Below are 142,879 nucleotides of genomic sequence, written 5' to 3'. Positions count from 1 at the left end.
GGTGACTTCCTTGATCAAGAACGCCTTTCCAGCTGCCCTGTACGGCAGGTCGCCGTGTAGCTCCCACGCCGGCGAGCAGACGTAAGAGTAGAAGTCGACGCACGGGTTCACTGTGGCGTTGAGCTTTTCGTCCACGAGCCGTATCTGCCATCGGCACGCCTCGGTGTCGCAGTCGTACGCCCCGGGCGACGTGAGCGGGTCGCCGGTCACCTTGGTCTCGTAGTCCTCGTAGTCCCTGAGGGGCAACGCCTTCCTGCGGGTCGTCGTCGACGATGCCGGCGACGAAGTCGCCACAGCGGCAGCCGCGCGTTCCTGCGCCACAACTCTGCCGCTCTTCCCGTACACGGCGATCGCCTCTGTCGGCTGCTGGCTTTCGGAACCCCCGCCGCGGTGGTGGTGGTCGCGGGTCGCTGGCAGCACCTCGACGACCATGATCCCCACGAAGCTGATGATCAGCGCTGAGACGACGGCCAGCACTACAGTCTGCGCGCTTATCTCTTTCACACTGGGGTCCTTCCACTTTGTAAAAATGAGGGGGACCCAGCTCCCGCCGCTAAACCGCAGGGCGTCCTGGGAAGTGGCCGCGGTCCTCTCGGTACTCCTCTCCGCACCGTCGTCGTCGTCTTCGCCGTCGTCCGAATCACCTTCGGTTGACGAGGAGGAGCTGGGCGATCCGCTCAACGACCTCAGAGTCGATGTGCTGCCGACTGGCGACGCTCCGCTCGCGCTGAACTTCTCCGCAAGGGCGGCGACACGGCCCTTCTTCAAGTCACTGAGCGGCCGCGCAACTTCTGAAGGCGCAGTCCGGATGGGGGAGGTCTTGGTGGCCGGGACATTCGCAACTCGAATTCCAGCCGTCTGCGGCGCGGCGGCCACGCCATTGTCGACGCACGAGTGAGGAGGACTCGCGATGCTCTGCGCACTGGGCACGGTGGCTCTCGCCTCGCCTGGCGCGATCTCGGCACCGACCGCGCACCCTGGCTCTGGCAAGCGCTGGCCGTTGGGCAACACGGCGCGTTCGAAGTTCCGGATCGGCATCGGCGTGTTCGGCCGCAGGTACGAGAAAGGCCTGTTGATTGTCCTGTTGTCCATTGCTGAGGTCACCCAGCCTTTGCGACCAGCTTCTGGACGAGAGGAATGTAACGTACTGCTCCTTTTCAGATGTCAGAACAGCGAGCGTCCAGAAGAACCCGGCAGATTGGACGGCGACAGGGGTCGGCGGTAGAGCACTCTTTCTATCCCGCTCTACCAGGAATGTGAATCCTCGCGGGAATTTCAGAACAACTCGGAGTGCGAGAGATCGCGGGCCTAGCTTTTCAGAGGCGCCGCGGCAGTAAGATCCTTGAAGGACAGCGAGGAATGGAACGAGCTGAGGCCGTTAGCTCTCGTGCTGCGAGGGGAACGATGATGATGATTGTCGGCTGCGGCACGTTTGTTGATGGCACGTACCCACGAAGAAGATTCGCCAACCATCGAGAAATAAAATTGCTAGCATTGAACGCCAAAATTTAACAAAAAAGTACAACAAAAGAAAGAAAGATGATAACTGATCTGACAAGACTGCTCCTCTTCTGCCTCCTCGCATGTACCGCTGCCCGATAAGTTCAAGAAATCAAAGCCCTATAATACCTGGTGTTAAAGATACAACGGTCATTCAGTCACCTACAGTTACCGGCGCCAACTGACTCTGATTGGTTCCCTAGTAAGTTAATGCCAGTGGATGGTTCAGTTAGTTCTTGGCCATCGATGCTACTGACGCTATAAATTATATGCAGTAAAAAAGACTCTGACTATCCCATCAATCTTAGGTCGTTGTCCGTCTTAGGTGGTACTCATTCCGCTGGTCTTAGGAAAAGCTGAAACGTCGCGGAATTCCAAAAGCATGACATCCGGAAGAATGCTGTGTTCTCTAATTCTACGAAAAACGGTTTCCCGTGCCGATATTCGTTGCAATGCTATGAAGTTGTACAGCGCGTTGTAAAAATCGAGCAAGGTGGCACGGCTGACATGCAGCCACAAGATATTCTGGTCTTCACTGGGCATATCCTTGCTTTGCGCACGGACCTGCCTGCGGATGGATTATCATCGGATAATCCGGTACCTCGTTCGCGGTCGCGCTCGCTCCCAGCGACTTTTGGCCGGGACTATCGCTGAAGGAATTCCGCCAATTTGCATGGGCTTCAGTTTCGGTTTCCGGCGCTTTGAACTGTACAGCCACATCGACAATGACATCTGAGGTGCCGGGCTACACCGCTACGCCCCCAGAGTTTTCAGCACCACTGGGCAAGGCGGCAACGCTATAGCATGGGTCCACGAAATAATCTGTTCTTTCCAAGGGGGGGGGGGGGGTAAAACACTTACTACCCAAAGCATACGCTACAAGTTTCTGATGCCTAGTGTTGTCGCTTTGCTCCAGGACGTTTGCGAAAGTATAGCAAAATGTTTTGATGTCACTTGTGTGCTGGTGCTGCTACTTAGCGCTGACATCGGAACGAATCTTGGTCCCGACGGAGTCTGTTATGCAAGAGTTGCTGAAAGATCAAAAGGATGACGACTACATCGCAGACACGGATGGTCGAATTCATTCGAAGGTGAGCTGAAGCATTTTGGTGGTAATGTTGCACAGAGTGAGCATTGGTAGAAAGCCGTGGACAAGATATCGACTGGTATGATCGAATTTCTCGATAAGCTAGACAAACTTGTAAATCAGCCGGCGGAATATTACGGTTATCCGAACTGCGCTAATGTAGCACTGAAACGTCTGAGTGACTGCGCAAGGTTGTTATTGAACACGTGTTCAGCACTAAAATGAGCACGTTGCTGTCGCAAGTCTTTAAAGGCATCATCGCCTTGAAAAGAAGACCACTGCGCGCGAACAAACCTCTCATTTTATGGCTGTATGGGTTAAAAAAGACGCAGTTATTTAATATGTATACGCAAGCCAAATAATTCCAGATTATCACTTAACGACGGCAATATTAAAAGGTACGAGATAAAAGGAAGAACTCATAGAAGTATGCAACAAAAAAAGAGCAGGGTTGACATGCACGTTCTCAAACTCGATGATAATCTAATCGTTGAATGCTTGGCATTTGCGAGGTGCTCCGATGCGCAGCACGTTGTAAGTGTAAGGCGTTCGGGACATCTTCAAAAGACGAAACTTCACCGTGTTCGTGATGTTGCTCTGCTTGTCGCAAGCTGTCATATATCGGGAAGAACAAGGTTGATGAGGTGTGCGCCCTAGTCATATCAATGGGCGATGACATAGTTATCCGATCTGATTCTTAGCTTAGGGCAACAACCAGCGAAAGGTTCATACTCCAAGTATTCCCGAGTTCTTTTGAAGTATATCGCAAAGACCAATCATTGCACTGAAGCGGTCTTTGTTTTCTTGAAGATTATCTCAAGAGACATGTAATTGCTCTCGATAAAAAATCAACTGAATTATTTTGGTGCCGTGTAACTCGGTTAAAGTGTAGTGTTTTTTTTTTATCGTTCTGATGGCATCGGAACCGAGTATTATGCGCAGGCTAAAAAAAAAGGTTGCTTGTGGTTCCTCGGAAGAGTGCGCCATTCTTGATGATGATGTGAATTTGCCCGCCATTACGGGCATTAACGACACGTGCGTTCTGAATTCAAATTCAGCATACGTATACTGTCAACTCAGAACGTTGCCCGATGTCCGTGGTTTCTTTGTACAGCGTATATTTGCCGACCTATCTGAGGCGGTAACAGTCTTGATTTGTTATTACGCAATATTACACTTCACTAAGTAAACTGGGATGAAACGTCAACGTGACTGAAGATAAAATCAGTTCTTGCCGTTATTCGTGCAATTCGACGCCTGCGAATTTACTAATTTCATTACACGTCATAATTCACTAGGGTTCTCCACTGCGGTTCCCTTCTCGTGCAACACACTTTGTAACTGTAAGAGCACCTATTACCTTGCCTACTCTTGCTTTACTTCTAATCGCCGCCGCTGCCTTCTTGTCTCTTAATGTTATACGCCCATCATTTGCTATTATATCACTTCGTAGGCAACTCCTTTACTTCACAAGCTTTTTTCTTTACGTCCATCCTTCTCCTTCATATGCTTTCGAAATACGCAACTGTAAAGTATGCTACGAAATACATCGGCCTTCTCGTTAACAGTTCCCCAAAGTCTAGCTCTAGCAGTTCGGGACGATCTCACCTGGAATGCGGAGGTGTCTTCTTTCTTTAATTGTTATTATTTAGCAGATTTCGGGGGCGGGTATCTCGACAGTGGTGCTAGCTTTAGGATGTTTTGTTAAGCAGACGTGACTTCAGTACACTTCGGCTTCAATTTCACATTTACAACATGACCTTTACAGTTAATAAGCAAATGTAATTATCATATTTAAGGTAGTCAGAGAAATTACGGTTACGTATTCTCCTGCTCTTAATGTCCGCCTAGCTACGTAGCCTTCAGCAGAAACGGCTGTAGCCTAGACAACTTTTTTTTTTAAGTGCACCACATAAGAACAAACACCTGCGCGGCATGCAGGGTGTACCGCGTAACTTATGTCATGATGTTTAACATGTGCAAGTGGCACGTATCTGGACAAAGCTACGCTAACACAAAGCGACGGCAAACAACGTCACCTTGGTTCTGTGCAGCTACGTCTCACTTGCATATGTTTAAAATTTGTCGCAAGTTACGTGGGACGACCTGCATATGCGCCATAGAGGGACAGTACAAGCACAGCGTGCATTGGTGAGTCGTTTCGGCAGGCTGCCGGTGCAAGATGGGTTGCACAGCACACGTGTTTGAGCTCTTGAACTGTATTTAGCTCCATTCATTGACAAAGAGCGCCACCGCTGTTTCCTGTTCACCATGGCCAAGAAATCACATTGCGTTTAAAATGGCCTTAACAGATGAAGAGCAAAATGTGAACAAGGTGAATGCAGGAGCCGACGTTTCGACAAGTGGACTTGTCTTCTTCAAGGCAAGAAGACAAGGACTTGAAGAAGACAAGTCCACTTGTCGAAACGTTGGCTCCTGCATTCACCTTGTTCACGTTTTGCTCATCGTCTTGAATTTCCATCTCCCGCATTCTCCGTCTTTTCTCTTAACAGACGAAGAAACTTGCCTTCGGCAGCAATAACATTCAAACCGGTGGCATTTGAGCGCCTTACGTAGGTCTGCAGCTCGAAAATGTAGTCCCTGAAAATAAATAAGATGTTCATGACGCCCAGCTGGCAGAAGAGTACTGGCGCCAAGACCACGACCTCCGAGATTCCAGGTTAAAATTTCAAATTTGCTTATTTCCAACGACATTGTTGTGGGTAACCCGGGCGAAAAGGCTGCAATGTGGGTGTCATACGGCGCACCGTCCATAGCGATAGAGTCTAATCGGTATTGAATCTCTCGGTCGCGATCGGCTCGTCTGAGCAACATCTCCCTCTCCTTCTCTGTGCGTGCTTTATCTTTCGGTCTCCCGTTATCACTTCCCCTGTGCAGGGTAGCACAGTCGATAATCTGTCTTCCGGTAAACCTCCCTGACTTTCGCATCTAATTGGTCTCTCCCTCTCTCTCTCTCTCTCTGTGTGTGTGTGTGAAAGGGAGGCAATCGCGATCGAGAATCTCGATCCGCATCAGACTCGATCGCACTCGAAAGTGGCCGTGTCACTGGTATTAAAAACAACTTGGGCCGTCTGCAGCGGAGCGCAGACTCCTTTGCCAGGAATGCACATAAACAGCTGTGCAAATATACTACAATAAGATACAGCCTGAGACACAAAGCAGCCTACGAGACAATTAAACAGATACTGCATATTCAACTCTACTACACAATTACGCGTGCAGATCACGGGCGCGTGGTCTCTGAGCTCATTTTACGCCTACATAGTTTCTTCCAATATGATCTTCAAGGGAACCTGCCGCCGCCGCCGCCTATGCGGGTTTCCTAAGGGACGCTGTGACGCCAATGAAAAATGCCAAAAAAAAACGGGTGTGCGAGGCAAGCCTCGACAGTGGCTTAGTTTAAAACATGTTTGTTCTGCACAAATAGGTAGTGTCCCAAACATGGCGGTCATAACCTGTTCGCGGATCCTGCAATGGCTTGCGGCGCGTGCCGCTAAGAAAAAGCATAGCCTTCGAGATTGACGTTTGTTACTCAGAGGGAGCAGTCGGTTAGGCGTGGATTTGGACACTACCCGCTATGCCTTCATTTGTTTGCCCGTAATGCATTACTTCGTTCAGTTTTGCTCCAATTCGACGGGAGTAGGCTCACGAAACAAGAACGGACGATTGAGACTGATAAACAGCGCAGAACGTGGGCATTGTAGTTATTGTGGTGACCATGCGCGCTGCGCGTCTCTGGCGGCCTTCTAAACGGTGACAGCATGACGGCGCCGACGCCGACGGCGCGAACGAGCCTCGAGCGTCCCTATCATTACCGTCGCAACAAAATCTAATCATGTGGTTTAACGTATCACAGCAACTCATGGGTCTTTAAGAAGCGCCGTAATGGGTGCTCCAGATTCATTTAGACCGCGTGTTTTTTTAATGTCTACCTAAATGTGGTGACGCGAGCGTTCTTGCATTCCGCCTGCATTCGGCCATGACTCGAGCCCGCGACCTCGTGCTCAGCAGCCGAACGCCATAGCAACCAAGCCACTGCAGAATTATTACTACGCCCATGTATACCACGTGAAAGTGTGTGTGTGTGCTCATTTCAAAGATCGTTAAATGGAACTTTATTGTTATTGTATTGACTGGAAAATGTTTTTACAAATATAATTGCAGGAGAGAAAGAATCAAACGTCCGCTCTTCTATTTGTTGGATTGAGCACATATTCGATAATGGTATGTAAAATATTTACGGTATTTATGTACGTATTTGAATTATGCAGCGTTCTTGCCTTTCATTTTGTTTTCGCGTTGTAGTTGTCGTTGGCGTGGTGGCACGGATTAAGAGTACAACTTTCTGCTTTTATGTAGTTGGCTTTTTTTTTTTTTGCTTCTATGTAGTTTTATGTAGTTTCGTGAGTTTCATTTTTTTATTGTTCTTCTTTTCACCTGTGCGAATGCTCTCACAATGAAACAAGCCATCGTGCTTGGTTGTTTGAGAGATAAATCTGAATCCTGTCATCTGTATGAAGCAGAAGCTTCGCTTCGGCCTCAATTGTTTTAACAGAAATGCTCAAATTATTCGCAACGTAAGAAAAATAAAACACGCACAAAGTTTACAAAACTACAGCTCAGTATCAAGAACAGTTACTGCAGCTTCGTATACAGCATCATTTAGAAAACTTAAACGGAAACAAATGTGATATCAGTCTACAGCTTGCCTGAAATAGTTACCATGTTTACGAGGGTCTTGCAAAAGTCCTATTCACAAGCGTGATATATTAGAATGAGGCACGTATAATGTAATAACGTTGTCCACTTCAAAAGATGCCTCAAAAGATAAAGCTTTCAGAATTATGATATCGTTCTTATTGCTGAGTTTCAGAGTTGTAAAGATTATACGTAAGTAATCCGATTCGTTCTGTGATTTTTAAAAAAAATTTATTTAAGCCCCACACCCGGCCCCATTGCAAATTTTGCTAGCACACTGAAAGTTGCAATACACCGTCTGAGGATCGTTCCACCGAGATATATTCTTTTTTTACAGCGGACCTGTTGTACGCTAGTATCCAGCGGATCGCTGCGTGTGTAGACCGAGCGCGTAGACCAAAAACAACGTAGCGTTGATACAAAGCAAAAGCGTATCGCCCGGTGTGCCCTCTCCACTCACCACCTGTGCGTCGTCCGTAGGTGGCATGTATAATGAAGTCTACCTACAAAAGAAATAATAATAAATAAAACTACAACGGCAAACTTAAAAGGGCCAATGAGTGTGTGTTTGGATGGTGACGTCACGCGCTGCATAGGCACGTTATCTGAGTTGCATTTCAGCCGTGCAACGCCGCGTATTGTGCTGACCGAACAAGAACGCCACGCCTACGAAGAACGACGGCGCGAGCAGAAGCGGGAACAGGTGGTAAGGCGGCGGGAGGTTGCTAACGCCGAGTCTACCATAGCGACCACGAAGCTACAGTCACCTTAGTGACGAAATAATAGAGAGGGTAGAAACTGACAATCTATGTGGCATGCGCCTTTATTTAAATCAATGTATAGTTTATCACCATATATACAGCTCCGCTCGACATCCACCTTCACGGAGTGGAATGGCACTGATGTTTTTTTTTTTTCCTTTTTCTTTTTTAAATCGGTTCATCATTGGAGGAGGTAGAACCAGTTGACGCTCCTGTTACCCTGCCGTCGGCAGCCTAGCGTCACTGCCAACGGATAGGGCTCTTCGATGCCAATCATCAGCGGAGACACTCTTACCACGACTATATAGCGCCCGCAAACGCCGTTCCTTCCCTGCCCTTTTCAATGCCGGAGCCGAGGTACTGCGTTAAGTTCGCGCGTCGAACCCCACCTCTTTATTTTTTTTTAAGCGAAGCTTTCTTTGTCTCTTCGACTTTTGCGTCACCACTGCTGCTGTTTTCTTGCGTGCCGTATCAGGGTGCGCTCAGAGCACAACGGAACGCGCGCGCACACACACACACACACGCACACGCACACGCACACGCACGCACGCACGCACACACACACACACACACACACACACACACACACACACACACACACACACACACACACACACACACACACACACACACACACACACACACACACACACACGCACGCACGCACGCACGCACGCACGCACGCACACACACACGCACGCACACACAACGGAACTAGCGCTGTTTACAGGAGGAGCGCTGTGTCCTGTTGTGTTTACTTTCGATACCAGTCGTCGTCGTCTTCGCGCTGTTTTCATGTTTTACTCAACTGCAGAGGGCATGTAGATAGAAGCGGGAGACAGGACACGTGACTTCAGCGATGTTTCAATAGAGCGGGACCACAATGAGAGAAAGAGAGGAGGCAGGGAAAAGGTGCAACCGTACCCTGTACCGTCGCAGTCAGGAAACGGGTGATTAACCTTACCCCTCCGCGCACCTAACATGACACGGGAGAAAGAAAATGCGTCCTCAAAATTCATTGCTCATTTTGGCTATCTTGAGTAAAGGAGTGAGCGAATGAATGACGCGTTTCTCTGCGTTCTGCGTACTATCTGGACAAGAAACAAGCGGTGTACACAAGGCAACATTTCACATCACATTACGACTGTCGTTGCCGTCAACTTCACCGTCAAATACCGTCAATCAACGCAAACAGCACAGATAGCTTCGCTTACATCGATTCCCACAGTGCGTAGGATCTGCATATCTTTTTCTTCTCTTCCTCATTTGCTGCACGGTGCAATTATAGCAGCGGCATCGTGCCTTTGCATTGCATGATTCATCGAAGTCATGTGTCATGGTGAGTGACGTAGCTAGCAGAGCGTCCTACATCACGGCATTTGTGCGTGTGCCCTTGATTCTTTGGCTGGGACAAAGCTTCCTCGAGAGGGAGGACAAGGTACGACCGATCTGAAACGCCAGCTGTTTTTTTGGCGCGGCGAGCATAACACTTTGCAGGCACGATTGTCGGTGCCTGATATATACGGTCGCGCTTGTTTGGTTAAAACGGGCAAACCTGGCGAGGAGACTCTTTATATAGAATCCCAGGTAGTGCAAATTATTTGGTATCCTTTCTACGGCATGCTTCTTTACTATATCGTGGTTTTGGCACGTAAAACCCAGATTTCTTTTTATTGAGACGGCGATTACATGGACTCTCTCCAGGCAAATTTCTGCCGTCGGCGTCGTCGTGATGTTCCGTGTAAAGTCCAAGGGCGATAACATCGCCGCCGCGCGTCATACGGTAGCGGACGATCGCCGCTCAATCTCGCCGACGCGAAAAGAAGGGAAGCGGGGAGGAAGCGCGCCGTCTTCCGTCGCGCGCGAGGCACCCAATGTTGCGATGCACCGGGAGGAGGCAGGTGGGCGGCGTTCTACTCTGGCTGTCACGGCGTATGTGGGGGACGCGTTGGGCTGCACGGCCATAGCTGGTGAGCGATATATGTGTTGTGGCAGAGTCTAGGTGCGTCGACTTTCTGTGTGCTACGTGTTCTCGGCGTTCAGTTTGCGTTGAAGCGATAGACATTAACAAGGTCACTTCGCTCGCTGCTGCTGCCGCGCTTCCTCGCGCCAGCGTTTTGACAGCGAGCGTCCGTGGTCATCGAGTGTGACGTGATATATATATATATATATATATATATATATATATATATATATATAAAGCCCCAAACCGGTAGTTTGTGCCCGGGCACTGCAAGGTGCCCTTTCTTATTATATGAATTATATATATTCTTTCTTATTATACGTATAATGAATACCCCTAATGCATTTACGAAATGTGTACAATTCTTAGCCCAGCCCTCTTAGTGAGTCTGCTTTTGAGCTTATGTCTCTGAGGTCATCATTACTGTCGTCATGATCATGGCTGCAACCATGGGCGCCAGGCCTGCAAACTCTGCTCTGTTCGACATGCCGATCGAACATTTTTACGTTTTGCGAACATTTTTAAAAGCCGCCTGTCGCAGATAGCATGCAGGCGTCGGATTGAAGAATGTTTCGCATTGTATCGACATCCGCACAGCGCCAGACCTGCGCGGCTTTTCTTTTTCTTGTGGGTGACAGAAAAAAACAACCCAAGCGGATAATGCATACAGACGTGTATTTGGTCTTTCGATGTTAAGGGCGGTTGAACCGAAGGACGACGTAATGGTGGCGCGATGAAATTGCGGCCATATATATATATACAAGCCTTCTTCGAGGTGTGAATGGCTTAGAAAGTGCAGCTGTCGTCCAGAAGGTGGTAATGCTTGTCGCTGCCGCAGAGCATGTTGAATATGAACTGGCACGCAGGGTCGATCTGCCTAGCTCTGCTCGCCGGCACGAAGAGCGTGCAAGCGTCCTCTGCGATTACAAGAAGAACGAAGAAAAATACGAATTAGGGGCCAGAAAGTGTAAGAGGCGAATATTGATTGATTGATTGATTGATTGATTGATTGATTGATTGATTTATTTATTTATTGATTGATTGATTGATTGATTGAATGAATGAATGAATGAATGAATGAATGAATGAGTTATTTACCATGATTCTAGCTGCTATCTCAGCTTCGGACCCGTTAATTGTGACAAAATAACAATTATTTTCCAAAAAAGTAAAAAATAGTTGTTTTTTATTCATGAAGTGCCTGCCGGGATTTATCGCTCACGGCCAACGCCGCCGACACCGACACCGACGCCGACGACACCGGCTTTTCTGCGACACGAGCTCCTTAACGCTGTCGCGTTAATAAATCCTAAGGCACGTATGCCTTTAATGAGTAGCTCCGAGACCTACCGGTAAGATTCTTTGCGAAAGAGAGTGTGATCGCCGAGACAAGCAAATGAAGCGGCCACTGCCTGCTGCCCGCTCGCTTATAGCTGGGTGCCGGCACACGGTAAAACTTGTTACGGCAAATATAAGACGTACGAATCGCACACATTGATGCCGTGAGTTAGTAGTATACGGCTGCACTCACCGCCGGCGTAAGGGTTCCTATACACCTTGCACTTCTCGCAGTCGGAGTACACGCTGAAGAGTTGGAGGTGAGATCCCTTTCCAGGTCCTGAGCATAAAGTGCCAGTAAACAGAGCGAGCACACACAGAATCATCACTTTGCGCAGCGACAAAAGCGCACGCGCTCACCTCACCCCCCTTTCCCCGCGATTCCCTCTCGCCCAACACCCTCACAGTCACACACGCACACATGCACGTACGCAAACGAACACACGCAAACACACGCAACTAACACATAAAGAACTTGATATCGTTACGGGCCAGCGGAGCGCCGTTGTGTAATATACAGAATGTCCCAGCTGACTTTAGCCAGAGTTTTAAAATATGCGAATGCCAAGTAGCTGGACGGAACCGAGGTAATGTTTGCCATCGCTCGGAGATACTCAGATGAGTTTTTTTTTCTGTCATTCTTACTAATTACACAATTAGTTCTCATTAATTAAGCAACTTCTCAAATATTATAATTAGATGAAAAGTGTCAATTCGAAAAATGTAGAGCAACATGAAAAAAAAAACTCCCGATGTAGCTTTCTGTTGCTCAATACGTGCAACATAAATGTGTTTTTCCGAGCATGAAAAACGCCCGCGAAGAGGCCAGTCGCGCAGCAATTTTGCGTGCATTTGCGGGCCTCTTTCACGCTCTGAAAAACGCTTTTATGTAGCACGTATTGAGCAACCGAAAGCTGTATCGGGAGTTTTTCATGTCGCTCTACAATTTTCTCATTGACACTTTCCATCTAACTATTAAGTTGGGGAAGTTGATTAATTAAGACTAATTATCGAATTAAATTAAATTAAATTGTGGGGTTTTACGTGCCAGAACCACGATCTGGTTGTGAGGCACGCCGTAGTGGGGGACTCCGGAAATTTGGACAACCTGCAGAGGGTTCTTTAACGTGCACCTAAATCTAAGTACACGGGTGTTTTCGCGTGTCCTCCCCATCGTAATGCGGCCGCCGTGGCCCGGATTCGATCCCGCGACCTCGTGCTTAGCAGCCCAACACCATAGCCACTAAGCAAGCACTAATCATCTAATTTGGCGGAATGATAAAATAATTTGAGTATCTCCAAGTGGCGGCAGACAACATTACTCTGGTTCTGTCGAGCTACGTGGCATTCGCATATTTTTAAACTACGGCTAAAGTTAGCTCGGACACTCTGTATATTGTATTATTACTACTTCTAGGTTGTCACCTTATATAGTGCCAATTTTACCCCTTTGCTCCAGGAACAAGTTAAACTTGTTCCTGGATGTAGAATAATCCATCGTCTCGAAAGCTGCCGTTCCTAGAGCATCAGAACGATATCGGCAACGTTGGGGAACTTTCGGGAATCTGATAGGCGCACGTCAGTGGTGTGGTCTGGCACTCACGGAGCGAGGTCGCAGTGATTCGCTGTCAGAACATCTCAAGAAATTTCGTTTATCCCTGTGACAACGAAAAACACCTTACAAGCAGGTAGAAGTTTCATTGTAAATATGGTAGTGCAAAGCAATATGAGGAAGAGGAAGTATAAACAGGAAAGGCGTGAGAAATTTGCTGTGCACCCTACACAGGGAGCGAGGATAAAGGGGCAATAGAAAGAGGAAAAGAGGGAGAGAGTTACCGCGGCATTGAGTATAGTCATGGCCCTGGCTACTCAACTGCCACAAACATGTTTATCATGATCCTGCAACTTGAAGACACATCCAGCCTAATATTTCACCGGCCTTAATCCGAGGCAAATAACTCCTGTCAAGCGTAGGTCGTCGGAACATTCTTATTAAATCTGAGAGAGTGTGGGACAGTCCTGTCGAAATCCTGGATGGTTCGCAACCATGTATACTTGAAGATTGATTGATTGATTGATTGATTGATTGATTGATTGATTGATTGATTGATTGATTGATTGATTGATTGATTGATTGATTGATTGATTGATTGATTCGGTTTAGCGTCCCTAGTAACTCGGGCTTTGAAGCCCGTCGTAGTAGAGAACTACGGGGTAATTTCGACCACCAGAGGCCCCTTGGGATGCGCTTAAATGAACGTACACGAGTGTTTTCCGCATTTTGCCTCCCTCGGAGCAGTCGCTCTAAGCCATTCGGTGCAGTGCAGGACCTGGCCCTTTGTCACCCAGGACTGGTGCTTACCTTCCAGGAAAGTGACGTTTAGCAGATTCTTATGGATGTACCCTTCTGTGCTCATCAGTGTAATCTTGTTTCTCCTGCGAAGACAACAAGAGCAGCATCGGAAAAACGCTCTGACAGAGCCAACTTCGATGCGTAAAACAGCACAGTATATACAACACGGATATGTATTATATCGCATTCAAACTACGAAACAGGCAAAATCTCTGTGCTCTAATCACGCGCGTATATTGCACTGAGATCAGAGCAAATGTATTACATAACGAGGCCCGATTGTGTATAATAAATGCGCGCACACAGCGTGCAATTTGCACTACAGCCTTCAACATTGCCGAAGCGGTCAAAAAAATTACCGACGATTACGTTACTTCCTAATGCGAAATTTGAGCGCAGCAAATAAGCTGTTTCACCTTTTGGATAGATTGAGGCAAAGAAATCGAGCAACACATGTATGCGCTATCACATAATTGTTTTTTTATTTTTCACACGTATTCCTTTAACAAAGACTCCACTAACAGTTCTTGACAGTCATGAAGGAAGCTTTGTGGTCGGAGAAATAGACTGATATATGTTCGACTTGGTACACCAATGCTTGATTCTCAAAGACGAGATCTATACAAGTGCCTCGCGAGGTTGTCACAGCCGTGGGGGAAGCAGAGGCTAAGCGCCGCCGCCGAGAAGACCCTGCCGTTCGCGCCGCCGAAGCGGAGGCTCATCGCCGCCGTCGAGAGCAACCAGCAGTAAGCGAGGCTGAAGCAGAAGCTCATCGCCGCCGCCGAGAAGACCCTGCAGTTCGCGCCGCCGAAGCGGAGGCTCATCGCCGCCGTCGAGAGCAACCAGCAGTAAGCGGAAGCGGAGGGGGGCGGCGTGTACACCCAGCGGCAAACGATGGGGGCAGAAGCGCGCGCAGCAAGCGGACAACACGATAAAGGGAGGAGGGAAGAGATAGCAGCGACTGACTGATGCCGCTGACGGCGATAGTGAGTCAACCCCAGCCATCCGCCACACAAGAACAGGGGGGCGGGGGCGACCCTTTCCTCCTCTTTCTGCATGGCGGCGACGGTGTTCTATGCAGTCACGTTATCTTGACTCTCTAGCGGCATCAGCGGCATCCAGCGGTATCAGTCGGTCGCTGCTAGCGCTGGGGGGATGAAAGGGGGGCGGAGCTGGTTACGAGGCCGACGACGACGCCGACGACGACGACGACGCGAAACCCAGGAACGGACGCCAAAGAGCTGCGCTCTAAAACGAATCGGGAGTAGATGGTCGCTCACGATTTTTCGGTGTGTCCGTACTCGACGACGTTCTCGGTGACGTCGCCCTGGAGAGGAGCCGTCTGCGTGACCCGGATGCACCTGGCGGTGCCGCCGATGTACGGGTCGTTCTCGAAGTTTCTCAACACAGCGAACCACGGCGTCTCGTACGGGAAGCACTGCAAGCAGCAACACGCGAAGCGCGTCGAAGCCAAATGCGCGCAACAGTTCACGTGTTGTGCATTGTACATACACGTACATAACTATCTAGAACATCCGCTATGGCTCAGTGGCTATCCTGTTGCCACGCTGCAATTTTTTGTCTCGCAAGATAAGTCCTCGCGTGTATCTTATAGAAACCCAAGTGGCCAAAATTATTTGGAGCCCCTTCACTACGGCATTGCTTATACTACGTCTGTGTGTGTGTATGTGCGTGCGTCTCTGTGTGTTTATGTGCGTCTTTATAGGTGAATACCAGGACCCACTACTATATTACTCGACGAATTTAATTTTGCCGTAACAGGACGTTGTGCGTCAACCTGCATTCGAGCTCTGACTTTACAACCCACATTGTGCGCGCAAATACGCGGCCCCATTGTTCGCAGCAAAACGTGCCCCAAACTTATACATGCAGATTCTTATAGGACGGGAAAAAGGCGAGAGCTAGCTTTACCTTGCGTTCATCTTGAAATTCCCCAAGATCCGGCTTGCGCTCGAGGTGTACAGCGTTGGCAGCAACCGCGAGAAAGCCGAACGCAAGGGCGAAGCCTACCGACATGGTTCGTCTGCTATTTTGGCTCAGCGCAGAATACGCAGCGCGGGGTCTTTTTATAGCACCCGGTCCATCCGGTCAGGACAAACGCCATTTCGTTTTGTTGCCCCTCTGCATTACTTGTCGAGACCTTTACATACGATAAAATTTAGCCCTGCGTTTGAAGCAAAGATGTACGCTGATATAGCTAAAAAAATAAAAAAAGAGTCAACCGTCAAAAGTAAAAAAAAAAAAACAGTGTGGTCGATGTATGGTGGTTACTGGCGCGCGTCTGCAAAAGCATGCCGCGCCAGACGACGGTAAGAGGATTGTTGCCCTTAAAGATGTCGGGCTCTTAGTACCAAGCTGCGTTTATCCAGTGCATGTTCATGTATTTTCTTTCTTATACGATACTACGTTCGACGAGGCTCGTCGTCTGCAGTATCTTTCAAGTCCGCGTGCGCTGTAGCTCCGCCTCATCAGCTGCGTGCACTACAGCGAAGGCTCGATAGGGCTCGTGTCAGCCAACCACTAATGAGAGCCGGCTGGGAGTTTCAGAGAAATGAGAACCATCGCTCCGTGTGCGCCACTCATCTTTCCACGAAGCTTCCATTCAGTCGCCGTTGTCGACGGAGCGCGATCAGGGGAGGACATTGGGGGAGCCCTACCTTCAGCGTTTAGCTGACGCTACACGTAGCTTTCTCTGCACTGCACCCCGTTCATGAGGTGAAGCATAAGCCTGCGCTCTTTGTCGGACGCAGTGCCTCTGTAATGAATGTAGATGGAACCGCAACTATCGGCGTGCGGAAGCGGCGCACCCGTGTGTCGCACGAAGATTCCGCCCGCCTCATCATTCACGCTGTCATGTATGCAAATGAACGCCGCAGAAAGTATCGCCGGGACCGGTTTTAGCGCTTTCTTTCGAGTTGTGAGCCTGTTGACGAACGTTTTTTTTTTTTTCTCGTCTCGTGACAAGGTTCACTAAAAGTGAAGAGGGGGATAGTATGCCTGCTGCTGGGACCAGTTAACCTAATACAGCAGAAAAAAAAGAAAAGAATTTAAAGCAACACAAGAGCGAGATAACGACAAAAGACACGTGCGTTGAGTATAACAACTGGTAAACTGAATGTATAAACTTCGAAAAACAGAAGTATTAACCAAGTCTGGGAAGAAATTAAGTAAAATAAGCATCACACGGGGTTAATTCCTTATCTAGATTTGTTCCTTACCACGAAGCCATGAGCATGAAATCTTTCACCTCATCATCAATTCACGTTGTCGCTCATCGGGCGTATGAACGGGTCCGTAATGCTTACAACTTTAATTATCACTGTTCCTGATAATAGCCTAAGCCGATTTGCTATTCATTGGCGCGGGTAATGAACTTTCGTGCGAGCGGTGTGTGCGGGGTCATCGAGCATTGATCTATTCTGCCCTTTGTTTTTACTTCGGCAACCAAACAGCGCCTTCTTCTCGATGGTCTTATATTATCCGATGGTTTGGTCTTATAGATGTTTTCATTATCTAAGATCTTCGCACCGTAACTGCACCGTTAGTAATTGGCGCAGGAAGTCCTGTATGAAGTCCGCAGGAAGCACCGTTGCAGTTCATCAACTCGACTGGCATTAGTGGCCAGCTGATATCCGTACCCGCGCATGCGCGCGTACTTAGCCAAATATTCCTATTTCTTTTCCAGTGGTCAAACTCGCTCAGGCCTACAAAACTAAAGCAAATATAGTGTCGAACACGCGACGCCCAAAGCTATAGGACTGGCACAAGCAAGAAATCATATTCGCAGTTGATCCACACACCCCGATATGCGAAGGCACGTCACTGTTATATGACGCCAAGCCTGAACGCGTTTCATACTCATACAAAAAATGCTCCGAACCGGAGAAGTTGGATCCCGTTACCTAATATAACGCCTCCACTCGCATATTATGATGGACTGTCATAATATGTGTTAGTTTCACTCTTTTTTCTTTAGTTACGAGGTCCTTCAGATTTTGTTTAATTAAAGTCAAAAGGTGGTAGAATAATCATCCGTGCACATTCTAATGGGTCTTCATAATTACACGGTGGCAGTGCGCGTTAAATAGCCCCAGGTGGTCAAAATTTCGGGAGTCCCCCGCTACGGCGTGCCTCATAATCAGATCGCGGTATCGGCACGGAAAACCCGATAATTTAATTTTTTGATTTCTTCATAATTACAATCTAAATAATCCTAGTTTGCAGTCACCCCTGTCACATGTCACATTTTTTTTTTAATGCTAAGAATTGAATCACTGGCTCAAAAGTCACGTAGAACAAGAAAAATACCACCGACCGACCGTGTTCTTTGCCGAGTCCCACCAACCACGAAAACGAGCCCAAGATGCCAAGAAGGCTATTCACTCTAAAATTATTCCTTCACCCTACATCGCTGATTTATGGTAGTACCTTTGCCTAACGTGGTTGTGCGTAGCAACACTCCGCACAGTGAAGTGGAATTGAGTCCATTTGGGCAAGCAGAGGATTAGATTTACCCACAGCTTATAGTCCGTGTTTCCTATTTTGTTCGTTTTTTTTTTGTCTTCCCACTACTGGACGTTTCCGGCAGAAGCAAATCCCGTACTCAAATGCGTACGTGCACTGCGATTGACACAGTCCTTCGGACAAACGTGTTCGGCTCATTTCCTGGTTCAACACTTCCGCTTCATCTCGCTCTTCCACGTGAGCAACGTTTCCAGTCCGGCGTTTTCGGAGAAGCATGAATCTTCCACCAGTGCCACACCTCGTTATGCCTCGCACCCACCATGCCGATTCTCTTATTCGGCTGTTTCCCACCGCCCTGCACATTCTGGGTCTCCCTGTGGGCTCCTTCGACACACCTGTGATGTTACAAGCCTCGCCAGTTCAAAAGTTGTCGAACGTCGGCAAGAGTTCCTTTATCGACGCTTTCGTCGAGGAACAGCTTCACTTAGCTCACAAATCACACGGAAGGAAAAGAAGGTGAAATGACAGAGCGATTCTTTATAGACGTGACGCTGGTTTGCACTCCCACGTGCCGTGGTAGCTCAATGGAGTGTCGCTGCTGAGCTCGAGGTCGTGGCTTCGATCCCGGCAGTGGTGGTCCCATTTCGATGGGAGCGAACTGCCAAAACGTTCGTGCACGTAGATTTAAGTCCCCGTTGAAAAGCCCCCAAATGACCGAACTTTATCCGGAGTCCCCCCACCACGGCAGGCCTCGTATTCATATCCTGGTTCTTGCATGTAAAACCCCAGAATTCATTTAATTTGAACTTTCAGTTTCTGCATACAAAGGGCTTCGAAGAATAACAGGAAACACTGTCTCTGTCATTCACGGTGTCCACATGTGGGAACGTGACCTGTTTTTTTTTTTTCAGTTCTGCCCAGTGGTGGTATGGAAAAAAAAAGAAAGAGATCGTGTGCCATTCCACGCTGGATGACCAGCGAAACTGTTTAGCACACGACACAGAGGTGACACAGAATATTGAACAAAGGTATGAACACATTTGTTGTCCCGATCGGTGGTCATCGTGACGATACGTACGCAAACACATTCTCGTATCCCCTCTGTTATTAAATGCGTAAGCATTTCTATGCCTACCCAACGAGAAATTTGTCCGTCACGTAAGGCAATGAATGGCGCATACCCCCTTAAGCAATGGTTCATACCCCCGTAAACAAGCAAGAAAAATATTATCTGCCTCAGAATTTGGTCCTGAAAGTATACTGATCTTGAAGACGATGCCTATTGATAACTAATCTACTGAAAATGCATATCTAAGTGATGAGACGTATCAGCTTTTGTACAGAATGAAGCGATTTTCCATCAAATTCGGGAGCTTAGATTTTGCACACGCCGATTTGTTGACGGACTCGAAAAAAATCCACGGAACCCTAGCCATAAACAGCTTCGCTGTAAAAAGGACGAACATTTATCCGCGCGTTCATCTGACCCGCTGATCGTACAGAGAGCTTTTACAGCGAAGCTGTCACTGGAAGTTCCACACACGGTTCTCGTGCGGCGGCAGTGAACGCCAACGGTGGCGTGCGATGGCGTGTTTGGTGTCAATTGTCAATCGACTAACAAGCCGCGACGAAGCCTGCCTCAAATCCGCGAAGCGCCCGTACGACCAGGACGGCGGTGAGAACGCCCAGCCGGACGCCGGGGTCGGTGATGAACTATCACTAAGGTGGCATTCACACCAGGAGTGACAGAGGTCTGGCTACTGGTGACCAAGTCACATCGGTCACTCACAGTGACCAATGTTCGCACTGGCGAGCGCGACCTTCCCACCGTCACACCGAAACGCCTCGCGATCGCTGCCATTCGCGTCTGTTTGCACAACCGTGGCCACGTGAAATAACCACCAGCGTATTCCGACGTCCCGCTCCTGCGTCACTGATTGCTTCAGTCATGGAGGAAGAAAAAGTTGGGACAGAGGATTACGTCGCGCAGACAGCCTTGGCAGCGAACGCTCCATGAAGCCCATACTCAGTGGTGGCCCAACACGTGACCACTTGCATCGAGACCACGGAGCAAGAATATAGATTTGCTGAGACGTTTGGTTCCCAGTAGCTGTGCCAGTAGTTTTTAATCGGTGCGTGCTTCTTCAGCTGCCCTGCCGTGGCTCCGCCTTCAGAGTGTTACGTTTCGCCTACGACGCGCGGTATAGCCGGCGCGGATGCAACGGACGCTGGGGCTTCGGTCAAAGCGGCAGACATTTTGGCCCGTTCGGCGCCGCCGCTACGCCTCCCCGCCAAGCGCGTCCAGGCATGTTCCAATGCCACGGGTCTTCGGTGTGCGTGTGTGTGTGTGTGCATATTGGTGCCCACGCTTGTCAAAGCGCGGCAGCCGGGGAGAGGAGCTCCCCCAACTGTGAGGCGAGGAGGTCTGAGCGGCGCCGGCCCGGCGGATGCGTCACCTACTCGTCCCAACGTTCCCGAGCGGCGCCGGCCCGGCGGATGCGTCACCTACTCGTCCCAACGTGCCCGAGCGGCGCCGGCCCGGCGGATGCGCCACCTTCTCATCCCAACGTGCCCGAGCGGCACAGTCACGTGCGCGTCTATAGAGGCGTTCCTTCTTGCCCTCAACTGCGAGAGTATAAAAGCAGCTGCCCCCGGACGCCAAGAGAGAGGCTCCGATTTCTTCTGTTGAGTAACGTGCTCTCCCGTCTCTCTACTTCGGTCGACCTGACCGCCCACTCTTTGCGATGTTAGAATAAACAAGTTGTTCTGTTACCAGTCGACTCATGCTTTGCCGGGACCTTCGGATGCTTCCAGTTGTGCCCCAGGCCACCAGGCCAACGCTACCCTTGGGGCTTGCGACCCAGGTGCAACAACGGGCGTCAGCGCCGAGGTTCCAACAACTGTCTGCCAGCGGTGAGATCGCGACAACGGAGGCCAGCAGCGAAGATATGCAGTTGACTGTATGCTGAGCAGCACAACGACCATCCGGGAGCAGTGCAATGAGCCCTGTGTGATGACTGGTTGCCTGCAGCGGAACGACTGCGCTGAATTCTTGGCTGCGAGGTTTGGTGAGTGCGGGACTTTCTTCTTCTGAGTTTTGCCAGGCTTTTGTTAGTGTCAGAAACAGAGCTGGTAATTGTGGTTGTCGTTGCTGCCGGGTTAGATTGCGGCAAGACAATAACAGGCAGTAGAAAAAGCAGCATTCAGAGCAGCCATGGATTTGAAGTCGTTGCGCAAACCGAAATTGCTGAAGCTTGCAAGAGAGTTGGGTCTGGATGTCTCGGACAAACTCAGAAAACCAGAACTGCTAAGGGCTATTCTTGAGTTAGAAGCTGAGGATGACGAGCTGTCGGAATGCCTTGAGACCATTGAGGAGAGGGAGACTGCAAAAAGACAGGAGCGCGAACTTAAAGAGCAAAAAGAGAAACAGGAGCGCGAACGAAAAGAACAAAAAGAGAAAGAAAAAGAAGAGCGCGACTACGCTTTGGAAATGAAGCGTCTCGAGGTAGAGATGGAACGCGCTCGTAATGGAAGTCAGGCACACGGTGCAGGAGAACGTGTATCGTTCAAAATGACTGACCTGATGCGGCCGTTTAAGCTTGGAGAGGACATTGGTTTGTTCCTGGTTAACTTTGAGCGAACGTGCGAGAAGCAGAGGTTCTCTCGGGAAACGTGGCCACAGCGCTTGCTCACTTTGTTACCCGGCGAGGCGGCCGACGTAGTCGCTCGCTTGAATAGAGAGGAGGCAGAGGATTTCGACAAAGTGAAATCGAGTCTGCTAAAAAAGTACAGGCTGTCAGCGGAGGCGTTCCGTCGGAAGTTTCGGGAAAATGAGAAAGGCAGAAGTGAGTCATACACAGAGTTTGCGTACAGGCTTATGTCAAACATGCAGGAGTGGCTCAAAGAAGAGAAAGCGTTTGGTGACCACGAGAAAGTTCTGCAGTGTTTCGGGCTAGAACAGTTTTATAGTCGGTTACCTGAGAACGTGCGGTACTGGGTCTTGGATAGGCCAGACGTTAGTACAGTGGCTAAAGCCGCCGAGCTAGCCGAGGAGTTTGTGACGCGTCGGGCTCGCGGAGCTAAGGACGGTCAAAAGGGTGAATTTGGCTCCAAGTTTGAGAGGCCAAAGTTCACACCCATGAGATTAAAGGGGGACACACGTAGTGCGGATGCGAGTGAAAGCAGTCCGACAGAACGTAAGGAGACGGCGGCAGCCGAAGCCGAACGCAGAAAGCGGTTCGAGATGAGGCAAGCGCGCGTGCCAGAAGCCGGGTCACTTTTCGGCGCAGTGTCCGGAAACAAAACCAAAAGTTGTGTTTTTGTCATTATGCAGCACTGACGAGAACATGAAGCTTCTCGAGCCTTACATGCGAGACCTCCTCGTGAACGGGAAAGAGTGCCGAGTGCTTCGCGATTCCGCAGCTACGATGGATGTAGTTCACCCGTCTTACGTAGAACCCGATATGTTCACGGGCGAGTGCGCATGGATCAAGCAAGCCGTGGAAGCTCATAGCGTGTGTCTGCCCGTAGCAAAAGTGCTTATTGAAGGACCTTTCGGAGCACTTGAGACGGAGGCGGCAGTGTCATCTATGCTGCCCCCCCAGTACCCGTACCTATTTTCGAACAGGTCCGATCACCTCCTGCGCGAGAAGGGGCTTTTGTTTGGTGAGGCTAGCGTTCAGGCCTTAACCAGATCGAAGGTTCGGGAGCTCGCTGCAAAGGCGGTAGTTGCGGGGCCGACGTTATCATACAATGAAAAAGGGTCAGAGGCGCAGCAAGCTGATATTCAGAGCACGCCCGAACTGAATAACATTGAGTCTGTAACGTTAAAGGCACCAGATACTGGAGAGGAAATTCCCGATGCGGGAAAGTTAGAAGAGCTATCTGCAGATTTGCTCATCGCGCCTACGTCAGACGGACTTAATAGGTTGCTAAAAGTCAGCCGGTCGGCTTTGATAGCCGAGCAAAAGAAGGATGGCAGCCAAGAAAACATACGCTGCATTGTCAAGGAAGGTATCGCCAGGAAAAATGCGCGTTTTGTGGAAAGAGGTGGGGTCCTGTACCGGAAGTATCTAGACCGCAGGGGAGTGGAGTTCGATCAGCTGATCGTTCCTCAATGCTATCGTCAGGATCTGTTGCGCTTGTCGCACGGGGGTTCGTGGTCCGGACACCTAGGAGTTAAGAAAACTAAGGACCGTCTCTTGCAAGAGTACTATTGGCCAGGGTGTTTTCGGGACGCAGACCATTTCGTGAGGACATGTGACACCTGTCAGCGGGTGGGCAAACCAGGGGACAAATCGAGGGCGCCGTTGAGATTGGTACCTATCATTACGGAGCCTTTTAGACGGCTCGTTATTGATACAGTGGGACCTCTGCCGGTAACAGCCACGGGGTACAGACACATTTTGACTGTGATCTGCCCAGCGACAAAGTTCCCTGAAGCAGTGCCGCTTAAAGAACTCAGCTCAGTTGAGATAGTCAATGCACTACTGTCCATATTTGCGCGAGTTGGTTTTCCTGCGGACATCCAATCAGATCAGGGCACAGTGTTTACTAGCGCTTTGACGACAGCCTTTCTCGAAAGGTGCGGGGTAAAGCTGTTACACAGCTCGGTGTACCACCCACAGTCGAATTCCGTTGAGAAGCTCCACTCCGTCATGAAGCGCGTGTTGAGAGCATTGTGTTTTGAACATCAAACTGACTGGGAGCTGTGTCTGCCTGGGGTGATGTTTGCATTAAGGACCGCGCCGCATGCGGCTACGGGGTTTTCGCCAGCTGAGCTGGTGTACGGTCGCTCGCTGCGATCTCCGCTTCGCATGCTTCGAGAATCGTGGGAAGGCAGGGGCGACGACCCAGTCGTGGTGGAGTACGTGCTTAAGCTCCTCGAACGCTTAAGAAGGGCACAGGAGTTGTCAGGTGAAGCAATGGCAAAGGCCCAGCAGAGGGCCAAGGTTTATTATGATCGGACAGCCAGGGCCTGTCGTTTCGAGGTGGGCGATGAGGTCATGATATTGCGCACATCGCTAAAAAACAAACTAGACGTGCAGTGGGAGGGCCCAGCACGGATTGTTCAGAAACTGTCGGACGTTAACTACGTGGTGAGTCTGCCAGGAAAGCGGAAAGCACAGCAAGTTTACCACTGTAATCTGCTCAAACCTTATAGACAAAGGGAAGCAGTGGTGTGCATGATGGTAAACGTTCCTGAAGAGCTTCCGGTCGAGCTTCCGGGACTAGGCTCAGTGACGAACAGGAAAGACACCGATCAGGTCATTTGTGACTTAGTCAGTGGAGCATCGCTGTCGCCTGAGCAGAAAACCGAACTACACCAGCTCTTACAAGAGTTTCAAGGTCTGTTCTCTGAGAGGCCTGGTAGGACTTCTGTCCTTACTCATGACATAGAACTTACCTCCCCAGAGCCAGTACGATCCAAGGCGTATCGGGTGTCACCCCGCCAGAGCGATATTATGGAGGCTGAGGTCAAGAAAATGCTACAGCTCGGTGTTATTGAGGCAGGTGAGAGTGATTATACCTCCCCTTTGATTTTAGTTGAGGTACCGGGCAAGGAACCTCGTCCTTGCGTCGACTACCGCAGGCTTAATTCCATCACTAAGGATCAAATTTATCCGATCCCTAACATCGAGGAGCGCCTTGAGAAAGTTAGTAGCGCTCAGTTTATTTCCACCCTAGATCTTGTCAGGGGTTATTGGCAGGTTCCACTTACAGAAGAGGCTAGTAGGTATGCGGCGTTCATTTCACCAATGGGAACATTCCGTCCTAAAGTGTTGAGTTTTGGTTTGAAGAACGCGCCATACTGCTTTTCAAGCCTCATGGATAAAGTGTTGCGGGGACAGCAAGAATTCGCTTTACCGTATCTAGACGACGTAGCGATATTCTCCGCATCCTGGTCTGAGCATATGGCACACTTGCGGGCAGTGCTAACCCGCCTGCGCGAAGCGGGCTTGACAGTCAAGGCTCCTAAGTGCCAGTTAGCACAGGCCGAGGTTGTCTACCTCGGTCACGTGATTGGTCAGGGTCGTCGCCGCCCCTCTGAAATAAAGGTGGCCGCTGTGCGAGACTTCCCGCAACCGCGCACGAAGACCGATATTCGGTCGTTCTTAGGTGTCGCCGGCTACTATCAGAGGTACATCCCCAGGTACTCTGATATCGCGGCTCCCCTGACGGATGCTCTAAGAAAGACAGAGCCGCAAACAGTCGTCTGGGACGAGACAAAGGAAAGAGCTTTTAGCGCCCTAAAGAGTGCCCTAACAAGCCAGACTGTGCTACGATCGCCAGACTATACAAAAGGGTTCGTTGTTCAGTGCGATGCTAGTGAGCGAGGCATGGGCGTTATACTGTGCCAACGGGAAAATGGAGAAGTGGAACACCCCGTCCTGTATGCTAGTCGTAAGCTGACCAGTCGTGAGCAGGCGTACAGCGCCACCGAGAAAGAGTGTGCATGTCTCGTGTGGGCCGTTCAGAAATTGTCATGCTATCTAGCCGGCTCGAGATTTATCATTGAGACGGATCACTGCCCTCTCCAATGGCTGCAGACCGTCTCTCCCAAAAATGGCCGCCTCCTGCGCTGGAGCCTCGCTTTGCAACAATATTCCTTTGAGGTGCGTTACAAAAAGGGGAGTCTCAACGGTAACGCCGATGGCTTAAGTCGAAGCCCCTAACGTAGGAATCAGCCTCAAAATTGTTTGTTACTGATGTTTTTCTTCCTGAGGCAGGATTTTTAACATATTGCTTTTGTTTAGTGTTTCAAAGTGATGACGTGCTTTCTAGTGCAATTTTCCAATTTGTGGACGCGGTCTGAGTGCTGCTAGACTACTGTAAGGAACTAGGCAGTGGTATAGAAGGGGAAAGAGCCTGGCAGGGCTTAGTGAGGGTTGTGCCGTGCTTGCTGACTGAGCGGTTGAGTTTCAGCGTAGTTCTAACGCTTGCCGGGAACGAGAACAAAAATGTGAACTCTCCCGAAGTCACTTTGCAGTGTCCTGTGTGAACCTGAACGAGAGAACGAGGCCTTCTCTGTGCGCTGCGCTCAAGAAACGTCGAGGGACGCCCGACTTCGGTTATGAGCATCATCGAGCGACATCCCTCCGGACAGCGGATGCAGTCCCCTGACCATCGGGATCTCCTTCCCCCGGCGGGGCGGTCTGTTACGTTTCGCCTACGACGCGCGGTATAGCCGGCGCGGATGCAACGGACGCTGGGGCTTCGGTCAAAGCGGCAGACATTTTGGCCCGTTCGGCGCCGCCGCTACGCCTCCCCGCCAAGCGCGTCCAGGCATGTTCCAATGCCACGTGTCTTCGGTGTGCGTGTGTGTGTGTGCATGTTGGTGCCCACGCTTGTCAAAGCGCGGCAGCCGGGGAGAGGAGCTCCCCCAACTGTGAGGCGAGGAGGTCTGAGCGGCGCCGGCCCGGCGGATGCGTCACCTACTCTTCCCAACGTGCCCGAGCGGCGCCGGCCCAGCGGATGCGTCACCTACTCGTCCCAACGTTCCCGAGCGGCGCCGGCCCGGCGGATGCGCCACCTTCTCATCCCATCGTGCCCGAGCGGCGCCGGCCCGGCGGATGCGCCACCTTCTCATTCCAACGTGTCCGAGCGGCACAGTCACGTGCGCGTCTATAGAGGCGTTCCTTCTTGCCCTCAACTGCGAGAGTATAAAAGCAGCTGCCCCCGGACGCCAAGAGAGAGGCTCCGATTTCTTCTGTTGAGTAACGTGCTCTCCCGTCTCTCTACTTCGGTCGACCTGACCGCCCACTCTTTGCGATGTTAGAATAAACAAGTTGTTCTGTTACCAGTCGACTCATGCTTTGCCGGGACCTTCGGATGCTTCCAGTTGTGCCCCAGGCCGCCAGGCCAACGCTACCCTTGGGGCTTGCGACCCAGGTGCAACAACGGGCGTCAGCGCTGAGTTTCCAACAAGAGCGGGAACACTAAAACTAACCGCGCACTTTGACGTGCGCTCGCGTGTTGGGCCACCAGGTTTAACTTCAATCGCGTTGCGCGATGCGCCCTCCTAACGTTTTCCTTCCTCCATAGCTTCAGCAGCTTTATGACTCCAGAAGCGGAGCCGAAGAGTCGGTCAGCGAGAGTGGCCTCACGAAATTGCTCACTTCTCGACCAAATCGATCGTTTTCCGACAATCGCTTTGCGGCCAACTTGGTAGCGCGGCCTCTTTCAGTGGTCTGTGTAAATGCCGCCTAATAACTTTCAGTAACGCAGCCCTATGTGAGACCGTTGGAAAGTGCACCTATACACTCAGGCGTCGGCAGAACCGGCACACCATACAAGAGCACGTGTCGGATTTCACCGAGCACTGCGCTCGTGTATAGCGAAGCATTTGAATATGATTGGTTATAGCGAAAAAATTGCACTAGATATAGAACCGGTGTCAATAAGCTCAGTTGGAAGTGAGCACTCTATGTGCATGCCTGCCACTTGCCAGTCCCGTTTGCGCTCTTCCCTGCGAAGGTGCTGCGTCACCAACTGGCTCAGATTCAGTCCTTACTATATTAATAAGTGTTTGCAAAGTCTTCGGTAGATTTCAAGGCAGTTGCAACGCAGACTCCTATGACTTCCGAAGTATACCTAACACACCTTCTCTGCATTTGATCCGTGGGTTGCTCGGATTGGCGTACATCTGCGGGAACCGTTTCGGAAGAGAAGAACTAACAACCTGCGCGTGTACAGCGACGAGTAATGCCTTTATTGGTATTGGATGCCACAGTATGCAAGTAGAGACCAGGCAGCGGGGGGTAATTGCAGCGTAAGTGTTCCATGCTACGGGGCCGTGTACCGGGCCCACCGGCGAGCTCAGTGAGCTCAGTGGCAGGTCTCGTCGTAAACAGCCTGGTAGCTGTGTCCGCAGAGGAGGTGGAAGATGAACTTGCACGAGTGGGTCAGGTGGTTCTTCTTGTGAGCAGGCACCACGAGCGAGCAGGCATTCTCTGTGAAAAGAAAGAAACGCGAACGATTAAATCCGCCCCAGTTCAACCAAACCCGGCGCGCGCGTGCCAAGATGTGTTGTGGTCAATCGCAAAAACAGCAATCAAAAAAGTAGGTGCGCTTTCAGTAACTACTATTGACAACTCGTCTAACACTTTTCGCAAAGGTATTGTGTCACATCGGCGCCGTGTGCGACGGCAGTTAAGTTTCGTGTATAGCGGGTCGTAAAGTGGTCTCCTTCAAAATTTCCGAGGCCACTTCGCGCGCCTCTCTTGACGCCAGTTCAAACCACCAGAAGAATGGAGTCCTGTATATTTAGCTGTCAATTTCTGCGGTATGTTTGTTTATGCGTTAGTAATACCGTTCTCACGCCACGATGACTTTGTCGCAGTGACGGAAAGCTCGCGTGGTTTCAGTGCCAACTGAACTATTTCAGCGTGGCTGGAAACCTACTCTTGCCCTCGTATTCAGAAATGCGCCTTGACTTGAAGCCCGTGCTTGGATTTGCTCAAAATAACGTTTGACGTGAATTAACGCGGCAAAAGATGCGCAATGCGCGTCTTCGGCACGTTCACGCCCAGGCGTCATCTAGATCAAGTGAAGTGTAGACACCAAGTTAAGGTGCATTTCTGAATGTGGAGACTACACATGATCACGTAGCCGTCATCCACCTCGACGCCATCACAGCGACGGCGTCCGACGGGAAAGAGTATTTCGTCGTCGGGTTCTGCTCAAAAAGGGGACGCCGGCGACGCGAGCGTCCAGTTCCCGTCGCCCCCCCCCCCCTCTTCTTTTTTCTCGGGAACCCGCGAGAAAACTCTCTCCAGACGGACGCCGGTGCTGAGGCGGTGTCGACGTGGATGACAGCTGTTTTGAATCAGGCCACACTCGTCACAGGGCATGCGCTTGTTCTTTGTTGTAGGTGATAAGTACTCATTCGCAAACATTTTTTGTAGCGAAGCTTTCCTTGCCTCTTAATTCACCCCCTCCACCACTTAGCGACCGCTGGCTGCTGCGGTTTTACCGAATACAGAACTCGGGTCCCTGGCCATGCGCCATGTATTACTGGGTACGTGAACAGTCCTAGACAATCCCCCAGGACAAGCACGCCACAGAGCGTAAGTACCTGAATACAAGATGCAACTGAACGAGTCGGCAACAAAGGCAGCCGAATGTGGAGGAAGAACTAGAAGAGAAACTTGGGTGAGTTGGTGGTGATTCGTTTTTCGGAAATTAACAGTGCAATACAAGCGAGGACCAAAGAAAAGAAGAAAACGGCATTCTTAAGTTGTGAGTAAGCACCGTCGTGTTCTTCTTTTCTTTCGTCCTTGTCTGTTTCGCGCTGATAATTTCCGAAAGTGGAGAAAGAAGTTAAGCGAACGAAATATGGAACCAGAGTGCATTGAGCGAAGAGTGCTGAGCTACGTAGAAGTGAAATGACGATATTTTAGCAAACGTCAAAGTTTTGCTTACAGCTGATCCGCACATATGCGTGGGATTCACCGATTATTATTATTAACATACACAGTCAAACCTCGATCATGCGATGGTAGGCTTTACGAAATGTTCAATTTAACAAAATGCTTTTGATTTCTCGACACATATTCATAGAAATGAAATTATGGGGTTTTACGTGCCAAAACCACTTTCTGATTATGAGGCACGCCGTAGTGGAAGACTCCGGAAATTTCGACCACCTGGGGTTCTTTAACGTGCACCTAAATCTAAGTACACGGGTGTTTTCGCATTTCGCCCACATCGAAATGCGGCCGCCGTGGCGGGGATTTGATCCCGCGACCTCGTGCTCAGCAGCCCAACACCATAGCCACTGAGCAACCACGGCGCGTGCATATTCATAGACCCGAATACGTTGAACAACTTGAAGAAACGAAGGAACTCTGTCTAGCCCGATTTAAGCTTTGGGCGAAATTATGGGCCAAATGTGCAAATTCCGGGTTTAAAGTGACGGACGCCATTGGCCCGTTAAGATGATCATCTACCATGAAGGAGCGCAAACTGGGCTCAACGGGCTTCCTGTATACGATAAGCGTGATGATGCGTACGCAGGCAAAAAAAATTTTTTTTTCACTTTAACAAATGTTATTTTAACGAAATAATTCACTAGTCCCGTCAACGTCAATAAAACGAGATTTTGTTCCAATTCTGCTAGTTTTTCTTTTTTTGTGTGTGTGTGTGTAGCTTCTGTAGCTTACTTTCTGCAGACAGTGTAAAATGTCCTACTATTTTCCTTCGTTCCACACTTTTCTCCTGTTCGGCGCTTTGTCTTCAGCTACATTTTCGGTATATATATTCAAGAACCTCAGTGAGTCAACTCAAGCATTTTGTCGCACTTAATCAACCGCTGAGAAATACAGCTTGTCGTGGAATGCGGAGCATTGTTATACGCTTACCACCAGCGTACGGGTGCCTGTAGACCTTGCATTCGTAGCAGTCTGAGTACGCGGTGTACAAGGGGAAGCTGTGGCCTTTCTTTGGTCCTGAAAAAACAAAAACAAAGGGTGAACATGAGGGTCAGTTCTTGGTCAAACGCGGGGCACCAACTGCGTACCGTCATTCGGATACTGTCACTTTGTATATAGGAACGGAGTCCAGAACAAGAAACACTTTCAGAAGTGCGAGCTCGGGAATCCAACACTTAGGCTAGGCGAGCTTGTGCCCAGAAGGACAGCCAACAAACAAATAAAACGATATATCGATGTGCATGGTCGCGGTGATAGCATTCCGGACACTGTCTGATTTTGTTTTACCGTCGAGTTCGCCATCTTGCCACTTCTGATTGGCTGGCTCGCAGGGCTGCTAAGGCCTCTCTGATCGGATGAATTTGACAACGGGGCGGGGATTTGAAGTGTCGGAAACACCACCGTAGGCCAGAATGGCATTCTCGGATGTCGAATCTAATCCTTCGGCTGAAGTCCTAGTATCATATACACTGACGTCAATGTATACGTTCTGTAGAGCAGTCGGTGGGGGTTGCTCACGTAGTAAGTTAGAGCTCGTATCACACAAAATACTTTTTATGCTAGGATTGTTCGTTGGAGCGAATTCAAGTCAACCCCGATGCTGGACAGACATATCCTTAGCGAAAGCGGTCAGCTGATATACCAAGCACCACTTACGAATGAGAAGCTTTCTGAATTAGTTGCCTGTGGATTTCGGGAATGTGCGAAGCCGCTGTTCGCGCCGCACGTGCAAACCTCATTAAGCGCGCCTTTACGCCATCGAATTTGTGACAGTATTCTCGAAGTTTCGGATACAGAAAAGCGCGTCACGCGCAAGTCGCGGTAACTTTAGTGATAACCCGATAACAGCGACAGTTCGGTAAAGCTTCCGTAAGGGACGGAAGCAAAAAGGTAGAATGGCACATGCCCTCCGAGATATCTTGGGGCGCGTGCTGCCGCACGATCTCAGAGGCCATAAACAACGACCCGTGGCAGTATCAACATCTGGCAGTTTTTAGATTTTTGTGGTGCACTCGGGAGAGGTGGTAAAGCGACGACACAACTGGACGGAATGCAGTAATATGTCCTCTGTGTAAGCTTAAACAGCGCGACTGGAACGAGGACGCAACGAAGAACACGCCCTCACAGGACAGCGCTTGTCCTTTGGCGTATGTTCTTTGTGTCCTCTCTTCACGAAGTCCCTGCTGTTTCAGCTTGTATCGAAGATTAACCTGCTAGCTGTCACCAAGATATAGTCACGCAATATGCGTAGCCGGAGACATTTGGGGCAAGTTCAAAAGCTTTACCCAGCCTAACTTGACGCCGCGGCAACCCTTTGCTAGCATGCATACGTTAACAAACAACGACGACGACGACGACGACAACACCGGCAACTACAACGACAACAACGACAACAATTTTAACAATACCAATAATAACTATAATAATAACAATAATAATAACAACAGTAATAACAATAACAACAATAATAACAATAACAACAATAACATGCTGTGCATCGAACAGTGGTTCGATGTACAGCATGTTGTTGTTGTTGTTGTTGTTGTTTATTCGTCACCCGAGTTTAACCGACTGTCATAGCAGGGTACGGACTCTCAGCACGAGCAGCGTCCCCCAAGCAAAAAGCGCTGGAGAGGATGTCCTTCTATAGCGTTCCTCTTCGCTAAGTTATTATGGTTGTTGTTACTTGTTCGTTCGTTTGTTTGTTCCACAACAGTTTCTTAGAGGCCGTCTGCTGCAACTAGCGGCAATTTACCTTCTTCAGCCGGATAATTTGGAGAGGCGGACATGGTGTACTAACATCGCATATTGCAATGTTCAGTTAACGCGTTCAACAAAGCCGCGACGAATAAGTTCTTTATGGCATAGGTTTAAACTATGGGATTGAAGTCCGGTGTAGTTATTGTGCCGCGTACTTAAAAGCGCAGAGCCTGAGTTAAAAGCTATAGTGCCCGAAATGTCTACTAGGGCATACACTTGACAATGCAATTAGTCTGTTTGTTTTTTTCTTCCCCCTCCCCCCGATAAGCTTCTGTAGCCAACTGTAGGATGAAACAGTGGAACCCCAGTGGTGGTGTAAAATGGAGAGCGGTATGGCCACCATGCACTGTTCCAGTTTCTATCAAATGCCGTCTGCGTTTTGTCACGCGTCACTCCGGAAACGTCACTGATCACTCCACTCGGCGACCCTGCTGGTGATTACTATCCGCAAAACATGACGCTTACCGCTCAGAAGAGTCACGTTGTGCTTGTTGTAGTAATTGTATCCCTCCGTCTTGTGCAGTTCCGTTTTGAAGTCACTGTGCAATTGAAAGAAGAAGAAAAGATAAATTTACAAAAGAGAGAACTGCCAGCGTAAACACCACACCCTGTGAAACTGATTTGCATTATAGGCAGAACTTATAACTGGGTCAGTTGGCAGTTATTCATTATAATAACAGGCAGTGCGCAGCACAGACACGGGTAGGAGAGGCCCAATCGCCTGTCCCGATTCGTTTGCTATCCTCGTTGTTCGGCGGTTATCCTAATGGTGACCATTGAACGGGAAGGAAGGGGATTAAGCAAATGAAGTCGATGGCGAAGTTTAGAAGTTATTTAGTGCACGAAAAATCCGCCAGGGTTGGCTATGGCGTAGCGCTGCTGAACTCAGGGTTATGGGTTCGATCCTGGCCGCGGAGGCCTCATTCCGATGGGGGGCGGAATATGAAAAACGTTCGTGTACCGTGAGTTGTTTCATTAATTTTTTTTATTCTCGTTCTGATTCCTCTTTGTTTCGAATGTCCACGCTGCGCCCACAGTTGTCTCGATTAAGCTTGTCTCGCGCTACCACTTGCTAACCTCGCATGCTCAGTTAACAGAACAGCCGCCGGTTATCCTCGTGTGGAGACTCTGAATTCGATTCTGGACAATCGCGAATTTTTTAACGGCAGCGACGTTTTAGTTTTCGGGAAAAAAAAGTGTTCGGGTCTATTCTCACAAGAATCCTGCAACAGTCGCGGACATCGACGAATCCTCCTCACACAAAAAACATCGCCCTCCAACTTGGGGATTTCCGCAGATAGCACAGTTGAATATAGGCTTTTTGTTTGGACAACCGGTATGACAACGGAAATGGGAGTAATCGGTTCTTCCAGTGCTCGCCGGATAGACAGCTAAATGTGCGCTGTAATGGACATCGTTAATCTTAATTCTCCTTTCAGCCCTAACGATGCCGGCAAAAACAGCTTCGCGTTACAAAGAAACGTAGCCACGGTTTCTTGTGCGTTTACAGTAAGCTACTTGGTTAAACTATGGTGTTGAATATAGCACTATTAAAAAAAACTTTAAAACTTAGCAATATTTGTTTTCCCATGCTTTCTTTTTTTAACTAGAGGTAGCGTCAAGTCGCAGAGATACACAGCTTTACAAAGGTGCCTGCAAAATGGTAAGGGCGATGCATAGAGAGATAACTTAATTGAAAGAAGGCAGAGAGGTCGGCCTGAGCTAAGGCGCTCTAGCCTGCTACTCTGCACAGAGGTAGGGGGAACGGGTACATAAAGGTGTGATGAGGGATGATGATGACATAGCAAGAGGGATGCGCAAAGGTGAAAGCAAGTTCAACACTCTGATGATAAACATTCACGAATGTTATCCATGAAGCCACTATCAGGTTTCGTATGAAGTCTGTAGTCACCAATTCAAGTGAACTTAAACATAGAGGCGCTAGGACGGAGCTGGTGTGTGGGCCTCCCCTGCGTGAACAGCACAAACGCCAAACAAAATCTTTATAGCATATAAAGAGCTGTACTGGCTCTCACGAAGCGATTCATAGAGTTTCTCACTCTATGGGGCGATATGATAACATACTGGCACAAGTGTATTGTCGCGGGTACGTGCTAGTGAGGACGAGGTTGAAGTAGCGCGGGTCTTTAGGTTAAGCGTGAAGACGAAGAAGACGTTGTTGGTTTTCTTTGACGACTGACAAAGTGCATTTCCTGCTGGTGCACCTCCGCACCCTCGTTGATCTCACGTCGTTACAATATCAGCGCATCTCACGAAAACTAGGTGTAATTTAGTTGCTAACCCCGATTTAAGAGGGATGCCATTGGCAATCGTCATCAACGTTTCAGAACCTGGGCGTGAAGCCGTCCTCTCGTACGTTGAAGCCGGTTTCAGTGTTGGTCACAACTGGAACACACCCCTTTGGTGAGGAAAAGAGAGAGAGAGAGAGAGAGCTCTTTATTAGAAAAACAGAGAATTTTTCCGGTGCGTATATAACCGCCGGCATGCTACTCTGTATAGGGATGGGGAATGGGATTAAAAGATTCCGGAAGAGAGTGGGAGAAAAAGAGGAGAAAAAAAATAAACATGAAATGTCCGAGTGGACCTGATACTAATATATACAGGTGACATGGCGGGTAAATTTAGGCTTTTGTTACGAAGGGTGCAATTTTTTTTAAAGCTTTTCCGATTAGACCAATTTCCGATAGGTATTCGAACAATAAGTCCAAAAACCCGTCGCTGTTTTGAAAGGCCGGGCATCGGACCTAAGATGCTTCGGTAACGTTAACGGTTCGTGGCAAATCATGCGAGGAAAAGAATTCGCAGTAAAGAGTAGCGCGAACATTACTCACACAACCTCGCCGGTGCGGTACTTGAGCTGCGCCTCCGCGGTTCCATTCACCAGAGGTTTGGTCTGACTGAGGTACGCGCACTTTCCATCGCCCAGGTATGGATCGTGCTCGAACGTGCGGTAGATAACGTACCAGCGCTCCTCGTACGGGAAGCACTGCAAGCACACACAATCCACCGGCGTACCCTCAGACGGATTCGTTGTGAAAATCAAAACGATTGGAAAGAACGAGACTGTGCTTCAAGGAGCCCAGGGCCGAACTCCTGTACTAAAGTCATCATTACATCGACACAGCGCGCTATTCTCGGATGCACACGAGCGTTTATACCAACTGTTATGTTTATTCGTAGCTACGTATATGCAGACATCAACCGCAACAGAGCAGCACATTTTACTAAGTCGCACTCTAGATAGGACAGCACTTTCTTGAGCGAATATATTTATATATATATATATATATATATATATATAGCGAAGGCTCACTGACGCAGGACTTAAAATTTGCACTGTAGCTTTTGCTTGTCAGCGCTCGTATGTGTAGACTCCTTTGTACATTGCTAAAGTGTTATTTCGTGGCCCATCATGGTCCATCATCATATTGCATTCTTACCCGCACATTCTTAAGGGACACTAATGAGAAAATTAGGCTGATCTGTAGCTGTAGGAGGCGCACTACAAGCTTTATAACCCAGAAGATACGCGAAAAAAAAATGTTATGAGGCCGGTGGCGACGCCGCCTTGAAATTTGCGCACTAGTTCGCGGTGACGTCATGGATTTTTCGAGGGCGTTTTCTCGAGCTTAGTTCCTTTCTTTTTTTATCGGCAAAGATGGACTTTAGGTTGTACTGTAAGTGAGCCAAAAGCCGGGCATGATTTTCGATAACTGCAACGGCGCCCTCAACAACCCAAATACGAGGAAAAGTATTTTGAAATACGTGACGTCATGGGTTTCAATGTATCACGGGGTTATGCTAGGCTGGAAAGCCATATGCTGAGATCACGATGCCATGGTAAATTGTTCTGGATGGTCCAAATCAATCTGAACATCTCCGCTATTCGGCGTGTCCAATAGCTGAAGTGCACATAGCTTCTAGAATTAAAAAGAAAAAAAAATCTGCCACAAGGGAAGGCCCGTCATAACTTATAGCAGTCATCAATTCTGGAAAAGTACGTAGTGATACGACGTTCTCAGACATTGTACGATACAGACCGCGTGGCTAGAGAAAAAGTGACGCTCATGTTCATACAAAAAGAATACGAACATATTACTAGCGAAGGCTAGTAATATGTGAATTCGAACATATTACTAGCGAAGGTGACCGGCTAGTTAGCGCGAAGAAAAGAATGTTTTGCGAAAAATATGGCACACAGCTTCGCCCTACATGTGCCTGAGCATAAGGTCCTTACTTATACGGCTTCACTCATAGTCCTGGAGTTACTTTGGGACGTCAAACCGCGCCAATGAATCAGCCAATCAATCAATCAATGAATCGTACCTCAGCCTCGTCCTGGTACCTCGCGAGCTCCGGTTTCGTCTCGTAGTAGAGCGCGTTGGCGGCGACGGCGAGAAAGGCGAGCGCCAACAGGGACCTCATGATTTCTTTTCGTTGCGGGTTTCAACACGTACGATCGGTTCCTCAACGTCGCCAACAACGAGCACAGCTACGATGTCCCTTCCGACTCGCCGGCCTTATATACAAAGCCGGCGAGAGCGCTTTCTAAAGCTCGCCCTTTCCGCATCTTGATAAACCACCTGTCTCAAGCCTCCAATGGGTCTCTCTGGTATATAGACCCGGGGGGAAGGCGTTGCGTACGTATCTCACGCCTACCTTCGGGCTCTCGGACGAGGGAAGCTAAATGTGTACGAACCTTATTAAGCGCTCGGCAGAGTATCGCGGGCGCTACGTAACTGCGCCGACAGGCTTTCCCTTTTCTTTTTTTTTTTTTTATTCTTCCGCGGAAAATAAGAAAAGGTGCGGGGCCTCCCGCTCCTGCTGCGGAGGATGGACGGGGAGTAGTGACCGGCTTGTCTGGGGACCCTCGGAGCCTCTCGATGTGGCGTTGACGCCGCTAGGGTACGCTTCGAGCGCGTGCCGCGGTTGCGCTAAACCGCGGCGGTGTCGCAACTATCCCGTTTGTCTACGTTTGTCCAGGCTCGGGCGCCTGATCGAGCCCGCGTGGCGTGATCTTCAGACGGCCTGGGCTGAACGGCCGGCCTCCGTCGTATGGGCGGCGGCGGCTTGTGGCCGCGGAATCTTCCATGGACTCTCGCGGTGGCCATCGCCCTCGAACCGAGGGGAGAAGGAGACGGTTACTCCCTCCCTGAGGAGACGAACGCTCTCCTCCCCCTCCCTTTTTCTTTATCCTTCCTACGGTCAAGAAGAAAAACCTGTCCCTTCGCCGAGCAGCGCGACGACGATACTCCTCGTTCCTGTTCCGGCGACGACGTTTCAGAATGCAGTGACGCAACGATGCGCCGCGGCTGCGCTGTGGGGCCAACAACCCTCGCGCACGTGCGCGATATCTTCGCGAGGAGCCGCTTTTTTATTGGTGCAATGCCTTCCCTGCTGTCGTCGTGGGATGCGGACGAACGGGCGTGGAGATCACTGCAATTCCAGGCACCGACTCGCAACGGCTATACCATACCTGTAAGACGAGCTCGAGTGTGAAGCAGGTAGTGGGCGTAGGAAGTTTGAGGACAGTTGTATCTCGGGGGTCGAATGTTTCCTCAGCCGACGGACGGAATCGGAGCCCACGGAGTGATCAGTTTTCCAGCTTATGTATCGTTCTCAGATCCCGCGATCCGTCAACGCTGACTGCACGTCGTTCAGAAGCGATGTTTCTTAGTAGATCAGCGACTGTAGAGGTTACGTTCACTGTTTCGTGACGTGATGTTGCGAGCACCGCGCCAACAGTAGCGACGGGCGTTTCACGCCCACTGGCTTAGCCAGTCGCATTCAGCGACCACGGAAAACATCCATGAAAGTCATCCACTGCACCAAATTTGATTAGGTTTGATGCATTTAAAAGGAAAAAAGGTCAAATGTAGTGACTGTTACAAGCTGAATCTTTATTCGGGTCGCTGATTTTTTGTAAAAATTGCCAAAGATCGCAAATTTTCGGAAAACGAAACTATCTTGTTTACAACTATCTAACTCAGCAATGAAAAACGATATCACAATTCTGTAAACTGCATCTAATTGCACATCTAAAGCGTACAAATTTGACGCATTATATATTGTTCTCATATATAGCACTAATGCGTGAGTAGCACTTTTGCAAAACCTTCATAAACATTGTAAAAAATTCACGTAAGACATAAATTATTATATCAAATTTGTCCGCTTTAGATTTTCTGATGGAAGTAATTTAAAGAACGACGATATCTGTTTTGATGCAGAGGGACAAAAGTTGTAAACGTCGGGCTTCCATTTTTTAACACGCAATTATGTAAAAATTATAGTAAAAGAATTGAGGCTGGTACATAAAAATTTCGCTTTCCTCAGTCGCTAGAATTTAACTTTTTCTCTCAAATGCCACGAAATTTATTAAAATCGGCCGAAGGGTTATCTCAGAACAGCGTCTCTGAATTTTACATGTATTTCAATAGGCGGTGTCAGAGTTCGAGCCGAGCCAATTTTAGGCGTGTTTTACACGGAAAGGAGGCGTCGACGACGCATTTAGTGCTATGTGACAAAAGTTCGCCTCATATGGCGTTGCGCTGCTAATCAAGCCCGAGGGAGCGGTGTCAAATCCCGACCTCGGCGGCTAAATTTCGATGGGGGGCGAAATACAAAAGGTTGACCTGTGTACCGTGCATTAGCTGTTCGTTAAAGAAACCCAGGTTGTTTCAAAATTATACCGGAGTCTTCTCCCACGGCGTGCCTCACAACCATATCGTGGTTTGGGCACACAAAAAAACCCAGAATTCTTTAGTCTTGCTTTATTTTATGTTTAAGTTTCTTTTTATCTTTCGGTAAATACCGTGACACACTTTCCTCCAAGCGTGAGAGCAATCTGTTTATGCTTACCGCGCTCGTTTGGAGGCGTGACGCTTAGGCCTTCGCTAACACGTGCACCTGTTTTTGTTTTTGTTTTTTTCCCTCACCCATATAGAAATTCGAGCGGATGCACGGTTCGCCGCCGGGTGCAGGTTTTCTTTCTTTCGCGGCTGCTGTTTTTTCTGAGTAAACTTATCCTTGACTGACGGGCAATGTTCACGGTTTACTTTTTGTATTGGTTGTCTCGAGTTTTGTATTGTGTATATCGATTATGTTTATTGCAAATTACTACACTGCCTACACGCATTGCGTATTTCACGGAGCTGCCCTTCCTGTATTAAGCTCCCTGATGGGACTGACATCGACAAATCGAGAAAAAGAAATATTAGATCAGTCGAAATAATTGAAAAGCGGCATTACATTTGCGGCGTCCTATCGTTTTATTGAGCAGAATTAAAGTCAAATAAAAAATACAATTTAACTCCACTGGCAGCCGAACCCACGACGTCCGCACCACGCGCGATGCCCTTTACCAAACAACCGATGCCGCCAGCTGTCGCTCGATCTACTCTCTTCAGTAGAGTTTTTTTTTTCCTCTTTTTTTTTTCTTCTCTTACCTACACCTCCTGCAGGCTAGTGGAGATGAGTGTATTGTCGAGCAGAGGCTATGACGTCGTTTGCTGCGCTAGGCTTACTGGGCTGTAGCCCAGTAAGCCCAGTATAGCAGCAGCGACGACTCTGCTGCTAGAAAGAATGGCTTCGTGTATAGTTAAATAAAATGGCGACTTCCTACATGCGACGCTTGCGTAGCCAGTGTAAGTAATATATATATATATATATATATATATATATATATATATATATATATATATATATATATATATATATATATATATATATATCCCTAATGTTATTATACGCGTATGTTTAACCTAGCCCTGAGAGTGTTCGCCCTCGCCGCTTGCTACCATTGGGGTAGACGTGGAAAGTTCATGAAACCGTAGGCTTAACTCGCCTCTGGAATAAACATACTATGCTGCCTCAAGGCATAAAGGCTGTCAGAGTCGTTCTTCATGTGCTCTCTTTGGCTTCATTGTTCCTTGGCCCCATATTGTTGGCTGAGTATGTTGTTTGAGGGGGATGTGCTCTTTGTGTGTGGCACTTCATACGTCATCGCGTTCATATTGAGTAGCATACCAGGCGTGCCGTTAAACAAGCCATAGGAGATTTCATACCAAATCCCTCAGCAACGTTTGCACGATACATGAAGACATCACATAACCCAGCCTTGTACAAACACTCGTAAGATGTATTTAAGAGAAGTTGCTCAATGCTACGCGAAATAGTATTTGAGCATACTATAAATACCGAATTCATAAATGTGTTTGAGATAGAGTACTAAACACTAAAAAAAGTATTTCATTACTTCACAGACACTTACAAGCCTTGAGAGCCCCGCTTTCTTTCTTTCTTTCTTTCTTTCTTTCTTTCTTGTTTTCTCTGTAAGCTCGCCTTCCTGAACGGTTGTAAGACAGAAGAAATGGGCGGGACCGGCAATGTGCGGACCGCACCTGGCAGTGACGAAGGGCGTTTACTAAATACTCAATACACGATACTCTGAAAAGTAGTATTTGGTACAACAAAAATATCGAGTTCTTCAAGTTACTTGAAAGATACCAAGTTACTTTGGGAAGTACTTAAGATGCGGTAATTAGAGCAGAGTAGGCAAGTTAGGTACAAGCCTGGTATAACCCCACCTGATTCTATGGGACAGCACGAGACATCGACTTCTCAGCCACCCTGTACTAGCATCATCGTCATCGCTAATGATAACAACGAGTTGGAAGGATCGCGTCACTACGTCAAGTGCGGGGTCCGTGATCCCGTAACACCAATGACATATTCTCTCATGTTACTCATTTAAGTCAGCGCGAAAGACGGTGAAGGAACACTAAAGAGAAAAATATATGTTGCAGTGTACCCTTCTAGTCGACTACCCATCAGTACCAAAAGAAAAGTCACTCTTATCGTGTGAGGAGGCCTTGTAAGGCACAAAATACGCAAAAAAGAAAGACCAGTAGCGACACCACCTCGAACTTCCCGTAATAGAACACCTCATCATCACGAATTTTAACGGGCGTCTGCTCGCGCGCTGTAGATAATTGTTTTACTGGCAGTGGAGTACTACATTGCATTCCGATGTAGCCAACGCATGAACTTAGCAACCTTTCGGAATGTTCTGCTGAGTCGCAACGGCTTGAATACGAAATTATATTGAAATCCGCGACGTAACGCTTACATACTGGCGACTGGGCTCTTTCTTTTTCCGCGAAGTTCAGAAAATAGAGCTTTAACCTTCGTTTTCTCTTCCGGTGTAATCACCTTATTACAACCGAGGTTGCGGAAATAGTTTTGAAATACTGCATTATCAGTAATGTGAACAGAATTAAACCCACCAATTACATCAGCTGTGATATAGCCAATAATTCTTTGTGTGCATCACTAGCCGCTTCCGGTGGCTCTCACATTATGAGTGCGTTTCATGCAAGCAGTGTCAGGCTCGGCACTGACTCCACGGGTTACCAGCATCTTTTATATCCCTAGCGAAGAGAATGTCGCCAGACACGAAAAAATGGAAGTGTATATATGTCACGAGATTACGCAATGTTAGGATTGTGAGGTCAATCCCACCGTTCGTAACCAGTTGTCAAGATTGGAGTCGGGCATGAATTAGATGGTAGCTGGCCCATGCCGTCGTCCAACTTATCCACGCTGAGGACCCTGTTGAAGGGAAGGACTGCTTCTCATCGAGAACGAGGAATATGAGTTTATTTACAGTGTCTACATAAGGACGCTGCAGTTCATGAGTCTAGCATGACTGCGAGAGAAAGTACACTGAGCAGCTGCACAACAGCGGTTTATAAACACTCGGTCCTCCCTCGATCCCTAGGTGAGGGAAACGTTCGACCAGTAGACGAGCCGCCTGTCTGAGGGAGGGCTTACACACACACACACTTCCGCGCAGGTTCATGGTCCCCACCGACGTCAGGCGGTCTTCGCAGAACTCCGGGCTTACGTCAGGAAAGGCGCATCTTATTCCCCGAGCTGACCCTTGCAGCGCGGCCGCCGGTGCTCCATTGTCTTGCGTCTTGAAAGGCGCGTGGGAAGGGGCCTCCGAAGACGTTCCCTCGGCAACTCCCCCGCTCGCGGCAGACCAGATCGGCGGTGGCGTGTTCAGTCATAAAGCCTGGTTCGTCGACCTCATCTCGGCAATCCTGCGACGCAGAGTGGCGGACGTGGCGCATTGTCTTGCGGGCACAGTAGACTTAGCGGCGCCGTGTGGCTAGAGGGCTGCGGTGGCGTTCCAGGAAAAGTTGACGCCGCTGTCGCAACTGGCTGGCAAAACTTGCACCCAGCGGGCTGTTCTTAACAGCTGGTTGTCGCATCGCAACGTTAAATTTCTATCATCACAGGCCTTGACTGGTTCCCTCACAGCTCTACTCATTCTTTAGCGACCTAGAGACAATACGTCATTTCTTTTTGTCATGTGGATGTTTCGCTATAATAGAAAGTTTATGACAAGCTCCAGTACGCTGTGTTGTTGTGAATTTGTTCTACCTGTGATCCTGTCTTTTGGAGACTATTCTAAGCTTCAGAGAATGAAATGTTCACTTGGCAGTTCAATTTTTTTTCTTACTGAATCCAGTCGATTAGCCTGCTAAATTGATTCCTGATTTTTCAATTCTGCGTTTGGTGATAATCTCCAATTTTTTTTCACTTCCGCCCACACCTTACATTTTTATCTGTAATTGACAATTCACTTTTTTGTTGTATATCCCCTCTTCTCCGTTTCGCTTAACCACCTCATTCGTCACCAGTCACCGACTGTGGCTATGCGCCTGAATTATTCGCGACATCATCATCAACAACAACAACAACGACCAGAGAGTGCATTGAGCGACTCGCGTTCAGCTGCACGAAAGTAAGAAGGTGTCGCTAAAACAAAAAATTGAGCAAGTCGGCTACGCAGAAGTGAAGAATTTGGCAATACAACGTGTCGATATCTACTGCTTCAATTCTCATCGCATTAACGTCGACGTTCATCGTGAGGTGGGTTCTGCCAGATTTTTCTTCTTTTTTTCTTATGCGCTTCTTTTTACCAGCGAACTCGGTCCATCAGTGACACGCCACCACGCGCAGCATAGCACGTTCTGCACGCGCAGAAGAAGAGGTACACGCTCCACGCGGGGCACGCGTCGTGCTCCTAGCTTCGCAAACGCAAGAGACAGCCGCGTCTCTAACCCTGGCCACGAAGCCTAACCGTTCTGCAGCACCCCGGAACTCGGAAATTCGCTGCATCGCCGGGCCTTATAGGCGGAACAGGTAAGCATGCGTCTCTTGCCACGTATCTGCATTGGCATTTCTGTTATACTCTACGATGAATCTTTAGCGAACACAAGCCTCTTGTTATCCGCCGCGGTTGCTTATAGTGGCTATGGCGTTGGGCTGCTAAGCACGAGGTCGCGGGATCTAATCCCGGCCACGGCGGCCGCATTTCCATTGGGTGCGAAATGTGAAAGTGCCGTGTACTTAGATTTAAATGCACGTTAAAGAATTCCAGGTGGCCCAAATTATGTCCCCCACTACGGCGTTTCATAATGAAATAGCGGTTTCGGCACGTAAGACCCACATAATTTAATTTTAATAAGCCTCTAGTTGGAGGATGCGTTTGAAACGTCCCCGCAGCTATTATAAGCGCTGGGAGACGCAAAACGCGATAGGCTGATACGAATCGCGGCCATGTCGCATTTTGTGCGCATAGATGGGGTTCTCTTCGGATAAACGAAGCCAAGCAGCGTTTTGCGTCTGATCGGGATCGGTATCTTTTTTGAACGGGATGCCGTAGTCAGGGACACTCCCAAGAGCGTACAGGGAACTCTGGCGCCACGATCGTTCCGCCATGGCGTGGGAATCATGGTTTAAAGTGCACACTTTTGTCTTGTGGCTTCGAGCGTCCTCGCGAGATTATTTATTAGTATTTATATTTCTCAATTACCAGTTCGTGTACTATACGGGAGCTGCAAACACGGCGGCTCAGTCAGCATGGGGAATGATAAGTATAGAATACCTGGATTAGCCTAAACATTGGCGTGCTGGCTTCAAACGGCTTTGCAACATTGCAAATTTTCTTCTTTGTTCTTCAACCAAATATATTAGCTTGTAAGAGCTCGTTGCCTTAGTGCGTCAACAAAAGTGCGATTTCTTGGAGAATGTGAAAGATAAAGCGTAATGAATAACGTCACTGGAACGTCGGAAGCCAAAAGCACGAAGATTAGAGAAATCCAGTTACCCACCATTGAACATTCTGCACGAGAGCGTCTTCAGGATCTTCTGCACGAAAGTTATAGATGTCGCTTGAGCGGGCGCAGACAATGCGTAATGGCACCTTGTCGCATCGAATTTGTTTTGTTGTAAAATACATGTTCGCAGGTAAAACTGAATTTTCGTAAGCTTTTAAAACATTATGGGGTTTCCAAAACCATGATCTGATATGCTGAAGTTAAAAACAAAAAAATATAAATTATAGAGTTGCCAAAACCACGATCTGATTATGAGGCAAGTCGTGTAGTGGGGGACTCCGGATTAATTGTGACCACCTGGGGTTATTACACCCGGTTTTTGCATTTCGCCCCCTACCGATATGCGCCCGCCGTAGCCGGGATTTGATCCCGCGACCTGGTGCTCAGCGTGCTGAAGTTCACGCTCATGTCTGGGCCGTCGCCGACGACTCTGGCACTGGAAATAGTGACTCTGGCAAAACAGTGAGAGCGCCGAAGGCGCATCGCGAAGCAGAAAACTTCAGATTGTGTGCCCCAGTGACCCAGTGACCGCCCCAGTGACCCTAGCCAAGCACTGCCGACAAAAAAAAAATCCTTCGCCATTATGGACTCTGTATCGGCCGCTATGATCCCTTTTGGACTGAAGCATATAAGCGGCGGTTAAGGGAGCAGAGCACGTCGTCCTACGCAGTATCTACGCAAAGGTAGATGCTGATCGAGAAAAGGAAGTCATCAACAATCCATAAAACAGTCCCCAAATTTCTGTCTGATGACTTTTGGGCCACGCAAACACGAAACCGCCCTCGCGGCGTTACTACCACCGTTCATGCAGTTCTAATGGCAGCTGAATTATCACAGCGCCAAAGTTCTCTTTGGTAATTTTTCTAGACAATTCTGGGTATTATCCCGTGCATCGATCGTTCAATTCCGTCATATTGTCGAATTCTGTAATGACGGCATTTTTGCACCAGTCGGAGTGGACGTTGCCGAATTCTGGGCCAACCAGAGTTGGCAAAACGGCGAGTTCGACCTCATGGCGGAATTCGACAGTGTCATGAATAACACCACCCTCTGGTTCGGGCCATCCGTTTGCGCAATGTATTACGTTATGGTTGGCAGGCTAAAACGTAGCAGTCGACTTGAAAAAAAAAAATGCCGAGTGCTGCTGGGTTTCCTGGTAGTGAAGAAGGAATAGTTTCAGGTTCTATCCATCTTGAGACAATCATTTGCAGCGTCCTCGGTAAGAAATTCTTACCACGAATTACACGTTTCGCAAGATCGTATTGTGCCATTCCCCGTTAATTCTTTCCGTTTCTTGGGCGTAGCAGACATGTCGAAGAAGCCGCCGGCGAGCGACGGGCAGGTCGTCAGGATCGAGGAATCCGCCGACCGTCACCGTTCAAGCCGCCAGCAGCATCAGGAGGACAAGGACGCTCAGGCCACCACCGCTGCCTCTCACGCGATTGGCTACAAGAGCGGAATGGGACCGGATCACTCGACGTGGACAGGCCGAACCGAACGCACAACTGCTTCGTCGGTCCGAGACCGTGGCACGCAGAGCAGCGACAACTGGCAGACCGAGCAGGCACCTACCGCCACGGTAGGCACCGCGCGCAGTTCGCGTCGCGTTCAACGCCCAAGCAAGAGGTCGGAGAAGTCCAAGTCTCAACAGAGAAAACCAGCGCTCGGCGGTACGTCGGCGACCAGCAAAGCGAAGGTACCGAAAGGCGCCGTCAATGCACGCAAGAGGCCGGGTTCTGTCCAGGACAGACAGACGACCAGGTACAAAGGCCAGGCAGGCCAGGCCGCGCTGGCAGACCGACGAGCTAATCCCGCTACCGAAGCTGATGTCAGTGGCCTTATCCCTGACCGGGCGCAGTCGGCGACGAGAGCGGACGAGGTGGACCAATTGCCGACCGTCCAATCTCATATGGCGACCTTCTACGCTCTGGCCACCACTTTAGCGACCACTCTGGCCGCACTGCTGTCGGCCCCTCGGCAACAGCCACAAGTCGTAAGCAGTAGTCCCGGTGCTTTCTGCGCCACGTCTGTGGCTTCAACTGTACATCTATCTATCTATCTATCTATCTATCTATCTATCTATCTATCTATCTATCTATCTATCTATCTATCTATCTATCTATCTATCTATCTATCTATCTGTCTGTCTGTCTGTCTGTCTGTCTGTCTGTCTGTCTGTCTGTCTGTCTGTCTGTCTGTCTGTCTGTCTGTCTGTCTGTCTGTCTGTCTGTCTGTCTGTCTGTCTGTCTGTCTGTCTGTCTGTCTGTCTGTCTGTCTGTCTGTCTGTCTGTCTGTCTGTCTGTCTGTCTGTCTGTCTGTCTGTCTGTCTGTCTGTCTGTCTGTCTGTCTGTCTGTCTGTCTGTCTGTCTGTCTGTCTGTCTGTCTGTCTGTCTGTCTGTCTGTCTGTCTGTCTGTCTGTCTGTCTGTCTGTCTGTCTGTCTGTCTGTCTGTCTGTCTGTCTGTCTGTCTGTCTGTCTGTCTGTCTGTCTGTCTGTCTGTCTGTCTGTCTGTCTGTCTGTCTGTCTGTCTGTCTGTCTGTCTGTCTGTCTGTCTGTCTGTCTGTCTGTCTGTCTGTCTGTCTGTCTGTCTGTCTGTCTGTCTGTCTGTCTGTCTGTCTGTCTGTCTGTCTGTCTGTCTGTCTGTCTGTCTGTCTGTCTGTCTGTCTGTCTGTCTGTCTGTCTGTCTGTCTGTCTGTCTGTCTGTCTGTCTGTCTGTCTGTCTGTCTGTCTGTCTGTCTGTCTGTCTGTCTGTCTGTCTGTCTGTCTGTCTGTCTGTCTGTCTGTCTGTCTGTCTGTCTGTCTGTCTGTCTATCTATCTATCTATCTATCTATCTATCTATCTATCTATCTATCTATCTATCTATCTATCTATCTATCTATCTATCTATCTATCTATCTATCTATCTATCTATCTATCTATCTATCTATCTATCTATCTATCTATCTATCTATCTATCTATCTATCTATCTATCTATCTATCTATCTATCTATCTATCTATCTATCTATCTATCTATCTATCTATCTATCTATCTATCTATCTATCTATCTATCTATCTATCTATCTATCTATCTATCTATCTATCTATCTATCTATCTATTCAGGCTTTATAAATTCAATATTTCTTATAGGTGTCCCTTTATTTTTGCGTTTTAGCTCATTGAATATATGAATAGTTTCTTTGTTTTCTTTTTTGTAGTCATAAAAACTATCACAACGACACAGAAAAATGTGCTTAACTTTTCGATAGGAACCCTCTAGCTGAAGAGTGCAAAATTGTTGAACACAGCTGTAGCACCGCAGCACATCTGTTGTACGAGTCCGTGCACGCATGTTCCGATTATATTAACGTCTCCATTGTACCACCGGTATCAAAATTGAAATCGGTTTGTTTCTATTCCCAGTTTATGTCATTGTAATAATCACATGGCACACGAAAACAAAACGGAATGATCACAGAAGGCTGAAGTTTGAAATGATCAACGTTGGGCGAGCAAGGGACGCCTCGGCACAGAACCAACCGGTCGACACCTGGACTCTGCCGCAGCCAGGGCTCTCTGCCTGGCGCCCGTGCTTCGACAAGGAGACACCGTATTCGCCAGGGCTCTGGGCCATGACGTAGCCACGGCCTGGGTCCTGCCGAAGAAAAACATATGCCCAATTTTCAATTATCCAATTTAAACATATGATAATCGCGTATAAAAACCCGCACAAACTCCTACATCCTTGCAGGGTACATGTTTGGGTGAGTTCGTAGCATTCCATGATGGCGGGCTTTAACGCGACACCAAGGTGAAGGCGACAAGAGACTGACACCCAAGCGGGAACTTTCAACTGAAATTTTGTTAGTGAGCAAGATGTGATATGGGACGCGCCCCGTATATCGCAGGAAGTCAACCACTATTTTTCCATGTATCATATGGGGCATGGCCAAGATGATACTACAGAACATACGGTTTTTATAGGATATCCACATGTGTTAATATTTCGGATATTATGTTTACGTGGCATATGCTTTTTTTTTTTTGTTAGGGTGCCCCATATGATATAGGCGCAAGTCGAAATCGGCTAGTGCAAGACAGGGGTAATTGGAGATCGTAGGGAGAGGACTTCATCCTGCAGTGAACATAAAAAATAGGCTGATAATGTAGCATATGAGGAGGTCCTCTATGACATCATACCCTGTATAATAAATGGGAACATGTGGATTTTTTATAGCATTCCCATGTGTTAATACGGGATTATTGGATATGGGGCCATGAATACTTTGTTTAGCGCAAAACAACAGACACAAGAAAGACGACCATTACAAGGCGCTACTCTCAACTGACATTTTATTGCGTCACTCCTTTATAGAACAGCTGAAAGTAGAGGAACATGCGCAATGAGCACCAAGCGGTGGAGCCACCAACATCCGATCCCAAGAGCGCACTCATGCGACAGAATCCAAAAAAAACAAATTGTAAACCGCCTTGTCCTGTCGTCTTTCTTGTGTCTGTTGTTTCGCGCTAAACAAAGTATTCATGGATTCGCCCCAACTAGCCCGCCAACGCATTGTGCTGGATATGGGGCACATAGCTTTTTTTCCCTGTTAGATGTCGCAAACGTTTCAAGCGCGGAGACAACACTGTCTCCCTTTGTCGAAACGCTGACTGATTGCCTCATGATTTCCCATTCGTTCGCCCTGCTTAGATCACGACCCACGTGATTCATGTGTCACAAACGTGCGTGTCGTGCTTCTCTAACGATTTTTTGCCGAAAATCGTACTCGCGATAGCTCCGGGACCGCTTTCTAAAACGCTCTTTTTCAACATTTTTTCTTGATTTACGTTTACCGAACCAGGAACCGACGAAGGCGCGAGAGGGCGCCGCGGACGCTAGCCCCACCGATCACGTCTGCCCCGTAGCGCGCTCCCCAGATGTCGCTCCGGGTGCGGCCGCAGCGCACAAAGGCAAAGTGACTGCCTCGCCCTGCTCGCCCACCACCAGGGCGCTGAAGCAAGCTGCCGCAATCGTGAGTAGAGTGACTGAACCTGGCTCACCATTTCTTCTGGGGTTACTACAGTTGGTGCACGACTACTGACTGCAATGTGTAACGCCTTTGCTCTTCCCAACACGACTAGGCTAGCGCCGCGAAGCGCCCAAAGGTGCAGCAGTCAATGTCAAACGTAGTGCATGTCCCCATGTTGGAGAATAATAAAGGCAACTGAGAGCCTCCGTCATAATGTCACCAATCGTGTGAAGCCTAGAATAAGATAATATATAAATCGTGACAGTGAAGCTGAACTATATATACTTGACTTTCTTAACTTGAATCCAAAATTAGCACTCACATTAGCAGAAGTCGTAAAATTGCACCATTCGAAAATACGTCTAAGAAGCTTTCTCACTTTCTCTGAACAATTTTCACTGAGCAAGGGCCGTAGGGAGCATCCACCTTCCAGAAGCACTGGGATTCGATGTTGATGGCAGCGTTAACTGGTCGGTGGTAGAGATAACCAAGATACGTTTATATTGCTAGTGGAAAACAAAAGCACAGAATATATCCATGAAACCCGTCGTTTTCACAGGCGTAGGTGGCACTATACTAAATATAGACATGGAGGTTTTCATATAAAGAGAAAATTATAGACAAAATGCTAGGCTGACCCGCCGTGGTTGCTCAGTGGCTATGGTGTTGGGCTGCTGAGCACGGAGAGCGCGGGATCGAATCCCGGCCATTACTTAGAATGTACTTAGATTTAGGTGCACGTTGAAGAACCCCAGGTGGTGAGAAATATCCGGAGTCCTCCACTACGGCGTGCCTCATAATCAGAAAGTGGTTTTGGTACGTAAAACCCCATGTTTTTTTTTAAAATGCTAGGCTGCAATAGATGTAGTAAAAGCTGGTTATCCAGGTTTCAATCAAATAAGGGGCCACTAGAAATCATTATCATCATTTCTTAGAGTAAACGGGCGGAGAATTGGTAAAAGGCAACAAAATTGATCTGATAGGGCGAGAAGACAATTTGCGTTACATGCGCATTTCCTTTTGTGACAAGGTGATACCTGTCGTCGCCCATCATGAAAGGAAACCTTCTCTCTCTGTGTGTAAGCGTGCAAATGTTTTTGTGGGATCGTAATCTATAAGCCGTTTTATGAAAGTTTAAGTGAATGCGCTCATTACAGCTTGACTATGCGCGTGCGTGCAGCTCAGCATGTCACCCTTGAAGTTACATGGAATGAAGAAGGACGACACGATCAGGATGAGAGTCCTCACCATCGTCTCGATTGTTGTGACGGTCACCGTTATCCTCGGCGTCATTGCCTTCGCGATCATGACCCACCAACGCGGCGCCAAGCTGAAGGGCTACTGCGACACCGATGGCTGCCTGTACCACGCTCAGACGCTCACGCACAAACTCAACCAGAGCATCGACCCGTGTGTCGATTTTGCCGCGTACGTCTGCTCCGCCTGGGTACCTTCGGGCGTGTACAGCGAGCAGACCAAGTCGCCCATAGACGGCATCCTCTACTCTCGGTTCATCGGCTTCCCGGAAATGCTAGCCAACGGCGCTCGCGAGCTTCCAGTGGGAGAGAAGGCGCGCGTCATGCACGTTGCCTGCATGGATTCCGCAGCCCAAGCCGTAGCCAACATCGAAGAGTTTCGACGCCTTATGCAGGCCATGAGGTTAAGCTGGCCGGAACCGCCTCGCGAAGATTCCAATGCCCTCGGCGTCCTGCTTTCTCTGGCATTCCAGTGGCAGATACCGCTGTGGATCGCGGTCAACGCGCCCGCGTTGCAGAAGACCGACTGGCGCCTGAGGATCAGACCGGGGGACTACATACCGTTGCTGAAGAACCAGTACGTCAGCGTGACGAGCGGCGACGTGTACGCGGGCTACTGGCTTAGCTTCTACAACGCATTTCGTACCAGCGCCACCATTCCTTTAGGCACACGCCAAATAAAACGCGTTGCTGACGCCGAGGGTCGCATACTCGAGCAACTGCACAAGGCGTTCATCTCGAAGAAGAAGATCCCGGCCGTGTTGCCGCTCGCCGTCGTAGGCAACTTCACCGCCCCTGTCTCCTCATCGGAGTGGCTGGAGCAGTTGACTCTGAGCCTGGCGTTCAGCCCCAAGTTCGTCGCGAGCGACCAAATTGCCGTGAGCGACACGGGCTTCCTGGCAGCGGTGGGAGGCCTCTTCGCGAACTACACCCACAAAACGCTAATCGAACAGCTGTCTTGGCTCTTCGTCCAGGCGTACGCGCCCATATCGGATCCGAAGCTGCAGACGGCTCGCTACGGCAACACGTGGAAGGCGGACATGTACAGGCCCATACTGTGCGCCCATCACGTGGAATCTTCCATGAAGATGCTAGTCTTCGCGCTCAACTACGTTTCCGGCTACACTCAGCAAGACACCGAGCTCGTCAACGCTGGCCTCACAAGCCTGATCTACGCAGCCTCCAGTAAGATCAACGGCTCCGGATGGCTAGACGAAGAGAGCAAGGCGCGCGCTGCGAGGAAGATAGATTCTATGCCAACGTTCCTCTGGCCGGCAAAGCAATGGATCCGCAACGAATTCCTCAGTTCTCTGTACAATGACTACCCGAGCGAGGAAGAAACCTTCGGCGATTACTGGATAAAGGCCCGCTTCGCCGTGGCGAAGCACGACAGGACAGCCGAGTTCGAGGCTACGCTGAACCTGCCGAGTAATATTCCGCCACCCAGCTTTGGGTACGATTACATCACCAACAGCATCGCCTTGCCTATCGGCATAGTCGACCGGCCGTTGTACTACGGGGACGGAAACAAGGCCATGTTCTACGGCGGCCTCGGTTTCCTCATAGCTTTGCAGATCGCCTCCGCGCTGGACAGTGTTGGCATCACGTGGGACGCCGAAGACAGGAACGTCGCGTCCGTCATCGCCAGCGACGCGTCGATGAAGGCTTTCGAGCAAAAAGACGGTTGCCTCGAGGACGAAGGAATCGAGAGCATATTTCCCGAAGTGCCGGCGCTGGAAATTGCTCACGCCGCGTTTCAGCGCGCCGTTCGAAACGACAAGGACGTTGTTCCGGCGGCACTGCCGGGCTTGTCGCCGGACAAGGTGTTCTTCATGACCCTGTGCTACATGGCCTGCACTACGCTGGATGCGAAGCACGCTTTCGGTGTCGACTGTCACAAGGCTGTCCGCAACTCGCCGGCTTTCCAAGCGGCATTCGGCTGTCCCAGTGGCTCAAAGATGAACCCGACAAGAAAGTGCACTTTCTTCGACTGACTGGCGAAACGCGTTGTGAAAACACTTGCGTATAGCCAGGACGTGCCTCACATCGTTCGCACAAGCACTTCTTTTGTGTACGTTTGTCTGTTTTACAGCTGTTCGGCGTTTCTATGTGTACACTATTATGCTAATTAAGCGTTATGTGTGATTAGGCGAATTGCTCGATTGAGAACTTTCACGTTCCTTTGTCTCGTTTTTTTATTATTGCGCTCTTTTGCGTGAGTATGCATCCATTTTCGCATAGGATGGTGCGTCTGTGAACTGGTTCAGCCACGAAGCAGTGTTCGAATTCACTCCGAGTTTAACCGCTTCCACACCGCGCTGCATTTCTCTGGTTTTATGCGATCTGTCTGACCATAGAATGCAAGAACATTGAACGTTACACGCCGGCCTAGTGTGCGGTTTATGATTTGGGATCCCAATGTAACGGGCCCCTATGTGTGTGTTTCGAACCCATGTTTGGTTCAACTATATCCGTCATCATCGTTCCGAGGTGCATTTCTCTCAGGGGACTTTTTCTTAAAAATGAGCGCGCTAAGCACATATATTTGACACACATGTGCGTCTTTCACATTCGCATTCGCCAGAGTGAACTGGTGCCGATTATTTAGACCGTGAACATTGTCTACACTGCCCAAAATATTTAAAAGCATATTTTATGGCATATACTTCTAGAACAAATACGTGGAGCAAGCGTGTAAATTTTCGCCAAACTTCGCGACCCAAGATGTACTTTTCCTTGTCATCAGGCAGTAGACAAATGTACAGCTGTGCTGGGAGGTTCCCGCTACGCCTCATGATAAACTTGCTCGTCCAAAATGGCGGAGGAAGTGCAGGCCGAGAGTGTGCGTTGTCTATAGTACGTGACGTTGAAACATCCTGCATATTACGTGCATTTTCTATTCAGCGACCACCTGATTAAAAGTATGGAAGACCCCGTATGCAAGACTCTCCCCACGTCAGCTTTCAGAAGAGAAAAAAAGTACATGGATTCATAAGTCGCTGCCAGCTCCAAAAGCAATGCGAAATCTGATAACCGAATCAGTCGACAAAATAAAATCGAATACTAGTGTTGAGTACACGTTAAAAGAACTGCAATTAATCAAAATTCATCCAGGAGTCATCCACTACGGCACATTTTCTCAATGGCCACGTTGTAGTGATCCTCGAGCATGGCACATAACCGCAATGGAGGCCCATACTGCACGCTTTGACGATTGTCATGATGAACCGGAAGCATTACGCGTGGTCACATTGTGGGACGGCATAAAAACCTAATGCGTCTGAATCGCACTATTTGCGGTGTATGAGAGATGATCCAAGGGAACGAGCTCATGTTACCAAAAGGCCTCCGGAGAGGTTGCTCCCCCAAATGCTCGCTCAGAACCTACGCATTCAAAAATCCATCCCACGATAAAGCGATTTTGCCTGCGCTGCCCCAATTGTGGGCCAAATCTTAGCAGTGCGCATTTTCTACATAGCCTGTGAGCTCATCATCATCATTTGTGTCAACAAAATGGAACAAGAGTAAGAGGAACAAATTTTAATTCAGAGAAAGAAGAAGAGACCGGCCTGGAGAGCCCGCTACCCACTGGTGCAAGGGGAAACGGCACATACGGAGCAAGATAGGTGGCAGGTGATTAGGAAATGCAACAATGACCTATATACATGTGGTACAATACGCGGATGCGAGCTTTAGACACAAGAGGCGCAATCTTCTCACAAAACGCTAATCGCGCAAACACCATTCGCACTGTCATCACATCTCACAGGTCCTAGAGACGACCTTCTAAGCGAGTCTCACATAGAAAGTTCAGGAGTAATTTTATGGTGCGTTGGGCATGGCTAACTCGTTTCCACGAGCCTAAAATCTTCCCAAACGGGCGGGAGTCCAAACTGTCAACACCAGACAAGTTTCTTTCGCTCGGCCGCATATTGAGGGCACACGAAAAGTACGTATGTGAGCTATATTCTCAGGACTGTGACAGACGCTACACTCAGGTTCCCGTCCTCATCCAATCTTGCGAAGGTGTCGGCGAGTGTACGCCATACCGAGCCCTAATCGATGAATGAGTGTTTCCTGGCCTCTCCGCAACCGAAGTAGAAGACGGAATCGCAAAGCAGCGTCTCTTCTATTGAGGCGGTCTTATCGATGTTCGGATTTGTCTCATTATTGCGCCATAGTGGTTTTGATGGAGTTATGGAGCAAGGCGCTGATGTCATAAAGGAAAAAATTAGGTTTTATCTTCTTCCCGTCAGTGTGTGCCTTTTTGCCTCCGCGTCAGCCTGTTCAATTCCAGCTATTCCACAGTGGCTAGGAATCCACTGCAGTACGATTGAGCACCCGGATTGAGACGCCTCAGCAAGCGGAGCTATGATGTCATAAACCAGAGAACTATATGCGGTTCCGTTATTCATACAATTGCTTATGAGTTGCAGCGCCGGTTTTGAGTCAAAGAACACTGTCCATTTCTCGATGCCTTGTTGCAATATGCAGCGGAATGCTTCTAGAACGCCGGTTAACTCAGCCGCTGTTGGCGATGTTACGTGTCCTATCTTGAACCGTATAGCGTTATCCCCTTTCCAGGTACCGTGTAGCTGCCGCTGAAGAGGTCGGTGTTACAGAACCATCTGCAAAAACATATTCGATATATCCGTACGTGTAAGCAATGTAGGATAACGCGAAATGCTTGAGCCCAACAAGCGGCATTTTAGATTTCTTCGTAATGCCGGGGATGGAGAGTTCCACCCGTGGCTTTGCCATCGTCCAGAGTGCAACTTCCGGTATGTCGTGCGGTACGAAGTCCAACACGGCTTCTGAGTAGGTGGCGTCAGGCCGTATGCATGTGACGTTTATCAGTGGATGATTCTTGTGCCTAGTCAGTAGCCTTAAATGCACTCGCAATAGCTTATGCCGCAGAAAAACTCGATCTGGGCACGAGTGTGCCCCAAGTAGAAGCACATTGTGGCAGTCCTATGCAACTTCTTAATACGCGAGTCTCCAGCAATTTCAAGTGTGCATAATTCAGATGTACTAATGCGAGAAAGTACAGGCGCACCATAGCAGGGGTATCCAACAAAAATTGCCTAGTAGAGCTGCAGAAGAGATGATTTGAATGGCCCCCACTATTTTCCAGACATATGTCGAATGACTTGAGCAAAGCGGTCCAGCTTTTTTCTTAATGCAGAGATGTGCTTAGACAAGGTAAGTCACGGTCGATGGTGACTCTGAGAAACTTGGCAGTGGATTACCGAAGGTATAATTTTCCCATCAGTCATAACGGGGTAGCCGGCCATTGAATTCCGTGTAAATTCCATGGCTACACTCTTGGTCCGTGAGAGCTGTAGTCCACGTATGTCGACGTTATTGACACTGCACGCTGTAGCTTCGTTTGTAGTTGCAAGCGCGTTAAGCTCGTGGTCCCTGTGCAGATGTCATCTGCATACACAGAGACCGAGACTGTGCCTGCGAGTTCTTTGACCAGACGAACGAGAACAACATCAAATAAAGTTGGGCTCAGTACATCTCCTTGAGGCACGCCATGAAAGAAGGGATGATTCCTTGCATCATCGTCTAGAGTTGTCATGAATATCGTTCTCTCTTGAAGATAGCTGGATATCCACTGATGCAGACGGCCACCAATGCTATATTCTTAAAGGCCATTTAAAATTGCCTAATGTAGAACATTGTTAGAATAACCCTTGATATCAAGCAAGAGAGCAGCCATCAATCGACGACGAAGTTTCTGATGTTCAGCAGTTGTTACTAGGTCAATAATGCCGTCGATTGAAGAGCTACCCTTTCGGAAAACTGCAAATGGAACAAGGTTATCATCATACAGGACCGGCTGCGACGGACGGAACATATGCGACGCCGAATTTATGTTATAAGCGAAACAAATTTATAAGCAATGCTAATTTTCTCAGCAATTTTTTTCTCCTCATAAATGATCAACATAATATTAATGGCGTATCTTTCTCAATAAAACCCGAAAATTCATATTAACAGAGTTCGGGGAATTAAGCTCCATTCCTTACTATCATTAATCATTAATGTACGTGATTATTATCATCTATATTTGCAAACTTCCGCTTTGTATGTTGTCCCTGCTACCACCCGATTCATGGCCTATCTCCCATAGTGGTTTGGGTCATATCGCCTGGCGCCAACCAACAAACCAAACGACCAACCTGAGAGCTCACTGCCACTCAACTTCTGCAACATATTATTTCTTGTTCTTTTTTCAATTTTATTGTGCGTTCTTTGTCTTTTTCAAATAATAATTTACTTTATCTACCTCATGCCGCCCGATTCATGGCCTATCCCCTTTAATGGGTGCGAGGCATGACAGAAGTTCATAATCTTCATCATCTGACTGCCTGGCAGTGACTCTGGGCCGTCTGTGAATCTCGGAGAATGTGGACCAGGCGGCTGATGTCCCGACGACGGCACCAGCATTGCTTGTAAGAACTCCTCCCGACGCATTCTCCAAGATGACGTCAGCTACACCCTCCACGGTAAGTGGCTTACTTGGGTACTGACATTGGCAATGCATAAACACACACCAAAGAGCAAGGTTACATCAATTTCATATGCCTTGGTTGGTACGTTTTGTGACAACCATACGAAGGCAACAGACGATGAAGTCAAGGTAAGAGTAGGTTAACATGTTTTCTATATATGTGACGGTTATGAACGCGGGTTAAGTTTGCGGTAAGTTTTATATCCATTAGGGTCCTTAAAGAGAAACACTATATCAGTTTACACTGACGTGTCGTTTCAAAACGCTGCTTCCGCTGATCTCGCAGTAAGATGTTCACTACTGTAGACGATGACAACCACAAAATTCAATACCAGGTCCGCCCACAGAAACGCAGTGCGCTTTCCCTTAACCTCTGAAAGAGAGCCGAGCCATGCAGCCGGAATTAGCTCACAGCTTAACAATTTTGCTCTGCTAATGTAATAGCTAGTCTACTTGGAAAACAAAGGCTTGTTGTTTCATCTTAGAATACACCTTTGGCTGAGCAATCATATTAGCATATTTCCGTAAAATTTGCCAAGACCTTCAGGATTTATCCTAAAAACAGTGACGCAATGAACAGAACTGTACGAAAAACAAACAGCTGGTTTAGACACTCGAAAGCTCTTGACGACATGAAAATAAGCGAAGCTAATTGGCTGGCACATTTATGCAAATTGTTTGTGAGGTGGACAGCGCACATGTAACCTTTTATTTGTAGGTTGTCACAGACTATACAGCAGAAGGTGACGACCAAACTTTCACAGTTTGAATTTCTAGTCATAACTTCTGCGCCGATGCGTTAGTGTGACGTCATGGTATTCGAACCATTTTGTCTTGTCTTGGCCATGGTCACGCCCCGTTAAAACGTATCGAAACTTTCCATAAGTTTAGTCTTTGGCTCCTTTGGATTGCAATGCGGTCCATGTTTATTGACACTACTGACTAGGTCAGACCAAAGGCAGTCAAAGTCCCTGACCATCCTGGGGACCCGGTGCACCAAACTTCAAGGTGGCTGCTCTGGCCAGCCGTCTTTAGCTTTGGCGGGCGTTATGAGCGTTAACTAATATTAACGTATCTTTACTATCCAGCAATAAATCTATGTTGCTGTTTGGTGGTATTCATATAGAAGCACTCAGTTATGTAAGCACTTACCACTGGGACTACGGCAAATACCACGCATAGCTGGAACTGAAATAGTTCCTCAAGATGATTTCAACATGCATTTTTAGTTACTTGTCAAACGTATCCTCATACCTAAACTAATGGCATCTACCTCAAGGAATAATTTTTACTGTAGGCACACTTCGGACATTAAATTAAACAGCAAACTAAGTATCATACTGTGTAATATGTTGCAAAAGAAAACTCTAAGCGATAAAGAATCCAACAGATGCTAAACAAACACACGATTACCGTAGCTAACTTATGGAGTGACACGGCAATGCAAATGTTCAAATGCATCTTAAAAAAAAAACCTACCGCAACATTCCTTTTTGAGCTAGTATGAGCTGCCTAAAAGTGTTGAAACTTTGTCTTTCACTCTTAAAAAAAAAATTCACGACATTACATTTCAACGTCTGCATGGATAATACTGTCTGCTTAGCATAAAGTAGAGTGTAAATGTTAGTTTCGCATTTTTGTACTCAACTGTAACATCCTACATACATCACTGACTGAGCAGCAGGTACCAATGTTTGCTAGCCGCTCTGGTCATGTGCACCTGATTGGGAGTTCAGTAGTTTCGCAGCCAACTAACTATGACTAGTGACACGCTCACCTCCAACCTGTGTATTCAAACTCATTATTTATAGTGGCAACCCTGCGCTTGCTGTTCTTGATGTCCCCATGGGAGCAGAAATGCTGGAATTGGACGTCTTGTGAAAGTGCCATTGAAACACAGTTTGCAGGACACTTATTCTCACAAGCAATTCCTTTCAGCTTGACTACTGCTTTAAACTTTTCTGCCAAAACGTAACATATATATGTGTGGGGAGGGGGGTGGGAGCTTTTGGCGGGAAGAAGCGTTCAGTAGCTGCTTGATCGGCGTAGCTTCACATGGTTCACATGGCGTTCCTTGTTCGCGAGAAATGGACACTTCCAGCCGCGGATTTTCAACTCATACGGACCTCCACATTTACACGTAAGCGGCACGTATTATTTACGCTATTACAGCCTATCTTTCGTAGCGTTAATATAGAAGGAAAACTCGTAAGGCTGCGTTTCTTTGTTTCGAGAGCTCGTCTACACTTTTCGATATGTTGAAATCGACATGTTAAATCGCACGGCCTAAATTCGATGCCTTGTGGTCTTTGTAGCTGCACTTAAGAGGAAGCTTTAGCTCGGGACCAACTCCGACCCGGCCTACTCAAATATATGTAATACGCAGAAACGCTTTTCTCAGATAACCCCTAAACCGATTTTATTGAAGTTCGTTGATTTGAGTGTCGAAGCTAAATTGTAGTGACTGCTGGAAGCGGAATTTTGATTTAGGGCATGAAGTTTGTTTAAACGTTTTTCCATAATTGGAAAGTTCGAAAGAAATAAAAGCACGAAGTTTACAAATTCTGAGCTCTCCATCAACAACAGATATCGTGGTTCTGGAAACGGCCTACATTAGATCATTCAAAGCGGACAAATTTGATATGTCATTTTTGATACGTTACGTTGCTTACATGGGTTCTGCAAAAGTTGAATTTCCATATTACAAATTTTCTTTCCGATTCATGTGTAACTTATCAATTTTGTCCGCTTTAGATGTGCTATTAGATGTTTTTCACAGAATTGTGATATCGTTTTTCATTGCTGAGTTGCAGAGTTGCAAACTTGATAGTTCAGTTTCCTGAGAATTTGCGATTTTCGCCAATTTTTAATAAAAATTTACGACCGAAATCAAAAATTTGCTAGTCAAATTTGTTGCAGTGGTTGCCGAGAAAGAGGAATTCTCCTTTTTACATGTATTTGGATAGCAGCACCCGAGCTAAAGCTTCCTCTTAATGTGCGAGAGTTCGCTTGCTAAAGCTTGTCGTGCAAGCGAATTGAGAGACTGTATGGGTGCATTACGATATGCATCGATCACCGATGTCAGCATGCAGTGCCCGTAGTATACTATATGTGCCGTGCGCACGATGTTGTGCGTTGCGGTCGTGGTGACCCACGTAAGATCACTTGAAGAAAGGCGAATTTCGCCCGCGCTGGCGCAAGATTTTCGCGACGCTTACTTGAGGCTAAATAACGTGAGATTGCGTTTTCGTGTGCGATGCATATTTAGTGTCTCTCGTGAAAAAATCGTGGATTTGTCAGAACTTTTTCGTAAGTTCGATGCTTGAGAGGTATTGAGAGGCCCCAAAGCGTCTGGTCCAATATTCAGCACCCAAACAATAGTTATGTATGTCCTATTTCTGAAGCTTGCACAGTACTATTTCAGATACTAGAGTGGGACCAAAGCAGAATCAGTCAGTTGTGACCTGAGTTAAGAAAACAGAGCTTTACCGTTCGTTTTCTTTTCCGATATAATCACCCTATTACAGCCGAGGTATATATATATATATAGTTCTTTAACTTTGTGTGCATCCCTAACCTCTGCTTCTCATGGCTCTCATGCGATGAGAACGTTTCAAGCAACTAGTGTAAGACTCGGCACCGACTCTGAGCATCTTTTATATCCCTGGACACTAAAAAAAAAAGGAAATGTATATATGTCACGAGGTTACGCTAGTTGTCGCATGGCGACGTTAAATTTCTATCATCTACGCAGGCCTGGGCTTGTTCCTTCACCGCTGTGCTCATTCTGTGCCGAAGTAGATACAACATAGGTCATTTCCTTTTGTCCTGTAGACGTTTCGCTATAATAAAAAGTCTATTACAAGCTCCAGTACGCAGCGTTGGTATAAATTTGACCTTACCTACGATCCTGTCTTTTGGACACTATTCCAAGTTTACGCGAATGAAATGTTTACTTGGCATATCAAATTCTTTTCTTACTGAACCCAATCGATTGCGCTGCTAAACTGATTCCTAGTTTTTCAGTTCTGCGTTTGGTATGTACGGTATGAAGAACTTTGTTTAGGTCCTGAGGGATTAGTCCGGGACTGATGCGGGCCGCTCCCACGTAATTCTGAGTTTGCTGATAACCTTAATTTTTTTTTCACTTCCTCCTACACCGTATATTTTTATCTGTAATCGGCAATTTCCTTTTTCTTTAATGTATATCCCCTTTCTTCGCCGTTTCTCTTCACAACCTGATTAGTGGCCAATCACCGACTGTGGGTACGCGCCTGAAATTATTCGGAACATCGTCAACAACAGCAACGACCACAGTGTGCGTTGAGCGAGTGGCGCCGAGCGGCATAAAAGTGAAGATGATGTCGGTAAAACAGAAAATCGTACAAGTCGGCTACACGGAAGTGAAGGATTTGGCAATACAGCGTGTCGCTATACACTGCTTCAATGCTCATCGCATTAACGTCGACGTTCATCGTGAGGTGGGTTCTGCCAGATCTTTCCTTTTTTTTTTCTTATGCGCTGCTTTACCAGCGAACTCGGTCCATCAGTGACACGCCACCACGCCCGGCATAGCACGCTCTGCACGCACAGAAGAAGACGTTCACGGTCCACGCGGGGCACGCGTCGTGCTCCTAGCTTCGCCCACGCAAGAGAGAACGGCGTCTCTAACCCTGGCCACGAAGCCTAACCGTTCGGCAGCACCCCGGAACTCGGAAATTCGCTGCGCCGCCGGGCCTTATAGGCGGAACAGGTAAGCATGCGTCTGTTGCCACGTATCTGCATTGGCATTTATATTATACTCTACGATGCATCTTCAGCAAACGCAAGCCTCTTGTTGGCAAGCCTCTTATAGTGGCTATGGCGTTGGGCTGCTATAAGCACGAGGTCGCGGGATCTAATCCCGGCCACGGCGGCCGCATTTCGATTGGGTGCGAAATGCGAAAGCGCCCATGTACTTAGATTTAGGTGCACGTCAAAGAATTCCAGGTGGTCCAAATTTCCAGAGTCCCCAACTACGGCGTGTATCTCAATGAAATCGCGGTTTTGGCACGTAAAACCCCCCCAATTTAATGTTAATAAGCCTATTGTTGGAGGATGCGTTTGAAACGTCCCCGCAGCTATTATGTGCGCGGGGACGCGCAATACGCAATAGGCTGATACGAATCACGGCCATGTCGCGTTGTCTGCGCATAGATGGGGGTTCTCTTCGGATAACCGAAGCCAAGCAACGTTTTGCTCTTGATCGCTGTTTAAATGGGATGCCACCCGCCGTGGTTGCTTAGTGGCTGTGGTGTTGGGCTGCTGAGCACGAGGTCGCGGGATCGAATCCCGGCAACGGCGGCCGCATTTCGATGGGGGCGAAATGCGAAAACACCCGCGTACTTAGATTTAGGTGCACGTTAAAGATCCCCACGTGGTCGAAATTTCCGGAGTCCTCCACATACGGCGTGCCTCATAATCAGAAAGTGGTTTTGGCACGTTAAAGCCCTTAATTTTTTTAATGGGATGCCGTCTGCAGGAAAACTCGCTAGAGCTTAAAGAAAACTCTGGGACCGCGATCGTTCCGCCTTGCCGTGGAATGATGGTTTATAATACATGCGTTTGTCTTGTGGCTTCGAGCGTTCTTGCGAAGTTGTTTGATATTTGTATTTCTCAATTGCCCTTTCCCGTACTATATACCGGAGCTACGAATACGGCGGCTCAGTCAGCATGGCGAATAATTAGTATTCCTGGATTAGCCTCTAAACTTCGGCGTGCTGGCTTCAAACGGCTTTGCAACATTTCAAATTTTTTTTTTCAACCAAATGTATTAGCTTGTAAGAGTTCTTTGCCTTCGTGCGTCAAGTAAAATGCGCTTTCTTGGAGAATGCGAAAGATAACGCGTAATGAATAACGCCACAGGAACGTCGGATGCCAAAAGCACGAAGATTAGAGCAATCCAGCTACCCACGATTGGACATTCTGCACGAGAGCTGCTTCACAATATTTTCTGCACGAGAGTTATAGACGCCGCTTAAGCGGCAGCAGACAATGTATAATGGCGCCTTATCCCCGCGAATTATGGGGCTTCCGAAACCACGATCTCATTATATATGAGGCAAGTCGTACAGTGAGGGACTCCGGATTAATTTTCACCACCTGGGTTTATTTCACCGGTGTTTTTGCATTTCGCTCCCACCGATATGCGGCCGCCGTAGCCGGTATTTGATCCCGGGACCTGGTGCTCAGCGTGCTGAAGTTCACGCTCATGTCTGGGCTGTCGCCGACTACTCTGGCACTGGAAGTAGTGATTCTGGCAAAATAGGGAGAAGGCTGAAGGCGCACCGCTAAGCGGCAGACTTGAGATTGTGTGCCTGCCCTGGTGACACTGGCCAAGCAGTGACGACAAAAAAAAAATGTCCCTTCGCCATTACGGACTCTGTATCGGCCGCTTTAATCCGTTTTGGACGGAAGCATATAAGCGGCGGGTAAACGGGAGCAAAGTGCATCGTCCTCCATAGTATACCTACGCAAAGTTAGATGCTGAAAAACAAGTCTTTAGCAATCCATACAACAGTCCCCAAATTTCTGTCTTGGGCCACGCAAACGCGAGACAGGCCTCGTGGCGTTATTACCGCCGTGCAGCCCTGATGTCAGCTGAATTATCACGGCGCCAAAGATCGCTTCGGTAATTTCTGTAGACGAGGCTTGGTGTCATCTCGTGCATCGTCCAAATACCGCCAGATTGTCGAATTCTGTAATGGCGGCATTTATTTCTGCCAGTCGTAGTGGACGCAGCATTCTGGGTCAACCAGATTAGGCAATATGGCGAGTTCGTTCCCATTCCGGAATTCGACAACGTCATGAATAACACCACTCCCTTGCAGGGTTCGGGGCATCCGTTTGCGCAACGTCTTGCGTCATGATTGGCAGGCTAAAACGTAGCAGTCGGTTTCAAAAAAAAAAAAAAAAGATGCCGAGTGCTGGTGGGTTTCCTTGCAACGAAGAACGAATAGTTTCAGGTTCGGTCCATCTTGAGCGAATCATTTGCGGCGTCCGCGGCAGGAAATGTCACCGCAAATTACGCGTTTCGTAAGATCGTATTGTAATGCTCCCCGCTACCTTTTTTTTTTTTTATTCGGCGTAGCAAACATGTCGAAGAAGCCGCCGGATACCGACGGGCAGCTCGTAAGGATCGAGGAATCCGCCGACCGTCACCGTTCAAGCCGCCAGCAGCATCGGGAGGACACGGAGGCTCAGGCCACCACCGCTGCCTCTCACGCGATTGGCTACAAGAGCGAAATGGGACCGGATCACTCGACATGGACAGGCCGAACCGAACGCACGACGGCTTCACCCATCCGAGACCGCGGCCCGCAGAGCAGCGACAACTGGCAGACCGAGCAGGCACCTACCGCCACGGTAGGCACCGCGCGCCGGCCGCGTCGCATTCAACCCCCAAGCAAGACGTCGGAGAAGTCCAAGTCTCAACAGAGCAAACCCGCGCTCGATACGTCGGCGACCAGCAAAGCGAAGGTGCCGAAAGGCGCCGTCAATGCAAGCAAGAGGCCGGGTTCTGTCCAGGACAGACAGACGACCAGGCACAAAGGCCAGGCAGGCCAGGCCGGGCTGCCGGACCGACGAGCTAATCCCGCCGCCGAAGCAGACGTCAGTGGCACTAACCCTGACCAGGGGCAGTCGTCGACGACAGCGGACGAGGTGGACCAGTTGTCGACCGCCCAATCTTATTTGGCGTCCTTCTACGCTCTGGCCACCACTTTAGCGGCCACTCTGGCCGCACTCCTGTCGGGCCCTCGGCAACAGCCACAAGTCGTGAGCAGCAGTCCCGGTGCTTTCTGTGCCGCGTCTGTGGCTTCAACTGTCAAGAACGCTTCCGACCAACAGGGGCCATCGTCGACATATCATTCGCCCAACCCGGAACAAACGAGTCTGGTTTGCAGCGCAAGCTCTCCTGGTGCAACTTCCGCGGAGACCAAGAAACCGATAAGCGGACGCGTGCCCCAGGGCCTCAATGAACCCGTAGCCAAGGCACTCGAGGATGTTCCGTCGATCGTGAGTGCATCCCACTAATTCGTTGTTCTGAGTAATCTTGTGTGCGCGGCGCTTTACTTGCGTACGGCTTACTTCGATTCATACGTCGGTAAAGGAACGCGATACATAGTTAAGGACGAACATCTTTGTTAAAACATGGCATCCTACTTACCACACGTTTGAACACAGGTGTGCCGATACACACATAGACATAGGGTGCATTTTGTTTTCAGAAACGCGATGCTAGAGTCGGGAGGACATTGCTATTGGTTTATTTCGCTTTCAGCGCCTTATATAACATTACAGTGGAGGTAGTATAGAAAGAATGGTCGCATGCAAAAAAAAATTACGTAAGCTAGACAAAAGTACAAAAAATGTCGAATATCAACACAAAGAAATATAATAAAGCTGCGAAAATGAGTCGTCGTGTTGTACACTACCTCATAATGACACATTTGTAATCGTTTCTTTGTTCCGAACTCGACATATTTCATACGAAACCATATGAACAAGCCTTTGCAAAGGATGGGATGGCTCTATTTGAAATTTCGGAAGTCTATCTATCTATCTATCTATCTATCTATCTATCTATCTATCTATCTATCTATCTATCTATCTATCTATCTATCTATCTATCTATCTATCTATCTATCTATCTATCTATCTATCTATCTATCTATCTATCTATCTATCTATCTATCTATCTAGGCTTTATAAATTCAATATTTCTTATGGCTGTCCCTTTATGTTTGTGTTTTAGCTCATCGAATGTATGATTAGTGTCTTTGTTTGTTTTGTTTTTATAGTCATAAAAACAGCAATAAAGGCACAGAACAATGTGCTTAGCCTTTCGATAGGAACGCTTTTGCTGGAGCCTGCAAAATTGTTGAACACAGCTGTAGCACCGCATCATATCTGTCGTACATGTCTGTGCACGCATGTTCCGATGATATTAACGTCTGCTAGGAACAGCGGTATCAAAATTCAAATTGGTTTGCTTTTGTTCCCAGTTGATGCCATTGTAATAATCACATGACACACGAAAACAAAACGGAATGATCACAGGAGGCGGAAGTTTGAAATTATCAACGTTGGGCGAACAAGGGACGCCTCGGGACGGAACCAACCTTTTGACAACTGGACTCTGCCGCAGCCAGGGCTCTCTTCCCGGCGCCTGTGTTTCGACAAGATTTACCGTATTCACCAGGGCTCAAGGTTCTGACACAGCCGCGGCCTGGGTTCTGCCGAAAAGATAACCATATGCCCAATGTTTAATATATCTATTTAAACATACGGGTATATCCCATAAGAAAAACTGCATGATCTCGTATATCCTTGTAGGGTACTGGTTTGGGCGAGTTCGTAGCATTCCATGACGGCAGGCTTTCGCGCGCCGCCAAGGGGAAGGTGACAAGAGACCGACACAAGCGCGAGCTTTCGAGTGAAATTTTGCTAATGAGCAAGATATCATGTGGGACACGCCCTATACATCATATGAGGTCAACCCGTGTGTTTCCATTTATCATATCGGGCATGCCCAAGATGATATGTTGGAACATACGGGTTTTTATATGACATCCCCATATGTTAATATTTCGGATATTAGGTTTACATGGCTTATGGTTCTTTTTCTTAAGTTAGGGTGCCTCATATCATATAGGCACAAGTTCGAATCGGCTAGCGTAAGACAGGGGTAATTGGAGACCGCAGGGAGAAGGCTTCATCCTGCAGTGAGCATATAAAATAGACTGATGATATAGAATATGAGGAGGTCCCATATGACATCATACCCTGTATAATAAGTGGGAACATGGGGATTTTTATGGCATACCCGTGTGTTAATACGGAATACTGTCTCCCTTTGTCGAAACGTTGGCTCGTTGCCAGACGATTTCCCATTTGTTACCCCCGGTGTAGATCCCGACGCACGTGACTCATGTGTCACAAACATACGTGTCCTGCTTCTCTAACGATTTTTGCCGAAAGTCTTACTCGCGGTGGCTCGGGCACTGGTTTTTAAAACTTTTTTTTTCATCATTTTCTTGATTTATGTTTGCCGAACCAGGAAACGGCGAAGACGCCAGAGGGCGCCGCGAGCGCGAGCCCCACCGATCACGTCTGCTCCGCAGAGCGCTCCCCAGATGTCGCTCCGTCTGCTGCCGGAGCGCACAAAGGCGACATGACTGCCTCGCCCAGCTCGCCCACCACCAGGGTGCTCAAGGAAGCTGCGACAATTGTGAGTGAAGCCACTGGGCCTGGCTCACCGTTCGTTCTGGGTTACACACTCTTAGACAAAGGTACCCCTTTTTGGGGCGTATATCTGCCACACAACTATAATTGTCATTTGTCTTGCTTGCGTTTCCTTTCTTGAAAACGCTGCGCCCGCTACTTTCTTGTCGGGAATGCTGCGTCATGCTGATGACGCGCATGCCGTTCGTTACTGGGAAGTACCGGGCTCACAGCGTTGAAGAAAGGAAATGCGTACAAGACAGACGACGTTTATTGTTGTGTGGCAAGATACAACCCAAACGGTGTAATTTTGTTTTAAAGTGCAGTTGGTGCACGACTGATAACTACGGCCGTGCTCTCCCCCAACACGACTCGGCTCGCGACGCGAAGCGCACGACGGCGTAACAGTGAGTGTCAAACGAGTGCATGTCCCCATGTTGGAAAATAATAAAGGTAGCTGAGAGCCTCCATCATAATGGCATCATTCAGGTGAAGCCTAGTATGATATAATGCAGAAATCGTGACAGTGAAGCTGAACTATATACTTGACTTTTCTATCTGTTGGAATAATATGGTTCATCAATCCAAAGTTGCCACTGTCAAAAGCAGAAGTCGTAAAAATGCGCCATTCGGCAATACGCCTAACAAGCTCTCTCTCTCTCTCTCTCTCTCTCTCTCTCTCTCTCTCTCTCTCTCTCTCTCTCTCTCTGAAGTATTTTCACTGAGCAAAGGCCGTAGGGAGCATCCACCTTCCAGATGCACCATGGAATTCGAAATTGATGGCAGCTTTAACTGTTCGGTGGTCGAGATAACCAAGATACGTTTGAAATATTGGCGAAAAAACAACAGAAGATATCGAAGCCCGGGCTTAATTGTTACAGGCGTAGGTTGCCATACATGAAATATAGATATAGAGGTTTTAATATAGAGGGAAAATTATGGGCAAAATGTTAGGCTTCAATAGATGTAGAAAATCTAGTTAGCCACGTTTCAATCGAAGGGGGTGCCAATAGAAATCATCATCATTATTTCTTAGTAAGGGGCTTGGTAAAAGGCAACAAAATTTATGTGATAGGGCGAGAAGATCTTTCGCGTTACATGCGCATTTTCTTTTGTGACAAGGTGGTACCTGTCGTCGCGCATCATAAAAGGAAAGCTTCTCTCTCTGTTTAGCGGTTTTACGTAAGCGGTTTTACGCGAGTTTAAGTGAACGCGCTCATTACAGCTTGAGTCTGCGCGTGCATGCAGCTCAGCATGTCGCCCTTGAGGTTTCCTGGAACCAAGAAGGACGACACGATCGGGATTAGGGCCCTCACCGTCGTCTCGATTGTTGTGGCTGCCATCGGTTTCTTCAGCGTCATTGGCTTCTTCTTCACGACCAACCGTCCCAGCGCAAAGCTGAAAGGCTACTGCGACACAGATGGCTGCCTGTACCACACTCGGACCCTCACGCGCAAACTGAACCAGAGCATCAGCCCGTGCGACGATTTTACCGCGTACGTCTGCTCCGCCTGGGTACCTTCAGGCGTGTACAGCGAGCAGACCAAGTCGCCCATAGACGGCATCCTCTACTCTCGGTTCATCGGCTTCCCGGAAATGCTAGCCAACGGCGCTCGCGAGCTTCCGGTGGGAGAGAAGGCGCGCGTCATGCACGTTGCCTGCATGGATTCCGCAGCCCAAGCCGTAGCCAACATCGAAGAGTTTCGACGCCTGATGCAGGCCATGAGGTTAAGCTGGCCGGAACCGCCTCGCGAAGATTCCAATGCCCTCGGCGTCCTGCTTTCTCTGGGATTCCAGTGGCAGATACCGCTGTGGATCGCAGTCAACCCGCCCGCGTTGCAGAAGACCGACTGGCGCCTGAGGATCAGACCGGGGGACTACATACCGTTGCTGAAGAACCAGTACGTTAGCGTGACGAGCGGCGACGTGTACGAGGGCTACTGGCTTGGCTTCTACAACGCATTTCGTACCAGCGCCACCATTCCTTTAGGCACACGCCAAATAAAACGCGTTGCTGACGCCGAGGGTCGCATACTCGAGCAACTGCACAAGGCGTTCATCTCGAAGAAGAAGATCCCGGCCGTGTTGCCGCTCGCCGTCGTAGGCAACTTCACCGCCCCTGTCTCCTCGTCGGAGTGGCTGGAGCAGTTGACTCTGAGCCTGGCGTTCAGACCCAAGTTCGTCGCGAGCGACCAAATTGCCGTGAGCGACACGGGCTTCCTGGCAGCGGTGGGAGGCCTCTTCGCGAACTACACCCACCAAAGGCTAATCGAACAGCTGTCTTGGCTCTTCGTCCAGGCGTACGCGCCCATATCGGATCCGAAGCTGCAGACTGCTCGCTACGGCGACACGTGGAAGGCGGACATGTACAGGCCCATACTATGCGCCCATCACGTGGAGTCTTCCATGAAGATGCTAGTCTTTGCGCTCAACTACGTTTCCGGCTACACTCAGCGAGACACCGAGCTCGTCAATGCTGGCCTCACTAGGCTGATCTACGCCGCCTCCAGTAAGATCAACGGCTCCGGATGGCTAGACGAAGAGAGCAAGGCGCGCGCCGTGAGGAAGATACATTCCGTGCTAACGTTCCTCTGGCCGGCGAAGCAATGGATCCGCAACGAATTCCTCAGCTCTCTGTACAATGACTACCCGAGCGAGGAAGATACCTTCGGCGATTACTGGATAAAGGCCCGCTTCGCCGTGGCGAAGCACGACAGGACAGCCGAGTTCGAGGCTACGCTGAACCTGCCGAGTAATATTCCGCCACCCAGCTTTGGGTACGATTACGTCACCAACAGCATCGCCTTGCCTATCGGCATAGTCGACCGGCCGTTGTACTACGGGGACGGAAACAAGGCCATGTTCTACGGCGGCCTCGGATTCCTCATAGCTTTGCAGATCGCCTCCGCGCTGGACAGTGTGGGCATCACGTGGGACGCCGAAGACAGGAACGTCGCGTCCGTCATCGCGAGCGACGCGTCGATGAAGGCTTTCGAGGAGAAAGACGGTTGCCTCGAGGACGAAGGAATCGAGAGCATATTTCCCGAAGTGCCGGCGCTGGAAATTGCTCACGCCGCGTTTCAGCGCGCCGTTCAAAACGACAAGGACGGCGCCCCGGCGGCACTGCGAGGCTTGTCGCCGGACAAGGTGTTCTTCATGACCCTGTGCTACATGGCCTGCACTACGCTGGACGCGAAGCACGCTTTCGGTGCCGACTGTCACAAGGCTGTCCGCAACTCGCCGGCTTTCCAAGCGGCATTCAGCTGTCCCAGCGGCTCAAAGATGAACCCGACAAGAAAGTGCACTTTCTTCGACTGACGCGAAAGGCGTTGTGAGAACACTTGCGTATAGCCAGGACGTGCCTCACATCGTTCGCACAAGCAGTTCTTTTGTGTACTTTTCGTCTGTTTTGAAGGTGTTCAGCGTTTCTACGTGTACACTATTATGCTAAGTGCTGTGCATGATTAGCCGAATTGCTCGATTTCTCGAGAACTCGAATGTTTTGTCTCACCCAATTTCTTTGTCTCTTTTTTATTATCATTTTTTAACTCTCCTTTACGTGAGTATGCATCCATTTTTGCAAAGGATGCTGCTTCTGTGAACTGGTTCAGCCACAAAGCAGTGTTCGAATTCACTCCGAGTTTAACCGCTTCCACACCGTGTTGCATGTTTACTAGTTTTAATGTGGTCTGTCTGACCATAGAATGCAAACACATTGCACGTAACACGCCGGTATAGTGTGTGGATTATGATTTGGGATCCCAATGTAACGGACCCCCATGTTAGTATTTCAAACTAATTTTTGCTAAAACTGCATTCGTCATCGTCGTTTCGAGGTGTTAATCACTCACACGACTCACGGGGCGGGAAGATGAGCGGCCTAAGCATACATATTTGACACACATGTGCGTCTTTCACTTTCGCATTGGCCCGAGTGATGAACTGAACTGGTGGCAAGTAATTAGACCATGAACTTTCAGTTTACACTGCCCAAAATATTTAAAAGCATAATTCACGTCGTATACTTCTGGCATAAATATGTGGAGCTGGCGTGTAAAACTTCAAACTCCAAACTTCGCGACCCAAGGTATGTGTTTCCTTGTCATCAGGCAGTAGACAAATGTACAGCTGTACTGAGAGCTTCCCGCTCCACCTCATCATAAACCTACTCGTCCAAGCTGACGGAGGAAGTGCAGACCGAAAATCTACACGAGTGTATACGTTGTCTATAGTCTGTGACGTTGAAACATCTAAGAACTGCATATTACGTGCATTTTCTGTACACCGACCACTTGATTAAAAGTAGGGAGCCTCGCCCCACGCCAGCTTTCGGACGAAAAAATTTACATGGATGCACACGGCGCTGCCAGCTCCAACAGCAATGTGAAATCTCGTACCGAATCAGTCAAATAAAACCGAATGCTAGTGTAGAGTACACGTTAAAAGAACTCCAGGTAATCTAAATTTATCCCGCAGCGGTCCACTACGGCAAATTTTATAATACCCACGTTGTTGTAATGATCCTCTAGCATGGCGCGTAATCGTAATGGGGGCCAATAGTGCATGCCTTGATGATTGTAATGATGATGAACCTGAAACATTGCGCGTGGTCACACTGTGGGTCGGGATAACAACCGAATGCGTCTGTGGTTTAATCGCACTATTTGCGGTGTATGAGAGGTGATCCAAAGGAACGAGCGCACGTTACCGAAAGGCCTCCGGAGAGGTTGCTCAAGTGCTCGCTCAGAACATCCACATTCCAAAATCCATCCCACGATAAAGCGATTTTGCCTGCGCTGCCCGGATTGTTGGCCAAATGTCAGAAGTACGCATTTTCTACATCCTGTAAGCTCATCATAATTTGTTTCAACAAACTGAAACTAGAGAAGGAAGAGGAGTAAATTTTAATGAAGGGAAAGGAGAAGATACCGGCCTGGAGAGCGTGTGTCTGGCCTGCTACTCCTCACTAGGGCATGTGGAAATGGAACAGACAGAGCAAGGTAGTTGGCAGGTGATTCTTAAATGGAACAATGAACTACTACATGTGTGCGCGCTTTAGACACAATATCTTGTCCACTCAAAACGCTGCCGCGCAAACACATTTCGCACTGTCTTCATATCTCACAGGTCCTAAAGACGACCCGTCTAAGCCAGTCTCACATAGAAAGTTCAAGAGTAATTTTATGGTGCGTTGGGCATGGTAAACTCGTCTCCACGCACCTGAAATCTCTTCTTTCGAGAAGGGGCGGGATTACAAGCTGTCAACACTAGAGAAGTTTCATTCGCTCGGCCGCATATTGAGGGCACACGCAAAGTATGTGAGCTATTGTCTCGGGACTGTGACAGACGCTGCAGTCAGAGTCCCGTCCTCGTCCAATCTTGTGACTGTATCGGTGAGTGTACGCCACATCGAACCGCAATCGATGAGTGTTTCCTGGCCTCTCCTCAATTGAAGTAGAAGCTGGAATCGCAAACCAGCGCCAAGTCTATGGAGGCGGACTCCGGGGTTGTCCCATTGTAGCGACATATAGGTTTTGATGGAGTTAAGGAGCAAGCCCTTGATGTCATACAGGAACATCTTCACGTCACTGCGTGCCTTTCCTGGCTCCGCGACAGCCTGTTCATTTCCAGTTATTCCACACTGGCTAGGAATCCACTGCAGTACGATTGAGCACCCGGATTGAGACGCTTCAGCAAGCAGAGCCATGATGTCAAACCAGAGGACTACATGCGGTTCCGGGAGTCATACAACTGCTTGTGAGTTGCAGCGCTGGTTTTGAGTCAAATAACACTGTCCATTTCTCGATGCTTTGTTGCAATATGCAGCAGAATACTTCTCGTATGCCTGTCAACGCAGCTGCTGTTGGCGATGCTCTGTGTCCTATCTTGAACCGTTGCGTTATCCCCAGTCCAGGTATCGTGTAAACTGCGTGTTACAGTGTTACAGAACCATCTACAAAAACGTGTTCGGTATATCCGTAAGTGTAAGCAATGCAGAATGCCGCGAAATACTTGAGCCCAGCAAGCGGCATTTTCGACTTCTTCCTTATTCCGTTGATTGAGAGTCTCACCTGCGGCTTAATTTGCCGTCGTCCAGAGTGGAACTTCCGCTATGTCATGCGGTGCGAAGTCCGACTGCAGTATATCTTGTTGCGACAACACGGCTTCTGAGTAGGTGGCGTTAGGACGTATGCTTGTGACGTTAGTCAGTGGGTGATTCATGTGCCTAGAAGTAGCCTTAGATGCACTCGCAGTGGCTCATGTCGCAGAAAAACTCGATCTGGGCACGAGTGTGCCCCAAGTAGAAGCACATTATGGTAGTCCTATGCAAATTCTTAGTGCGCGAGTCTCAGCACTTTCAAGTGTGCGTAATTCAGATGTACTAATGCGAGAAAGTACAGGCTCACTGTAGCAGAGGTATCCAACAAAAATTGCCTATAATAGTAGAGCTGCAGAAGAGATGATTTGAATGACCCCCACTATTTTCGAGACATGTGTCGAAAGACTTGAGCAAAGAGGTCTAGCTTTTTTCTTAATGCAGAGATGTGCTTCGTCAAGGTAAGTCACGGTCGATGGTGACTCTGAGAAACTTGTAGTGGATTACCGAAGCTATAATTTTCCCATCAGTCATAACGGGGTAGCCGGCCATTGAATTCCGTGTAAGTTCCACGGCTACACTCTTGGTCCGTGAGAGCTGTAGTCCACGACTGTTTAGGTATGTCGACGTTATTGACACCGCACGCTGTACCTTCGTTTGTAGTTGCAAGCGCGTTAAGCTCGTGGTCCCTGTGCAGATGTCATCTGCGCACACAGAGACCGAGACTGTGCCTTCGTGTTCTTTGACCAATCCAACGAGAAAAACATCAAATAAATTTGGGCTCAGTACATCTCCTTGAGGCACCCCACGATAGAAGGGATGATTCCTTGCATCACTATCTATAGTTGTCATGAATATCGTTCTCTCTCGAAGATAGCTAGCTAGCTGTTGACAGATGCAGACGGCCACCAATGAAATATTCTTGAAGGGCAATTAAAATTGCGTAATGTAGAACATTGTTAGAATAACCCTTGATATCAAGCAAGACAGCAGCCTTCAATCGACGACGAAGTTTTTGGTGTTCAACAGTTGTTACTAGGTCAATAACGCCATTGATTGACGAGCTACCATTTCGGAAATCTGCAAATGGAACAAGGTTATCATCATTCAGGACCGGCTGTGGCAACCGGAACATAAGCGACGCCGAATTTATCTGATAAGCGAATCAAACTTATAAGCAGTAATTTTCTTTTTTCTCGTGATAAATGATCGACATAATATTAATAGCATCTCTTTTTAGAAAAAACCCAAAAATTCATATTAAGAGTTCGGGCAATTAAGCTCCATGCCTTGCTATGGTTATTCATTGATGGATGTATGTGATTATTATCATCTCTATTTACAAAGCTCCGCTTTGTCTCTTCTCCCTACTACCTCCCGATTCCTGGCCTATCTCCCATAGTTGGTTGGGTCATATAGCCTGGAGCCAACCAACAAACCAAACTACCAACCAGAGAGCTGACTGCCACTCAACTTATGCAACATCTCATTTCGTGTTTTTTTTTATTTTGCGTTTCTCGTTTTCAAATAAGAATTTACTTTAGCTACCTCATGCTGCCCGATTCGTGGCCTATCCCCCCTAGTGGGTGCGAGCCATGACAGAAGTTCATCATCATAATATGACTAGCTGGCAGCGACTCTGGGCCGTCTGTGAATCCTGGAAAATGTGGAACAGCCTGCTACTGTCCCGCTGACGGCATAGCATTGCTTGTACGTCAGAACTCATTCCGACGCATTCTCCAAGATGACGTCAGCTACGCCCTCCACGGTAAGTGTCTTTCTTGGGCACCGATCTTGGCAATGCATAAAGGCATACCAAAGAGCAAGGTTACACCAGTTTCATATGCCTTGGTACCTTTTGTGACAACCATATGAAGTCAACAGACGAAGAGGTCAAGGTAAGAAGAGGTTAAAGTGTTTTTTATACATGTGAGGGTTATGAACGCGAGTCAAGTTCGCGGTAAGTTCTATATCCTTAAAAGTCACTTAAGAAAAACACTATATCAGTTTACCCTGACGTGTCCTTTAAGATTAAATTATGTGGTTTTACGTGCTGATTATGAGGCACGCCGTAGTAGGGGATTCGGGAAATTTGGACCACCTGGAATTCTTTAACGTGCACCTAAATCTAAGTACACGGGTTTTTTCACATTTCGCCCCCATCGAAATGCGGCCGCCGTGGCCGGGATTCGATCCCGCGACCTCGTGCTTAGCAGCCTGACACCATAGCCGCTAAGCAACCACGGCAGGTATCGTGTCCTTTCAAAACGCTGTTTCCGCTGATTTCGCAGTAAGATGTTCACTACTGTAGTAGATGACAGAGAATTCAATACCAGGTCCACCCACAGAAACGCCGTGCACCTAGCCCTTAACCTCTGAACAAGATCCAAGCCATGCAAAGCCATGCAGCTAGAATTCGCTCACGGCTTAACGATTTTGCTCTGCTAATGTAATAGCTAGGCTACTTGGAAAACAGAGGCTCCTTGTTTCACGCTAGAATAATACACCTTTGGCTGAGCAATAATATTCGCATATTTCCATAAAATTTGCCAATACGTTCAGGTTTCATCTTAAAAAATAGTGACGCAAAGGACAGAACTGTACTAAATGAAAAAACGGCTGTTTTAAACACGCGAAACCTCTTGACGACAGGAAAATAAGCGAAGCTAATTGTCTGGCGCATTTATGCAAATCTTCTGAGGTGGACAGCGTACATATTACCTTTTATTTTTAGGTTGTCACCGACTATAGAACAGAAGATGACGACCAATCTTCCACAGTTTGAATATATAGCCATGACCTCTGCGCCGGTGCATTAGTCTGACGTCATGGGTTTCGAACCATATTGTGCTGTCTTTGCCGTTGTCGCGCCCTGGTAAAAGTTACCGAAACTTTCTCTAAGTTCAGTCTCTGGCTCCTTTAAAATGCAATGTGGTTCATGTTTATTGACACTATTCACTAGGGCAGACCAGAGGCCGTCAAAGTCCAAGACATCGTGGCGACCCGGTGCAGGAACTTCAACGTGGCTGCTCTGGCCAGCCGTCTTTAGCTTTGGCGTTTTGTTTAATGGCTTATCCGGTCTACTCTGGCGGAAAGGTGGCGTTTTTAAAAAACGAATAGCCTTCTTTGACTCTTTCACCCGGTTTCATGGTCGGACATTCTCCGTTAAGTAAATCAGAGCTGGCATAGCGTACAGATGGCGTCGCCACCAATCTGTCTTTGCCACGTCCTTCTCTAGTTTACCAAGCCTTCCCGCCTATTCGTCAGGACCGACCTTCACAATTGCAAATTGAACGTTCTTAACCTACCGAACCAGCTTACCTTAATATCTATCGAAATTTCGAGTCCCTTTCGAGAGCAGTTTCTAAACAACACATGTTTGCATGCTGCGCTTTCAGCCGGATTCGTATGTCTGTGTTGCGGCGGGCAACCCAATGCTAGTGAGGCGAGGGTCAAGACTTTCGCAGGGTGTTAGATGCGGACGTTTTCTAAAAGCGTCGGTCAAGTTCTCCGAGTGCAACCGTTCGTCGACGTTTTCCAATTGTGGTGCGCAGGTGCGCGTGTGGACCGTGTTCCCATGCAGACCCGCCAAACAGGCTGGTTAGCCTGCCATCATGTGTCGCACTGGGAGCTTTTGTCATGTCGACGATATTGAATCGTACAACCAACTTTCCCCTAACATGCGAAAATTTACATTTGATAGTTTTGTTAAGGCAATCACTGATTGATGCCCGTAATTCCTAAAACCATGCATTATTCACTATGTTTATATACATATATGTATGTATCGACATCATTTTTTTTCATAACATACTTCTTATACTAGTGCTTTGCTTTGTACCTTTGATTTGTGTACCCCCTTTTGCTGTGTGCGTGGCACCTTTGGTATTGTACCCCACTCCTGCTATAACCCTCTTAGGGTTGCAGTATTTATAAATAAAATAAAATAAATAAATTTCTACTACATTAATCAAACGCCATTATCGGCGTGGGCAGAATAGAAGTGCGCAAAGGAGGTGAGGGGTTCGAGGCAGGTAAGCTAAGCCCACTACCCCCCCCCCTCTAGCTTTCCTGGGGGATGGAGAGGGGGGCGCAAATCACATCCATATTTCCATGTCCACGTACTAGGTGATAATCAAAGCAAACAAAGCAAAGCGTCAATCAAAGCAAACATGCACAGAAAACTTCACTTTCATCGATTCCGACAGTACGTGGGATCCGCAAATAATTGTTTCGTTGCGTCTGCGTTTTCAGTCTCGAACCCTTGTTTATCTGCCTGCTGTATAACGTATAGTTATCATCATTAGCGCTTGCATATATGACGTCAGCGAGCGCATTTAATTTAGCGCGCTTCAACAAAACTTGGTTCTTGCCACTACTCTCGAAGCTCGTCCGATGCCTGCGCTTGTGCGATGTTGTTCGCCGCTACGGTACTGCAGCGTGCTTTTTTTTTTTCTTTTTTTGTCTCGGGCTTACGCGTTCGGCCACTTCGTCCAGTGTCCTCAGTTACCTGGACGCAATTTTGCCCTTCGTACACATGCCCGCAGCAACGCCGGCAGGAAGTGAACGTCGTCAACTACAGCTCCAGCGCGAGGGACGCCAAGGAGTGGCGAAGGCTGGCGGTCCTCACCTCCCTCGCCATCGTCGTCGTGGCTGCCTTCACCCTGATTGCCTACGCCCTGCCCGCGCCCAGACTCGTGCGCCTTGTCACGAGGTGGTGCGACACGGACGACTGCCGTCACCACGCGGCGCTGCTGACGGGCGGCCTGAACCGTAGCATCGACCCGTGCCACGACTTCGAGGCGTACGCGTGCTCCGCGTGGACGCCGGACGCCCGGTTTCCCCTCCTGTCCAACGCACTCGACGACGTCGCCATAGCCTGGCTGACCGGACTCGAGGAGCTGCTCGACAGAGGCGCGAAGGAAATACCGGCGGCGAGGAAGCCTCGTGCTCTGTTCGCAGCGTGCGTCGCCTCGGCCGCCGGTCAAGCGAGTGCGGAAGACAGGCAGCGGTTCCGGAAGTTTCTCCAGGAACTGAGGCTGTCCTGGCCGGAGGCGTCGGCGAGCAACGTGACGGCGCGCAGCGTTTTGGTCGACCTCTCGCTGCACTGGGACGTGTCCCTATGGTTCCACATTCGGGTAACGCGGCACCCGTTCGCCACCGGCGCTCGCCGAATCGTGTTCCTGCCCGGCAGGAAGAGCGACGTGCGCCTGTTCGTCGGCAACCACGCGCGCGTTATGGCGACCGACAGTTACGAAAGGTGAGTACGCTTCGTCGAGTACAGAGGTATAACGCGCAGAGTGGGAATTTGGTGGCAGTGCGTCAGGAGCTAGGTTCGGTCACGTGACTCTCACGTGACCACTCGCAGAAGCGCTGCGACGTCACGTGACGAACGGTCATTAGGTGAGCGCGGCGCAAGGTCGTGGGTTCGACTCCCAACGAACGTCGTAGGTTCGAGTACCTCAACTCTAGCTTAACTGTGCCTGAACTAGGCCTTAACACCAAGAGTCGTGGGTTCGAGTGCCTTGCTTAACACTATCTTAATTAACTGTACCTCAGTTAGCTTTGCCTTGGTTAACATCAAAGTTCGTGGGTTAGACTCACATCACGGGTCGAGTGTACGAGTGCCTTAACTCATTGACACCAAAAGTCTTGGGTTCGATTTCCACCAGAGGTCTTGGGTTCGAGTACGTTAATTAACTATGCCATAATTAACCGTGCGTTAATTAATTCGGTTTAATAACACCAAAGAAGGTCAGTTCAAGTACTTCAATTAACTATATCTTAACTGTGCCACTGGCCGTGGTTGTTTAGTGGCTATGATGTTGGGCTGTTAAGCACGAGGTCGCCGGAACAAACTGCGGCCATGACGGCCGCATTTCGATGGGGTCGAAATACGAAAACACGTACCCGTGTACTTAGATTTAGGTGCACCCTAAAGAACCGCAGGTGGTCCAAATTATTCCGGAGCCCGCCATTACGGCGCGCCTCACAATTGGGTCGTGGTTTTGGCACGTAAAATTTAAAATACAATTTTTAACTGTGCCTTTTGGTATAACACCAAAGGTCGTGGGGTCGGCCTTCACCAAATCTCGAGGGTTCCTTGACTTTTTGGTACGACAACGCCAGATTTTCCGCCTTGTGAGCCATATAACGCTTTTCCATTAATAACAGAAAAACGCATATATCGAGATAATGAGAGATTGCACAGAATATGCCCCAAAACAATATTTCCTCTAATGATGTATTACTAAAGGGCTATGGACAAACTGAGCTTGAAGTTTGCGTATAAGTTCGCGCGCTAGCAGCCTTGCTCTTGACGTCATACAGATTTGGGCAGGCTTTGCTCGAAACAAATTAGGGATGACATTGCACCAAAGCAACAAAATACACCACGTAGCAAAATTTTATAAATATTTCTGGTGCAAAAGAGGCTGAAACATGAGAAAATACTTCGTGACCCGCTCAGGCACTGGTTACTGCGCGCGAAGTCCAAAAGGTGAAAGTGTGTCTCGTTGTCTACTCTAATAACCATTACTTTAATGCGATAGCATTCGTAGGGTATGTCACACATATTTCGGGGCCGTTTTACAGCCTACACGGGCCATTGGCGGGTAGTCCACGGTCGAATGGTTAGCGCATCGGACTGCTGTGCTGAGGGAACAATGTTCGAAAACAACCATTGGACTAACTTGGCTCGCTTAAAGGGACCCTAAAGAGAAAAATGATTTATTCTGCATCGGTAAATTACCTCTCTGGCCCACCAAAAACACCACTCTTACTATGATAAGACGCTTGGTAAACCAGGAAAAGCGCAAGAACGAAAGGCAGGTGGCGACGCCTCCTTGAAGTTCCCGCACCTGGTCGCTGTGACGTCATGGATTCTGATGGCATCTTCCGGGGCCTACTTAATTACATAGCGGTACTGATGGACTACAGTGTTCTGAAGGTACCAAATATTAAGCGTGGCCGGTTTCGGGAACCCTTATATAGCCAACGCGGCCCAAATTCGAAAACATACTTTGGAATCCCTGACGTCACACTCACGTACCGGCGTCGGGGTTCCGGCGCGAAATTCAAATACTGGTACTTCGACCTTCATTTTCTCATCTAATAACCAAACTACTATTTTGAAATGACTGCCTGCTGTGTTCTCAGACAATGCTTTATTGGTCTACACTGATTTGTTGTTTCGCTTTAGTGTCCCTTTAAGTAAGTATGTATAGTATGTGGAAATGTGCATGTATATGCAGTTCTTCAACGAACCTCTTTCACACCAACAGGTGTCACTGGTGTCACTGTGTCAACAGGTGTCACTGTATAGATGCGGGACTGGCTAGGTACCGCTGACCAATATGAAACTCTGGACGCCGACATGGAGCACTTGTTATATGCCACACTGTCTGTGCTGGTGTTCGGCGAACCTTTTCTTTTTTTAATGTCAACTTGGTTCACTAGATGTGTCAGCAGGTGTCTGACGGCTATTCAATGAATGTCATTAACGCAAATAGGGTAAAAGTATGTGCCGCTGGGAATATTGTGCCGCTCTACAACAACGAAAAAGATCCCTTAAGGTTATCCGATATTGAGCGGAATCGAGCCCACGTCACACAAGGGTTCCTCTTCGACTGCAACCAGATGCTTTAGAAGGCTGTGCCACAAATGGACTGGGTCTATGTCCCGCTTTTTAAACGAACGTGTTTTGTGCAAACGCTTTAGCGAGATGCGCCACGCAAGCGCCATGTGACGAGCTTCGATTCACCTGTTGTTAACTTGGCTCGCCAACTATAAGGGGCACCGACGCGCCACGCATCGCGTCTCGGAGGCCACGCGCGGACTTCTCGGCGGTGCCACTAGATGGCGCAGCGAGTACAGAAATAATAGAGTTACTGTATGTATATTCTGTAAAAGATCTGGCAGCATATACAGTAACTCTTAAGAAATAAGCGCGGAGAAGAATCCCGGTTACTGCATGACGCGTTTCTATAAGGGTTTACACGCACCGCCGCGTCATGCATTTTGGAGGTCGCTTACACAGGCTTCACGGCGGCAGCGCTGGATGGCGCAGAGTGTTCTCAGGGAAACGCGAAAGAAGGGTCCCGCTGCGGTACACGCCTCGTACATAACTCGTTTTGACGGCGGCCATATCTGCTGTGTCGCTATATTGATTCAATGCTAAACTCATTACCGCCGACAATCATCGATGGATTCTGCCAATTATTTTTCTTCGGAGTTAAATTGTTATGCACTCACTTGCATTTGTTCGGTGCAGCAAAAAAAAATGACGAAGTCCGTTAAATCTGTCTTGCTCACTCATTACGTTGAAGTAAACTTACTTAATTGACATTGTGCAGTTTAACGTAACCCTACAGATGCATGGCGTGTGCTCAGGTACTGGAAAATGGTCTACACGTTTCTGACGGGCCACCAGCCGGGACCCGACATCGACGGGGCCATACAGAGAAGCGCCCACGTTCAGGGACACGCTGTAGCCGTTCTCTACGAGATTGCAACGTTCCGGTCGCACTCCCCTACATCTCTGTTACGCCTTTCGGACAAGCTGGCAAAGCTCGAGTTCGGCCCCTGGCTAGCAGCGCTAAGCGAGCACCTGCGGCCGTACGCGCCGCTGACGCCCAACGACGACGTTCTCGTCACGGACGCCCAGCTGCGCGCGGTCGCCGACTTCCTCGACTCCACGGGCAACGCGGACGCCCTGTCGCACATCTCCTGGCATTTCGCGCAGACCTACTACGCGCTCCTGTTCGACAGGACGCTCCTATCGGACGACGTCGCAGCTGCGGGTGAGGCGCACGCGGACGCGTCGTCCCGCCTGGAGACGCTGTGCGCCATGGAGGTCGACGCCGTCTACAGCCACCTGGTGGCCGCGCTCTACGTTCGGATCCGGCTTTCCTCTAGCGCGCGCGCCCACTTCGTCCTTCGCACGGTGACGCGGAAGGCCGCCGCTCTCGCGAGCGAGACGTCCTGGTTGGACCCGGACGCGACACAGTTCCTAGCGCTCAAGCTGGAGTCGGCGTCGGTGCGTCTCTGGCCCCCGGCACTAGCGGCGGGGACGACGGGCGACTCCTTCGACGAGGCCGGCGCGTTCGAAAAGCTTTACGCGTCCTGCCCGGAGAGTGAGGCGAGCGCCGTTAGCTTCTGGATCAGAGCTCGCTACTGCCTGCGCGAGCGACTGATGGCGGTGGGTCGACGCCGGTACGACGCGGAGGCGCTGCTACCGAACTTGACGCCCCGCCTCACCGACTACACGTCGCAGCTTAACGTCGTCGACGTCGCCATCGCGGCGCTGGCGGCTCCTCTCTACTACAGCCGAGGGACTCTGGGCATGCTATACGGCGGCCTCGGCTTTCTGTACTCGCTCGCGCTGATGAATGCGCTGGACGAGGCCTACCAGTACGTGCACCCCAACGGAAGCGTGAGCGAATCGGGCTCGTGGATTTCTCGGAACGCCACGGAGGCGCTCGAGCTGAAGCAGCAGTGTGAGGAGAGCCCGGGTCACGCGACGAAGTGGGTCCGAGGCACTGACATTGCGGCCCTAGAGGTCGCGCACGCGGTCTTCCTCGAGCAGTTGCTGAAGAGCTACCAGTCGAACTTGACTGCTGAGCTGGACGACGAGAAAGTCTTCTTCATGACTCTTTGCCGCACGACCTGCTCCAAGAGAGGCGACAAGGCGACATCATGGCCCATGGTCAACTGTAACGAACTCGTGGCCAACTTTCAAGAATTCTCGGACGTGTTTAATTGCCGCAAGCCTTCGCCAATGATAGCGGAAAACAAGTGCAGGTTCTTTGGATCGGCGTAGTGGAAGCTTTTTTAATTTTTCTCTCCGTAAATATATGTGTCAGTACAATGCTGATTTTTACCTTATGTTACTTGCCACTGTTATAGTTGCTTATACATGTTCCGTCAAGAACTGTATTCAGCGCTGTACAAGGTTAAGGAAGGCACACTATTGCACTGTGACCCCAATGACTGAATGAAGAATGCTTCCGATAACTCTCGGGCGGTGGTGTCATGGCTTATTTTCAAAATTGTGGTATCACGAAACATGGGTTTGCACTTGCATATTTTACAATGCTGAGCCAAATGGGAACCTGTGCCTGTTGGTATGGGTCGCTCATGTCATGGTATGGCGCTCGATAACACAGTGGCCTGACTGCCCTACATACACTTTGCCATACATACACGTACTACACCCTGCATACACTTTGCCGCCCGAGAGTTATCGGAAGCATTCTTCATTCAGTCATTGGGGTGACAGTGCATTAGTGTGCCTTCCTTAACCTTGTACAGCGCTGAATGTTTTTTTTTTTTATATTCTGTCGCATGATTGCGCTCTAATTGTGATCGGATGTTTGGTGGCTCCATCACATGGTGCTCATTGCGCATGTTCCTCTAGTTTCAGCTGTCTATAAAGGAGTGACGCAACAAAATGATGTCAGTTGAGAGTAGCGCCTTGTCCTGGGGGGGGGGGGGGGGGGTGCGCGTCTTTCTTGTGTCTGTTGTTTTGCGCTAAACAAAGTATTCATGGATTCGCACCAACTAGCCCGCTTACACATTGTGCTGTGTATTCAAGCAAAGCACATTATTTCTAGTGGCAACCCTGTGCTTCCTGTTTTTGATGTCCCCATGGGAGCAGAAATGCTGGCGTTGACATTTTGTGAAACTGCCTTTGAAACAGTCTGCAGGACACTTATTGTTACGAGCAACTTCTTTCAGCTTGACTGCTGGTACAATTTTTTCTGCGAGAACGTAACTTATATGATATAGCAAAATAAGACTGTCACCTCAATCGCCTGTGGCAGTCGGGCCAGGCAGCATTCATGGGAAAGGAACCGTCATGAGGTGGGCGCGTATGTAGTGGCTATGGGGGGAGCTTTTGGCGGGGAGAGGCGTTCAGTAGCTGCTTGATCGGCGTGGCTTCACATGGTTCACGTGGTGCTCTTTTTCTTCGCGAGAAATGGACACTACCAGCCTGCGTATTTTCACCTCCTACGGATCTCCACATATACACGTAAGTCGCGCGTGTTATTAACGCTATTAGAGCCTATCTTTTGTGGCTTTAATGTGGAAGTAGAGGGCGTAAGGCTTGCGTTTCTTTGTTTCGAGAGCACGCCTGCGCTTTTCGATGTGCTGAAATCGACATGTTAATAGCACGGCCTAAATTCGATGCCTTGTGGTCTTTGTAGCTGCACTAATGCGCAAGAGTTCGCTTAGCGTGTCGTGCAAGCGAATTGAGAGACTGTGGGTGCATACCGATATGCATCGAGCACCGATGTCAGCATGCAGTACCCGTTGTATATACTATATATGCCGTGCGCACGGTGTAGTACGTTGCGGTCGTGGTGACCCACGTAAGAGAATTTGAAGAAAGGCGAATTTCGCCTCGCTGGCCTAAGGTTTCCGCGACGCTTATTTTGAGGCTAAATAACGTGACATTGCGTTTGCATGTGCGATGCCTATTCAGTGTTGGTCAGAGTTATTCAGAGTTAGATATTCAGAGTTATTGAGAGGCCCCAAAGCGTCTGGTCCAATATTCAGCGCCCAAACAATAGTTAAACATGTCCAATTTCTGAAAATTGCATAGAGCGTGTCTGTACTTCAGATACTAGATTGGGACCATAACAGAATCAACCAATTGTGACCTGGGCGCACAGTTCTTGGGTGAATGAACTTATGCAATTCAAGGAAGGACATTTTCAAGTACCCATACAAGACTGTCATTGATTCACATTTTACGTTTGGCACAAGCAATAATCTACTATTACAGCATTTCACAACAAAGTATTCCTATTTCTGTTATGTCTGCATCCAAATTGTTCCATATAGTTTGACAAAACATGAACTGCAGGGATACTTTGTCTACAAAGTGCTCGACTTCTGTGAATTATACAGGGTGTCTTTCCTTATGTCTAACTTTTTTTTTTAATTCCTGTTGCAGATACCAGCATTCCGCTTCTTCATCTGGGTTACATTTAACAGGTGGACATTACTTTCGAAATGAGTAGTAGTGCATAAATTGCTAATTGACAGAATCGTGCCAATTATCTTTTTAACTTTAGTGCACATATGTTGCGATAGTGGAAATGAGTCCGTTATCATGCAGGGCCTATTCAGTCGGAACCAACCAGTTTCAAGATGTACATCGAAGAATACGGCAACAATGTCTTGGTGTCAGCTAGTTTCTTGCTGCACTGCGAATATATGCAATGCTAGAAGGGTGTAATCAGGACACCAACTCATTTTGCTGACACTGACTTCGTATATCTCGAAATTTGTGCTAGCTACAAAACTGGTTCCGATTGAATAGGTCCTGAATGTTGACAGCCTCTAATACCGCCATTATAGCATGTGTCCTAAAGCTATTAATTAAAAATAAAGTTAGCGCGATCTTTTCAATTAAATGCTTCTGCACTTGCCACTTAACCAGTATGTAATGTCCAACACTTAAGGTAACCCTGCTGAAGAAGCGGAGCACGCTGGTATCTACGTCAAAAGGCCTTAGGAAAAATCGACGTAAGAAAAAGCACCTGGTACGTGTGACTCAATAAAGAAGAAAACCTAAAAGTGAATACCTGCAAAGCAACGCTGGCCCGTGTGTCGGCCAAACGTGGTCACGATTATTTAACCGGCGGTCACGAAGCCGGCCTGCACTGTAAAATAATTTACACCCTAAAAGTTGAAAAAGGGTGTAAATGTGTCTATAACTCACACCCTTAGAGTGTCCGTTATATAGATAACACCCTAAGGGTGTGACTTATAGACACATTTACACCCTTTTTCACTTTTTAGGGTGTAAATTATTTTACAGTCTGGTGTAGTCTGCCGACCGCCTGCCGGTGGTCGGTGAACGGGCTGGCCATGTACAAAAACCAAGCGCGGCCCTACTTTTTAACTGGCCATGGGCGTCGGCCCGATCTCCTGCCGAGCTTTTTTGTTTGTTTGTTTTTCTTCTTGGGAGCATATATAGACCGCTTATAACGTAAATCACCGGAGTCGCGAATTTCCGCACTATAAGCGGTATACCGCTATATGAATAAAACAAATATTTCTTTTCAAAGGCTGTGCACGTGCAGAACATGTAGACCAAGCAGCCGAGTGTGTCCCGGATTCGCGAAGCTTAAGAGGCTTAAATCCCGTACGGATGTACCCTCACTTTCGCTGGCGAGGTGCTTCCTCCGCTTTCCGAGTGCCGTAGAGCCACACTGCGAAGCATTTCGTTGCCTCTGCGCCAAACCGCAACTTTGGCCATCGACTGCCGACGAGGCGGCACTCTTTAGGCCTAACAGGCGCGCGCGGCTACTTGTCGGGCAGCACATGCCGTCACGGAAAGCTCACCTTTGATATGTGACCCGCAGACGGAGATACACGGAGATCACACGCGCACATGCCGAACTGACGGCAGCGCGCGTGATGTGGGTTCAATGGAGATCAGCCGATAACTATACCACGAACGCGTATAGCAAAAGCTTGTATGTGCGCGTGTACTGGTATATACAGGAACGGCGAGAGCGTCACCTGGGGACAGCGTTCCGAAGTGGTGAATTTGCGCAATGCAGTTTAAAAGTGGCAGCGTCGCGGAGTCGAGGTGCCTCACGCGTCACATCTGCACTTCGCGACGTCGAGCATCGCGACAAGCGAACGCGAAACGCACTCGCGGCCTCGATCAATTTTTCCAGGTTGCCGAGGCTGTAAAAAAAAAGAAACAAATTGATTTCACCGTCGCGAGTCGTTTTAACAGCCTGCCCAATAATTCAGATATCTTTTGCGACCCCTTCCGCGTCCGAAAGATCAGACGGCGACTCTACTTTTCGCACACGAACTTAAAGGGGCCCGAACCACTTGGCTCGGTGAAATAGCCTTGTCCACCGGTAGCATACGCTGCTGCGAACAGCTCGGCCAAGTTTTGCTGTCGTACGCGTTGCGTGGAGCTCGCAAGCGGAGCGTGAAGTCACCTTTGTCTCAAACGCTATTTTCAACAGAAGGCCCTGGCCTCACTCTCTTCAGGGCGCTTTATTTCGTAATAGAGCGGATTCCCATGCGCGGCTGCTATTGGTAGCTGTGGTCGGCTCCGTAGCGTAGATGCAGCGGCCGCCGTGGGGTGCCGCTAGGAGTCCAATGCACAAGAGAGTTTTAGAATAGCGGCCCAAAGAATTAAATGATGTCAAAGCCACTGTGCTTGCGCGAGGCGCAAGCTGCATTTGAGTTTCGCATCGGGCACACTATTTCGCTGATTTAGCGGGAGCCCCAAAAGCTGCCCCAAAAGTTTTGCATCAACAAACATGGCAGCACCCATCGAAGCGACATCTCTAACCTAGCACGAAACTGGGCCCGATTCGTAGTAACACGTGAAGTTCGTAAGCTAGAAGTGAATGTGGTCATCACTTTCTCTCAACTAACATGTGTAATTAAGATTGATTCATTAGATCCTACTGATTCTGAATTCCATTCTCGAATTCATGGCTCCTAGGCCTAACATGGCTTGACTGGTGAAGGCACGTAAAGTCGGCTACGCAGAACTCAGCGCAACAAATTGCGTGTTGCTAATAGAATAACCTCTAAATTGTAATTGAACGTGAAAATACAAAAGTCAAAATTACTCTTCTTGATATAAAATGGTACATTTCAATATTTCTAATACCTTTTTCTTGATGGCGTAGTGGCAGTGCAAGCATAATACACTGTCTGCAAAGGCAAAGCCCCTATATGAGACTCTTCACTCCTGTGTGCCCCAACGCTAACACCCGCAAAACTCTTTGGGGCTCCTATTCTAAAACTCTCAATTGAATAAGGAACGGCAGCACAGCGGAGGCCGTGTTTGATTGCCAATAACTCCGCTTCTGCTGAATGCACTGAAGTACTCCTTGCGGCAAAGTATTCCTGAAATGGCCTATTTTCACTTCAAATGCCCTTCTCCACTTCGACAAAAAGTGGTTCAGGGCGCCTTTAAAGGGACACTAAAGCGAAAAATGATTTCTTCTGCATCAGTAAATTACCTTTCTACAACACCAAAAACACCACTCTTACAACGATAAGACGTTTGGTAAGCCAGAAAAAGCGCAAGAACGAAATACGGGTGGCGACGCACCTGGTGGCTGTGACGTCATGGATTTTAAGGCATCTTCTAGGGCTTACTATCTATATATAGCGGTATAGATCGACTACATTGTGTTCTAAAGGAACCAAATATTAAACATGGCAAGTTTCGGGAACCTTTACTCAGCCAACGCGGCCGAAATGCGAAAACATACTTTGGAATTCCTGACGTCACGCTGACGTAACGGCGCTGGGGTTTCGGCGCGAAATTCAAATACTGATACTTGGAGCGTCATCTTCTCATCTAATAATCAAACTATTTTTTTAAATGACTGCCTGCAGGGTTCTGAAACAATGCTTCTTTAGTCTAAACTGATTTATTGCTTCGCTTTAGCGCCCCTTTAAGAGCCAAAGAGCGACAATGCACGCGCGTTTGATGCAGACTGCCTGCCGCTGACAAGCGACCGGAGCAAAAAGCCAGCTGAGCCAGTACGCTGCCGCCACGGTTTTTAACATGATAGCATTGTGTCTTAGAAAATCCGGTGTCAACATCCGGCACCAACCAACCTGGGAGCGAAAATCGCCGTAGATATTTAGGTACATGTATATGCCACGCCTTGCTATATTACACGTGGTATATGCGGGTTATATTGCCACACAACGCTATCGCTAAAGTTGCTCATGCCTTGTCTTACATTCTTGACAAAGTTATTCCTCGGAATATTGAGAATGACGGCCCACGAACAAATATCACGAAACAAAACTCCGACAGCGCATGCCTTTTATGTCAAATCTTCTGAGGCTGAAATAATAAAAGTGCCAAATGATAACAGAAACCTGAAAATGAGGTAAATATTTTGGCACAGCAGCTCACTACCTCCAGGATCGGCCCAAGCAAGAGGCCGCGTTTCTACCAGAAAGCTCGCCTTCGTGCATAGCGTTTGCCGACGGTGTTTCTAGGTAAACATGGTTACATAAGCTGTAGCTGCCGGGAAGTGTGAGAAGCAGTCAGGGATCTCTGAATGATATCGCATTCCACTCTTAAAGGTGGAGCTTAAGCGTCCTCCAAATTTTATTTTTCCTCCGTTCCTTGTTTGCTTGCTCACTCCCCGCCTCCTCCTTTTTTGCACTGCCCTCGTCGTTCGCCCATCGGCCAGCGCACCTCGGTGAGAATTGCACTGGCTGCCCGACTTGTCTGTGGGATTTTCCGGCAACCGCATTATAGCCGATATTTCATCTCGCGTGGTTGCACTATAAGCAGTATGCGCATGCATTGAGCTCTATGGAAAGATAAATGGCAGTCTGAAGAGATCGCATTATATTCAGTCCTTCACTATAAGCAGTTACGTTATAAGTGGTCTAAGTGTAACTATTAATTGGAAAGTGTAACACATTTAAACCTATTTAACCTCGAACTAGTGGAGTAACACGTTTCTGTGGCCAGGGGTCATATAGCATTGTTTTTTTTTTTCGCTTCAGACCGAGACATCAGTAGTTGCATACTGACAATGGTGTGCAAATATATTTCGTGATTTAAAGGGCCCCTGAAACGGTTCGGACAAATTTTGTAGGCACATAGGGTAAAGCTAAAGTTAATCATTCGCACCACAATTTGTGCGAAGTGTCTCATATTAAGAGAGCTACGAACGATTACAAGTTACCCTCCTCTATAGTCGTGCATTTTCTCAACTTGTTCACCGAGTGATCGGGGTTAAGCTCCGCCTTCACTGGCTCTGCGTCATGATGGCACATCGTGTCGTCGACTTCCGGTTCTCTAGGAGCTAGGGCGCGAAGCCTCTCCAAACTCTCCGCCAGCTGCTTGGCAGTCGACCCCAAGCGAGAGCTATCGAAGCAGCATGCGTTGCGAGCATTCTGTCGCAGCACCGAACGTGTCTGGTATTCCAGTAACTACAGGTGAGCTGGGCGTTTCGGCGGATGGCTGGAGGCATAAAATCAAGCGGATGAAGGAACTTTAGCGTAGACGTACGTTAGCGGCCTGATCGCTATGCACGGTCCAGCCACCTGGTGGCGCAGAGCTTAACCAGCCAAACAAAGCGCTAATATTGCTCTAATCAAGTGTAAAACATTTTAATCATTTACAAAAACGTGTTAATCATTACACTCCTGCAAAAAATTTACCCCAGCAGCAAAGAAGGATACAATTTGTTACTGCTACTGTGTGTGGTTAAGCTTTGTTCCACCAGGTGGCTGCACCATGCAGACCATTTATATTTGCGCTTCCGCTCATCCCGTGAAACGGCACGGTCAAACGGCCAGGCCCTGTCCCCTTACGTTTGCGTTTATCCGAATACTGGACTCGCGAAAAGCTACTGCGGTAGTAATCCTCCGGTGTAAAGTGACAGCCACAAACACGCAAATCCTGGCGTCGATTGGATAGTGGCAGTCCGGTGCGCTGCAGGCAGTCCGCTCGTCTGCTGCCTTGCAGAGAGACGCAATGTCGCAACTTGACATATTGCCAGTCGCTACATTTGCAGCCCACAACGCAACAAAATCGAATCATGGTGCTCGCAAAAAGACTGAGTCCGACTCTGATCGCGGATCTCTCATCAAAATGGAGCACATTGTAACACAGGCAGACAAATGTTTGCTGTGTGCCAGAAGTGCTTAAGCTTGGTGAGAAATTGCTCTTGTGCATTCTCTTTCTGTTACTTTCTTTTTATAGAAACAAATTAACTAACATTCCAACTATTACGAACAACATTTGTTCACCATAAAGTTGGAAAAATTATTCATGACACACCCTGGACAGCCAATCGGATAGTTCGCCCTACTAACGTCATTGGGGACAATGACATCAAATGGGTATGGGCAGCTTAAAATTCAGCCAGGCGACGTGCTGCGATCGGCAGCGATGTACATTTTTGAAACCTTATAATAAATTACACGCTTTATGCAGAACACTTAAATGTGTCAATTAATGATCAGAAGGACCTAGTCTAACGACTTGGTACATTTGTACAAAATCGTCAAAATCGTTTCAGGGTCCCTTTAAAGCAACCTTACCTTCAGAAGTTGTAGTTGTAATAAATGAAGTAGCAATTCCTAGAAAGTGTTGAAGGTCAGAAATGAAATAACTGTTAAATGGACAAAATGAGACTTCTACGACGGTGCTAGCACATACTTGCACAGCTTTCGCAGTTTTGCCTACAAAGTACAAAACGACATATAGAAAAGCAATTGCTTGCCTGATGAATACAAGTACGTACTATTAGAAACAGTGGCTCAAGGCTGACTTCCCTTGTTTGTCTACTGTCAATCACTCCTATCTTCCTACAAACTTTTTTACCTTGTTTGGAATATGGATACTTGAAGAAAAGAGCGCTACGAAGACGCGGACTAAAAGAGGAACAAGTACGACGGACAAGGCGCTAATGTTCCTCTTTTAGTCTGCGTCTTCGTAGCGCTCTTTTCTTCAAGTATGCGAAACCAATTCGCCCACATCAAGCTTCTGCTGCTTGGAATATGGAATAACTACAACTGGCCATTCTGAGAAACTCTGATATGTCATATGCAGCCTACCAAGCATAGCGCATCATCTCAGAAAATTATACAGGAATATTTTTAATACTTGCAGGGATAGAGGCGGCTTCTGTTCTTTCTACTGTATAGTTCTGCAAACGTCTTTAAACACTGCATACAGGCATCACTGTATCACTTTGAACACTTGCTCATATGCAGTGTTTTAACAACCTAGGAAGCAGTGGTAGTTGGAGTCCTATTTGCAGATGTAGATGTAGATCCTTGGGGAACCCTAAATGAATTCATAAGCTTCATCTTCCTCCTCCACTTTAGCGCCTTTCTGGATGCGGTGAGGCGTCTTATGAAGACACTCTGCAATGCACAGAAGAGAAACAAAAGGTACAAAAGAAGTTGCATCAACAAACTTCACGAGACAAAGAATCACTTGCACACCTATAAGAACCCTCTCAGGGCCTATTTGAGATGCCTGCCTTGCAAAGGAAGCTCAAGACTGTGCCACATCCGAGAACCAGTAAGGGCGGCAGGTTAGCAGGCGCCTCCGCTTACAGGATGGCAGCGCACACCTTATTCTGGAGGCAATTGCGGTGTGTGCAAAGCCTAAACGAGCCGAGATAGCTGGTGGTATGTGCTATTTTCATGCGCCTAGTGTGCGTTGAAGCAAGCGGACGCACTAAGTGGAATTTGCTCACCGCTGCTGCCACTCTTCATCATGCCAGCAAAGTGCCAGCAAGTGTCTGCAGTCACTGAGTTAGATCTGCCCATGTTTGCTAGTGTGTGCGCGACACCACACTTGTTAATTTAATTAGTAAGCAGATGTTTACTACAATTTATACAGCCGATAAAGCTGCAAATATTACTTCGTGTAATTATGGGGTCTTACGTGCCAAAACCACTATCTGTTTATGAGGCACGCTGTAGTGGTTGACTCCAGATTCATTTTGACCACCTGCGGTTTTTTTAACATGCACCTAAATCTACAAGTACACGGGTGTTTTTTGCATTTCGCCCCTATCGGAATGTGGCCTTCGTGACCAGAATATCATCCCACGACCTTGTACTTAGCAGTGCAACGCCAAAGCCACTAAGCAACCACTCATAATTTAAAAACTTTTTGTGCGCAAACAAACAGGGACAAAGAAGAGGAGCAACACAAGGAAGTGCACTTTCTAACAACTGGTTTTATTTTCGAAGAACTTAAATTCCTGCTTAAATATCCACAGATCTGCGCAATCTAGTCAAACAGAGCATGCCTATAGCACATATAACACTTGAGATAAAATGCCCTGGACCAAAGCCACCCGGTCAACATAAAAACGTCAAGGCGCATGTAACAAGCACTTACAATGAAAATATGTTAAAGATGTGATGACAACAGTGAATTTTCTTTATCCAGCAATGAAACAGAAGGATGGCTGATGCACTTTTCCTTTTGCTTTTCAATCCAGTGCGCTTCCACAATTTATCTCGCGGTTTGATTCCTATGCCTATACAAAATTTCAGTGCTACTAAGACACGGTGAGCAATCGTGTTCTTGACAATGCATAGCCAAATGAGTACCAGGGCAATCTTTCAGACTGGATAAGTGTTCCCACGGCGGGTATTAGTTCGTGTAGTTGTCTAATACTTTGCTATTGCTACAAATGCTTCACTCTTCATGCTTCTTTGAAAATGCGACTTCCTTCATTGTTGATGAGCAACGTGTCGCGTGGGTCAATCATCTCAAAGAGCTATATGGCACTGGCATGAGAGAAGCATGTTTGTGTCTGTGGTCCTATGGATAGAGCAGTGTGCTCTTGTTTTGGGATATCCAGGTTCAAAATAATGCAAGACAAAAAAACCTGCCTACTGCTAAGTGCCTGGTATAAGGAAAGGAACGATTCACATTGAATACACTCTGCAGGTTCCAGACAATTATGGTGCACCACTTAGGGTGTCAAGTGGTGAACGTGCCACTTACAATACAGTTGACTTCCGTTAATTTGACCTTCAAGGGACTAACGAAATTGATTGAATTATCTGGCAGGTCGAATCAAAGATGTAGAAAAATGCTGAAACACACAGCCTTTGGCAGTATATGTCTTATTCTAACACGCCCCCGAATCAAACACACACCCAGTGTCCCTTAAAGCTAGGGCTATTATTTTTTGTTACAGTTCTCGTTGCGCAGTCCATAACTTCTTAAAGCTTCTTTCTTAACCTTCAAGTTTTTGCCCCGTACATTATTACAGGTACAATGCAACGTTTGTACACTTTTCGAGAGTTGGGGTAAGCTGCTGGTCATGATTTGATAATACCTGCACTCCAACCTATTTTTCCTTGTGCAGGGTAGCAAATTCGACATTTCTTGTGGTTAGCCTCCCTGTCTTTTCTCTACTTTTATATTTCTCTCTCTCTTTCCAGCAAGCACCAACTTTCACACGAATCACACGAACTTTCACAATGAATCCCTACCAACTAGCTCAGCTTTCTGTCGTTCTTTCACACAGATGGGCTAGGTATTCTTTTTCTTCCAACTTAGTTGCTGCCCTCACCTGCGTTGATAAAGCACAGCACCTATACTCACCCAAGCATTCTTCTGTCTGTAAGGCAGCCGCGTGCCAGGCTTGGGGTGGTCCCACACCATGTTAGGGTACCGTGCAGCCAAGGAACGCCCCAGTGCGCAGTACTCCCAGCGCATGACTGACGTGTTCGTGTGCTGGATGAGCTTGTGTTCACTGCACATGGCAGTGAGGGAGGCATGAAAACAACAGGATTCATTTTTTAAATCTTTTTATTTATACAATACTGCGGACTCATGGTCCAAGCAGGGCGGTCGATACAAATACAAAGGAAATACAAAAGAAACAGCAATGAAAAAAAAAGCAACAATAATACAGGCTCAGAAAGGTTACATTACAGTTTGATCACTTCCTTCGATGAAGCAGTTCCATTCACTAATGGTTATCGGGAAATAAGAAAACTTAAATAGGTCTGCGCGAGCAAAATATGGAGTTAGGTCGTTTTCATTGTGGTGTCGGGTGGGCCTGCTAGTTAGGGGTGACAAATATGTTGATGCATCTAGCGCTAGTTTGTTTTCCAAGAGTTGGCAAAGAAATTATAATCAAAATTTTTGCCCTCGGGGCTGTAATAGGGGAATGCCATTTGCTTGCATTATATCAGAATGTGAGTCTAATGCTGAAAATTTATTAAAAATAAGCCTTACGGCCTTTCTCTGAATACGTTCAAGACAATCAATGTTGCGTTTAGTATGAGGATCCCATATAATGCATGCATATTCCAGTCTTGGCTGCACAAGAGCAGTATAGCAGAGCAGCTTAACATTAGTGGGAGCAGTTTTAAGTCACAGTTCCCTTTATTTAGTGACTTTTTAGTGACCGAAGTAGCCAGTAAATTGCCCTGGAAGGATTCTTAAGGGACTTTGGCTAATTCAATGGCTTGCTCTCATATTCTCCTCTAAGGATATAAGCATGTGCCTCAATTTGTTACTGCTTCTAAAGAAATAACGAGCTTATTAGTCATCTGGGTACATCAGAGCTGCTTGTCTTGGCAGAGCACTACTTCGAAACAGAGAAAATACTGTATTAATTCAATTATAAGGCTGTAATTATTATAAGGCGGAGATCCAATTGGGGTACGTGAGAAAAAGAACGCAAGTAGACGCACTAATATAAAGTGATGTAGAGTACACCACAAATTATTTACATTCCAGGGCTTGGCCGAAATACTGAATATTCGTAATAAATTATTAGATTTCTCAGTGTTGCTTATATGTGCAAAAATCCAGTACTGCCTCACCTGCCTAGGTTTATTAGTCGCCACAATGTTCACTGCCGTCTAAAATCTGGATTGCCATAAATGTGGCACTGCTACCGCCATATTTAAACATAACTGAATCTACCAGCTTCGCATATAAAGTGGGGGATGAGTTCGAGGCGAAGGCTTCAGGGGAAAAAAAACGCCTTGTGTTAAAAAAAATATGGCAAGCAGCTTTTCACATTCCGACTGTTGTCTTGTTACTGCAAAAAGTAATCTACAGTTATAATTAAGAAAATAATAAGGAAGACATTTAGGAATAATTAACAAGTAAAAGAAATATGATGAAATCAGTATTATTATTTATTTATTTATTTATTTATTTATTTATTTATTTATTTATTTATTTATTTATGAACAATGCCTTGAGGACCTTGTACACGGGGTTTTACATGAGCGGTGGATTAAAAAAATTGACTGCCCTTCCACTCCTGTGAAGAGGGGTGCAGGCGAAGCTCGGGATCCATGGCTCTTCATTGTCGCAACGCCTTGGCTTCGCACTCCCTCACAGCGAGGTCGGCACGTCAACAATGAGCCCTTTCTCGAGCGAGTTCCCACCGGCATTCATGAAATGCCGCCTCTTCTTCGGCGTAACGCACAACGCGTGGGCCGCTCCTGCTGCCGTTCTTTCAACGAAGCCTTCTCTTCAGCAGAACAAACCAAACACGGCCTCCCCATCTGACTGCCGGGCCTGAATTGGCGAGAAACGTCAGGCGCGAGGCAAGCAAACACACAATGACACCCTTTCCCTCCTCCGGAGAGAGGGGTCGCCTGTGATTGGTTTGTGCCTTGCGCTGCATCTACTTCTTCATGCATATAAAACCCCGCTTTAAAGGGTGCGTATGATGACTCGACAGTGGCTGAATCGATTAGCCTGGTGGTCTTGCAATCCGGAGGTCAGTGGCTTGGATCCGCAGCCCGACAAGCCATCTTTATTTTCGCGTGGCTTGATTTTTTTCGTACGGCAACACCAACACCGACGCCAACACGAGTGAGACAATACAAGCTTCACTTGAAAAGCAAGTTAGTTGCCGTTGACAAAAAGTGACTCAGCGGTGGTTTTGAAGTGAGCAGGCTTGACGTGAAGGACAGCGTTTGAGAGCAGATTGTTCCAATTGATGGCTGTTGTGATTAAAAACGATTGAAAGTGCATGGCGGTGCGAACTACGGGAGGGTATACATCTTTAACATGCAATATCACTTAGAGACTTTTTACTGATGAGGGAGTGTTTTGGGCAATGACCTGCCAGTTTCGTTAAAAAACAAAAGGTAACCAACACTACTTCCCCGATTTGCCATATTTGACTTTATTTTCTACTGCACAGAGCGTGGAATGTCGCTTGTGTACTTCTGGCTGCGCATCAATGAATTTTCGAGGTAAAGTTTTGACACACATCAAGAAGTTTCGAGGTAAAGTCTTCCGGTCACATCCGGTGTACCTCATGGCGGCGTGTTAGGCTCTTTGCTTTTTATTTTGCATATTAATGATATTGTTGATGTTGTTGGCCCTGGTGTAGAAATAAGATTGTTTGCTGACGATTGTATTTTGTCCAAAGAAATTGGTTCCACTAACGATTACAACAATCTCAACACTAGCCTGGGCAATATACATCAACGGTGTGTAAAATGGGGAATGACCCTTAACACGAGCAAATGTGTCTGCCTTCCAGTAACTCACCAAAAAAATACGCTGTGAAATAGCTACATATTAGGGTCTTCACCATTACAAGAAGTAAGTTGCAATAAATATCTCGGTGTAACACTCACTTCAAAGCTGTCTTGGAATCTTCATATTGATAATATTTGTTCATCTGCCTTCCGCAAGTTTTGTGTCCTTACATATAAACTTAGAATGACAAAGTTATTAAGTGAACTAAAAGCACGCTAAATTTAACGACTTTTGCACCAAGTTATAAACACTGCAAGTGGAAGTCTCATGAAAGGGAAAATGGTCATTCACATGACAGCAGCATGAACCTACAAAAAACACCTATTATGAGTTTTTCAGAAAGAAAGCTTCGCAGAGGAAGAAAAATTTCTCCCAGTCCAGGCTGGAAAAGTTAAGTCAAATTTTTGGCAAACATAACGCCGCAAGAATGAGAATATATATCTTGTTGTAAAGGTAATTTATTTAAATTATCACAGCCTTACAGCCCAGAATGATACAGAAGTGTGCCAAATGACACCAAGGTTTACTTAGATGGCTTCAAGAGACATTCCCTGGAAAACAAAATTTCAAATTTGCAATCTTTTTTTGTGCCTCAGTAGCAGACTGCATAGGCACGGTCACACCATCATATAACAGTCATCAATATAATGAAGCAAATTAACTTTTTCTCACCAATGTCAGCATGTAACGAATATATGCTTATAACAAAGTTACATTCATTTCTAATGTGACTTTGATACAGTAAGGCCCAGCAGTAGGATGCGGTAATAACCACTCCTAAGCCTACCCACTCTAGCAATCTGACCACTTCTTGGTTTTTCCAATTTCCAGCATTGTTAATTGGGCATATCCTTCTTAATTTTTCCACTTCTCAGTTAAATACTATGATATCTGTGCAGCCTTCGTAGATATGGTTATAAAGCCAACACAATCCGCGAGAGACATTCTGCCTGGAGCAGATGACGAAGAAGACGGGTCTGTCTGGTGGACAGCCTGCACAACGGCCTCAAATATTCCTGTACTACCATAAGCTGAAAAACAAACAACTAACTGATCTGAATGCCAGTTCCATGTAATTACATAAATGTACAATGTGTAATTGCTTTGTAGCTCATTTCTAAGCATGGAGTGGTCCCAAGTGTACATTTTGGAGCCTGAATTAAGCCACTGTTGCAAATGCAGGTGAACCTGTAAACAAAACAATGCTATGGAGTAGTTTTATAATCATTTGTGCTTGAATGTGCGCTGGTAAATCACCGCTTCGGTGCGCTCCTTGTGCAATGATGGTAGCGTGCTAGCTGAGAGGCAAGAGGCAACACCAAACAACTGTTCCCTCTTACTTACTTCAGGAACTGGATGATTTCATCGCGCAGAGCGCAGGAGAGAGCCCTGTGCCTTTGCTCCATCATCGAGGCACCATGCAGAAGGGGCTGAACATATGATGAGAACTTTGGGAACAGGCCATTTGGAGACCACAATCGGAGATTCGCCTGCACAACAGTGTACGAACCGACAAGTTATTGACGCAAAGACTAGTGAAGCATTTGCGTAGCTTAAAGGAACACTAAATAGAAACACTGATAAAGCACTCTTTCAAAAGTTTATTTTTGTTAATTTCACGATAAGATGTTGATTACCAGAAGAGAAATCAACTCTGAACTTCAATTTTCAGATGAACTCCAAACTTACATTTCTTGAATTTCACAACAGAAACCAAGAGATGGTACATCAGTCATGGCTGTCAATGCATTTTATTATATTTGGAACATTGTGGCGCAGTAAATGTTATTGAAACTTGCTAATTTCTGCTTTTGGCTTCTGTAAAGTACCCTCCTACAAATTTCCACTCTTTCTTTGTTTTCTGTAGTCAGAGCATAATGCCACTGTTTCACTCAGCGAAAGGCACCTGGCGCCTTTTCGCTTCTTTGACGAACAATTCTTTGCCATTTCAACTCCCTTTCACTGCCCAGCTGCAACCTCCTGAGCGCTGCACCTAGGCACAATCGCAGGTTGTCACAAGCACAGGTTGAAAGATATTTGCATGACAAAATTTTTGGGCCAGAAAGAAGATCTATGCGAGTGGTGGTGTAAGCATTGTGCCCACTGATGGCTCAGCTTGCAAAGCCGATACCAGCCGATACCAGACACTAGTGTGTCCAGTGAGCAGTTCTTTTCGCTATCCTTCCTTCAGGACAACATTAAATAACCGCAGTCATGATACTGTCAAGCCAAAGCGTTGTACCAGAGAATTTTGTTGACCACAAAGCATGATTTTTCTGTACATTATTTGCTGTGCAAGAAACTTGATTGTTTCTTTTTTTTTTTTTTGTATTTCTGGTTGGTGAAAAAGGAAATGCATTTTTGCAAAACCAACAGTATTTTTATTCGAAAAGTATTGTGTTCAATTCGCACTTGGTCTTCATTTTTCAAATTCACACTGAAATTGAAAATTTGATATTCGTGCACCCCTAGAGGATTGAGGTTAAAGATTGCTGAAAAAGAAGATGCAGTACAACTCAAGCATGTGACCATTGCTGAACATTGAACGCACAAATTTTAAGTTTAGTAAGCAACAAAATCTGGCCAGCTGCTACCGTATTTCACGTACTGTCATAACAGGTGCGTGAGAGGTGACATGAATTTAAAGAGCTGCAGGAAGAGCTACAGTCTAGTTCAATTATAACAAACCCCGGTATAACGAAATATGCTCTACATCAAAAACACAAAACTTGTGTAGTGATATTCATGAAATATAGGTCCGCCAAAATGAAATGAACATTGAATATGTCAATCTTCAAGTGCCTGCAACTGGCCCCATAAAACTGATTGCAGCAGCTTTCCCTTTTTAACTGCTTATGTTTTCTGATCATGTTGTTTTCGATCATGCAGCAGAGCATGCTCAACTGGGCGTTTTGGCATATCCAAATATGCTGTGTGATATTACGCATAACCTGGTAGAAAGCTATAGATACTTTCAGGTTGCTGCATTACTTATGCATGCTACCGTGAGATTCAGATCTCCTTGGAATGTTTCAGTAGTGTCATGCAGCTTGGTTCTATTGTGTGTAATGAACTACCATAAAAGTTTATAAAAGTTCATTATACCCTGGTTTGGATAGATCAAATTATTTGATATGTCAAATTATGTTTAGTGCACAGGCCATTTCGTTACAACCAAGTCTGACTGTAGATGGTCAACCGAGTGAAACACTACATAGTTGGCTCCGCACTGCGTTTCCAGGTACCACACTTGACTTCCGTGTTTATGACAGCACAGGCTTGTGGCTGGGCTGGTTTACTTACCATGCTCGTTACGGCACCATAATAACAAGGTAGTGTCATCGGCACAGAGAACTGAGTTGGCATAAGTGGTCAGAACACTTGCACAAGGTAAAGATCAGTTCAGGTACTGACACTTGTAAAACACCAATGTCAGCCTGCCAATACTCTATGCTAAATGTCTGGCAGAGCTAAAACCAAACTCTGTTGTTTCTTGAAAACCTAGAGAATTTCCACAAATGTCCACAAATGAAATGGAAGTCTCACTTCATCACTTTCAGCTCCACGTTGTAGTGCAGCGGTATCTATAGTGAACACCTCTTCAGTAAAATGTGAAACCGGGCTGGTTGGTAACCCATGATGACGTGTGCTCGTCCCTATCGTTCCTTTCCATCCTTTGTCCCCAGCTGCACTTTGCACGTCATCCTCTTCAGTGCCTAAAAGAAAAGCAGACAGAACACACAGCCATTTGTTCTCAATCGTGAAGTGCAATGACACCACTAAAGAGAAGCTTTCGTTGTCTGCTTTCTCTGGTTTTGCATAGCTGCCTCACTGCTGTGTGCTGTTGGGTTGGTCGCTATCTCGGCGGATATATTTGTGGATATGTGAAGGTTATGTGAAACTGCAGCAGTGGCTGCTAGTGGCTTATACAAGCCTCGTACCGACTAAGTATTAACTTCCTACATAAAATTATAACATATAATGCCGGCTCAGAAGCATCTCAAAAGCACATAGATCTGTTAATGCAATGGTAAGTTATATTTCATGGATTCTTGGATTTACGCTACTTTCATTGATTTAGCCACTAAGTATGTGCATGTGCTTATTCTTGGCCATTCCTGAATGAATTCCTGAATGGATTCCTGAATTATTCCTGAATTGGCACGTCCCACTACGATTCCTGCATAAAACTTGAGCGTTTCAAGTCGGCTCCCAGATATATCTGAAGCACACTGATTTATTAATGAAATGGTTAATTATATTTCACAGATTCTTTTATTTACTTCTGTTTTTTTGTCATTTGGTATGTGCCCCTGGGAATGTGCCTATGCTTGGCCAAACCTCCAGAGGGGTTATATGCCCTTGTGATAAAAGAGGCACAAAATTCCAGAATGTTGCTTAATGTGCGTTATAGTTTCCTGTACATACACCTGCCATCATGATTCTTCCCTCGATAAGCATCATACACCACCTTCGTCCTTGTGATATCGCTGCATATACATGTCACACAGTGCATGTTGCCTAAATTGGAGTTTGCATTTCGGCATGGCTTGTGAACAATACAGTGCATAAATATACAAATTGCAGGAAGATAACGTTGTGACCTTTGTGGTGGATAAACAAAAACATTCCATGAGATTACTTGTTGCATAGAATGAAAGTAAACAAACTTGTATTCATCACTGTTAGTTGTAAAGCATTTAATTAACCGCTTCACTAAAGCTTGTGACAAGCTCCAACAACACTGCCATGTGCATTGGACCCATATAATTTTTTTATTTCGATGATCAACAGTTGGAGAAACAATGGAGGCCTCAGCCTAAAGCCAGTGTATTGATAATGAGTGGAACTTTTCTTCATCAATGTCAGCTCAACAGCAACAGTTTCAATCACCTTCTCATGGCGCATCAACATGCACATTTCTCACAGCACGCTGTTGATTACAGAACTGTATTTCACATACGAAAGAATAGGATGGATAGGTGGGCTGGTTGGTATTGCATTATCAGAAAACTTAGTGCAAGAAAGACACTGGATGAAGAAAAGGAACACACACTGCAGTGAGTGTGGTGTGTGTTCTTTTTCTTTGCCCAGTGTCTTTCTTGCACTAAGTTTTTTTAATATTTCTAATAAAACACAGAGAAGACACTATAGCATCCTCCATATTCATTGCAGATCAGATCAAAACAATATATTTAAATGACAGCTTGAAGTCTATCTAGGGATACAGATAAGGGGAAGGCAGATTTGGCTCAGTATAGAAGCTTTACAAACGCAGCTCTATGGTAAGTCAAGCGTCTAACATTATCCCATGGCCCACAGCAGCTTGTAATTACATTGAAGAGCAACATTGCATTTTCAATTATGGCTCAACAGCAAGGGTTTCAATTTCGCTCACCTACTTATGGTGCGTCAGCTTTAGCATAGTGGTCACAGCACACAAGTGACTAATGCACAATGCATGTGGAAGATACCATAGCATCCTCTTGATGTGATAGACATAGCCACTTCTGCTTCATTGTGATGAAGTGCAATGGCGCCATTATTTCAGTGGCATCCAACAACAACAATTTCACAGTCTGTTAATGGAGCATCAACATTAACATGCTGCTCACGTTACACAGCTTCATGAGTGACACACATGAAGGATGCTATAGTGTCCTCCGTATGTGACATACATAGCCGCCCTTGCTTCATGTTGACAAAGCTTAAGAGGGAACTTTAGCTAGGGTGCTCTAATGTAAATACATGTAAAACAAGAATTCGTTTTTCTCGGCAACCACTGCACAAACAAAATCTAGTGACTGTTGGTTTCGAATTTCTTAATTAGGTTGTCAAATTTTTATTAAAAATTGGCAAAAATAAAAAATTTTCTGAAAATGAAACTAGCACGTTTATAACTCTGTAACTTTGCAATGAAAAACGATACCGCAATTTTGTGTATTTCATCTAATAGTACATCTAAAGCAAACAAACCTGATATGTTACACATGAATCTCAAAAAGTTTAGTAACATGGAAATACAGCTTTTGCAGAACCCTTGTACAATACGTAACGAATTCACACAATATATAAATTTACATATCGAATTTGTCTGCTTTGAATGATCTAATGGGTGCCTTTTACAGAACCGCAATATCTGTTCTTGATGCAGAGCTATTAATTTGTAAACTCTTGTGCTTCTATATTTTTCAAACTTTCGAATTTTTGAAAATTCTTGTAACAAAATTCAGGCCCTAAATCGAAATTCCGCATCCAAAAGTCACTGGAATTTAACTTTCTCTCTCAAATGCAACAAGTTTCACCAAAATCGGTCCAGGGGTTATCTCAGAAGAGCGCTTCTGCATTTTACATGTATTTGAATATGCCGCGTCAGAGTTGGGCCTAAACTAAAGCTTCCTCTTAATGACACTGTTATTTCAATGCAGCTCATCAGCAACAGTTTCACAGTTTGTCATCTAGTTGTGGGGCATTAACCACAGCATACTGCTCATGTCACACAGCTTGTTATGGAGGCATAACACATGTGAAGGAAGCCATAGTGTCCTCCGTATGTGATGTGCATAGTCACTCGTACGTCATCATGACAAGGTTCAATGGCTTTTTTATTTCAGTGCAGTTCAGCAGCAACAGTTTCACAGTTTGTCTCCTACTCATGGCAAATCAACCATAGCACACTCTTCATAACACACCCACAATTAATCACTGGATTGTGCAACATACATCGAGCATACCACAGCATCCTCCATATGTTATGCACACAGCAGCAGCAGCTTGTACTTCACTGTCAAGAAGTGCAATGACAGCTTTGTTTCCATGTAGTCCAACACAAAAAGTTTAACAGTTTCAGTCACTTACAGAGTGGCCATCGACCAGAGCCTGTCATTCAAGGCATAAAGCCAATTATGAGACTGTGTGTCGCATACAAAAGTGCCTACGAGCATGCAAATACTGTTTAGAGATAGTTGTCTGACCAAAATGCTAAGCCTCCTTTACCCAGGCTTCCTTAATTTTAAACAGGCAGGATATTAAGTTCAGTATTTTGCACTACGGGCAAATTCTAGTAAATTTACATACATCTGAGTAATGTTATTATAAAGAAGTTGCATATAACACAAAAATACTTTCATTACATTATTTATTTGCTATAAGCATGTATTCATTATGTGCTGATATTACCGAGGTACATTATAGATCGTTTTAGTGAGGTTAGGCTGTACTGGAGGTTTAGCTTTATCCATTAAACAAACCATGTTAAACTCCACAAGTCACACTATGTTAAGCAAGCAATATGGCTTGCTCAACATAGCGACATGTGATAACAAAATGTCAGTCTAAGGCTCCACTGTGCCATATGCTACATTGAGGATACACTCAGTCAGACCAATGTGTATTTGCTGTAATGTGAAAACTCACCATTATTTGGCGGGTCACTTGTATGGGAAAGTGGATCACAGTTCTCAGTGGCATCAGAGAGGGGCTCTGTTTTTATGGTAATTGGTGGCAGCACAATTTCTACTGCAGAAAAATATGATAATAAATAAAGGAAGCAGTCAGTGCTAAACGTTGGAAAGAGGTCACAACAGTTACTTAAATGTAGTGGCACGAATTTGTAAGCATAGATGAGCAAACAAACAGTTTTTTGTAAGAAGGCAATTAAGTTCATTTCAAACATCAATGTCCCAACTTACAGAAAACACAAGCCAGAAAATTTGGGCTAATAATGCAGCCTTATCATACATGTTCGCAAGTTACTGAAGATCAGATGATGCGGAACATTAAGGACTTAAATAACAACACAGTTTAGCTTTGGATTTAACCAACATTAGGATTCCTTCTGTAGTAGAACTGTATGGCTATGAATTTTACGGTATAGTGAATATATAGAGAATATAACAACCCAGAAAACATTCTAGCTGGAAAGCCACCAAAAATTAATACAGGCAGTGCAGATACAAATTGAAAATTGTTTAATTCATTAAAATTAATCACTAAGGCTTCTAACAGATATTCATCTGATGTCATTGAAGAGACTATAGCTATTAGTTGGGGAAAACAACAACGGCAAAACTGGCAATTGCCATTATTGGAATCAAACTAGCATTATAGCATTCGAGCAATCAAACTAGGGGTGGCCTATTGGCTGCAGAAACCGCGACGATAACTTTACAAATGTGAGCCGTTTACATGCCTGATACAGCATGTTTCTATACTTCGTGTAATGCTATATTTACATCGCTTTCGTGTACTGCTAAATTTGCATCACTGTATCATCCAAAGTGCAATGCAAGATGCAAGAATGTCACAGGAAGAGGATGCATCAAGTACAAACACAGAGCAAGAGATAGTGTCTAGGCATCTTCAGTGGCACCACACACAAACCAAATATGGCGACCAGGAAAATGCAACAACAGGGAATACGCCAACAGAGTTCTGCTATATATTTATCTTAACTAATTATTTCGATGTATCGCAAGTCATACCAGCGTTCTAGATCGAGAAAGTTGAGCAGGTTGGTATCGACGTATCAATTACATAACAGCATGAAGAGAATGCAAGGATTGTCTCTAGCCTTGTTGTGTTCATTTCTTTGCACTGATCTGCCATCCTAGGCAGTCACTGTCCCTTTTCGGACTTATCCTTATCTTGCTTTCATGCTTGCTGCATTTGTATCCTTGCATTGTTCTTCCATTATGCATTCTGAATACTCTGCTGCAAATGTAATACACTACTAAAGGCATGCATTAAGTGTACATGATTTCTATTGTTATGGTATTACACATGGAGTGCACAAATAAAGCAATACCATTGCATTATCACAGAAAGCTACAAAATGGCATGTTAAGAAGAAACCTTTCTGAGTTACTGCCACATTGTACATGAAGAAAAACACACGATGAAACAGCATTCGCTGACTTCAGCCATAAGAGACAGGAGGAAGATTTGAGGTACACAAGAAAAAGAAACGGCTATGATCACCAGCTAATAGCACTAAATGATGCACAGAGGGCCCACTTAAACATGGAAAAACAGCAAAGTGCCTAAATACTTTTATTAATGAGTCCAACAAGTATTTTGCTATAAACACTGCAGATGTTTTCCTTTCTTCACCATCTTGGCATTTCATTGGCGTGAACGAAGTCTTCACCCGCGTAAAAGACGAGGCACCGTGACTGTGCGTTCGTTCTCACTGAGCTTCATTGACAATTTCATGCTGCTGTAAGTAGTACTACCATGGCCTCTGCACCTGGGCCGAATAAATATATTTTGAAAAGATTCAGCGATGTTCTCGACGGGCATTTCATCCAGTTCGTAGATAAACTGCCACCGGCTTGCCTGTCTGTTCATTGTGCTCCATGGTGCCGTTTGAGCACTATTCACTCAGCTGCAAGCACGTCTATTGCAGTCTGTGCTTTCTCGAAATCGTGAAGGTTTCTACCACCTTATGGTGCCCGATGGACGGGATGCTACTTAGCCCGCGCACGGCCGTGCCCTTGGCCACCGCCGATTTTGACATGCTGTGCAGATTGGTAGCATACTGTTGCAAGGACTATGGATGTAGCTACAACTGGAACCTGGCAACCTGGAAGATCTGGAGGCTCATGTCTGAGACTGCTACGAGGTGACCTGCCACCTCTGCTCCGGAAAGCTGCTGAGCTCGCGACTGGTCAGTCACATGGAGACTGCTCACTTGGGAACTACGAAGTCTAGCTCTAGGAAGGCCAAGCGACGCGAAGAGGCCGCTGTGGCTTCAGCGGAAGCTTCTTCCGGCGCCTTGGTCAAGAGAGGAAATGGAGACGCGGAGCATGAAGGTGCTGCGACTGGTGAGAAACCGGCTGCAATGCCCGCTGCGACGAAAACCACACGGCCTTTGCACAATTCAGAATGACTATGTAATGGTGCAACACAACGTTAGCACATCTTTAAAAGGATACTACAAGGGAGACGGCGTGCAGCTCATGTATGTGAAATTTAAGGGAAATAAGAAAAATAAATTTTCCTTCATAAATTGATGAACTAGTATTCTGAATTTACAAATACATTCTTGATGCAAAAATGAGCGTATTAATAATTAATGTAGAGGAGCAACAAAACTACATTAAATATGTGTAATCAGCTTCTGCTGCTTTTTGCACATCATCCCAGCAATGATTTCTTGTGAAATGGTCAATGATTGATAATACTTTCATTTCATTAAATGTATAGGAAAAAGTTTGGCGTTATTGGACTTCCTACACAAGAATGTCGTTCTGTTAGTGCTCCATGACCCTAAATATGCCGCATTCCAACTCATTGAATTGTGATTATCTCACTAAATCATTTTGCAGCACAGAATTAATAAAAAGAGCATAATCAGTTGCTGTAGCTAGACTTCATATTTGCTTTCAATGTCCTTTCAACACTTAAAGGCAAAAGCAGCCTTTGCAATTGAGTTGTGCACAGTAAACAGGAGAGAGGACATCTGACGCCAACACACAAAGGTTGCAAGCAACTTCAGCAAAAAATAACTCTGACATGAAAAAAAGAAAAAAAATCTTGTTTTTAATTAACCAGTCTCATCATGTTAACACTGACCCAAAACTTTCATCAACGTGCCCAACAAATTATCGTTTGCACAAATTCCATTTCACAAACAGCACTGTGATCTCTCTCTGAAGACAAGGCAACGCTCGTAGCAATAATTTGGCTCAAGCACAATCATCTACCATGGGAAAGACACAGTGTCCATATACTCTAAAGAAGACAGGTTTAGCGTCAGCGATCACAACGTACTTGCTGAAGATCACGCATTACACAGTGGCAAGGCACAAAAACTAAACTGAATGCGACAGATACAGACCTTGAATATTGTAAGGAGGCAGGTCAGGCAAAAACCAATACGACAACAACAAAAGAAGACAATAACTTAGGGGGTATGTTATAGCACAGTATACATATATGACTTGCTCTCCGTCTTTAGACTTCTGCCTTCATGAGCTTATCTCCATAGTGTTGAGAAAGAAGGCCAATGAAAAGGATCCTTCACAAGAATTGTTCTTGGACACAAGTAGGAGAATGGATGCAGTCTCGTGATTTCCTGAAACAGCATTACAGAAATAAATTCAAGGCATCCACAATGCACACATATGCACAGCCAGAGAATAAAGTGCTTTCGAAGGTCACAGCAAATCAGTTTGAAAAGGAGACCGGCAGTCTTAATGCACCAAACTTAAGTTGCTCCTTATGGTTATCCTGGTGCTAGCCAGCATCAAGATTCATGGCGAATCCTCTGAGTGTAGTAAATTTCCATGTTCCCCACCAGAACAGTTGCTGCCTATGAGGCATCCAACAGGTAGTTTCTAGAAATGATTTGATTAATATTGATCCATTCAAAATTAAAACACATATCATTCAAGGTTTTTATGCAGCATACTTGTCATTACAAACAAGCTCCATGGTTAAAACTTTGTACAACCTTAGTAGCTGGGAGTAAATGTCTTGAAAATGCCTACATTGCAACAAGGTGCCTCACATGAGGAGTCTAAATCCAAATTATGATAAGTCAGACATCATGTGTGTGCTTTCCATGAGAAATTTTATACACAGACTGGAGCTCGCAAGAGGCTCATCGACTAGAACTGATGCCAATGGTCAGGCTCTATTATACGGGGATGGCACAGGACACAGGTGTTGAAAGTTTAATCGACACCAAACGCGTGCCTCCTTTCATTCTCACAAATTCACTATCATCAAAGAAGATCAGCAAAAATTTCACCTTTACCTCAGTCAGCAACACCACTATTGTTCAATGCATTCCTTAGTTAAAGTGAGCATTGCCTTTTCTATCCTTACTCAATGCGACAATTTGATAATGCCTGTATCTGATACATGCCTGTAATGTCTTATCAGTAGCTTCAAGAACAAGTCAACTAATTTTACCTCGGAGACATCATAGATTTCTTTTGCATTAAATTGAGGGCTTATAAAGCACGAATCTTTCTGGGACTCTTAGACATAGTCTAAAGAAAAGGCTGGTCATGATAACCAATGTTGAAACAACGGAAGTCGACTGTTCCTTTATCAACTATGACTCCGGCAGCCTTCATTTATGGATAGCATGCCAGCAGGCTTGTACGCTTTGAGGTGCTGCTGTAGCAAACAATGCCAGAAGCCTCAATGCACCATGCAGGCATGCAGACGGAAATAGAACTAAAAGCCAGAGGATTTGCTTAAGATTCATAGCTAAACTGCAGTAACTCCTCATGATTAAATGAAGTAATTAGTTTGCCAATCTTGCGTGTACAATTTCGAATGCTTCCTCTGTGAGCAAGACACCAGCTTCCCATCTGATCTAAGGTAGATTGGTCCGGAATGGAAGTTACAGCAGTAGGTACAAGTGGTCCACCCAAGAGTGTGGAGGCCAGTATGAATACAGACAGGTCTACTGAGTGCTTTATGCTGCGAAAATACAGCACAAAACTCTCTCAGCACTGGTTCTTTGACAATGCCCTTTCAAGGAGGGCTGCTTATAATCACTTCCAAATGTCGCCTTAATACTAGGATGCATTATTTTCTAGACAAGTGCAATATTGGCTGGACATCTTTGGGCAGTACAGAGTGTACCCAATCTCACCTGAAGTTGCAGCTACACTCAAATAGTAGTTTCCGCACTTATTGTAGTTCTAGATCTCATTCGCCTCGTAAATAACACACTAGGCAACCAATCACAGCATGTTAATTGTCAGCTGAGGCGCTGAAGCAGACCAATATGTATCGGAGGCTGGGAACGTTAATATGTTTTCATGTCCGGCATACCAGTTTCTAACCGGTAGCAATGAAGCGCACATCAAAAGTGAAATTTCGGGTCTCTTAAGGCCGATGTGTGTACCCATGTCTGAAACTGTTTTGAAACAAGTGTTGCTGCAGATGGTGGAATAACTACAACGTCTCTTCAAGCTTCATTTGCTAACTTAATGTTTATTACAATTTTATACCCGAGTCAAACAAGGCGCTTTAGATCGCGATCACGCCCGATCGGGATTGACTTTCTCTACTTTGATTGGCTCCCTTCGGCATGCTTGCGCAAATGAGCCAATCGGGGTCAGGCAATTTGATCGCGATCGAAAGTGTCCCGTGTGGCACCGGTAATCAAAGTCGAACTGCATGCATCGCCGCAGCCGCACACATGGCGAATGAAGTCGCCAATGTCAGTCCCCTTGATAGTTTTTAATAGGGTTTTGTGCATCTGAAAAAGAACAAACCGAAGTATCTTTAGACACACAGAGAGGTCATATAGAGACAACCACTTGCAACACAGTTTAAGAACAAGGATCAAGGGAAGCGGCCGCGGAAAAGCAATCAATAAAAGTTCGTCTGCAACACAATCACCGAGACCCACTAACCACACTAGACAGGTTACCGGCAGCCTTCAGCTCTTGCATTGCGGTTCCTTTACAGTACTTGTCATTGTAGCGGATAAGTTACAGTGGCACACACACCCGTGTAGCACTGGGAACAACTTTGCAGGTCACAAGCGATTGAAGCGCGCGATCTCTTGCGCTTAACATTAAGAATTAAAGTGGGTAAACAACGTGCATATTAATAGTTAACGAGCGAACTAGCACGTTTAACAACCTCTAAACAGAACACACGCCAGCCGTTACAATTTGATTTCAGGAGAACGCACTCGAAAATTAGTTTCTGACTTGCACCTTAATAAACGTGAAGCGACATTGGCGCCTCATAGCGTTATCCAGGCGGTGCTCTGTTTCTTGAATACCACCATCTAAATGAACTTCTCAGATATACAATAAAGGTATCACTATACAACATGTAATATGGTAGTTCTATTGTAAGTGAGTTGTGTTGATTTACTGTAATTTATATTACTCCGAAAACCAAAACCATGATTGGTTTTGGTTTCGGGAGGAAATAAGTTACAGTAAAGCAACACATCTTTGCAAGTAGGTTAATACGTAATGTAGTTGGATTACTCTGATGCAATAACGTTGCTCGGGAAGCTTCCGTGCAACAACGCGCTACGAACGTGCTACGCTAAGCAGCAGTATTGCTTCCGTTGTTGCGGTACGTGCCTTGGTATGTGCATGTTATGTGCATGTGCATGTTGAGTGGGACGAGCGGCTGGGGCCATGTTGGGACCATTGCTGGGGCGACGCATGCTTTGCAGTGAGGCGCGCAACGACGAAAAATACTGTGGCGGCGCTGCGATCGAAGTGTATTGGGCTGCGTCAAAGTCGCGCCGTTGGAAACTGCTGGCGATTCTGCTAAGAAGGGTCATTAGTACTATTTCGCGTGCTGGTGTATGCGTTCGGACCGCTCAAACGGTGTTTATAATTGCATATGACATGTATTTATGCCTTAGGAATAGATGCGTTGCTTTCTATTCTTTATTTCATATTATTTTTTAATGTCGCTCGGTGACTGCGCGGGCATTGCGGCCGCTGTATCGGCTTTCATTCTGCTATGTTACTGTGCGGTTCCATTTGGAGCACAAATATATTTCTTGTACTTCAAGCATCATGTACATCTCGCGTGTATTTTTGCGCATATAGTTTTCCATCAGTAGGTCTTGCGAAACGCAGACGAAAAAAAAAAAAAACTTCCTGTTTGCCGCTTCAAACAAATAAAACATATCTGCCCCATCCGGCGCCCTGTACTCAGATTTACGAAAGTATTCTTACAGAAAAAAGAAGAAAAAGCTGCAGTGCAAAATTCCATTCATGTTTCCGTCTTCCTCGCGTAACAGAACGCAGAGTAATCGGTGTGGGTTCTTTTATTGCGGTCGGACCTCGGGCGCCGAAAACAGTATTAAGTAGCCATTATATATGTGCTAATGTTTGGGCCGTGGGAAATTTTTTGTCTAGTCCATGCTTAACAAAAAAAAAAAAAAGAAAAAAAAACGGCGCGGTAGTCTAATTAGTGGCTAGATAGTGGATATGGCGTTGAGCTGCTAAACTTGAGCTCACGTGCACGTATGTTCAAGCCATGTCGCGGAATTCCATGGGAACGAATTAAATGGAAAAAAACGCTCGTGTGCTTTTGTTTATGTGCACATTAAAGAACCCCAGGTTGGTGAGAACTGAAAAGGATGCCTTGTAATCATATAGTCAGACGTAAAACGCCAGAATTTGTTTAATTGAAAAAAAAAATAAAGGCAGCTGCGTTCTTCGGGTTTTTCTAGTGGTGTAAACGAAATAAATTATTCAAGTCTGATTTGTGAGAAAAATATGTTACGCCTACCTGATATTCCATACGTAAATGTAATGCCGTTCCCAAGTGTACGTCAGCGCAACATAAGTAGCGAATTCTCTATTATAAACGGCTGCTATCAGTTATCTGGTGCACTACCATATAAGGACAATAACGAAGCAATTAAATTAAGGAACGGCATGCCTCACATACACGTAGAGATATTTGTAGATATGCTGTGTTCGTTGAAGAAGGTAGGTTTTCGTTGCCTGAATCAAGTTAGCAGATCTACAGGCTGTCCCACAACGGGCCTTTATAATGACAGGTGGGAACTTGTTCAGCAGAACCGATTAGCACCCGTGCGTTAATTCTCTCGGGAACTGCATGGTGCGCCTCTGCGCAACAGTCACGACTCTCCAGCAGCACAATTTCACTCGGAATAAGAGTCCTCACTTGCATCAGCCCCTCACCTGCGAGGCTTCAAAAGTGCTGTTATGTTTTACATTGGAACGGAAACGGCTATTCGATAATTTTGAATAGTGGATTCTGAAGTCGAATACGATCTGAATAGCAAATACCATTCGTTTGGACTACATGTTTCTACTTCATTTCGCCTGCTGGCACATTGAAGGAGATATATATCCAGACAAGCCACGGAGATTACATTGGGAAAGACTTGCCGGTCTCCCCGATTCAGTTTGAGTACGTAAGCAATATCTTTTCCCTAGCACTGTTGGTCATTAACGTCCAATAATTGCCTTGATACCTTTTCTTGGAAAGTTGGTTGGTTCACCTGGGGGTGCAGCTTTTAAAAGGAACACGCTTATTCCTGTCAGGAGTTTTCACTTTTCAATCAGTGCATTTAGAATATTTGATAATTTTTCTCTTACATATATATTTCGTGGCTATATATGTCTATCTACCCTTAGATTTAGCTAGAAGTGCATTGGTCATTTGCATCTCTTCGCGCCACGCAGTTAGTAAACCTGGTTTATTTCACTATAATATTGCTATCTTTGATCATTGTCTCTGATCAAGAGTCCAACAAGGAGCGCGAGCAAAATGGCACGATATCAATAAAATTTTCTTGCGTAGTTTCATATTGCAGATAGGCGGCTTCTGTGGCAAAAATTACATGTTACATTTAAGAAAACAATGTTAAAGATAGCAGTTCACCTGACTAAAACTACAATTGGTACTGGCCGACAAGAGTCGCGGGCGCACCAAAGCAAGTAAAACCATAAAAAAATTTTACTGCGCAGACTTTTGGCGCGAAAAACTGGGCGTCCCCCAGAGTCCGCGCAACGAACGCGCGCTCGCTAGCAGACGACGCACTTGACAACGACAGCGAAATTGAAGACGTCATGCTGTGTAACCCATGCCTCAAATATGTATACTTGGCAAAACGGTGTCAATATAAATACGCAGTTGAAACCAAGTACCATTATAAGAGCGAATTCGCGCAAACGGTCTCAGTGCCCGCATTGCAATTACGTTGAATATGCCGCGAAGCTCGTCTCCGCCCCAATACAGTTCGCTCGCAGCGCTCTCGCACAATTTTTCCACATGCAGCGCCTCAGCGGGAGAGCGCCGTTCGGACTACTTGGCACTCTAGTGCATATGCACATGCGCGTGCGTCAAGCGAAGGAGGTCAATACAAACTAATTTTCGAGTGCGTTCTCATAACATCAATTTGTCGTGGCTGCCGTGTGTTCCGTATACAGGTTGTTCAATGTGCCACTTTTATCACTGGTCGTCTATTTGGACCTTGCTTTGTCACAGTTAGCCTTAATGCCCAGCGAAAATGCGGGAAACGCAAGGATCGCGCGCTTGACCAAAACCAGCTGGCTTGACTCACTTGTTGCCTGGAATATTGTTGCGAATGTGTTTGTGCCCGTTGTAGTGAGAAGCTTTAACATCTGTAATATACCCGCCACGATGACAGGTAATGTACGGAAACCGCACTGCAAGAGCTGAAGGTTGCCGGTGACTTAATGCCGCTAGTACACTCGGTGTTTGGTCTCGTTTCGTCCTTTCGCCGATTGTTCTAACCAATAATTTTAAGGCCTCTTCGTCTGATCCTTTAGGTTTTTGGTTAGCTGCGAGTGATTGTTTCTTTACGGCCTTTGTGTGAGGAGGATTGTTCCTTTCTTTTTCAGACGCACAACGATATCTTTTGTTTAATATCTTCATTGTGCAAGTTATTTACAAGGCGAATAACATATAGAGCTACAATAAGCGCTGAAACAACTGTCCGAGTGTATAGCTGTCGCTTGGGACTGTGTGTACGTTCTATATTGCATGCCCATAGGTGACCAGCAAAGATTGCACTTGTCTAAAAAATAATGCATCCTGGAATTGTGGTGACATATGTAAGGGAATGTAAACAGCGCCTTATTGAGTATACACTGCCTAATAAACTGCACAGAGAGCTCTCTGCAGTGCTTGCATCTTGAAGCTCTCCCTCAACCTGTTTGCATTTGTAGATGGCCTTGGGGTGGACCTGTTGTGCTTCATTTAATTGCACTCGGGACTATAGCGTCAGTTTCAGATCCATCTGCAACGTGTTGGACCAGATAGGAAGCCGGTGATTGTGAACAAAGAAAGTATTAGAAAGTGGCGTATAGGGCAAATAAACAAATCGCTTCATTTAATTATCTATTGCCTCTATATTCAGGGACACACAATACTTTCAAGCAGGAGGAGGGAGGCTCGGATCATCTATTCCTATGGGCATGCAGAAAACGTCCACCTTGAGAACCTTGTGCAGTATGCACCTTAGTGCATCGTGCTTGATACTCCCTCTCCAGATGAGAAGTATGAGCCATATCTCAATTTCGTGTACACAATCGAGGCACAGTGCGTCCCCATCCATAGATCAAGGCTTTGGTATTGCGCATCATGGATAACAACTGAAATTATAGCCACAACCAAACAAAAGCATCGGCTCTTTTGCCACGCAAACTTCCAAAACTGCAATACAAGTTACTTAGAAGCCAAATGCCTGCAGAAGGTCGTATAGAAAGCAGCCTATGTAGCACATAGGGCTAATGTGGAGCACATGTTTGTCCGTGCCAAGACACAGCCAAACTTTTTTTGCAACTACATTAGCTCCCATCGTCAATGTGCTACTCCTATTCCCTGCTTCATCTTTGACAACCAATTCGTGTCGCCACCGAAGGACATTGCCTGTCTCTCTAACCACCTGTTGCATCCGCATGGTCCTCCTCCCCTGTCCCTCCCAACACCGATTCTCCTCCACATATCCACTCGGAAAGTTTGATCCCCCCCCACCACTCAGTTCTGTTTCTCTTACAAAAGAAAAATTCTGTGATGCCCTTTCTCACTTTTGTGTTCACCAGCACGCAGGTCCAGACGGGCTTCACCTTCTGATAGTCTCTGCTTGTCCTGCTGTCCGTCTTTAAATATTTCTTTCCTTGATACTGGTTTTGTACCTAAGGCCCATAATGTGTCACACGTGACACCGATCTCCAAGTCGCCACACCTACCTTCAGGTGCCCCGGGTACCTACTGCTGTGTGGCATCTACCTCTGTTGCATGTCACACATTAGAACAAGTCATTAATAGGGAACTTCTCCATCTTGAATGCGCCTCTTCTTTTAGACCAGCCCAACATGGCTTTCAACCAAACGAACAATGAAGCCTTTGCTTCGTCGGTGCACACTGCGAGTGGCCGTCTTGTTTCTTGTATACCCTATGAACTGGTCCAGGTGGGCTTCTCCGAGGCGTTCGGCCGGAACCCTGTGCTCCTACTCAAGCTCCATCGTGCCAATGTATAGACGGCAGTCTTCTCCAGTGGCTGTCTAGTTATTAACTGGCACAGCCAGTGCGATGTGTCGGATTTGGTGGCATCGTGTCAGATTTGGTGGCATCGTGTCAGAACCGTGTGCCTTGACATGTGAGGTAGCGTGCTGGGAACAACTGTTATCACCATCTTCGATCAGCGACTTACCAAGCAATCTCTGTTCCACACCCTTTCTTTATGCAGATAATATGACCCTCCGCTAGATTATCAAACACCTTCCTTGCACATTTCTCTTCACTCTGATCTTGACTGCTGCTACCATTGGTCACTTGATAACTTCCTTCCCTTCCACTTATCCAAGTGTTCTTCCGTGATTATAAACCCTTACGTCGTACCCTTTCTTTTATTTCTGCCAGTCATCTCTGCCTTAGGGGGGTAACCCTTCAAGAAGTACTTAAATTACAAATCCTGGCCATAGAGGGCAATTGTTCAAATTTTCATGAACACATCTCCATAACTGCAGCTAGAGCCTGTCTCCTTCTTTGCTTCGTGGTCTGCACCAGCTGCAACGTGAGCCCCCTAACCTTTAGCCAATGGTACACAGCGCTGGTGCTCCCGGTCCCGGAATATTGCTCCAGGATCTGATAGCCCCACCAGTCTTTCCTCCGATACAGCCTTGAAGCAGTCCGGCATCATGCTGTATTCATAGTGTTTCGTCAGACCAACCCCTGTGCATGCATCCAATACCAAGAAATTTACCGCAAGACACTGTATCAAGCGGCGGGATGGCATAGCCTCGAGTTGAGGTGGCAACTTGCCTCCCTCCATCTTTTTTTTCCACTTGATGCGGGCTGACTTTTTCAAATCTTGATGCCCATCCTCAGCTCAACTCACACACGGGTGCTGTACAACCCATTCTCGCCTGGACGCTTTGTCATTGGGAGTCTTGCCTGCTGTGAGGGGCACTCTGTGGCACACCCTGTTCACCTCAGGGACACGAGTATCCCCTGCATTTGAGATCTATGCGCACCTCTTGGATGTCGCACGGAATGGAGCCATTGGTCAATGCTTTCGCTGTAAGTGAAATCTCATGAAGATGTGATAGTGCTCATTGCCAACTTTGGACATGTGTGACCAACTTTGCCCCCTTTCCCCTTCTCTCTCTTATGTTTTCCTCCTTCATTCTTCTTCACATTTATTTATTTACTTGTTGGGTGCAGAGGGTTGGTTCTACAGGCACATCTGTTTACATGGGCTCTGCCTTTCAACAGCACCGGCACACCTTCCGCACTCTTTAAGTTTACCCTTTTAAATTGTAAATGAGATGTCAGTATCCACGAGGATTGTGTGACTGTGGTTTAGCACTGAATTGGTAGCGACTTGTCAGGCATCTTGCTGTGTTTCTTTTATACATAGCTGCACGTGTAGCACTTTGTTGCTTGCGCCTGCAACAGCAGCAACCCCATAGTATAAACCACGCATTAACATGTTTCCTTTAACCTCGGGCCTTGCTGAACATGGCAGGGTGCATATAAATGGAAACTTCAAGAAGAAAATTTTGTTGGATAGTGCTTGTATGACATTTCACCTCTTTCGACAGAGATGGGGTAGTTTCAGCCAAATCTTTTTCATGCTTCCCTTTGTTCTAATACTTTCTAGGTTCATCATTAAAAAAATTATTTAATTTTGCCTAATGTAAATGTGTTGTCTTACCAGTGTTGCGCAGCATGGCAATTCTTTATACAACATAATTATTGCAGTGTCAAGTTGTTCCTTGTTTGCAAGCAAATTCAGAGGCACGCATACCTTGTACACATACACAAGGTATGTACACATAGTTGTGCACGTACCTGATGGTCTGAAGGTATGTGCACAACTCGTTTCAATAAATTGGCACACTGATTGCAGCATTTCTCTTTTATGTTGCAGCATGACGTAAAGAAACAAGAGGCTTAACTTTGGTCTTAGATGGAGCTGCTATGTTGTGGATTGAGATTTAATAGCATGACTGATTTCTTGCTTTCTCCAAGGCCTGTTGCCGTACTGGCCATAAATGAAGGCTGCAGGAGACAATGTATTTCTGTTGTTTCGACACTGCTTTGTGTGACAAGCCTCATTGGACCATGCTCAAGTGTTCCAGAAAACTTTGTGACTTTAATGCACTTGAACTGTGAACCAAATTGAGGTTGAATTAAGGTTGTGAACCTTGGACCAAGCTATGAACCAACGTTGTGTTTATGGAAGTTGACTGTGATTTAAAGTACTGGTGATAAGATGTTGCAAGTGTTTGTGCGATGCAGGTGTTATCAAGTCATAATAAAAGTAAGGGCACAGTTCATTTTAACTGAGGAATGCGTTGAATTCTCATGTCTTTGACTAAGGTAAAAAAGAAACTTGTGTGGATTTCTTGGATAAATGAAAATCTAAAAAGTAAAAGAAAAGAAGATGTCTCTGGCACTAGTCAAACCTTTAATGCCCTTGTCCCAGTTTTTGCGGTTTATGTTGAGTTCCCCCTTGACTCTCATCCATTCTATGTGATTATTCCTTCATACTGTCCAGTTCATGTGAAAAATTTAACTTGTAAAGCACATGTCTAATGTTGGATTTATCAAATTTTTCATAAGACACTTCATTATAATGCAGAATTTCTCTATGCAGTTTTTCGGAGCTACAAGATTGTATGAAGTATGGGACTCATTGACTGTGGTGGCAGATTTGTTACGTAAAAGGCTAGAGTGATGTGTGTGTTGCAATTCCAACAGGCAATGCAGATAGTTCATAGAATTTCTAGAAGCCACCATATAGTTGTCGGTCTTAGGCCACAACTGTTCTTGTGGGATACAGTGGAATGTTTACGTACTTGAGGAGATTTGTCATAAAACTGGCTAGATGCTAGCAGCGAAACAATTATATCATGTGACTTAAATTTTTTGTGTAGAAGTAGTGTTTTCTTTTTTGTACTGATTGACTATAACCTTCAGAAGGACCTATTCCTTCTTTATGTTTATGTGTGTGTGTTTTCAACCTATCTCTATCATGCTATTTCAGGTCACGGCATGAAACTGCATCCAACCTCCTGATTATGTCCAAGAGCTCCTCTTTCGAGCGGTCTTCTTCATTGTACTTAGTTCTGGACAGTACGTAGATAAGCTCACGAAGGTGTAAAAAACAGAGCAAGTCATGTATGTATACTGTGCTTTAATACTGCACCTAGATAAGTTAAGGGGACACTAAAGAGAAAACCAAGTTTAGCTGTATTAGCAAATTGCATATCCAAAATACCAAAAGAAGCTACCCTTGCTGTATGAGGAGGCTTTGTGAGCCAGAAAAAAAAAATGCCAAACGATAAATGTTCCTACCCCAGCTCGCCATGATGTCAGGGATTTTTATGGCATCTGTTCAAGCCTGTTAGTTTGTCACTAAAGAATGGACTACAGTGTATCTTAAAGGAGCTAAAGACTGAAATTAGCAAATTTCATGAAAATTTAGAGCCACAGTGGCCCAAATACAGGACAGAACTTTGAAATCCATCACATCACACTGATGTACCCACACTGGGACTTCAACATGAAATTCAGGTAATTGAAGTTTGGCTTTCATTTCCTCCTAGTACTAATCGACATTTTACTGCAAAGTTTACAAAAAGTTTGGAGGAATGCTTTATCAGTCTTAACTCATTTAATGTTTCTCTTTAGTGTCTTTATAATGTCTGCTTTTCACGCACTTGTACTGATTGTGTGTCCACCACCCTTGCTGTCTTCAGGTCTGTGTCTATTTACATTTAGTTCGTGTACATTCCCTCCTGTTTAACACTTCACCTTCACCTAGTGCAATGTGATCACTGATGCCAACCAAACCTGTGTTCTTAGAGTATATGAACACTGCGTTGCTGTCATTAGATTCGTGTTTCAGCTTCACTGATAGTACTGTTATGTACATTGTTGTCTCTGGCCTTGGTAACTGCGCTTATTATGAAATTGGAATGTGTTCACTCAGTAATTTGTCATGTGTATAATGCATTGCAGAGGTCAGTGTTAAATGGTCAAGAGGGCTCAATAAAGAAAAAAAATTGTGGGGTTTTACGCGCCAAAACCACTTTCCGATTATGAGGCACACCGTAGTGGAGGACTCCGAAAATTTCGACCACCTGGGGTTCTTTAACGTGCACCTAAATCTAAGTACACGGGTGTTTTCGCATTTCGCCCCCATCGAAATGCGGCCGCTGTGGCCGGGAATCGATCCCGCGACCTCGTGCTCAGCAGCCCAACACCGTAGCCACTGAGCAGCCACGGCGGGTAGGGCTCGTTAAAAACTGAAGTGCTTTGTTGCTATTTGAGAAGACGCCGACCGTATATAGTTTATTTGCAGAACTGGTCATGTCCTCAATAATTTGTCACCAAGTTTGCTCGTGGCCTGTGTGGGTTCATCTCAAGTGTCTTTTCCTGACTGCACACTACTCAAATGCAGATGGTCTTCAGCACTCGATTGAGCTGAATGTGAACTCATGCCAGTTTACATACTATGAAAAGTTTCGGCATTTGTTTTATGCTGCAATATGACCTAGTCACTGAGACGTTTGCCATTTAAAACAATATCTCCTTTCTGTAGTTCAGCTCGCCCGAGAAAACAAATGGAGCTATGTTGCCCACACATCGGTGTAGTACAGGATCTATGCGTTATGTTGGTGATCCCAGAAGCTTTGCTTTGCTGGGCTTGGCCAGTAATTTTATGTTGAGACAGTGTCTCTAGGTTTTACAAGGCATGTACGTGTAGTATTGATGACACTGGGTGTTAGTAATGCTACAATTGTAAATGCTGCTGATCGTTCACATTGGCGTTTGGTGTGCCCTTGCGCATGTTACGTGCAGCCAATTAGAATACAAGGTGGCCAAGCGGTGTTTTTACAGTCGGGGAGGTTACACAAACAAAGAGATAAGTGCTGATGCGGCACTTACGTGTAAGAGACAACCAGAAGGACCACCACTTCGTGTAATGCTGGTGCTCTAAAAAGCCCACACTGCTTCTGCTGGTCAGCTGTTGCCCTAAATAAAAATCCCAGAAGTCCCATAACCGTCTTGGGGCCCCTGCTTTTTTTTATATTTATCAACGACTTACCCAGTAACCTTTCTTCTTCTGTACATCTTTTCGCCGATGACTGCGTCCTTTTTCGGCAAATAACAAATGATAGTGATAAGCACATGATTCAGTCTCACCTTAACGCTATCTCAACATGGTGCAAAACTTGGAATACGACTTTAAATGCTAAAAAGTGCAAACTTATGCGCATCTCTCGTGTTAATAGTGAATTGCGAGTATATACTCTCAATAATGTGGTACTTGATCCTGTTACGAGATACAAGAACCTCGGAATTCATATTACGTCTAACCTTAGCTGGCATGCGCACAGTGAGCACACCACTAACAAGGCTAATCGCATGCTTGGATATCTGAAACGCAACTTTCACGCAGCCCCAACTAGCATCAAACTTCTACTCTATACCACACTCGTACGTTCACAACTGGAATATGCTTCATCAATCTCGGACCCTGGTGCTAAGAGTTTGATCGACCTACTGGAGATGTTACAACACAAATCAGCGCGGTTTATTCTTTCTGACTTTCGGCGTACATCAAGTGTAACCACTATGAAGACTACCCTGGGCCTAACTTCACTTGCATCACGACGCAAAATTGCACGCCTGTGCCTTTTTCACAAAATATTTCATCATGAGTCCATTGGCTAAGAGGGTCTTCTTCGCCCTTCATATGTTTCACGCCGCACAGATCACATACATAAGGTAGGCATTTCTACATGCAAAACTAAAACATTCTTGGATTGTTTTATTCCTCGCACGTCATATGACTGGAACCACCTTCCTTCCTCAATTGCCACAATTCCTGACCCTGTATTGTTTCGGACTGCTGTTACCGCTTCTATTGAATGATATATTGTGTTGATCACTTATTCTAACTTATCTATGTCTTGGTAATTGTTCTCTGGTGTTGCTTGTATTTTCAGTGTTATGTATTACCCACTCCCCTCTGTAATGCTTTGCCCTGAGGGTAAAATAAATAAATGAATAAATAAATAAATAAATAAATAACTGGAAAAGGTAAACTGAATCATGCGGCACTCATTGGCCATTCTGTAACTGTCCTATCTGGATCATTCGTATAAGTAGCTGGCCTCACAATAAATGCCGCTTGCCTCTGTTGTGGCTCCTGCAGTCATTAGACTACATACAACTGCAGTCCGAACGAAATAGTTGTGTTCTTTGTGTTTACACTTGCGTTTCTCGTGAAATGTCTGTACTATGCATACATATCCTGAACGTAGCCTAAGAAATCGAATAAAATAGGTTAAACTATTTTCTTTCACGTTCAAACGATGTGCACTTTGGTTTTCATTAGCGGTCGGTGACTAGTCTCGGCAAGTCATTGTCAGGATGACATATACCACTGCTGGTTCCACGTATTTAAATTGGTACTGTCACTTCTATCTAGTGCCTGTACCATAAAGGGACTTGGTCCTTGCATGAGGATTGCATTTGTCACATTTGAAGACCAATTTATTGATTTGCTGTAAACCTTCTGTCTTTAGTGTCCATTTAAGTAGATGCAGTCATTTTGCTGCACCACCGTTAAACTAATTCTGAATATCGTTAAATATTTGCTCAAGGATAAGAGCTCATCTTATGGGCCCAAGTTACTGCCAAACTGTTTCTTTATCAACATGAAGAGCAGTAAATGCATTAGCTGTTGCTGGCTTTATTGGCAGGAAATTAATTTGACTCTTCAATAAAACTATTCAGGCACTTATTCATTTCTGAATGTGTAAGTATGCTTTCTGTATGTTCAGCAGTATTGTTGGCTGTAGATTATGACAATTGTTAATTATTCATACTTTTTCTTTTGCTGTCTGATATGATTGAAGGTAATGAACACTCTACTTCATTACATGTTTTACTCCATGTGAAATTTGGTCATTACTATAGTGGCACTTGTGGTGTACATTCTGTCTTTATGTCCTTTTTTTTTTCTTTCTTATCATTGCATCTATTATAACCACGTATCAGCTACTCCAGGCTTCAGTGCTGTTGTTATCTTGAGTATAATTTGGTGTTAATGTTAGTCATATTTTAGCTTTGTGTGATGAACCGTGGTGAGTGCAGCGCAAATGTAGGGATTTGCTTAATTTGCTCATTCTGGCTTTAATTACATAAGAGAAATTCTTTCCCTTAAAGCATGCTCTTAGCCATTTGTGATGTACTGTGCTTATTAGGCGTGCGGAATAACATGTGTTATGTGGCGGTTATGAGTTCGGATATCACTGATGACATGTTATCTTTTTGTCCCACTTTTTTTTCGGTTTCCTTTTTCTTCATTACTTTCTACACTTCAATTTCAACCCCAGCTAATTTCCCCTTTGCTTTCCTTGGCTTCATTGTCTTTTGACTTTATTCACTTTGGTAGCTTTATGGCTGTAATATTTGCCATGCTCCTACATTGTTTTCTGTATTTTTTTTTCTTTTTTCACCGTGCCATAAAAGGCTTAACCATGGAGAAGGCACCCTAAAATCTTGGCTAGCTTGGAAGTATTGCCATGCGCGCTGTCTAACTCATTAATTGCAGTTATCACTGCATTACCTGATCTTTGGAATTGCGTGGGCATGTCTAAAAAGAATAATTCGATAGCCCAAGTTTTTCTGCCTTGTGCTGCCTTTAAGGTTTGGAACTCCATTCTACTGGCTGTCACAGAAGCTGTTCTGCTTACTTGCTTACACCTTCAAATGAGCATATGAAATTACTGCATTCAACTGACCATCAAGACTTCTCCCGAAAATTTAACAGTGTTTGCTTTTGTTGTTATGCAGCAGACGTTCCGCGGCTGGCAGTTCCTTCAAAAGTCAGCCAGAACTTCACATTGCCTGTTCGTCGAAGTGACTCAGTGAATAATGGTAAAGTTATCATCAGCCTAAATTTTGCACATTGCAGGAAAAAGGCCTATTCCAGCCATCTCCTATTAACCCTGTCTAACGTTGGCCGATTCTATCATGTGCCTGCAAACCGCCCAATTTCATAATGCCACTTAATCTTCCGCCGTTCTCGACTGTAGTTATCTTCTCCAGGCATTCATTCTGTAACTCTAATGGACCACCTTATGCATCTCATGGCCTTCCCAAATCTATTTCTCCCTTTTAATTGTAATAGACTATAGGCTGCCCCTTTTCATTCTTTAATCCACACAGCTGCCTTCCTGTCTTTTAATGTTGCAAATTAATGTCTCGCCTAATGAATTAGTGTCCACTGAGTAATCTTGCTTGTTTAACATACTGTGACCTTCTTTGGAATAGTGCATTCTTTACTGTGGTTCTGGGGATACAGGCAGACCCCATGGATATTTTGTTTGGTGTAGAACTTCCTTAGACTTGAATGTGCAAGCTTGGATAAAGGAGATGCTTTAAGATTGCATTTGAACTGCACTTAACTAGCTCTTGCAAAACTGTTCTGGTTACCTACCAATGCCTGTTGATAAACACATGGCATTATGCTCAAGTAACTGTCAAAACTTTTCACACTTCGACAGTGCATGCATTGTTTATTATTGTTATGTTTCCTTTTTTTCCCAGTAGAGATTACACAGAAGGCATAATCTCCAAAGGATATTCTGCAGGGGGAACCTTAGAGTTACGCTTAATGTGCGAATAGGTGCATCCTTGGTAATCTTGCTTTCTTAACATACGTCTATCCTTAACTTCTTATTATCTTTTCTGGGTTTTTAGGTTGTTTAGCTGACACTGCAGTTAACCTTCAGTTATTTAGTTCCCTGTGGAGCTTGCCTAGAGTGCAAGGTACCGACCAAAGCTTAACATCTTGCCCACTCACTAGTAAGGTTGTATAAAAGAGTGTTAGAATTGTGGTTGGCAACCTGACTGTAAACCTTATTCCCATACCTCTCTTGGGTCTTCCCATTTCTTGCCATTCCATGGCACCTCCATATGTGATGCAGTCTTGTAATAAGCGGCATGGCGTTTGAGACTTATGGGATTTTAGGTGCCATGAGATGGTGGCTGAAACTGAAAATGTCGCTCTTGAGCTGCATCGAAATGAAGGTGTCTGTGCACTTTGTCATGATGAAGCACGAGCTGCCGCAAGTGCTACATACAAAAAAAAAAAACTACGGTACTTCTTTGTATGTGTTGCATGGTCCCATAATCAGCTATTTGGTTTGGGGAATCGAGGTACATTAGTGTAAGAGCATTTTGTTGTAATCCATGGTCTGTATCTGAAGTTGTCCATGTTTATGTTGAGAAACGTATTGGACATAACATGCTCCCACTTCGGAACAAGCTGTTGCATCCTTGAGAGGGACCTTTCTCTTTTTTTGTTTTCGTAGTTGATCAACTACAAGTGACTGTGCACAACACCATGTAGAGTGCTCCAGCAGTATTCATTATATGCAACGCGCAATCCGATAATTAGATGCATGCTTGAAAAATGTGCTAGGGCACACGTTCCCCAAGAAGATGACTGAAATTGAAAGTGTTGTTGTTGAGTTGCATTGAAATGACGGTGTCACCGCACTTCACCATGAGGAATGCACAAGCAGCTATGTTCTGTTTACTTTGCTTGCAGGCACTATGGAGGACTGCATGCCAAGTACCGCTACACTCCAATGCATAGCAGGACCTGATGAAGTAAGACTGCCATTGCATTTGTAAAAGACGGGGAATGCGGGAGATGGAAATTCAACACTATGGAGTAAAACGTGAACAAGGTGAATGCAGTGAATCTCTTGTTTCCGCACCCACCCGCCTCACACCCTCTCCCCTTTGAAGAACCCCACCTATATATACTGTGGCGAGGAAAGCCTACGTCGCCTTGAAGAAAACAAGTCCACTTGTCGAAACGTTGGCTCCTGCATTCACCTTGTTCACGTTTTACTCCTTAATTTGTAAATCATTCTGATGACCTTATCTTGTAAAAGAGCAATTCTTTAACTCTGTAAGAAACAGTGGACTTGCACTGTCACCGTCACGCTCCAGACTTTCCGGTGAATTGCTGAGCTTGTTGATATAATTGTTTCACAAGGGTCAGTCCTTGCACCGACCTTTATTCTCTACTTGTAATTAAACTTTTCACGTAATTTATGCTAACACAGTTCTCCCTTCCAGGTACTTTACCTTGTTGTTAGAAGGGCCCTGAAACACTTTTTGAGTGTGGGCAAAAATAAACTGGCCAGTTTCTGCACATTGTTGTCGTGAGCAGCTGAGCGAAATACTACTCCTGTGTAAGCATCAGGGAACCAACAATATCACTCAGTAGGTGGTCTCCCCTCCCTGTAGCTTCTTAAATCCCTGTCGCCTTTCATACTTATTAGGTACAGACAAGGGCCATTCAATAAGGAAGCAGTTGGGACATCCAAAATTCTTTGTTAATATAGGTTACTTCACTGGAAAAATTGTGCACAGCACCATGTGCAATATAGCAGGCTAAGCATATTGAGGGGAACAGAAAACATTTATTTAACATAAACTCGTGAGATACTTATTGAAAGAACTCACTACTTTTGTTCTGCTTACTTTGTCCCATAGAATGTGTGACTTGCCGCTCGCGATAGCACTTGCACTGACAGTTTGCAACTTTAGGTTGTTGAAGAACTGGCGGCACTTTGATGCCTATGCAAGGCTTACATTCGTTGTGGCGATCTTGAGACATTGCGCTGAATGCTGCTTCACTGCTCCAAGTGCACTGAGAAACAAAGACAAAATGGCTACGAACCACTTCTGCCCGGCTCAGTCAGTTGCAATGCACACGACCAATGCAGAGGCCTCCTCACTGCGAGGTAAACGGAAGTTCTGGCAAGTGCTTGCTCAAGTTTACATCATTTCATCAGCTCCCAATTGAATTAGTGCAAAACGTTCTGCTGTGTCCGCAGGCTTTGTCGATGTGCTTGCACTTGTTGTTCACTGAAGTTGGTTTCCATGGCGATGTTTTTACTGCTCGCCTACTTGCTCAGCTTTTGCTGAGCGGCAGTGTGAGAATTGTTGCGCACAGTTTTGCTTTATTTTGTTGGCAAGCCAAACAGCCGCGAAAGTGTGTGGCTGTTCAGTCCGGTGGTCCCTTACTTTCTTTCTTTCTTTCTTTCTCTTTTTTGGCAAAGCTTTCTCTGCCTCCGTTTATGCTACTCAAATATGCATGACTAGCCTTCGCATCAATAATTCTTTTTTGTTTTCACACTCTTTCACAGGAGAACCTCCGGGTGTGGTCTCCGTGTGGCCTATTCCCAGAGTTCTCGCAGCTTGTTCAACCCCTGCTGCACGGTGCCTCGATGACAGTAGAAAAGCACAGGGCTCTCTCATGCAGACTGCGTGACGAAATCATCCAGTTCCTGAAGTGAGTAAGAGTGAACAATAGCTTTTGATCGCTGCCTTCCTAGCCATTAGGGCAGGGGGCCTCAAACTCTTGTCCAGTGTCGAGCTGTGTGCATGGTGCATAGTGTGCCGAGAGCTGCACTCTGATGTTCTCAGGTAAAGGCAGAGGGTATTGTTTCCTAAGGCTCTTTAAAAGCCAATTACGATGAAATTTTCAACTGTACGAAAAGCCTAGTTTTGTATAATGTAAATATAGAGCAGGCTTGAAACAGTTTCGGCTTGAAATGCAAGTGGACACATCATGAGAAGCTTGCGCACATGAATGTTTTGGATGCCGAAACTGAAGACAGTGCTGCCATTACCGCTCGCTGGAAATGACACAGAACCTGGAACATTGAGAACCTTGATATAAACTACAAAATTGTGCATAATATATGGTGCGCTGAAAATCTCGGAAGCTGTCTGCCAAGGTTTGCGTCATGTCCGCTAGCCACCAGGTGCATGCTTTGTCTTCGAAAGTGCACTTTTTGAGGGCTGTTATTAAAAATAAAATGAGACAACTATCATACTCTTTCGCAAGAGCGCTTAAGAAATCAAGAACTGTTCCAATTGCTAGGTTGTAAAGGATTAGGTTTGTGGATTAATCAGGAATACCTCTGCCACCTGCTTCATTGGAACAGAGGAAAAGAAACGAAAGATTACAAATTTCGACGTAGTGTTATCGAGTAAATGTTTTCTGGAGCTCCTTTCAACACAGCTTGATTCATACCAGCACACTTATTGTGGCTCAGTCTGGGCTGTAAGGGCTGCAGCTATTATAATGAAGCAGCCTTTTTAATTAATGAGATTGACAAATTAATAAGCTTAGCTAACTAGTCTCAAGAAGGTGACAGGTTCCTTCAAACATCGCCACATTCTTGGACCTTGGAGCTGTGCCGCTTCCACTTTGTGCATAGTGAAATCATTGTCATGTCTGATTGAATCCCGGCCACGGCGGCCGCATTTTAATGGGGGCGAAATGCGAAAACACCACTGTACTTAAATTTAGGTGCTCATTAAAGGACCCCAGATGGTCCAAATTTTCGGAGTCCCCCACTATGGCGTGCCTCATAATCAGATCATGGCTTTGGCTCGTAAAACCCCACGTTTGGCTTGCTCCGCCGGCCGCCATTTTTTTTTGATGTCCCGCGCTGTTACAGCGGCAGCCCCATGTCTGTTGACGTGTTGTCATCCCGCATTTGCTGCGGGATGATTTTTTTTTCGCCGAAAATTTGCCTCACGTAATGATCGCACCCCTGAATTTGCGTCAATCTTCTTTTGTGAAAAAAAGTGTGATTATTATGCGAGTAAATACGGTAGCGCCCGAACAGTTGTGTGGTACAGTGCGCAAGACCAAAACCGTCATTGGGCTCACATTTAAAAAGTGTTACCTTTTCTCCATCAGAGCACCATGTGTGCCGGAAGAAGCCTAGGTTCCATATAGTGCGATAAGATCGTGCCTCTCACCATTTGCTGTGGGTGCGAGGAAATATATGCAAGGAAAAGCTGAGGAAGATGATGACTTGTCACGCACCGTACTTCCACATGCCCTATGTTGGAGATGACGTGATTGAGCGCGTGTAGGAGGGGGGCATAGGTAAGCGTGCAGTAATGTGATAAAACACGTGCTGGCCCGATTGACACGACGGGGTAGATTGCTGGTTCAGTCTGCATATGAGCATGACATCGCTAAGTGCTGCCCATTCACCTCACCCAAAAGGAAGCTGCTGGCGAGCTACTTGCGGCACGACTCGCCACGGCTCAACTTTGTCATGCACATCTGTGGACTGATTAGGCAATCCATCCCGTCATGTGAATTCAGCAAGCCGGATAGGAAAGGAGAGCTTTCGCTACTCTGCTTGTCATGGCTTGGTCTCGGCTTCCCACGTGTCTTTCCTCGTCATATTTAGGGCATGCAGCATTACGATAGCTAGCAACGCATCGAACCTTCGCCTTTGGTTCAAGTTTTTCCGAAAAGCAGTGCATGGGAGTGAGAGATTTTGTTTGAAGTAACTGTTACGTCATTTTCAGAGTTTGAATTTGTGGAAATTTTCCTCTATTCAAACACATGGGACTATGCTAAGACCAATAGAGCAGTTCAAGCTATCTGTCAGTTCGAATCAGTTTGACTTTTGATTTCACTGTAGCATGCTAGGCGTACAGCCAAGCAAACATTTCCTCCAGCACCCATTAAAGACGTCTCTCTCTCTTTTCAACAAAATGCATTAGCTTTCTTGGTGTATTTCTTGTCGAATTATTTTTCTGCAGCATTATAATGTGGCAGCTCAGTTTAGCACTGCCAGGTACTATGTGTCAAGATATTTTTTAGGCAACATTTTGGTGGTGATCTTGTTCTTTTCCCTCACTGCCGCATATAGCCAACACCAGCTGATCCAGAACAAAAACGCGTCGATCAAGCGCTGGCAGTACTGTGCGCTTGGCCGGTCCTTGGCTACACGCTATCCCAACATGGCCTGGGAGCACGCCAGGCCTGGTGTAAAGTTGCACTCCACACAAAAGAATGCCTGGGTGAGCATAGAAAAGCATTGTCTATAAATGTGCAAGCACTGACAATACGTGGGATGAATATCCTGCAAATCTGTGCGCAAGCTTGTTGCTTGTTAAAATCACGCACTGATTGGCACTAACCTCCCCTGTCATTGGGAAACAGGAAAGAGTGCCTTTCAGACCTGCACAGGAATTGTGAGTGCAAGGATTTGCATTGCCTTGCACCAACGTGGACAAACGCAGCAAATAGTTAGCCACGAGGTCGTTAGCAATTTGCTGTGCTTCAGCATGTGGGTGTAGGTCAATGCGTGACTTTGCAGTAACACGCATAACCACAGCAAATAGTTTTCTGACAAGCCAGCAAAAAAGAGAGGTCTGTTAACATAAACCAGCCCTAAGCACAAACCCTTGAAGGCACAGCACTTCCTAAATTACCAGATGAAACTCTAGCACTGTAATCATGCGGCTACCACGTGAATAGTGCATAGTAGTATATAGATTTGTCTAATCTCTGTGTTTGGCAGCTTCAGATGTTCTTGAGGGGCTATTTATTGTGCTTGATCTAACTACATTTCCAAGAAATCATACTTTTCTAAACACACGAAGGCCGTAAGGTTCTGTACAAATGCATAATCGTTTGGATTGCGACATATGTAATGCAATATTTGTTGAAAATGATCAATTTGCATAGTCACAAGACCATTTGCAGCCTGAAAGGCACACATCAGGCAAATTTATGTGCTATAGTATTGCCCATCACTCCTGTGTTGACTGAACAGCCATACTTTGAGTTCCCGTAAACGCTAGCGCCATATTTTTCTGCGGTGATTCTTGCAGGAATCTCTGTAGTAGACACTGTATGTCTTCATTTGTAGCAGTGCATTGAACAGTCTCTGAGCTGGCATCTTTCATGGCACACGTAAAACGACACTCTTTGTCTGATGCTGGCCTCCTGTGTGAATTGAAAAGAGAGTTTGCGCAAGGAAAGAACCATGTGCCAAGTGTTTTGTGTGCAGGGCATACCAGTTATCTCTTCGTCCACCCTTGTCATGACTAGAGACCGGATTTTAGGCAAATGCCTATTTTAATCCTTGCGCTCCTATTGCCCCACTTTGATATATAAGCATGAATTAAAGGTTAAGAAGGGCTTTTGTGGTGTTCTTATAGTGCCTATAAATGCCTATTTTCAAAATCGGCGCCTATATAAACACTATTTAGCCTCAAGTTTTGCTTTTGAGTGCAGCTTGAGACCGTTGTTCATGTTGCCCGGCAACATTGACTGTTCGGAACTCTATGATGTTCAACCTAGTCCTCTAGTTCAAATAACTCCCGGAAAGCAACTGCTAGCAGCATTGAAAGGGGACGCGCCGGCCAGCGTACGCCACCGCGCTGACATGGCACGAGCGGTTGACGAATGCGAAACCGCGGAAAGCCGTCAGAGGAAAGGAGTGTGAAGAGCAAAAGAAGAAAGATGTGATGTACACGTGGCTTTTGTTTTGTTTGTAATTTACTTTTTAAGGTGTTCACCGCCAAGGGAGAAATTGGCTCTACGCGATTCGACCCAGCTAGGAAGCCTACAGGCAAGCTCTGTTTAAAACAGCGCTTGCATGTTAGCTCCCTACGACTCGGCCATCTCTCCCTTCTGGTCTTTTAGCGGTCTGCCCTTCTCAGCCATGCCGAAAAGAAAGACACCCAGAAGTGTGTTGATTTGACAGTGGACACTTGACTCACCATGTTACAGAATAAACGGAGAGAGCGTGTTCTGTGAACCGTGCAGGAAAAAGGTGAGCCGACGTTTTTTTTACGTGCTGTGAGCGTTTCATGTGATTCCGGAACTTCGAAGTCGTCCATTGCGCCGCGTTGGTTGGCGTCTAACCATCATGGCCAGGATTCGCTGTTGTTGCCTTTCTTTTATATTGCCCCTTGTGCAAAGAAAAGGAAGGAGGCACCTGCATTGTTTTGAAAAGTGCAGACAGTGCTCCTTTGGGTGCCTGCTTTTGTTCAAACGTTGCTCATTTTGCATACTAGCTTTGTTTATAAAGTTCTAAACATTCAATACCATTGAGGTTATTGGGACAAAATGTGCTAGAAACCTTGTGGTAGCGAGTCGCAATTCTATGTACCCTCCCTGCGTTCTGCGTTAAGTGAACATTGAGACGTTTGTTGATTGAACGACCAATTGATCGGTTGATACTGAAGGACGATGCTTCAAAAAGATAATGTACGGAGCATGTTTTTATGCTGTGCTCTAAACATTGGTTAAAACGAGGTCCACCTAGTAGCTGCACGGCTAAATAACATGTGTATGCCAGCAAGAATTACCGAAGTACGCCATGCCAAGTTAGCACCCGATTGAATTCTGGTACCTTATCTACTGCCGTGATTCTTTAATACTTGCCACCGTGGAATTTAGCGGATTGACGTCGCACACCGTGCACGTACTGAGTCAAATTAATACTACGTCCGTGGAAGCTGAGCTTCTTCTTGCACTTCAAGTACGTTGTGGTCGTATGACGCGCGTGGCAGCCCTCTGATGAAATGCAGTTCTACCATCAAATGGGATGCGGCAGTTAGGTTCGAACACTTCGCTGTGAAAGTTGGAATGTTTATTGATGCTTATCGTAATTATTTATATTGTGCTATCATGTCAGCATGCTTAGTATTTTAGCATGCCTATCGATGCTATGATATTGAATATACTCTTTGTATTTAAGAAATCGTAACGCATTTGCGCAGATTCCTTGCGAGAAAAAGCACCATCTGGCGCAGCATGAGAAGACGGAAGGTCACCTGGCAAAGGTTAAGCGCGACATGCCCTCAACATCCAAACAGTCGTTTTTGACAATAGCCTTCAAGGACGACAGGACGAACGCTTTCAACGTTGATTTGTGCGAGGCCCTAGTGGCTGCAAATGTTCCTTGGGTCAAGATTGAAAATCCTGTACTGAAACGATTCCTACAGAAATATTACAACCACAACGGGCCGTCTGAGTTTACGTTGCGGAAGAACTACCTCTGGCCTTTGTATGAAGAAACGTTAAGAAGAATCAGAGAAGAGCTCAGCGACTCCTGCATTTGGATTTCTGTAGACGAAACAACAGATGTCAAGGGGCGCTTTGTCGCTCACTTTCCAGCTGGGAAGCTTGCAGCACACAAGAAGACAAGGGCTTTTCTTGTGTGTTTGAAGCCTTTGGAGAGAACAAACGGGGAGTCCATAGCATACTTTGTAAATAAATCCCTGAAGGTTCTGTACACTGCAGAAGTCGATGACGCCAAGGTTTTGTTGCTCTACACAGACGCCGTAGCCTACATGCACAAGGCAGCTCATCTTCTGAAGACCTTCTACCCAAAGATGGTGCATGTCACATGCCTAGCTCATGCGCTTCACCGGGTTTGTGAAGAACTGAGGAAGCACTTCATTGACGTCAAGTTGCCGGACATACCCCTTCTGCCAGAGCTCATCATCACACGTTGGGGAACATGATTAGAAGCTGTTGAGTATTACAACTGCTACTTTTCGGACATCAAGGTCGTGATTAACAGCTTCTCAGGTGACGAGAGTGCTGCAGTCAGAAAGGCTCAAGCTGTCCTCTCTGTGGAAAGCCTCCAAGGAGACCTCACCTACTTGTGCACCAACTTCATGTTCCTCGCAGATACTATCAAGAAACTTGAAAGTTCGGGAGAAACTCTAATTACGAACAGTGCACTAATTTTCCATGCACAGCAAAGAATCGCCGCCGTTCCTGAAGGACCAGTAGCCGAAAAGGCACGTGCGAAGTTACAATCGGTCTTGGACAAGAACATGGGATTTTCTGTCCTTAAAGAAGTTTCAGGAGTCCTTGCTGGTGAGCACTCTAGGATCCCAGTTTCGGTTAAGCCATCGAATGTTCCCAAGTACAACTATGCTCCAATAACATCTGTCGATGTCAAGCGTTCCTTCTCAACGTACAAGCTCATTCTCAGTTACAAGAGGCATGATGTTGAACCGATAAATCTGTAGATGGTGGTAGTTTGCTATTCTTTCCACAACTTTCACAGCGATTCTTAGACTACGTTCCGCATGCTCTCCAAACAGATTTCTTCAAACGTGCACTTCAAAAGGGGTGGAACTGTATTTGGCAGTGTTCAGACGTCTTGCCTGTACAATTCGGAGGGTGTCATTGTATGTGAGAAAATTGCCTGAGTTGTACCTAAACAGTCCTCTTGTAAGAGCATGTTAATTGCTTAATAAATCGTCGTCTCTCTTGCATTTATTATTTGTCCATTTTGTTGTGTCTTAATTTAATTATGTCAGGCAGATATGACATATCGCTTTTCTTAATCAGTATTTCTAGGTTTAAATTCTTTTTCATGCCTGTTTCACTAATACGACGCTCGAGTAAGCGACAGTGGCCATTGAACATGAATATGAACAGTATGCTTGTTGAATTAAGGCAATTGATCGTCATTATACCAGCAGCTTTATGGGACAATTGCACGGCTATGTTCAACTGTTGGCGCCTTTGTCACCTCATAAACAATAACAGTTCATGTTTTCCTGTCGTAGATACAAGTCGCGCACGTCTTCGTTTGAAATTATTTGCATTTATGTAAAAATTTATTGTGCCTATATTTATGACGTTGGAGGCCTAAAACGTTGTTTGACCTGCCTATGTTTGGTGAATAAAACGCGCTTTTCTAATGCCTAAAAATCCGGCCTCTAGTCATGACACCAGCCAGCTAAGCTACCATAATGTGGTGAAGTGAAGCCCAAGTAAACCACAAGTCTGGTATCATGGCTGACTTTTATGCTTGCATCTTTTGAAGCATGGCAACTACAAACTCGCTTCTTTAAACCTGTATTTTTTTTAAAAGTGCACATCTAAATAAGTGTAGTACCTGCACAACAGGGCATAGAGAGTGTGCGTTCAAAATTTTAATATTTAGTAAACGAAATCCCATTCAGCATCTCTTTAAGCATGCTCTCGGGTAACTCTGGGGTGACTGCTATATACACTCAAGTAAGGGCTGCACTTATGTAAGTGCCGCACTCCCTACTCGGCAGCCCCAATTTCAGTGGCCTGCCAAACTAAGCGTGAGCAGCTGTGACAGTAACAATGACAGTGGTGAGGACCAGAAGGCACGAGGCGCACGGCATGCATGTGTAAATAAGTTAGTGAACAAAGAAAAGACAAAAGTGTTAGCTTTTCCGGTACAAAAGCATTACAGGGATTACGCATAGCCAGAAAAATAAGACTGAAGTGGGCCGACGTGATGTAGGTACGCACCTCACTAAGATCGATGTGTTTACCTAAATACTGAGCAAGCTAAAGCTCTCCAATTTAAGCAGCTTGTGGAGTGCAGACTGATATAGCAGTTCATGCAGATGGGTGTGGGGCATTTATCAACATTTAGCACATCATTTGCATGTCTATCTAAATCATGGGCAACGACTAAAGTACATCTGTACCGGACAGTCTTTAAACACGCATACTGTGGGAATCTGGGGTGATTAATAACTTATCTGATTAAGGCATGTGTAATGAAGAAGGGTAAAAAGAAGGACACCGACCACTGAATGAATACAAGAAAAGACGTTTCGGCTCCCCTGACGGGAGCCTTGTTCACAATGAAATCAAGGACGTGCGATACAATGTTTATATGGCTTTAAAATATGATGTAAGCAGCGCGTGTAGATGGGGGGGAGGGTTCCGTCATTCTGGTTGAGGGTGCTATCTGTGATTTGGATTAGGAGGGATTCCAAGTGGTGTCTTGATGTCAAACTTCTCTCTTTTTCTAATATCTTGGCGTTATCCCAATCAATCCTGTGGCCCAAGTCATCTGCATGCTCTGCCAAGGCGTTTGAGGCGACTTTTTTCTTTTTGACATCGTTGATATGCTGCTTCAACCGCTGTTCGAAATTTCCTGTCTCGCCGATATATACGCAGTCGCAGTCTTCACATGGAATCCCGTAGACGATGCCAGGAAACTTAGTCTTTGGAAGCTTGTCTTTCACGGTCACCTTCTTCATGATGCCTCCCGACCAGACGGGCTTCCGTCAAAACCTCGACTTCAAGGCATGTGTAAGCGTACCCAAACTGTTGTAGACCTTTACTTGAGTGAATATATTCAGTAATGTAATGTGCTCCTCGATGGACCGTTCCTGCAGGAAACACGCTGGTCCAACCTCAAAGGCGAGAGGGCACACGAGACGTTTCAAGTCATGATCTCTGTACAACTGTTTGCTGTAAAATGCTTGCTTGTTTTGACACAAGGAGGACCATGTGCAATGGCACTTAAATTATTCTATTTGAAGGAAATCTTAAGGGAATGGAAATGTGCACATTTCTGATTACAGACTATGCCGAAGGATGTACAAAAGGCGGCTTTCAGTAATGTATTATGTATGGAAACTTAGTTTGAAAACAAGTAATTGCACCAGCTACCAAGCAGATTGCTGCTAGCTTTGTGCAGCCTCCAGCTTATCAGCCATTAAACATAAAGCCACTTACTCGGTAATTGCATTTAATTCAATTTTAATGGTTCTCACAGTTGTGTACTCCACAGTTTTGTTTTTATATTAAAGAGAGTCTTTGGCTCCTTCGCCTGTATTCATGGTCAGTGCAAAGGGTACATGCTCTTGCACAGCTGAATTATGGGGTGCGTTCAATACTGAACGCCATTTGAGACATACTTGCTGTTTTGCAAGAGCTTTGTCGTGTCTGAAGGTTTTGATGCTTTGCTCAGTGGTTGCGCTCTGTTGCTCGCGTTTATTCACTGTGTGTGCTGATGGTTGCGGGTCTCGTTTGTCGACGAAGTCCACTGCACATTTCTTGCCAAGATACACATCTTGTCAGCTCGCCACAGCTATGTTTGGAATGACTCCCACAGTATGTGAGATCTGCGGGATTTTAGCATGAATGGTCGGAGGAGTAACAGGCTTCCACCGAGAAAGCGAGGAAGGAAAGCGCTGGTGCACAACTATTGTCATGCCATCGTCATCAAGCTGTCATCACTATTCTTCCTCATGCTGTTGTCATGCCATCATCATCTCCATTGTTGCTGTGGTGCTGTCGTCAATCTGTCTTGCTGGCTACCAAAGCATGTCAACAATAATTTGTGTTGCCATCATCAAACACCGTTATAGACATTAGTCGCATACTTCAGAAGTACAGTCGAACCCGACTATATCGAACCCGCTTACATCAAATTATTCTATATATCGAACAATTTCTGAACACGGCATAGTTACGAGTGTATACAGCAAAAATGTTGCTTACATTGAACAAAAATAGCAGCGACTCCTGATATATCGAACTTCAAGCGGCAGAAAAGTGCCCCCAGAAGTTGGCTTTTCCTCGCGGTGGTGGGAAAACCTGGCGGCGCGGCTCCATCCAAACGCTCGCTCTCCCTACCGTGACCGCACTACCTCAGGCGAGCCATCGACACCTCCCTGCAAGTTTTGATCCTGGCCCGCCCACTGCGCTTGCTCAGACAGCCAATCAGAGGCTCTTGTGCCCTTGTCGTGCAAGACGGCGCAAGTGTGAGTTGTCTCGCTGCTTTTCTGGTTCATTGTGTTTGCGCCTTGTGGGCCTTCTCCCGCAATGTTGTCGTGATGAAGCGGCATAATTCGCCTTTCGTCAGGAAGCTTGAAATCATAAATTGGGTCGAACACAGTGAGAAGTCATATATCCCTGCAGTGTGCTAGATTCCCAGGAGCACTCTCAGCACAATCTTGAAGAATAAGGGGGAGATTAGCGCTAAAATGGCCAAACTCACGACCCAGTGCCTGCGGCGCCTGACACTTATGCATGGGCATGTACAAGTGGTTCATCCAAAATTGCTTCAGACGTGCTCGGTGATTACTGTAAATTCTGATGACTGTGACGAAGCCGTCGCCGGCGTTGCCGAAGTTTGGAGCGAGCTGTCAGAATTTCCGGAAGCTGTCGACGAATCAATGGTCGACAAGTTTGTAAGTGCAGATGATGGTGTTGCGACCATGGGAGGGCCAAAAATGAAGGCTACGTTGCTGACATCATACTGAGCACAAATGAAAGTGGGCACAATGAGGAAAGCAACAACGGTCCTTTGCCCACATCCTCCAAGGTGATTGGTGCACTCACACTAGTTCGAGGCTTCTGCGTGAATCCGGAAGGCTGTGGCCTCAGCTGCTCCGACTCCATAGGCAATGTGGAAAAGTGCCTGCATCGTAGGCAGCGAAATTGCCCTAGCAGAAGAAAATACAGGACTATTTCATGGGAAACTAAGCTAGTTTCATCAATAAATTGATTTTATAAATGGTATGTGCTTTTATGACATCCAATTCTTTAGCAAGCTTATGCCGAATTATGCTCTATATTGAACTGATAGGCGGTCTTTTTGCGAGTTCGATATAGCCGGGTTCGACTGCGTTGCTGAAGTGTTCATTTGATTTGTGCAGTCTGCATAAGCTGTTCGCTTACTTTGAAAATCATCTTTGATATTTCCTGCAATAACCTTTCTTAACTTTAGATAATTACAGGGTTCTCACGGCCTCCCAGAAACCTAAATATGTATAATAATAAAAAAAAAACAATCAAGAGCCCTTGTGAAGTCTGTGATAGCGGCAACTTTCCTCTTATCCATAGAAAACCTGGTAGTGGATGCCTGACATACTTTAATGAACCTTATCCTGTTTGCTTGGCCTCATCCATCATCAAGCGAGAAAGCTATACGTGCTCTAATAAATTTTCTTAACTCTTTCACAGGCCAATTTTCGATAGTAGAAAAAAAAAGAACTACTATTATTTTTTTTTCAAATATGAATTGAAGAAGTCTGTTCTTAAAATTCATATTTTTTAAACACCATATCCCAGAATAGACAACCACAAAGCAAAGCAATTTTCTTTATTGCTTTGTCCTTTCTTTTTTTCTTTTTTGACATCAGCGAAAGTGCCGGACCTTTTTTTTGTGTCTTCTGAAAGCAATAGAAGCAATTTCCTAAAGATACATACATTACCGAAATATAGCGGTATAAAATATGCCACGTGCGGCCTAATAGATACACAAAGAGGGCAATATTTTTTGTTTTCTCTTTCTATTTTTTTCTTACTTTAGGATGGGTAGCAGGCCTTTTCTTGACACCGTCTAAAAACAACAGGAACAGCTCTCAAAATGTACATATACCGAGAGGCTGTTGCCACTTCGTCGTCTTCACCGTCAACAACCTTATCCTCTTTTTCCACCGTAACAATATATTGAGCTAAAATTCCCTCTTACAAATTTCAGACTCAATATAAAGGACACTTTCCAGGCGTGCACAGTGAATTCACGCTTATGCTCATGGCTAAAATCTCAGAATAACTTGCTTTTTTGTATACTGCCGGTTATATTGTCATTATTAGGAAGGAAGCCTTTTCAGAGTAGGTGCACACCTGTCTTATGCTGCAAAATTGTGACTACCAGGCTTGCTGCAGGGGTAAGAATACATACTGTGCCAGTTGCACCATTATGATACCCGAGCAAATTTCTGCGCCAGATTGTGCCAAAAGTGGAAATATGGCCAAAACTGCACTGCGCTGTGCCAGAATAGCTTTGGCAGCTTTGGGCGTGGCAGGTGTCAGCAAAAGATAACCGCCACGGTGCATGCCGTTGTGTCGTTGGTTTTCGGAATGCGTGTAAAAGTGACTTCTGCATTCTGGCTGCCAGTAGGTGCGAATAGGTGCACCCAATTAAGCTTCGTGAATAAAACTTACGTTAGTGACATTATTTTGTCTTGTCAGCCGAGCCAGCGAGTGAGCACATGCGAGGAGGTCTGAGGCTTATCTGCGCATCAATGTTGGTGGAGCAGAGTGACATAGAATGCGGGAGCGCGAAAATAAAGTCTGCAAAGTTGCACCAGATGGGTTTCTCTCACTTCATTGTAAGCAGCATCAGGGCTCCCCTCTCATTCACTCAACGACCATTACTGGTAGAAGTAAGCGCAAACTCGCTAGGCTCATCAGAGAAGCTGAGCAGGTTGCTGCCCTCGGAGAATCTTGTATGAGTAAGCCGTCATTGGCCCCCTCTGGTAAAGAACTGAAATTTTTCGCATGCCTTGAGGTATCACTAAATGAAATTTTCGCTTTGATTGTTCGACATGTTCACGTGGCTGTAACTCATGATGGCTGAGTGTTTAGGTACAACCTGGTTTTCGATAGCAAAACATTGTTTGAAGTTAGCGCCCTGTGTGTCCTTGTGTGTCTTCTTTCATCCTGTCTTTTAACCACGCTACGGTAAACCTATTCAAGGAGTCGCATGGTTGGTGGTGGCGCCATTTGTGTGTGAACATGCCCGAGCATCTGTGCGCTGCTGGCCACACCTTTTCTTCTCTTGGTATATTGCTTCGCACCGGCACCATTACAGTTGTTCTTGATAGCGTTGCACAGCCCAACGGTCGCGGCGATCACAAATCCTAATATTGTGCCGATTGCATTGCTGCACAGTAAAATCACCATGATCAAAAAGTGCAGACTGAGAGGGAGAGTGGCGAAGGGACTCGGAAAAGAAAATGTCATGAGAGGAAGAATGTTGCTCCCTTTAGCTCATTGAGGGAGCTTGCAACCAATCGCTCAATATGAAGTCCAGTTGTCTAGCTGCTTCCACTGAGTCTGTTGGGTGGTAAAGTGAAATTAGTTGCGTGCAGAATCTTGGTTCGAGCTGATTGGCGTGTCACATTACCTAGAAATGTCTGAGTAAACCATTGTGGGCTTCACCAACCCTGGTGTCTTCACAACTTCTGTTCGAAAAACACCTCCAGTCACTTTACCAGCACTTAATGCAAAAGTAGTTTGAAAAAATGCCTTTGGGCTGCTATTCAACACTTCTGTAAAGCTGCAGAATGCAAGGCTTCGTGACTTAACTATAAAGTAACTATATAGCCATAAATTAACTGTAATAATGTTCTAAATTAAAACTTTACGTGCTCCTGACTGCTAAAGAAATCTGAATTTGTTCCAGAATGAAATTTCGTCTGCTCCAAAAATTGCTCCAAAATTATTTTGGGCATTCCCGTACCTCTAACACTCTATCTCTGGCAAAATGCTTGCACTGCACAGAAAATCTATACGCAAACAGATACTCTAACTTCTACTAAATGGCAGCACCAAATTCTTTTTTTTTTTTGCTTCAGCTTTTACCTCTGTTTTGCGAGATGTCAGCTTATTGCAATGGTGGAAAGCATACATCCCATATCCCATGAAAGGGTTAATTCAACAGATGCTAAAAATGCTTATAGACACCCTGCATCTACTACTGTACGAGGGAACTCTCTCTCTCTCTCCTTTTGCCTTCTTCTTTATTTCATTCCCTCATCCCCTCTCCCCCAAGCAGGGTAGCTAGCTGGATGTCTGTCAGGTCAGCCTCCCTGCCCTTGTGTGTGTCTCTCTCTCTCTTAGCAGTTGGAGCAATTTTCTGTCACAGAAAGTATGCTAATGTAACTAACTTTTCACACTTTGTTTTTCTTGCGTGCGTCGCAGAGTGTCTTCACAAAACGCCTCAGCGCTTCCAGAAAGGTCCAGAACCGGAGAATGATAAAGAGGCTTCAGCATTCAAGCAATTCCTGGGCCACTACTGCTTTTTTGGGCCGATAAATAGCGGACGCAGGCAAGTGCTCAAAAGGCCTTCGGCTGTCACACTGATGGCAGTGAAGTCTCGAAAACATTATTGTATGATGAAGATAACCAAAGCCTTCACCTCCCCTTTCCCCATGTAATAAAGATGTCCTTGAATGATTTTCCCTTATTTTGTCTCAAATTCAGTCTGTACGTATGACCCACTGCGATGGCCTATTGGCCATGCCGTTGTGCTGCTGAGCGCGAGGTCTAGAGTTCGACTCCCAGCCAAGACAGCCACATTCCAAAGGGTACAGAATGGAAAAGAAATGTGCATGCGGCATGATTTGGGCGCACGTTAAAAGATTTCCAAGTGTTCAAAATTAATCTGGAGCCCTCTATGGTGTCCTTCATGGCCGACTCACACTGGTGCCCACATTAAATCTCGCCTTTTGGTTTAGCCTGTACATGAGGGATATCAAGGTGTGCAAGAACGAGCTAGTTGTAGCTAGGTTCTATGCGTTAGGTTAGTTGTTGTTGTTGCAAAGTTAACTGCTCATCTGTTTACTGCATGTTTGATAGAATTGCCCAACTTTGACTGTTCTTTTTCTTTTCTTGAAGCTATAATTGCACGTTTTGCCGCTGGCTGCATGGTACGACC

General features: G+C 46.4%; 7 protein-coding genes across 12 annotated transcripts; 4 read left to right on the top strand and 3 right to left on the bottom strand.

Annotated features, from left to right (window-relative positions):
- Positions 1-10,816: 10,816 nt before the first annotated feature.
- Positions 10,817-15,758, bottom strand: LOC142586309 (uncharacterized). Its single transcript, XM_075697554.1, has 5 exons — positions 15,654-15,758; positions 15,002-15,159; positions 13,731-13,804; positions 11,562-11,648; positions 10,817-10,947 (listed from the first exon to the last, which is right to left on the bottom strand). Exons 1-5 carry the CDS (start codon positions 15,756-15,758, stop codon positions 10,817-10,819), a joined length of 555 nt encoding a protein of 184 aa, XP_075553669.1.
- Positions 15,759-27,907: 12,149 nt separating this feature from the next.
- LOC142585330 (uncharacterized) lies at positions 27,908-87,353 on the bottom strand. Of its 2 annotated transcripts, none has more exons than XM_075696018.1 (5): positions 87,113-87,353; positions 35,251-35,405; positions 32,864-32,937; positions 30,569-30,655; positions 27,908-28,159 (listed from the first exon to the last, which is right to left on the bottom strand). In XM_075696018.1, the coding sequence occupies exons 1-5, from the start codon at positions 87,161-87,163 to the stop codon at positions 28,035-28,037; spliced, it is 492 nt and encodes a 163-aa protein (XP_075552133.1). In that variant the 5' UTR covers positions 87,164-87,353; the 3' UTR covers positions 27,908-28,034. The 2 variants fall into 2 exon arrangements, with proteins under 2 accessions (XP_075552133.1, XP_075552132.1); XM_075696017.1 differs by lacking the exon at positions 87,113-87,353 and adding an exon at positions 36,746-36,956.
- LOC142585327 (neprilysin-1-like) lies at positions 43,464-55,865 on the top strand. Of its 2 annotated transcripts, none has more exons than XM_075696013.1 (4): positions 43,464-43,633; positions 45,918-46,603; positions 49,453-49,623; positions 50,801-55,865. In XM_075696013.1, the coding sequence occupies exons 2-4, from the start codon at positions 45,920-45,922 to the stop codon at positions 52,868-52,870; spliced, it is 2,925 nt and encodes a 974-aa protein (XP_075552128.1). In that variant the 5' UTR covers positions 43,464-43,633; positions 45,918-45,919; the 3' UTR covers positions 52,871-55,865. The 2 variants fall into 2 exon arrangements, with proteins under 2 accessions (XP_075552128.1, XP_075552127.1); XM_075696012.1 differs by having other exon boundaries at positions 45,915-46,603.
- On the top strand, positions 56,947-71,212 carry LOC142585326 (endothelin-converting enzyme 1-like). The gene is made up of 5 exons (XM_075696010.1): positions 56,947-57,391; positions 61,930-62,149; positions 64,526-65,451; positions 67,496-67,666; positions 68,908-71,212. The coding sequence occupies exons 3-5, from the start codon at positions 64,531-64,533 to the stop codon at positions 70,975-70,977; spliced, it is 3,162 nt and encodes a 1,053-aa protein (XP_075552125.1). The 5' UTR covers positions 56,947-57,391; positions 61,930-62,149; positions 64,526-64,530; the 3' UTR covers positions 70,978-71,212.
- On the top strand, positions 75,400-83,641 carry LOC142585328 (neprilysin-11-like). 2 transcript variants are annotated; one of them, XM_075696015.1, is made up of 3 exons: positions 75,400-75,524; positions 78,304-79,016; positions 82,148-83,641. In XM_075696015.1, the coding sequence occupies exons 1-3, from the start codon at positions 75,501-75,503 to the stop codon at positions 83,574-83,576; spliced, it is 2,166 nt and encodes a 721-aa protein (XP_075552130.1). In that variant the 5' UTR covers positions 75,400-75,500; the 3' UTR covers positions 83,577-83,641. The 2 variants fall into 2 exon arrangements, with proteins under 2 accessions (XP_075552130.1, XP_075552129.1); XM_075696014.1 differs by lacking the exon at positions 75,400-75,524 and having other exon boundaries at positions 78,008-79,016.
- Positions 87,354-92,303: 4,950 nt separating the features above from the next.
- Positions 92,304-111,516, bottom strand: LOC142585323 (uncharacterized). Of its 3 annotated transcripts, none has more exons than XM_075696007.1 (6): positions 111,176-111,516; positions 105,210-108,870; positions 101,340-101,509; positions 99,138-99,283; positions 94,875-95,025; positions 92,304-92,662 (listed from the first exon to the last, which is right to left on the bottom strand). In XM_075696007.1, the coding sequence occupies exons 2-6, from the start codon at positions 105,466-105,468 to the stop codon at positions 92,522-92,524; spliced, it is 867 nt and encodes a 288-aa protein (XP_075552122.1). In that variant the 5' UTR covers positions 105,469-108,870; positions 111,176-111,516; the 3' UTR covers positions 92,304-92,521. The 3 variants fall into 3 exon arrangements, with proteins under 3 accessions (XP_075552122.1, XP_075552123.1, XP_075552124.1); XM_075696008.1 differs by having other exon boundaries at positions 111,272-111,516; XM_075696009.1 differs by having other exon boundaries at positions 92,307-92,662; positions 105,210-105,311; positions 111,193-111,515.
- A 3,082-nt stretch (positions 111,517-114,598) lies between these two features.
- Positions 114,599-142,399, top strand: LOC142585329 (uncharacterized). The gene is made up of 7 exons (XM_075696016.1): positions 114,599-114,654; positions 119,797-119,885; positions 124,623-124,706; positions 126,385-126,446; positions 128,000-128,145; positions 130,541-130,691; positions 142,144-142,399. Exons 2-7 carry the CDS (start codon positions 119,831-119,833, stop codon positions 142,255-142,257), a joined length of 612 nt encoding a protein of 203 aa, XP_075552131.1. The 5' UTR covers positions 114,599-114,654; positions 119,797-119,830; the 3' UTR covers positions 142,258-142,399.
- The last annotated feature ends 480 nt before the right edge of the window (positions 142,400-142,879 follow it).

This window comes from Dermacentor variabilis, chromosome 6 (assembly GCF_050947875.1).
Source record: "Dermacentor variabilis isolate Ectoservices chromosome 6, ASM5094787v1, whole genome shotgun sequence".
Lineage (NCBI taxonomy): Eukaryota > Metazoa > Arthropoda > Arachnida > Ixodida > Ixodidae > Dermacentor > Dermacentor variabilis.
Note: the sequence above shows the minus strand (reverse complement) of the source record. Positions and strands in the feature narration are given on the sequence as shown.

Coding starts and splice junctions, on each gene's coding strand:
- LOC142585327 (XM_075696013.1), top strand. CDS start 45,920: ATGTCGAAGAAGCCGCCGGCGAGCGACGGGCAGGTCGTCAGGATCGAG. Junction 46,604..49,452: donor CTCGGCAACAGCCACAAGTC/GTAAGCAGTAGT, acceptor TTACCGAACCAG/GAACCGACGAAGGCGCGAGA. Junction 49,624..50,800: donor TGAAGCAAGCTGCCGCAATC/GTGAGTAGAGTG, acceptor GCGTGCGTGCAG/CTCAGCATGTCACCCTTGAA.
- LOC142585330 (XM_075696017.1), bottom strand. CDS start 36,844: ATGAGGTCCCTGTTGGCGCTCGCCTTTCTCGCCGTCGCCGCCAACGCG. Junction 35,406..36,745: donor GGTACCAGGACGAGGCTGAG/GTACGATTCATT, acceptor GTGTGCTTGCAG/TGCTTCCCGTACGAGGAGCG. Junction 28,160..30,568: donor CAGGCACCCGTACGCTGGTG/GTAAGCGTATAA, acceptor TTCTTTTCACAG/AGAATGCCTGCTCGCTCGTG.
- LOC142585329 (XM_075696016.1), top strand. CDS start 119,831: ATGTCCAAGAGCTCCTCTTTCGAGCGGTCTTCTTCATTGTACTTAGTT. Junction 126,447..127,999: donor GCATAGCAGGACCTGATGAA/GTAAGACTGCCA, acceptor ACTCTTTCACAG/GAGAACCTCCGGGTGTGGTC. Junction 130,692..142,143: donor CCACACAAAAGAATGCCTGG/GTGAGCATAGAA, acceptor CGTGCGTCGCAG/AGTGTCTTCACAAAACGCCT.
- LOC142585326 (XM_075696010.1), top strand. CDS start 64,531: ATGTCGAAGAAGCCGCCGGATACCGACGGGCAGCTCGTAAGGATCGAG. Junction 65,452..67,495: donor TCGAGGATGTTCCGTCGATC/GTGAGTGCATCC, acceptor TTGCCGAACCAG/GAAACGGCGAAGACGCCAGA. Junction 67,667..68,907: donor TCAAGGAAGCTGCGACAATT/GTGAGTGAAGCC, acceptor GCGTGCATGCAG/CTCAGCATGTCGCCCTTGAG.
- LOC142585323 (XM_075696007.1), bottom strand. CDS start 105,468: ATGTTTGAAATGAACTTAATTGCCTTCTTACAAAAAACTGTTTGTTTG. Junction 101,510..105,209: donor AAGTGACCCGCCAAATAATG/GTGAGTTTTCAC, acceptor CTTTTCTTTTAG/GCACTGAAGAGGATGACGTG. Junction 92,663..94,874: donor ACAGACAGAAGAATGCTTGG/GTGAGTATAGGT, acceptor TGTGCATTGCAG/AGTGTCTTCATAAGACGCCT.
- LOC142586309 (XM_075697554.1), bottom strand. CDS start 15,758: ATGTCGGTAGGCTTCGCCCTTGCGTTCGGCTTTCTCGCGGTTGCTGCC. Junction 11,649..13,730: donor AAACGTCACTTTCCTGGAAG/GTAAGCACCAGT, acceptor CTTTATGCTCAG/GACCTGGAAAGGGATCTCAC. Junction 10,948..11,561: donor TAGGAACCCTTACGCCGGCG/GTGAGTGCAGCC, acceptor TTGTAATCGCAG/AGGACGCTTGCACGCTCTTC.
- LOC142585328 (XM_075696014.1), top strand. CDS start 78,169: ATGTTGTTCGCCGCTACGGTACTGCAGCGTGCTTTTTTTTTTTCTTTT. Junction 79,017..82,147: donor GCGACCGACAGTTACGAAAG/GTGAGTACGCTT, acceptor GCGTGTGCTCAG/GTACTGGAAAATGGTCTACA.